Genomic DNA, 137,434 nt, shown 5'->3' with positions numbered 1-137,434 from the left:
ACTCCTCCTTCACTCCTCCTTCACTCCTCCTTCACTCCTCCTTCACTCCTCCCTCACTCCTCCTTCACTCCTCCTTCACTCCTCCTTCACTCCTCCTTCACTCCTCCCTCACTCCTCCCTCACTCCTCCCTCACTCCTCCCTCACTCCTCCTTCACTCCTCCTTCACTCCTCCTTCACTCCTCCCTCACTCCTCCCTCACTCCTCCCTCACTCCTCCTCCACTCCTCCCTCACTCCTCCTTCACTCCTCCTTCACTCCTCCCTCACTCCTCCTTCACTCCTCCTTCACTCCTCCCTCACTCCTCCCTCACTCCTCCTCCACTCCTCCCTCACTCCTCCTTCACTCCTCCTTCACTCCTCCCTCACTCCTCCTTCACTCCTCCTTCACTCCTCCCTCACTCCTCCCTCACTCCTCCCTCACTCCTCCCTCACTCCTCCTTCACTCCTCCTTCACTCCTCCTTCACTCCTCCCTCACTCCTCCTTCACTCCTCCTTCACTCCTCCTTCACTCCTCCTTCACTCCTCCTTCACTCCTCCCTCACTCCTCCCTCACTCCTCCTTCACTCCTCCCTCACTCCTCCTTCACTCCTCCTTCACTCCTCCTTCACTCCTCCTTCACTCCTCCTTCACTCCTCCCTCACTCCTCCCTCACTCCTCCTTCACTCCTCCCTCACTCCTCCCTCACTCCTCCTCCACTCCTCCTTCACTCCTCCTCCACTCCTCCTTCACTCCTCCTCCACTCCTCCCTCACTCCTCCCTCACTCCTCCCTCACTCCTCCTTCACTCCTCCTCCACTCCTCCCTCACTCCTCCTCCACTCCTCCTTCACTCCTCCTCCACTCCTCCCTCACTCCTCCCTCACTCCTCCCTCACTCCTCCTTCACTCCTCCCTCACTCCTCCTTCACTCCTCCTCCACTCCTCCCTCACTCCTCCCTCACTCCTCCACTCCTCCCTCACTCCTCCTTCACTCCTCCTTCACTCCTCCTTCACTCCTCCTTCACTCCTCCACTCCTCCCTCACTCCTCCCTCACTCCTCCTCCACTCCTCCCTCACTCCTCCTTCACTCCTCCCTCACTCCTCCTTCACTCCTCCTTCACTCCTCCTTCACTCCTCCTTCACTCCTCCCTCACTCCTCCTTCACTCCTCCCTCACTCCTCCCTCACTCCTCCTCCACTCCTCCTTCACTCCTCCTCCACTCCTCCCTCACTCCTCCTCCACTCCTCCTTCACTCCTCCTCCACTCCTCCTTCACTCCTCCTCCACTCCTCCCTCACTCCTCCCTCACTCCTCCCTCACTCCTCCTTCACTCCTCCTCCACTCCTCCCTCACTCCTCCTCCACTCCTCCTTCACTCCTCCTCCACTCCTCCCTCACTCCTCCCTCACTCCTCCCTCACTCCTCCTTCACTCCTCCCTCACTCCTCCTTCACTCCTCCTTCACTCCTCCTCCACTCCTCCCTCACTCCTCCCTCACTCCTCCTCCACTCCTCCCTCACTCCTCCTTCACTCCTCCTTCACTCCTCCTTCACTCCTCCTCCACTCCTCCCTCACTCCTCCCTCACTCCTCCCTCACTCCTCCTTCACTCCTCCTTCACTCCTCCTCCACTCCTCCCTCACTCCTCCCTCACTCCTCCCTCACTCCTCCTTCACTCCTCCTTCACTCCTCCCTCACTCCTCCTTCACTCCTCCTCCACTCCTCCCTCACTCCTCCCTCACTCCTCCCTCACTCCTCCTTCACTCCTCCTTCACTCCTCCTCCACTCCTCCTTCACTCCTCCCTCACTCCTCCTTCACTCCTCCCTCACTCCTCCTTCACTCCTCCTTCACTCCTCCTCCACTCCTCCTCCACTCCTCCCTCACTCCTCCTTCACTCCTCCCTCACTCCTCCCTCACTCCTCCTTCACTCCTCCTTCACTCCTCCCTCACTCCTCCTTCACTCCTCCTTCACTCCTCCCTCACTCCTCCTTCACTCCTCCCTCACTCCTCCCTCACTCCTCCTCCACTCCTCCTTCACTCCTCCCTCACTCCTCCTTCACTCCTCCTTCACTCCTCCATCACTCCTCCCTCACTCCTCCCTCACTCCTCCCTCACTCCTCCTTCACTCCTCCCTCACTCCTCCTTCACTCCTCCTTCACTCCTCCTTCACTCCTCCTTCACTCCTCCTTCACTCCTCCTTCACTCCTCCCTCACTCCTCCTTCACTCCTCCTTCACTCCTCCCTCACTCCTCCCTCACTCCTCCTTCACTCCTCCTTCACTCCTCCCTCACTCCTCCCTCACTCCTCCTTCACTCCTCCTTCACTCCTCCCTCACTCCTCCTTCACTCCTCCCTAACTCCTCCTTCACTCCTCCCTCACTCCTCCCTCACTCCTCCTTCACTCCTCCTTCACTCCTCCTCCACTCCTCCCTCACTCCTCCCTCACTCCTCCTTCACTCCTCCACTCCTCCCTCACTCCTCCCTCACTCCTCCCTCACTCCTCCTTCACTCCTCCTTCACTCCTCCCTCACTCCTCCCTCACTCCTCCCTCACTCCTCCCTCACTCCTCCTTCACTCCTCCTTCACTCCTCCTTCACTCCTCCTTCACTCCTCCTTCACTCCTCCCTCACTCCTCCTTCACTCCTCCTTCACTCCTCCTTCACTCCTCCTTCACTCCTCCTTCACTCCTCCCTCACTCCTCCCTCACTCCTCCTTCACTCCTCCCTCACTCCTCCTTCACTCCTCCTTCACTCCTCCTTCACTCCTCCTTCACTCCTCCTTCACTCCTCCCTCACTCCTCCCTCACTCCTCCTTCACTCCTCCCTCACTCCTCCTCCACTCCTCCTTCACTCCTCCTCCACTCCTCCTTCACTCCTCCTCCACTCCTCCCTCACTCCTCCCTCACTCCTCCCTCACTCCTCCTTCACTCCTCCTCCACTCCTCCCTCACTCCTCCTCCACTCCTCCTTCACTCCTCCTCCACTCCTCCCTCACTCCTCCCTCACTCCTCCCTCACTCCTCCTTCACTCCTCCCTCACTCCTCCTTCACTCCTCCTTCACTCCTCCTCCACTCCTCCCTCACTCCTCCCTCACTCCTCCTCCACTCCTCCCTCACTCCTCCTTCACTCCTCCTCCACTCCTCCCTCACTCCTCCTTCACTCCTCCCTCACTCCTCCTTCACTCCTCCTTCACTCCTCCTTCACTCCTCCTTCACTCCTCCCTCACTCCTCCTTCACTCCTCCCTCACTCCTCCCTCACTCCTCCTCCACTCCTCCGTCACTCCTCCTCCACTCCTCCCTCACTCCTCCTCCACTCCTCCTTCACTCCTCCTCCACTCCACCTTCACTCCTCCTCCACTCCTCCCTCACTCCTCCCTCACTCCTCCCTCACTCCTCCTTCACTCCTCCTCCACTCCTCCCTCACTCCTCCTCCACTCCTCCTTCACTCCTCCTCCACTCCTCCCTCACTCCTCCCTCACTCCTCCTTCACTCCTCCTTCACTCCTCCTCCACTCCTCCCTCACTCCTCCCTCACTCCTCCTCCACTCCTCCCTCACTCCTCCTTCACTCCTCCTTCACTCCTCCTTCACTCCTCCACTCCTCCCTCACTCCTCCCTCACTCCTCCTCCACTCCTCCCTCACTCCTCCTTCACTCCTCCTTCACTCCTCCCTCACTCCTCCTTCACTCCTCCTTCACTCCTCCCTCACTCCTCCCTCACTCCTCCTTCACTCCTCCTTCACTCCTCCTCCACTCCTCCCTCACTCCTCCCTCACTCCTCCTTCACTCCTCCTTCACTCCTCCCTCACTCCTCCTTCACTCCTCCTCCACTCCTCCCTCACTCCTCCCTCACTCCTCCCTCACTCCTCCTTCACTCCTCCCTCACTCCTCCTTCACTCCTCCTTCACTCCTCCTTCACTCCTCCCTCACTCCTCCTTCACTCCTCCCTCACTCCTCCTTCACTCCTCCCTCACTCCTCCTTCACTCCTCCTTCACTCCTCCTTCACTCCTCCTTCACTCCTCCTCCACTCCTCCCTCACTCCTCCTTCACTCCTCCTTCACTCCTCCCTCACTCCTCCTTCACTCCGCCACTCCTCCCTCACTCCTCCCTCACTCCTCCCTCACTCCTCCTTCACTCCTCCTTCACTCCTCCCTCACTCCTCCTTCACTCCTCCCTAACTCCTCCTTCACTCCTCCCTCACTCCTCCCTCACTCCTCCTTCACTCCTCCTTCACTCCTCCTCCACTCCTCCCTCACTCCTCCCTCACTCCTCCTTCACTCCTCCACTCCTCCCTCACTCCTCCCTCACTCCTCCTTCACTCCTCCTTCACTCATCCTTCACTCCTCCCTCACTCCTCCTTCACTCCTCCACTCCTCCCTCACTCCTCCCTCACTCCTCCTTCACTCCTCCTTCACTCCTCCCTCACTCCTCCTTCACTCCTCCTTCACTCCTCCTCCACTCCTCCCTCACTCCTCCCTCACTCCTCCTTCACTCCTCCACTCCTCCCTCACTCCTCCCTCACTCCTCCCTCACTCCTCCTTCACTCCTCCTTCACTCCTCCTCCACTCCTCCCTCACTCCTCCTTCACTCCTCCTCCACTCCTCCCTCACTCCTCCTTCACTCCTCCTTCACTCCTCCTTCACTCCTCCCTCACTCCTCCTCCATTCCTCCCTCACTCCTCCTCCACTCCTCCTTCACTCCTCCTTCACTCCTCCCTCACTCCTCCCTCACTTCTCCTCCACTCCTCCCTCACTCCTCCTTCACTCCTCCCTCACTCCTCCTTCACTCCTCCTTCACTCCTCCTTCACTCCTCCTTCACTCCTCCCTCACTCCTCCTTCACTCCTCCCTCACTCCTCCCTCACTCCTCCTCCACTCCTCCTTCACTCCTCCTTCACTCCTCCTCCACTCCTCCCTCACTCCTCCCTCACTCCTCCCTCACTCCTCCTTCACTCCTCCTTCACTCCTCCTCCACTCCTCCCTCACTCCTCCCTCACTCCTCCCTCACTCCTCCTTCACTCCTCCTTCACTCCTCCCTCACTCCTCCTTCACTCCTCCTCCACTCCTCCCTCACTCCTCCCTCACTCCTCCCTCACTCCTCCTTCACTCCTCCTTCACTCCTCCTCCACTCCTCCTTCACTCCTCCCTCACTCCTCCTTCACTCCTCCCTCACTCCTCCTTCACTCCTCCTTCACTCCTCCCTCACTCCTCCTTCACTCCTCCCTCACTCCTCCCTCACTCCTCCTCCACTCCTCCTTCACTCCTCCCTCACTCCTCCTTCACTCCTCCTTCACTCCTCCTTCACTCCTCCCTCACTCCTCCCTCACTCCTCCCTCACTCCTCCTTCACTCCTCCCTCACTCCTCCTTCACTCCTCCCTCACTCCTCCTTCACTCCTCCTTCACTCCTCCTTCACTCCTCCTTCACTCCTCCTTCACTCCTCCTCCACTCCTCCCTCACTCCTCCTTCACTCCTCCTTCACTCCTCCCTCACTCCTCCTTCACTCCTCCACTCCTCCCTCACTCCTCCCTCACTCCTCCCTCACTCCTCCTTCACTCCTCCTTCACTCCTCCCTCACTCCTCCTTCACTCCTCCCTAACTCCTCCTTCACTCCTCCCTCACTCCTCCCTCACTCCTCCTTCACTCCTCCTTCACTCCTCCTCCACTCCTCCCTCACTCCTCCCTCACTCCTCCTTCACTCCTCCCTCACTCCTCCTTCACTCCTCCTCCACTCCTCCCTCACTCCTCCCTCACTCCTCCTTCACTCCTCCTTCACTCCTCCTTCACTCCTCCTTCACTCCTCCTTCACTCCTCCCTCACTCCTCCTTCACTCCTCCTTCACTCCTCCTTCACTCCTCCTTCACTCCTCCCTCACTCCTCCCTCACTCCTCCTTCACTCCTCCCTCACTCCTCCTTCACTCCTCCTTCACTCCTCCTTCACTCCTCCTTCACTCCTCCTTCACTCCTCCCTCACTCCTCCCTCACTCCTCCTTCACTCCTCCCTCACTCCTCCCTCACTCCTCCTCCACTCCTCCTTCACTCCTCCTCCACTCCTCCTTCACTCCTCCTTCACTCCTCCTTCACTCCTCCTTCACTCCTCCCTCACTCCTCCTTCACTCCTCCTTCACTCCTCCTTCACTCCTCCTTCACTCCTCCTTCACTCCTCCTTCACTCCTCCTTCACTCCTCCCTCACTCCTCCTTCACTCCTCCTCCACTCCTCCTTCACTCCTCCCTCACTCCTCCTTCACTCCTCCCTCACTCCTCCTTCACTCCTCCTTCACTCCTCCTTCACTCCTCCCTCACTCCTCCTTCACTCCTCCTTCACTCCTCCTTCACTCCTCCTTCACTCCTCCTTCACTCCTCCTTCACTCCTCCTTCACTCCTCCCTCACTCCTCCTTCACTCCTCCTTCACTCCTCCTTCACTCCTCCTTCACTCCTCCTTCACTCCTCCTTCACTCCTCCTTCACTCCTCCCTCACTCCTCCTTCACTCCTCCTTCACTCCTCCCTCACTCCTCCTTCACTCCTCCCTCACTCCTCCTTCACTCCTCCCTCACTCCTCCTTCACTCCTCCTTCACTCCTCCTTCACTCCTCCTTCACTCCTCCTTCACTCCTCCTTCACTCCTCCCTCACTCCTCCTTCACTCCTCCTTCACTCCTCCTTCACTCCTCCATTGTTTTGAGGGAGAGCCCCGCTACAACCTGAGATAGTCTCTCTTTTCTCCACCAGAAAGAAAGATGTGAAAGTGACTCTGAGTCAAAGATGAAACATGAACGTTTCTCTCTCTGTTCAGACTCTGATGATGGAATAAAACGATCTCTAGATTTATATCTCGAATCTGATTTAAAACTCTGCATTTATCAGGAGTAAAAATGACTTTATTTCAGGTGAAATGAGAATGTTGCTGGTGTGAATGGTTCCTGTACAGGTCTTATACTGAGAGTCATGTGGTGCCTGAGGTTCCTGTACAGGTCTTATACTGAGAGTCATGTGGTGCCTGAGGTTCCTGTACAGGTCTTATACTGAGAGTCATGTGGTGCCTGAGGTTCCTGTACAGGTCTTATACTGAGAGTCATGTGGTGCCGGGGGTGCCGCTTGAGTCATGAGGAGGAAGTGAAGAATCCCTGGGTCAAATCTGTGCTCACGACATGGAAGGAGCTGTCTAATAATTTAGATATTATTCCACTTGAAAGTTCTGCTTCATAAGCCTCAATAAACATCTGAGTCAGAGGTTATAAAGGTCATGTGATTCTCTTTTACATCTGGTGAAAAACCTTTAGACCTTTTGTCCTCCAGACCTTTTGTCCTCCAGACCTTATGTCCTCCAGACCTTATGTCCTCCAGACCTTATGTCCTCCAGACCTTTTGTCCTCCAGACCTTATGTCCTCCAGACCTTATGTCCTCCAGACCTTTTGTCCTCCAGACCTTATGTCCTCCAGACCTTTTGTCCTCCAGACCTTATGTCCTCCAGACCTTTTGTCCTCCAGACCTTATGTCCTCCAGACCTTTTGTCCTCCAGACCTTATGTCCTCCAGACCTTATGTCCTCCAGACCTTATGTCCTCCAGACCTTTTGTCCTCCAGACCTTTTGTCCTCCAGACCTTATGTCCTCCAGACCTTTTGTCCTCCAGACCTTTTGTCCTCCAGACCTTATGTCCTCCAGACCTTTTGTCCTCCAGACCTTATGTCCTCCAGACCTTTTGTCCTCCAGACCTTTTGTCCTCCAGACCTTATGTCCTCCAGACCTTTTGTCCTCCAGACCTTATGTCCTCCAGACCTTTTGTCCTCCAGACCTTATGTCCTCCAGACCTTTTGTCCTCCAGACCTTTTGTCCTCCAGACCTTATGTCCTCCAGACCTTTTGTCCTCCAGACCTTGAGTCTCAGCTCAGTTCTATTTGGTACAAAACCTTTGGTCATAAAGTTTTACCAGTTTAAGTTTGTAACATCTTTGTGTCATTGTTTTAGGACCAAACCTTGTGTCATAAAAAGAGCAAATAAAGTCCTGATCCAGACGACAGTGTTTAAAGGAGAGTGTAAGTGTTTAAAGGAGAGTGTAAGTGTTTAAAGGAGAGTGTACAGTGTTTAAAGGAGAGTGTAAGTGTTTAAAGGAGAGTGTACAGTGTTTAAAGGAGAGTGTAAGTGTTTAAAGGAGAGTGTAAAGTGTTTAAAGGAGAGTGTAAGTGTTTAAAGGAGAGTGTAAAGTGTTTAAAGGAGAGTGTAAGTGTTTAAAGGAGAGTGTACAGTGTTTAAAGGAGAGTGTAAAGTGTTTAAAGGAGAGTGTACAGTGTTTAAAGGAGAGTGTAAGTGTTTAAAGGAGAGTGTAAGTGTTTAAAGGAGAGTGTAAGTGTTTAAAGGAGAGTGTAAGTGTTTAAAGGAGAGTGTACAGTGTTTAAAGGAGAGTGTAAGTGTTTAAAGGAGAGTGTAAGTGTTTAAAGGAGAGTGTAAGTGTTTAAAGGAGAGTGTAAGTGTTTAAAGGAGAGTGTAAAGTGTTTAAAGGAGAGTGTAAGTGTTTAAAGGAGAGTGTAAAGTGTTTAAAGGAGAGTGTAAGTGTTTAAAGGAGAGTGTAAGTGTTTAAAGGAGAGTGTAAAGTGTTTAAAGGAGAGTGTAAGTGTTTAAAGGAGAGTGTACAGTGTTTAAAGGAGAGTGTAAGTGTTTAAAGGAGAGTGTAAGTGTTTAAAGGAGAGTGTAAGTGTTTAAAGGAGAGTGTACAGTGTTTAAAGGAGAGTGTAAAGTGTTTAAAGGAGAGTGTACAGTGTTTAAAGGAGAGTGTAAGTGTTTAAAGGAGAGTGTAAGTGTTTAAAGGAGAGTGTAAGTGTTTAAAGGAGAGTGTACAGTGTTTAAAGGAGAGTGTAAGTGTTTAAAGGAGAGTGTAAGTGTTTAAAGGAGAGTGTAAGTGTTTAAAGGAGAGTGTACAGTGTTTAAAGGAGAGTGTAAAGTGTTTAAAGGAGAGTGTAAGTGTTTAAAGGAGAGTGTAAGTGTTTAAAGGAGAGTGTAAATGTTTAAAGGAGAGTGTAAATGTTTAAAGGAGAGTGTAAAGTGTTTAAAGGAGAGTGTAAAGTGTTTAAAGGAGAGTGTACAGTGTTTAAAGGAGAGTGTAAGTGTTTAAAGGAGAGTGTAAGTGTTTAAAGGAGAGTGTACAGTGTTTAAAGGAGAGTGTAAGTGTTTAAAGGAGAGTGTAAGTGTTTAAAGGAGAGTGTAAGTGTTTAAAGGAGAGTGTAAGTGTTTAAAGGAGAGTGTACAGTGTTTAAAGGAGAGTGTAAAGTGTTTAAAGGAGAGTGTAAGTGTTTAAAGGAGAGTGTAAGTGTTTAAAGGAGAGTGTAAATGTTTAAAGGAGAGTGTAAATGTTTAAAGGAGAGTGTAAAGTGTTTAAAGGAGAGTGTAAAGTGTTTAAAGGAGAGTGTACAGTGTTTAAAGGAGAGTGTAAGTGTTTAAAGGAGAGTGTAAGTGTTTAAAGGAGAGTGTAAGTGTTTAAAGGAGAGTGTAAAGTGTTTAAAGGAGAGTGTAAAGTGTTTAAAGGAGAGTGTAAGTGTTTAAAGGAGAGTGTACAGTGTTTAAAGGAGAGTGTAAGTGTTTAAAGGAGAGTGTAAAGTGTTTAAAGGAGAGTGTAAGTGTTTAAAGGAGAGTGTAAGTGTTTAAAGGAGAGTGTAAATGTTTAAAGGAGAGTGTAAAGTGTTTAAAGGAGAGTGTAAGTGTTTAAAGGAGAGTGTACAGTGTTTAAAGGAGAGTGTAAGTGTTTAAAGGAGAGTGTAAATGTTTAAAGGAGAGTGTAAATGTTTAAAGGAGAGTGTAAAGTGTTTAAAGGAGAGTGTAAAGTGTTTAAAGGAGAGTGTACAGTGTTTAAAGGAGAGTGTAAGTGTTTAAAGGAGAGTGTAAGTGTTTAAAGGAGAGTGTACAGTGTTTAAAGGAGAGTGTAAGTGTTTAAAGGAGAGTGTAAATGTTTAAAGGAGAGTGTACAGTGTTTAAAGGAGAGTGTAAGTGTTTAAAGGAGAGTGTAAATGTTTAAAGGAGAGTGTAAAGTGTTTAAAGGAGAGTGTAAATGTTTAAAGGAGAGTGTAAGTGTTTAAAGGAGAGTGTAAATGTTTAAAGGAGAGTGTAAATGTTTAAAGGAGAGTGTAAAGTGTTTAAAGGAGAGTGTAAGTGTTTAAAGGAGAGTGTAAGTGTTTAAAGGAGAGTGTAAGTGTTTAAAGGAGAGTGTAAGTGTTTAAAGGAGACCGTGACATAAATGTAGTTTCTCTCTTGTTTGAACACAAACACAAAGTGAAACTTCTCAGACTCAAACGTGAGACTTTAATCCTCAAATGACACAAAGTGAATTGAACCTGAAACAGCAATATTTACCTCTCCCACAAGAGCGGCCCAAATGACAGGTTCTCACACAGACCTGGCCCACACCGGGCTCAGGTCTGGTCCGGGTCTGGGCCAGGATAAAAGGAGGAGTGAGTTTGGGTGTGTTTGTTCTGCAGCTGCAAAGGTACGACTTTTACCTTTCTCTAAACCAGGACCAGGACCAGGACCAGCACCAGCACCAGCACCAGGACCAGGACCAGGACCAGGACCAGGACCAGGACCAGGACCAGGACCAGCACCAGCACCAGGACCAGGACCAGGACCAGGACCAGCACCAGCACCAGGACCAGGACCAGGACCAGGACCAGGACCAGGACCAGGACCAGCACCAGCACCAGGACCAGGACCAGGACCAGGACCAGGACCAGCACCAGCACCAGGACCAGGACCAGGACCAGGACCAGGACCAGGACCAGGACCAGGACCAGCACCAGCACCAGGACCAGGACCAGGACCAGGACCAGGACCAGGACCAGCACCAGCACCAGGACCAGGACCAGGACCAGGACCAGGACCAGGACCAGGACCAGGACCAGGACCAGCACCAGGACCAGGACCAGGACCAGGACCAGGACCAGCACCAGCACCAGGACCGACTTTAATTCCTGTGGGAAAGTGATTTAAGAAAGTGAGAAAGCCGAGACGTTTTACTAATCCAGGTTTAGTCCTGGTTTAGTCCAGGTCTGATCCAGGTCCTCAGGTTTAAAGGTGCCAGAGCAAAACAGGAGCAGATCAGGACAGGACTTTGGTTGAGATGTGGGACCAGCCTCAGGTAAGTTCTGGTTTAGTCCTGGTTTAGTTCTGGTTTAATCCTGGTTTAGTCCTGGTTTAGTCCTGGTTTAGTTCTGGTTTAGTCCTGGTTTAGTCCTGGTTTAGATCTGGTTTAGTCCTGGTTTAGACCTGGTTTAGTCCTGGTTTAGTTCTGGTTTAGTCCTGGTTTAGACCTGGTTTAGACCTGGTTTAGTCCTGGTTTAGTCCTGGTTTAGACCTGGTTTAGTCCTGGTTTAGACCTGGTTTAGTCCTGGTTTAGTCCTGGTTTAGTCCTGGTTTAGAACTGGTTTAGTCCTGGTTTAGACCTCGTTTAGTCCTGGTTTAGAACTGGTTTAGACCTGGTTTAGTCCTGGTTTGGTCCTGGTTTAGTCCTGGTTTGGACATGGTTTAGACCTGGTTTAGTCCTGGTTTAGACCTGGTTTAGTCCTGGTTTAGACCTGGTTTAGTCCTGGTTTAGACCTGGTTTAGACCTGGTTTAGTCCTGGTTTAGTCCTGGTTTAGTCCTGGTTTAGATCTGGTTTGGTCCTGGTTTAGTCCTGGTTTAGACCTGGTTTGGTCCTGGTTTAGACCTGGTTTAGTCCTGGTTTAGTCCTGGTTTAGTCCTGGTTTAGACCTGGTTTAGTCATGGTTTAGTCCTGGTTTAGTCCTGGTTTAGTCCTGGTTTAGTTCTGGTTTAGTCCTGGTTTAGTCCTGGTTTAGTTCTGGTTTAGTTCTGGTTTAGTCCTGGTTTAGTCCTGGTTTAGTCCTGGTTTAGTCCTGGTTTAGTCCTGGTTTAGTCCTGGTTTAGACCTGGTTTAGTCATGGTTTAGTCCTGGTTTAGTCTTGGTTTAGTCCTGGTTTAGTCCTGGTTTAGTCCTGGTTTAGTTCTGGTTTAGTCCTGGTTTAGTCCTGGTTTAGTCCTGGTTTAGACCTAGTTTAGTCCTGGTTTAGTCCTGGTTTAGTCCTGGTTTAGTCCTGGTTTAGTCCTGGTTTAGTTCTGGTTTAGTCCTGGTTTAGTCCTGGTTTAGATCTGGTTTAGTCCTGGTTTAGACCTGGTTTAGTCCTGGTTTAGACCTGGTTTAGTCCTGGTTTAGTCCTGGTTTAGACCTGGTTTAGTCATGGTTTAGTCCTGGTTTAGTCCTGGTTTAGTCCTGGTTTAGTTCTGGTTTAGTCCTGGTTTAGTCCTGGTTTAGTCCTGGTTTAGTCCTGGTTTAGACCTGGTTTAGTCATGGTTTAGTCCTGGTTTAGTCCTGGTTTAGTCCTGGTTTAGTTCTGGTTTAGTCCTGGTTTAGTCCTGGTTTAGTTCTGGTTTAGTCCTGGTTTAGTCCTGGTTTAGATCTGGTTTAGTCCTGGTTTAGTCCTGGTTTAGTCCTGGTTTAGTTCTGGTTTAGTCCTGGTTTAGTCCTGGTTTAGTCCTGGTTTAGTCCTGGTTTAGACCTAGTTTAGTCCTGGTTTAGTCCTGGTTTAGTCCTGGTTTAGTCCTGGTTTAGTCCTGGTTTAGTTCTGGTTTAGTCCTGGTTTAGTCCTGGTTTAGATCTGGTTTAGTCCTGGTTTAGACCTGGTTTAGTCCTGGTTTAGACCTGGTTTAGTCCTGGTTTAGTCCTGGTTTAGTCCTGGTTTAGTTCTGGTTTAGTCCTGGTTTAGTCCTGGTTTAGATCTGGTTTAGTCCTGGTTTAGTCCTGGTTTAGTCCTGGTTTAGTCCTGGTTTAGTCCTGGTTTAGATCTGGTTTAGTCCTGGTTTAGACCTGGTTTAGACCTGGTTTAGTCCTGGTTTAGTCCTGGTTTAGTCCTGGTTTAGTTCTGGTTTAGTCCTGGTTTAGTCCTGGTTTAGATCTGGTTTAGTCCTGGTTTAGTCCTGGTTTAGACCTGGTTTAGTCCTGGTTTAGTCCTGGTTTAGTCCTGGTTTAGTCCTGGTTTAGACCTGGTTTAGTCCTGGTTTAGTCCTGGTTTAGTCCTGGTTTAGACCTGGTTTAGTCCTGGTTTAGTCCTGGTTTAGTCCTGGTTTAGTTCTGGTTTAGTCCTGGTTTAGTTCTGGTTTAGTCCTGGTTTAGTCCTGGTTTAGTTCTGGTTTAGTCCTGGTTTAGTCCTGGTTTAGTCCTGGTTTAGACCTGGTTTAGTCCTGGTTTAGTCCTGGTTTAGTCCTGGTTTAGTCCTGGTTTAGTTCTGGTTTAGTCCTGGTTTAGTCCTGGTTTAGATCTGGTTTAGTCCTGGTTTAGTCCTGGTTTAGACCTGGTTTAGTCCTGGTTTAGTCCTGGTTTAGTCCTGGTTTAGTTCTGGTTTAGTCCTGGTGTAGTCCTGGTTTAGTTCTGGTTTAGTCCTGGTTTAGTTCTGGTTTAGTCCTGGTTTAGTCCTGGTTTAGTTCTGGTTTAGTTCTGGTTTAGTCCTGGTTTAGTCCTGGTTTAGACCTGGTTTAGTCCTGGTTTAGTCCTGGTTTAGTCCTGGTTTAGTCCTGGTTTAGTCCTGGTCTAGTCCTGGTTTAGACCTGGTTTAGTCCTGGTTTAGTCCTGGTTTAGTCCTGGTTTAGTCCTGGCTTAGTTCTGGTTTAGTCCTGGTTTAGTCCTGGTTTACTTCTGGTTTAGTCCTGGTTTAGTCCTGGTTTAGATCTGGTTTAGTCCTGGTTTAGTCCTGGTTTAGTCCTGGTTTAGTTCTGGTTTAGTCCTGGTTTAGACCTGGTTTAGTCCTGGTTTAGTCCTGGTTTAGACCTGGTTTAGTCCTGGTTTAGTCCTGGTTTAGTCCTGGTTTAAACCTGATTTAGTCCTGGTTTAGTCCTGGTTTAGTCCTGGTTTAGTTCTGGTTTAGTCCTGGTTTAGTTCTGGTTTAGTTCTGGTTTAGTTCTAGTTTAGACCGGGTTTAGTCCTGGTTTAGTCCTGGTTTAGTCCTGGTTTAGTTCTGGTTTAGTCCTGGTTTAGTTCTGGTTTAGTCCTGGTTTAGTCCTGGTTTAGTTCTGGTTTAGTCCTGGTTTAGTCCTGGTTTAGACCTGGTTTAGTCCTGGTTTAGTCCTGGTTAAGTTCTGGTTTAGTCCTGGTTTAGTCCTGGTTTAGTCCTGGTTTAGACCTGGTTTGGTCCTGGTTTAGTCCTGGTTTAGACCTGGTTTAGTCCTGGTTTAGTCCTGGTTTAGTCCTGGTTTAGTCCTGGTTTAGAACTGGTTTAGTCCTGGTTTAGACCTCGTTTAGTCCTGGTTTGGTCCTGGTTTAGTCCTGGTTTGGTCCTGGTTTAGTCCTGGTTTAGTCCTGGTTTAGACCTGGTTTGGATCTGGTCTAGTCCTGGTTTAGACCTGGTTTAGTCCTGGTTTAGTCCTGGTTTAGTCCTGGTTTAGTCCTGGTTTAGTCCTGGTTTAGACCTGGTTTGGTCCTGGTTTAGTCCTGGTTTGGACCTGGTTTAGACCTGGTTTAGTCCTGGTTTAGTCCTGGTTTAGACCTGGTTTGGTCCTGGTTTAGTCCTGGTTTGGACCTGGTTTAGACCTGGTTTAGTCCTGGTTTAGACCTGGTTTAGACCTGGTTTAGTCCTGGTTTAGTCCTGGTTTAGACCTGGTTTAGTCCTGGTTTAGTCCTGGTTTAGTCCTGGTCTAGTCCTGGTTTAGAACTGGTTTAGTCCTGGTTTAGTCCTGGTTTAGTCCTGGTTTAGTCCTGGTTTAGACCTGGTTTAGTCCTGGTTTAGTCCTGGTTTAGACCTGGTTTAGTCCTGGTTTAGACCTGGTTTAGTCCTGGTTTAGTCCTGGTTTAGACCTGGTTTAGACCTGGTTTAGTCCTGGTTTAGTCCTGGTTTAGACCTGGTTTAGTCCTGGTTTAGTCCTGGTTTAGTCCTGGTTTAGTCCTGGTTTAGTCCTGGTTTGGACCTGGTTTAGACCTGGTTTAGTCCTGGTTTAGTCCTGGTTTAGACCTGGTTTAGTCCTGGTTTAGTCCTGGTTTAGACCTGGTTTAGTCCTGGTTTAGTCCTGGTTTAGTCCTGGTTTAGACCTGGTTTAGACCTGGTTTAGTCCTGGTTTAGTCCTGGTTTAGTCCTGGTTTAGACCTGGTTTAGTCCTGGTTTAGTCCTGGTTTAGACCTGGTTTAGACCTGGTTTAGTCCTGGTTTGGACCTGGTTTAGACCTGGTTTAGTCCTGGTTTAGTCCTGGTTTAGACCTGGTTTAGTCCTGGTTTAGTCCTGGTTTAGACCTGGTTTAGTCCTGGTTTAGTCCTGGTTTAGTCCTGGTTTAGTCCTGGTTTAGACCTGGTTTAGACCTGGTTTAGTCCTGGTTTAGACCTGGTTTAGTCCTGGTTTAGACCTGGTTTAGTCCTGGTTTAGTCCTGGTTTAGTCTTGGTTTAGTCCTGGTTTAGTCCTGGTTTAGACCTGGTTTAGTCCTGGTTTAGACCTGGTTTAGTCCTGGTTTAGTCCTGGTTTAGTCCTGGTTTAGTCCTGGTTTAGTCCTCGTTTAGACCTCGTTTAGTCCTGGTTTAGACCTGGTTTAGTCCTGGTTTAGTCCTGGTTTAGTCCTGGTTTAGTCCTGGTTTAGTCCTGGTTTAGTCCTGGTTTAGTCCTGGTCTAGTCCTGGTTTAGACCTGGTTTAGTCCTGGTTTAGACCTGGTTTAGTCCTGGTTTAGTCCTGGTTTAGTCCTGGTTTAGACCTGGTTTAGTCCTGGTTTAGTCCTGGTTTAGTCCTGGTTTAGTCCTGGTCTAGTCCTGGTTTAGACCTGGTTTAGTCCTGGTTTAGTCCTGGTTTAGTCCTGGTCTAGTCCTGGTTTAGACCTGGTTTGGTCCTGGTTTAGTCCTGGTTTGGACATGGTTTAGACCTGGTTTAGTCCTGGTTTAGTCCTGGTTTAGACCTGGTTTAGTCCTGGTTTAGACCTGGTTTAGACCTGGTTTAGTCCTGGTTTAGTCCTGGTTTAGACCTGGTTTAGTCCTGGTCTAGTCCTGGTTTAGACCTGGTTTAGTCCTGGTTTAGTCCTGGTTTAGTCCTGGTTTAGTCCTGGTTTAGACCTGGTTTAGACCTGGTTTAGTCCTGGTTTAGTCCTGGTTTAGACCTGGTTTAGACCTGGTTTAGTCCTGGTTTAGTCCTGGTTTAGACCTGGTTTAGTCCTGGTTTAGTCCTGGTTTAGTCCTGGTTTGGACCTGGTTTAGACCTTGTTTAGTCCTGGTTTAGTCCTGGTTTAGACCTGGTTTAGTCCTTGTTTAGTCCTCGTTTAGTCCTGGTTTGGTCCTGGTTTAGTCCTGGTTTAGACCTGGTTTAGTCCTGGTTTAGAACTGGTTTAGACCTGGTTTATCGTTTAGTCCTGGTTTGGTCCTGGTTTAGTCCTGGTTTAGAACTGGTTTAGACCTGGTTTGGTCCTGGTTTGGTCCTGGTTTAGTCCTGGTTTAGACCTGGTTTAGTCCTGGTTTAGTCCTGGTTTAGACCTAGTTTAGTCCTGGTTTAGTCCTGGTTTAGTCCTGGTTTAGTCCTGGTTTAGACCTGGTTTAGTCCTGGTTTAGACCTGGTTTAGTCTTGGTTTAGTCCTGGTTTAGTCCTGGTTTAGTCCTGGTTAAGTTCTGGTTTAGTCCTGGTTTAGTCCTGGTTTAGTCCTGGTTAAGTTCTGGTTTAGTCCTGGTTTAGTCCTGGTTTAGTCCTGGTTTAGACCTGGTTTGGTCCTGGTTTAGTCCTGGTTTAGACCTGGTTTAGTCCTGGTTTAGTCCTGGTTTAGTCCTGGTTTAGTCCTGGTTTAGAACTGGTTTAGTCCTGGTTTAGACCTCGTTTAGTCCTGGTTTGGTCCTGGTTTAGTCCTGGTTTGGTCCTGGTTTAGTCCTGGTTTAGTCCTGGTTTAGACCTGGTTTGGATCTGGTCTAGTCCTGGTTTAGACCTGGTTTAGTCCTGGTTTAGTCCTGGTTTAGTCCTGGTTTAGTCCTGGTTTAGTCCTGGTTTAGACCTGGTTTGGTCCTGGTTTAGTCCTGGTTTGGACCTGGTTTAGACCTGGTTTAGTCCTGGTTTAGTCCTGGTTTAGACCTGGTTTGGTCCTGGTTTAGTCCTGGTTTGGACCTGGTTTAGACCTGGTTTAGTCCTGGTTTAGACCTGGTTTAGACCTGGTTTAGTCCTGGTTTAGTCCTGGTTTAGACCTGGTTTAGTCCTGGTTTAGTCCTGGTTTAGTCCTGGTCTAGTCCTGGTTTAGAACTGGTTTAGTCCTGGTTTAGTCCTGGTTTAGTCCTGGTTTAGTCCTGGTTTAGACCTGGTTTAGTCCTGGTTTAGTCCTGGTTTAGACCTGGTTTAGTCCTGGTTTAGACCTGGTTTAGTCCTGGTTTAGTCCTGGTTTAGACCTGGTTTAGACCTGGTTTAGTCCTGGTTTAGTCCTGGTTTAGACCTGGTTTAGTCCTGGTTTAGTCCTGGTTTAGTCCTGGTTTAGTCCTGGTTTAGTCCTGGTTTGGACCTGGTTTAGACCTGGTTTAGTCCTGGTTTAGTCCTGGTTTAGACCTGGTTTAGTCCTGGTTTAGTCCTGGTTTAGACCTGGTTTAGTCCTGGTTTAGTCCTGGTTTAGTCCTGGTTTAGACCTGGTTTAGACCTGGTTTAGTCCTGGTTTAGTCCTGGTTTAGTCCTGGTTTAGACCTGGTTTAGTCCTGGTTTAGTCCTGGTTTAGACCTGGTTTAGACCTGGTTTAGTCCTGGTTTGGACCTGGTTTAGACCTGGTTTAGTCCTGGTTTAGTCCTGGTTTAGACCTGGTTTAGTCCTGGTTTAGTCCTGGTTTAGACCTGGTTTAGTCCTGGTTTAGTCCTGGTTTAGTCCTGGTTTAGTCCTGGTTTAGACCTGGTTTAGACCTGGTTTAGTCCTGGTTTAGACCTGGTTTAGTCCTGGTTTAGACCTGGTTTAGTCCTGGTTTAGTCCTGGTTTAGTCTTGGTTTAGTCCTGGTTTAGTCCTGGTTTAGACCTGGTTTAGTCCTGGTTTAGACCTGGTTTAGTCCTGGTTTAGTCCTGGTTTAGTCCTGGTTTAGTCCTGGTTTAGTCCTCGTTTAGACCTCGTTTAGTCCTGGTTTAGACCTGGTTTAGTCCTGGTTTAGTCCTGGTTTAGTCCTGGTTTAGTCCTGGTTTAGTCCTGGTTTAGTCCTGGTTTAGTCCTGGTCTAGTCCTGGTTTAGACCTGGTTTAGTCCTGGTTTAGACCTGGTTTAGTCCTGGTTTAGTCCTGGTTTAGTCCTGGTTTAGTCCTGGTTTAGTCCTGGTTTAGTCCTGGTCTAGTCCTGGTTTAGACCTGGTTTAGTCCTGGTTTAGTCCTGGTTTAGTCCTGGTCTAGTCCTGGTTTAGACCTGGTTTGGTCCTGGTTTAGTCCTGGTTTGGACATGGTTTAGACCTGGTTTAGTCCTGGTTTAGTCCTGGTTTAGACCTGGTTTAGTCCTGGTTTAGACCTGGTTTAGACCTGGTTTAGTCCTGGTTTAGTCCTGGTTTAGACCTGGTTTAGTCCTGGTTTAGTCCTGGTTTAGTCCTGGTTTAGTCCTGGTCTAGTCCTGGTTTAGACCTGGTTTAGTCCTGGTTTAGTCCTGGTTTAGTCCTGGTTTAGTCCTGGTTTAGACCTGGTTTAGACCTGGTTTAGTCCTGGTTTAGTCCTGGTTTAGACCTGGTTTAGACCTGGTTTAGTCCTGGTTTAGTCCTGGTTTAGACCTGGTTTAGTCCTGGTTTAGTCCTGGTTTAGTCCTGGTTTGGACCTGGTTTAGACCTTGTTTAGTCCTGGTTTAGTCCTGGTTTAGACCTGGTTTAGTCCTTGTTTAGTCCTCGTTTAGTCCTGGTTTGGTCCTGGTTTAGTCCTGGTTTAGACCTGGTTTAGTCCTGGTTTAGAACTGGTTTAGACCTGGTTTAGTCCTGGTTTAGTCCTGGTTTATCGTTTAGTCCTGGTTTGGTCCTGGTTTAGTCCTGGTTTAGAACTGGTTTAGACCTGGTTTGGTCCTGGTTTGGTCCTGGTTTAGTCCTGGTTTAGACCTGGTTTAGTCCTGGTTTAGTCCTGGTTTAGACCTAGTTTAGTCCTGGTTTAGTCCTGGTTTAGTCCTGGTTTAGTCCTGGTTTAGACCTGGTTTAGTCCTGGTTTAGACCTGGTTTAGTCTTGGTTTAGTCCTGGTTTAGTCCTGGTTTAGAACTGGTTTAGTCCTGGTTTAGACCTCGTTTAGTCCTGGTTTAGAACTGGTTTAGACCTGGTTTAGTCCTGGTTTGGTCCTGGTTTAGTCCTGGTTTGGACATGGTTTAGACCTGGTTTAGTCCTGGTTTAGTCCTGGTTTAGACCTGGTTTAGACCTGGTTTAGACCTGGTTTAGTCCTGGTTTAGTCCTGGTTTAGTCCTGGTTTAGTCCTGGTTTAGTCCTGGTTTGGTCCTGGTTTAGTCCTGGTTTGGACATGGTTTAGACCTGGTTTAGTCCTGGTTTAGTCCTGGTTTAGACCTGGTTTAGTCCTGGTTTAGACCTGGTTTAGACCTGGTTTAGTCCTGGTTTAGTCCTGGTTTAGTCCTGGTTTAGTCCTGGTTTAGTCCTGGTCTAGTCCTGGTTTAGTCCTGGTTTAGTCCTGGTTTAGTCCTGGTTTAGTCCTGGTTTAGACCTGGTTTAGACCTGGTTTAGTCCTGGTTTAGTCCTGGTTTAGACCTGGTTTAGACCTGGTTTAGTCCTGGTTTAGTCCTGGTTTAGACCTGGTTTAGTCCTGGTTTGGACCTGGTTTAGACCTGGTTTAGTCCTGGTTTAGTCCTGGTTTAGACCTGGTTTAGTCCTGGTTTAGTCCTGGTTTAGACCTGGTTTAGTCCTGGTTTAGTCCTGGTTTAGTCCTGGTTTAGACCTGGTTTAGTCCTGGTTTTGTCCTGGTTTAGACCTGGTTTAGACCTGGTTTAGTCCTGATTTAGTCCTGGTTTAGTCCTGGTTTAGACCTGGTTTAGTCCTGGTTTAGACCTGGTTTAGACCTGGTTTAGTCCTGGTTTAGTCCTGGTTTAGACCTGGTTTAGTCCTGGTTTAGTCCTGGTTTAGTCCTGGTTTAGACCTAGTTTAGTCCTGGTTTAGTCCTGGTTTAGTCCTGGTTTAGTCCTGGTTTAGACCTGGTTTAGTCCTGGTTTAGTCCTGGTTTAGACCTCGTTTAGTCCTGGTTTAGAACTGGTTTAGACCTGGTTTAGTCCTGGTTTGGTCCTGGTTTAGTCCTGGTTTGGACATGGTTTAGACCTGGTTTAGTCCTGGTTTAGTCCTGGTTTAGACCTGGTTTAGTCCTGGTTTAGACCTGGTTTAGTCCTGGTTTAGACCTGGTTTAGACCTGGTTTAGTCCTGGTTTAGTCCTGGTTTAGTCCTGGTTTAGACCTGGTTTAGACCTGGTTTAGTCCTGGTTTAGACCTGGTTTAGTCCTGGTTTAGTCCTGGTTTAGACCTGGTTTAGTCCTGGTTTAGACCTGGTTTGGTCCTGGTTTAGTCCTGGTTTAGTTCTGGTTTAGTTCTGGTTTAGTCCTGGTTTAGTCCTGGTTTAGTCCTGGTTTAGACCTGGTTTAGTCCTGGTTTAGTCCTGGTTTAGTCCTGGTTTAGACCTGGTTTAGTCATGGTTTAGTCCTGGTTTAGTCCTGGTTTAGTCCTGGTTTAGTCCTGGTTTAGTTCTGGTTTAGTCCTGGTTTAGTCCTGGTTTAGATCTGGTTTAGTCCTGGTTTAGTCCTGGTTTAGTCCTGGTTTAGTTCTGGTTTAGTCCTGGTTTAGTCCTGGTTTAGTCCTGGTTTAGACCTAGTTTAGTCCTGGTTTAGTCCTGGTTTAGACCTGGTTTAGTCCTGGTTTAGTCCTGGTTTAGTCCTGGTTTAGTCCTGGTTTAGACCTGGTTTAGTCCTGGTTTAGTCCTGGTTTAGTCCTGGTTTAGTTCTGGTTTAGTCCTGGTTTAGTCCTGGTTTAGTTCTGGTTTAGTCCTGGTTTAGTTCTGGTTTAGTCCTGGTTTAGTCCTGGTTTAGTCCTGGTTTATTTCTCGTTTAGTCCTGGTTTAGTCCTGGTTTAGTCCTGGTTTAGACCTAGTTTAGTCCTAGTTTAGTCCTGGTTTGGACCTGGTTTAGTCCTGGTTTAGTCCTGGTTTAGTCCTGGTTTAGACCTGGTTTAGTCCTGGTTTAGTCCTGGTTTAGTCCTGGTTAAGTTCTGGTTTAGTCCTGGTTTAGTCCTGGTTTAGTCCTGGTTTAGACCTGGTTTAGTCCTGGTTTAGTCCTGGTTTAGACCTGGTTTAGTCCTGGTTTAGACCTGGTTTATTCCTGGTTTAGTCCTGGTTTAGACCTGCTTTAGTCCTGGTTTAGTCCTGGTTTAGAACTGGTTTAGTCCTGGTTTAGACCTCGTTTAGTCCTGGTTTGGTCCTGGTTTAGTCCTGGTTTGGACCTGGTTTAGACCTGGTTTAGTCCTGGTTTAGACCTGGTTTAGACCTGGTTTAGTCCTGGTTTAGTCCTGGTTTAGACCTGGTTTGGATCTGGTCTAGTCCTGGTTTAGACCTGGTTTAGTCCTGGTTTAGTCCTGGTTTAGTCCTGGTTTAGTCCTGGTTTAGTCCTGGTTTAGACCTGGTTTAGTCCTGGTTTAGACCTGGTTTGGTCCTGGTTTAGTCCTGGTTTGGACCTGGTTTAGACCTGGTTTATTCCTGGTTTAGTCCTGGTTTAGACCTGGTTTAGTCCTGGTTTAGACCTGGTTTATACCTGGTTTAGTCCTGGTTTAGTCCTGGTTTAGACCTGGTTTAGTCCTGGTTTAGTCCTGGTCTAGTCCTGGTTTAGACCTGGTTTAGTCCTGGTTTAGTCCTGGTTTAGTCCTGGTTCAGTCCTGGTTTAGACCTGGTTTAGTCCTGGTTTAGTCCTGGTTTAGACCTGGTTTAGTCCTGGTTTAGTCCTGGTTTAGACCTGGTCTAGTCCTGGTTTAGACCTGGTTTAGTCCTGGTTTAGTCCTGGTTTAGTCCTGGTTTAGTCCTGGTTTAGACCTGGTTTAGTCCTGGTTTAGTCCTGGTTTAGACCTGGTTTAGACCTGGTTTAGTCCTGGTTTAGTCCTGGTTTAGACCTGGTTTAGTCCTGGTTTAGACCTGGTTAAGTCCTGGTTTAGTCCTGGTTTAGTCCTGGTTTGGACCTGGTTTAGACCTGGTTTAGTCCTGGTTTAGTCCTGGTTTAGACCTGGTTTAGTCCTGGTTTAGTCCTGGTTTAGTCCTGGTTTAGTCCTGGTTTAGACCTGGTTTAGACCTGGTTTAGTCCTGGTTTAGTCCTGGTTTAGACCTGGTTTAGTCCTGGTTTAGACCTGGTTTAGACCTGGTTTAGTCCTGGTTTAGTCCTGGTTTAGACCTGGTTTAGTCCTGGTTTAGTCCTGGTTTAGTCCTGGTTTAGACCTGCTTTAGTCCTGGTTTAGTCCTGGTTTAGTCCTGGTTTAGTCCTGGTTTAGACCTGGTTTAGTCCTGGTTTAGTCCTGGTTTAGACCTGGTTTAGTCCTGGTTTAGACCTGGTTTAGTCCTGGTTTAGTCCTGGTTTAGTCCTGGTTTGGTCCTGGTTTAGAACTGGTTTGGTCCTGGTTTAGACCTCGTTTAGTCCTGGTTTGGTCCTGGTTTAGTCCTGGTTTAGACCTGGTTTAGTCCTGGTTTAGACCTGGTTTAGTCCTAGTTTAGACCTGGTTTAGACCTGGTTTAGTCCTGGTTTAGTCCTGGTTTAGACCTGGTTTAGTCCTGGTTTAGTCCTGGTTTAGACCTGGTTTAGTCCTGGTTTAGTCCTGGTTTAGTCCTGGTTTAGTCCTGATCTAGTCCTGGTTTAGACCTGGTTTAGTCCTGGTTTAGTCCTGGTTTAGTCCTGGTTTAGTCCTGGTTTAGACCTGGTTTAGACCTGGTTTAGTCCTGGTTTAGTCCTGGTTTAGACCTGGTTTAGACCTGGTTTAGTCCTGGTTTAGTCCTGGTTTAGACCTGGTTTAGTCCTGGTTTAGTCCTGGTTTAGACCTGGTTTAGTCCTGGTTTGGACCTGGTTTAGACCTGGTTTAGTCCTGGTTTAGTCCTGGTTTAGTCCTGGTTTAGACCTGGTTTAGTCCTGGTTTAGACCTGGTTTAGACCTGGTTTAGTCCTGGTTTAGTCCTGGTTTAGACCTGGTTTAGTCCTGGTTTAGTCCTGGTTTAGTCCTGGTTTAGACCTGGTTTAGTCCTGGTTTAGTCCTGGTTTAGACCTGGTTTAGTCCTGGTTTAGTCCTGGTTTAGTCCTGGTTTAGACCTGGTTTAGTCCTGGTTTAGTCCTGGTTTAGTCCTGGTTTAGACCTGGTTTAGTCCTGGTTTAGTCCTGGTTTAGACCTGGTTTAGTCCTGGTTTAGTCCTGGTTTAGTCCTGGTTTAGAACTGGTTTAGTCCTGGTTTAGTCCTGGTTTAGTCCTGGTTTGGTCCTGGTTTGGACATGGTTTAGACCTGGTTTAGTCCTGGTTTAGTCCTGGTTTAGACCTGGTTTAGTCCTGGTTTAGACCTGGTTTAGTCCTGGTTTAGACCTGGTTTAGACCTGGTTTAGTCCTGGTTTAGTCCTGGTTTAGTCCTGGTTTAGTCCTGGTCTAGTCCTGGTTTAGTCCTGGTTTAGTCCCTGTTTAGACCTGGTTTAGACCTGGTTTAGTCCTGGTTTAGTCCTGGTTTAGACCTGGTTTAGACCTGGTTTAGTCCTGGTTTAGTCCTGGTTTAGACCTGGTTTAGTCCTGGTTTAGACCTGGTTTGGACCTGGTTTAGACCTGGTTTAGTCCTGGTTTAGTCCTGGTCTAGTCCTGGTTTAGACCTGGTTTAGTCCTGGTTTAGTCCTGGTTTAGTCCTGGTTTAGTCCTGGTTTAGACCTGGTTTAGTCCTGGTTTAGTCCTGGTATAGTCCTGGTTTAGTCCTGGTTTAGTCCTGGTTTAGACCTGGTTTAGTCCTGGTTTAGTCCTGGTTTAGTCCTGGTTTAGTCCTGGTTTGGTCCTGGTTTGGACCTGGTTTAGACCCTGTTTAGTCCTGGTTTAGTCCTGGTTTAGACCTGGTTTAGTCCTGGTTTAGTCCTGGTTTAGTCCTGGTTTAGTCCTGGTTTAGTCCTGGTTTAGACCTGGTTTAGTCTTGGTTTAGTTCTGGTTTAGACCTGGTTTAGACCTGGTTTAGACCTGGTTTAGTCCTGGTTTAGTCCTGGTTTAGTCCTGGTTTAGACCTGGTTTAGTCCTGGTTTAGACCTGGTTTAGACCTGGTTTAGTCCTGGTTTAGTCCTGGTTTAGTCCTGGTTTAGACCTGGTTTAGTCCTGGTTTAGACCTGGTTTAGACCTGGTTTAGTCCTGGTTTAGTCCTGGTTTAGACCTGGTTTAGTCCTGGTTTAGTCCTGGTTTAGTCCTGGTTTAGACCTGGTTTAGTCCTGGTTTAGTCCTGGTTTAGTCCTGGTTTAGACCTGGTTTAGTCCTGGTTTAGTCCTGGTTTGGACCTGGTTTGGACCTGGTTTAGTCCTGGTTTAGTCCTGGTTTAGACCTGGTTTAGACCTGGTTTAGTCCTGGTTTAGTCCTGGTTTAGTCCTGGTTTAGTCCTGGTTTAGTCCTGGTTTAGACCTGCTTTAGTCCTGGTTTAGTCCTGGTTTAGTCCTGGTTTAGTCCTGGTTTAGACCTGGTTTAGTCCTGGTTTAGTCCTGGTTTAGACCTGGTTTAGTCCTGGTTTAGTCCTGGTTTAGTCCTGGTTTAGACCTGGTTTAGTCCTGGTTTAGTCCTGGTTTAGTCCTGGTTTAGAACTGGTTTGGTCCTGGTTTAGACCTCGTTTAGTCCTGGTTTGGTCCTGGTTTAGTCCTGGTTTAGACCTGGTTTAGTCCTGGTTTAGACCTGGTTTAGTCCTAGTTTAGACCTGGTTTAGACCTGGTTTAGTCCTGGTTTAGTCCTGGTTTAGACCTGGTTTAGTCCTGGTTTAGTCCTGGTTTAGTCCTGGTTTAGTCCTGATCTAGTCCTGGTTTAGACCTGGTTTAGTCCTGGTTTAGTCCTGGTTTAGACCTGGTTTAGACCTGGTTTAGTCCTGGTTTAGTCCTGGTTTAGACCTGGTTTAGACCTGGTTTAGTCCTGGTTTAGTCCTGGTTTAGACCTGGTTTAGTCCTGGTTTAGTCCTGGTTTAGACCTGGTTTAGTCCTGGTTTGGACCTGGTTTAGACCTGGTTTAGTCCTGGTTTAGTCCTGGTTTAGTCCTGGTTTAGACCTGGTTTAGTCCTGGTTTAGACCTGGTTTAGACCTGGTTTAGTCCTGGTTTAGTCCTGGTTTAGACCTGGTTTAGTCCTGGTTTAGTCCTGGTTTAGTCCTGGTTTAGAACTGGTTTAGACCTGGTTTAGTCCTGGTTTAGTCCTGGTTTAGTCCTGGTTTAGTCCTGGTCTAGTCCTGGTTTAGTCCTGGTTTAGTCCTGGTTTAGTCCCTGTTTAGACCTGGTTTAGACCTGGTTTAGTCCTGGTTTAGTCCTGGTTTAGACCTGGTTTAGACCTGGTTTAGTCCTGGTTTAGTCCTGGTTTAGACCTGGTTTAGTCCTGGTTTAGACCTGGTTTGGACCTGGTTTAGACCTGGTTTAGTCCTGGTTTAGTCCTGGTCTAGTCCTGGTTTAGACCTGGTTTAGTCCTGGTTTAGTCCTGGTTTAGTCCTGGTTTAGTCCTGGTTTAGACCTGGTTTAGTCCTGGTTTAGACCTGGTTTAGACCTGATTTAGTCCTGGTTTAGTCCTGGTTTAGTCTTGGTTTAGACCTGATTTAGTCCTGGTTTAGTCCTGGTTTAGTCCTGGTTTAGTCCTGGTTTGGACCTGGTTTAGACCCTGTTTAGTCCTGGTTTAGTCCTGGTTTAGACCTGGTTTAGTCCTGGTTTAGTCCTGGTTTAGTCCTGGTTTAGTCCTGGTTTAGTCCTGGTTTAGACCTGGTTTAGTCTTGGTTTAGTTCTGGTTTAGACCTGGTTTAGTCCTGGTTTAGTCCTGGTTTAGACCTGGTTTAGTCCTGGTTTAGACCTGGTTTAGACCTGGTTTAGTCCTGGTTTAGTCCTGGTTTAGTCCTGGTTTAGACCTGGTTTAGTCCTGGTTTAGACCTGGTTTAGACCTGGTTTAGTCCTGGTTTAGTCCTGGTTTAGACCTGGTTTAGTCCTGGTTTAGTCCTGGTTTAGTCCTGGTTTAGACCTGGTTTAGTCCTGGTTTAGTCCTGGTTTAGTCCTGGTTTAGACCTGGTTTAGTCCTGGTTTAGACCTGGTTTGGGCCTGGTTTAGTCCTGGTTTGGACCTGGTTTGGACCTGGTTTAGTCCTGGTTTAGTCCTGGTTTAGTCCTGGTTTAGACCTGGTTTAGTCCTGGTTTAGTCCTGGTTTAGTCCTGGTTTAGTCCTGGTTTAGACCTGGTTTAGACCTTGTTTAGTCCTGGTTTAGTCCTGGTTTAGTCCTGGTTTAGTCCTGGTTTAGTCCTGGTTTGGACCTGGTTTGGACCTGGTTTAGTCCTGGTTTAGACCTGGTTTGGTCCTGGTTTAGTCCTGTTTTGGACCTGGTTTGGACCTGGTTTAGTCCTGGTTTAGACCTGGTTTAGTCCTGGTTTAGTCCTGGTTTAGACCTGGTTTAGTCCTGGTTTAGTCCTGGTTTAGTCCTGGTTTAGACCTGGTTTAGACCTGGTTTAGTCCTGGTTTAGTCCTGGTTTAGACCTGGTTTAGACCTGGTTTAGACCTCGTTTAGTCCTGGTTTGGTCCTGGTTTAGTCCTGGTTTAGACCTGGTTTAGTCCTGGTTTAGACCTGGTTTAGACCTGGTTTAGTCCTCGTTTAGTCCTGGTTTAGACCTGGTTTAGTCCTGGTTTAGTCCTGGTTTAGACCTGGTTTAGTCCTGGTTTAGTCCTGGTTTAGACCTGGTTTAGTCCTGGTTTAGTCCTGGTTTAGACCTGGTTTAGTCCTGGTTTAGTCCTGGTTTAGTCCTGGTTTAGACCTGGTTTAGTCCTGGTTTAGTCCTGGTTTAGACCTGGTTTAGTCCTGGTTTAGTCCTGGTTTAGTCCTGGTTTAGAACTGGTTTAGTCCTGGTTTAGTCCTGGTTTAGTCCTGGTTTGGTCCTGGTTTGGTCCTGGTTTGGACATGGTTTAGACCTGGTTTAGTCCTGGTTTAGTCCTGGTTTAGACCTGGTTTAGTCCTGGTTTAGACCTGGTTTAGTCCTGGTTTAGACCTGGTTTAGACCTGGTTTAGTCCTGGTTTAGTCCTGGTTTAGTCCTGGTTTAGTCCTGGTTTAGTCCTGGTTTAGTCCTGGTTTAGACCTGGTTTAGTCCTGGTTTAGTCCTGGTTTAGACCTGGTTTAGTCCTGGTTTAGTCCTGGTTTAGTCCTGGTTTAGACCTGGTTTAGTCCTGGTTTAGTCCTGGTTTAGTCCTGGTTTAGACCTGGTTTAGTCCTGGTTTAGTCCTGGTTTAGTCCTGGTTTAGACCTGGTTTAGTCCTGGTTTAGTCCTGGTTTAGTCCTGGTCTAGTCCTGGTTTAGTCCTGGTTTAGTCCTCGTTTAGTCCTGGTTTAGTCCTGGTTTGGACCTGGTTTAGACCCTGTTTAGTCCTGGTTTAGTCCTGGTTTAGACCTGGTTTAGTCCTGGTTTAGTCCTGGTTTAGTCCTGGTTTAGTCCTGGTTTAGTCCTGGTTTAGACCTGGTTTAGTCTTGGTTTAGTTCTGGTTTAGACCTGGTTTAGACCTGGTTTAGTCCTGGTTTAGTCCTGGTTTAGTCCTGGTTTAGACCTGGTTTAGTCCTGGTTTAGACCTGGTTTAGACCTGGTTTAGTCCTGGTTTAGTCCTGGTTTAGTCCTGGTTTAGACCTGGTTTAGTCCTGGTTTAGACCTGGTTTAGACCTGGTTTAGTCCTGGTTTAGTCCTGGTTTAGACCTGGTTTAGTCCTGGTTTAGTCCTGGTTTAGTCCTGGTTTAGACCTGGTTTAGTCCTGGTTTAGTCCTGGTTTAGTCCTGGTTTAGACCTGGTTTAGTCCTGGTTTAGACCTGGTTTGGACCTGGTTTGGACCTGGTTTAGTCCTGGTTTAGTCCTGGTTTAGTCCTGGTTTAGACCTGGTTTAGTCCTGGTTTAGTCCTGGTTTAGTCCTGGTTTAGTCCTGGTTTAGACCTGGTTTAGTCCTGGTTTAGTCCTGGTTTAGTCCTGGTTTGGACCTGGTTTGGACCTGGTTTAGTCCTGGTTTAGACCTGGTTTGGACCTGGTTTAGTCCTGGTTTAGTCCTGGTTTAGTCCTGGTTTAGTCCTGGTTTAGTCCTGGTTTAGTCCTGGTTTGGACCTGGTTTGGACCTGGTTTAGTCCTGGTTTAGTCCTGGTTTAGTCCTGGTTTAGTCCTGGTTTAGACCTGGTTTAGACCTTGTTTAGTCCTGGTTTAGTCCTGGTTTAGTCCTGGTTTAGTCCTGGTTTAGTCCTGGTTTGGACCTGGTTTGGACCTGGTTTAGACCTGGTTTAGACCTGGTTTAGTCCTGGTTTAGTCCTGGTTTAGTCCTGGTTTAGTCCTGGTTTGGTCCTGGTTTAGTCCTGTTTTGGACCTGGTTTGGACCTGGTTTAGTCCTGGTTTAGACCTGGTTTAGTCCTGGTTTAGTCCTGGTTTAGACCTGGTTTAGTCCTGGTTTAGTCCTGGTTTAGTCCTGGTTTAGACCTGGTTTAGACCTGGTTTAGTCCTGGTTTAGTCCTGGTTTAGACCTGGTTTAGACCTGGTTTAGACCTCGTTTAGTCCTGGTTTGGTCCTGGTTTAGTCCTGGTTTAGACCTGGTTTAGTCCTGGTTTAGACCTGGTTTAGACCTGGTTTAGTCCTCGTTTAGTCCTGGTTTAGACCTGGTTTAGTCCTGGTTTAGTCCTGGTTTAGACCTGGTTTAGTCCTGGTTTAGTCCTGGTTTAGACCTGGTTTAGTCCTGGTTTAGTCCTGGTTTAGACCTGGTTTAGTCCTGGTTTAGTCCTGGTTTAGTCCTGGTTTAGACCTGGTTTAGTCCTGGTTTAGTCCTGGTTTAGTCCTGGTTTAGAACTGGTTTAGTCCTGGTTTAGTCCTGGTTTAGTCCTGGTTTGGTCCTGGTTTGGTCCTGGTTTGGACATGGTTTAGACCTGGTTTAGTCCTGGTTTAGTCCTGGTTTAGACCTGGTTTAGTCCTGGTTTAGACCTGGTTTAGTCCTGGTTTAGACCTGGTTTAGACCTGGTTTAGTCCTGGTTTAGTCCTGGTTTAGTCCTGGTTTAGTCCTGGTCTAGTCCTGGTTTAGTCCTGGTTTAGTCCTGGTTTAGTCCTGGTTTAGTCCTGGTTTAGACCTGGTTTAGTCCTGGTTTAGTCCTGGTTTAGACCTGGTTTAGTCCTGGTTTAGTCCTGGTTTAGTCCTGGTTTAGACCTGGTTTAGTCCTGGTTTAGTCCTGGTTTAGTCCTGGTTTAGACCTGGTTTAGTCCTGGTTTAGTCCTGGTTTAGTCCTGGTTTAGACCTGGTTTAGTCCTGGTTTAGTCCTGGTTTAGTCCTGGTCTAGTCCTGGTTTAGTCCTGGTTTAGTCCTCGTTTAGTCCTGGTTTAGTCCTGGTTTGGACCTGGTTTAGACCCTGTTTAGTCCTGGTTTAGTCCTGGTTTAGACCTGGTTTAGTCCTGGTTTAGTCCTGGTTTAGTCCTGGTTTAGTCCTGGTTTAGTCCTGGTTTAGTCTTGGTTTAGTTCTGGTTTAGACCTGGTTTAGACCTGGTTTAGTCCTGGTTTAGTCCTGGTTTAGTCCTGGTTTAGACCTGGTTTAGTCCTGGTTTAGACCTGGTTTAGACCTGGTTTAGTCCTGGTTTAGTCCTGGTTTAGTCCTGGTTTAGTCCTGGTTTAGACCTGGTTTAGTCCTGGTTTAGACCTGGTTTAGACCTGGTTTAGTCCTGGTTTAGTCCTGGTTTAGACCTGGTTTAGTCCTGGTTTAGTCCTGGTTTAGTCCTGGTTTAGACCTGGTTTAGTCCTGGTTTAGTCCTGGTTTAGTCCTGGTTTAGACCTGGTTTAGTCCTGGTTTAGACCTGGTTTGGACCTGGTTTGGACCTGGTTTAGTCCTGGTTTAGTCCTGGTTTAGTCCTGGTTTAGACCTGGTTTAGTCCTGGTTTAGTCCTGGTTTAGTCCTGGTTTAGTCCTGGTTTAGACCTGGTTTAGTCCTGGTTTAGTCCTGGTTTAGTCCTGGTTTGGACCTGGTTTGGACCTGGTTTAGTCCTGGTTTAGACCTGGTTTGGACCTGGTTTAGTCCTGGTTTAGTCCTGGTTTAGTCCTGGTTTAGTCCTGGTTTAGTCCTGGTTTAGTCCTGGTTTAGTCCTGGTTTAGTCCTGGTTTAGACCTGGTTTAGTCCTGGTTTAGTCCTGGTTTAGTCCTGGTTTAGAACTGGTTTAGTCCTGGTTTAGTCCTGGTTTAGTCCTGGTTTGGTCCTGGTTTGGTCCTGGTTTGGACATGGTTTAGACCTGGTTTAGTCCTGGTTTAGTCCTGGTTTAGACCTGGTTTAGTCCTGGTTTAGACCTGGTTTAGTCCTGGTTTAGACCTGGTTTAGACCTGGTTTAGTCCTGGTTTAGTCCTGGTTTAGTCCTGGTTTAGTCCTGGTCTAGTCCTGGTTTAGTCCTGGTTTAGTCCTGGTTTAGTCCTGGTTTAGTCCTGGTTTAGACCTGGTTTAGTCCTGGTTTAGTCCTGGTTTAGACCTGGTTTAGTCCTGGTTTAGTCCTGGTTTAGTCCTGGTTTAGACCTGGTTTAGTCCTGGTTTAGTCCTGGTTTAGTCCTGGTTTAGACCTGGTTTAGTCCTGGTTTAGTCCTGGTTTAGTCCTGGTTTAGACCTGGTTTAGTCCTGGTTTAGTCCTGGTTTAGTCCTGGTCTAGTCCTGGTTTAGTCCTGGTTTAGTCCTCGTTTAGTCCTGGTTTAGTCCTGGTTTGGACCTGGTTTAGACCCTGTTTAGTCCTGGTTTAGTCCTGGTTTAGACCTGGTTTAGTCCTGGTTTAGTCCTGGTTTAGTCCTGGTTTAGTCCTGGTTTAGTCCTGGTTTAGACCTGGTTTAGTCTTGGTTTAGTTCTGGTTTAGACCTGGTTTAGACCTGGTTTAGTCCTGGTTTAGTCCTGGTTTAGTCCTGGTTTAGACCTGGTTTAGTCCTGGTTTAGACCTGGTTTAGACCTGGTTTAGTCCTGGTTTAGTCCTGGTTTAGTCCTGGTTTAGTCCTGGTTTAGACCTGGTTTAGTCCTGGTTTAGACCTGGTTTAGACCTGGTTTAGTCCTGGTTTAGTCCTGGTTTAGACCTGGTTTAGTCCTGGTTTAGTCCTGGTTTAGTCCTGGTTTAGACCTGGTTTAGTCCTGGTTTAGTCCTGGTTTAGTCCTGGTTTAGACCTGGTTTAGTCCTGGTTTAGACCTGGTTTGGACCTGGTTTGGACCTGGTTTAGTCCTGGTTTAGTCCTGGTTTAGTCCTGGTTTAGACCTGGTTTAGTCCTGGTTTAGTCCTGGTTTAGTCCTGGTTTAGTCCTGGTTTAGACCTGGTTTAGTCCTGGTTTAGTCCTGGTTTAGTCCTGGTTTGGACCTGGTTTGGACCTGGTTTAGTCCTGGTTTAGACCTGGTTTGGACCTGGTTTAGTCCTGGTTTAGTCCTGGTTTAGTCCTGGTTTAGTCCTGGTTTAGTCCTGGTTTAGTCCTGGTTTGGACCTGGTTTGGACCTGGTTTAGTCCTGGTTTAGTCCTGGTTTAGTCCTGGTTTAGTCCTGGTTTAGACCTGGTTTAGACCTTGTTTAGTCCTGGTTTAGTCCTGGTTTAGTCCTGGTTTAGTCCTGGTTTAGTCCTGGTTTGGACCTGGTTTGGACCTGGTTTAGTCCTGGTTTAGACCTGGTTTGGACCTGGTTTAGTCCTGGTTTAGTCCTGGTTTAGTCCTGGTTTAGTCCTGGTTTAGTCCTGGTTTAGTCCTGGTTTAGACCTGGTTTAGACCTTGTTTAGTCCTGGTTTAGTCCTGGTTTAGTCCTGGTTTAGTCCTGGTTTAGTCCTGGTTTGGACCTGGTTTGGACCTGGTTTAGTCCTGGTTTAGACCTGGTTTGGACCTGGTTTAGTCCTGGTTTAGACCTGGTTTAGTCCTGGTTTAGTCCTGGTTTAGTCCTGGTTTAATCCTGGTTTAGACCTGGTTTAGTCCTGGTTTAGTCCTGGTTTAGTCCTGGTTTAGTCCTGGTTTAGTCCTGGTTTAGTCCTGGTTTAGTCCTGGTTTAGTCCTGGTCTAGTCCTGGTTTAGTCCTGGTTTAGTCCTGGTTTAGTCCTGGTTTAGTCCTGGTTTAGACCTGGTTTAGTCCTGGTTTAGTCCTGGTTTAGACCTGGTTTAGTCCTGGTTTAGACCTGGTTTGGACCTGGTTTGGACCTGGTTTAGTCCTGGTTTAGACCTGGTTTAGGGTCTGGGTTCTAACCCTAATATTCCTGGCCTGGTTTTGTTTTGCAGATGTTTGTGGAGCTGAAGGAGCTCAGGTAACAGGTAACACAGATGCCCTCCCTCCCTGTGTGGCTTTAACACTGGACCTCGTCTGTGTTTGATTGACAGCTGTGATGAGTGTCCTCTGTGGACACCTCAGACTCAGTGGAGCCACAACCTGGACCAGGACCAGACCCAGGACCTGCTCCAGACCCTGTCTGCAGGTGAGTCCTGGTTTAGACCTGCTTTAGACCTGGTTTAGTCCTCGTTTAGTCCTGGTGTAGTCCTCGTTTAGACCTGGTTTACGGACAAGAACAAAAGGGGGGACCAAGCACAGCCCTGTCTCACTCCTCATGTGACCATCGTAAAGAGCCTCAATATTCTTTTTATATTAAATCATCCATTTTAAATGTGTTATTCCATCTTTGTTTAGTTGTGTTTGTGTAAAGATGGTCTTATGTCGTCTTGTGTGTGTCTCATTGTGTGTAAAGATGGTCTTATGTCCTCTTGTGTGTGTCTCATTGTGTGTAAAGATGGTCTTATGTCCTCTTGTGTGTGTCTCATTGTGTGTAAAGATGGTCTTATGTCGTCTTGTGTGTGTCTCATTGTGTGTAACGATGGTCTTATGTTGTCTTGTGTGTGTCTCATTGTGTGTAAAGATGGTCTTATGTCGTCTTGTGTGTGTCTCATTGTGTGTAAAGATGGTCTTATGTCGTCTTGTGTGTGTCTCATTGTGTGTAAAGATGGTCTTATGTCGTCTTGTGTGTGTCTCATTGTGTGTAACGATGGTCTTATGTCGTCTTGTGTGTGTCTCATTGTGTGTAACGATGGTCTTATGTCGTCTTGTGTGTGTCTCATTGTGTGTAACGATGGTCTTATGTCGTCTTGTGTGTGTCTCATTGTGTGTAAAGATGGTCTTATGTCGTCTTGTGTGTGTCTCATTGTGTGTAACGATGGTCTTATGTCCTCTTGTGTGTGTCTCATTGTGTGTAAAGATGGTCTTATGTCCTCTTGTGTGTGTCTCATTGTGTGTAAAGATGGTCTTATGTCCTCTTGTGTGTGTCTCATTGTGTGTAAAGATGGTCTTATGTCCTCTTGTGTGTGTCTCATTGTGTGTAAAGATGGTCTTATGTCCTCTTGTGTGTGTCTCATTGTGTGTAACGATGGTCTTATGTCGTCTTGTGTGTGTCTCATTGTGTGTAACGATGGTCTTATGTCGTCTTGTGTGTGTCTCATTGTGTGTAACGATGGTCTTATGTCGTCTTGTGTGTGTCTCATTGTGTGTAACGATGGTCTTATGTCGTCTTGTGTGTGTCTCATTGTGTGTAACGATGGTCTTATGTCGTCTTGTGTGTGTCTCATTGTGTGTAAAGATGGTCTTATGTCCCACAGACTGATCCGAAAGAGATCAGAGGGAAACAAAGCCTCCAGTAAAGTCCAGGTTTCATTTAAATAAAGATGTGTTGATCTGGTCCGGTCAGCGGCGAAACGCCGTGACGAGATTCCTGGCGCTACAAATAGGCAAAGACCAGGTTCAGCAGGAGCCGAGAACCAGAGCCCAGTACAACAACAACCCCGCCTCTGTGTGGGTGTGGAGTGGCCCCGCCTCTGTGTGGAGTGGCCCCGCCTCTGTGTGGAGTGGCCCCGCCTCTGTGTGGAGTGGCCCCGCCTCTGTGTGGAGTGGCCCCGCCTCTGTGTGGGTGTGGAGTGGCCCCGCCTCTGTGTGGAGTTGCCCCGCCTCTGTGTGGAGTGGCCCCGCCTCTGTGTGGAGTGGCCCCGCCTCTGTGTGGGTGTGGAGTGGCCCCGCCTCTCTGTGGAGTGGCCCCGCCTCTGTGTGGGTGTGGAGTGGCCCCGCCTCTGTGTGGAGTGGGCTCCGGCTCTCATCAATTACAAGCCCAGAACCCCTCACGCTGCAGAAGACCACAAACTGGCTCTGCACCTCCTGCTGATTTGATGTTACCTCCCCACCCCACCTCCCCCACTGTGGTCACCTCCCCCACTGTGGTCACCTCCCCCACTGTGGTCACCTCCCCCACTGTGGTCACCTCCCCCACTGTGGTCACCTCCCCCACCTCCAAGGAGGAGATGGGGCGGGCCTCTCTCAGTTCAGGAAATCCAACCCTGGAAAAGCTGCTGGACCAGACGGTGTCACTCCCTCCACTTTAAGACACTGTGCAGGCGAGCTGACTCCTGTCTTCACTGGCACTGTAACACCTCCTGGAGTCATTTGAGCGCCAGGTCCAGCAGGGGGGAGGTGATGGACTTGACCACCTCCCTGCTGGACCTGGCGCTGGACCGGCACCTCCTCCATCACCTCCTCTGTCACCTCCTCTATCACCTCCGTCAACTCCTCCGTCACCTCCTCCGTCACCTCCTCCGTCACCTCCTCTGTCACCTCCTCCATCACCTCCTCCGTCACCTCCTCTGTCACCTCCTCCATCACCTCCTCCGTCACCTCCTCTATCACCTCCGTCAACTCCTCCGTCACCTCCTCCGTCACCTCCTCCGTCACCTCCTCTGTCACCTCCTCCATCACCTCCTCCGTCACCTCCTCCAGCACCTCCTCCATCCGTTGTTTTATATGGTGTAAACCACATAAAACAACATAAACCAGGTCTTCCTACAGAAGAGGAGGAGATCCTACAGAAGATGAGATCCTACAGAAGATGAGATCCTACAGAAGAGGAGATCCTACAGATGAGGAGATCCTACAGAAGAGGAGATCCTACAGAAGATGAGATCCTACAGAAGATGAGATCCTACAGAAGAGGAGATCCTACAGAAGAGGAGGAGATCCTACAGAAGAGGAGGAGATCCTACAGAAGAGGAGGAGATCCTACAGAAGAGGAGATCCTAGAGAAGAGGAGGAGATCCTACAGAAGAGGAAGAGATCCTAGAGAAGAGGAGGAGATCCTACAGAAGAGGAGGAGATCCTACAGAAGAGGAGATCCTACAGAAGAGGAGGAGGTACTATAGAAGAGGAGGTCCTACAGAAGAGGAGGAGATCCTACAGAAGAGGAGGAGGTCCTACAGAAGAGGAGGAGATCCTACAGAAGAGGAGGTCCTACAGAAGAGGAGGTCCTACAGAAGAGGAGGTCCTAGAGAAGAAGAGGAGGTCCTACAGAAGAGAAGGAGATCCTACAGAAGAGGAGATCCTAGAGAAGAGGAGGAGATCCTACAGAAGAGGAGGAGATCCTACAGAAGAGGAGGAGATCCTACAGAAGAGGAGGAGATCCTACAGAAGAGGAGATCCTAGAGAAGAGGAGGAGATCCTACAGAAGAGGAAGAGATCCTAGAGAAGAGGAGGAGATCCTACAGAAGAGGAGGAGATCCTACAGAAGAGGAGATCCTACAGAAGAGGAGGAGGTACTATAGAAGAGGAGGTCCTACAGAAGAGGAGGAGATCCTACAGAAGAGGAGGAGATCCTACAGAAGAGGAGGAGATCCTACAGAAGATGAGATCCTACAGAGGAGGAGATCCTACAGAAGAGGAGATCCTACAGAAGAGGAGATCCTACAGAAGATGAGATCCTACAGAAGAGGAGATCCTAGAGAAGAGGAGGAGATCCTACAGAAGAGGAGGAGATCCTACAGAAGAGGAGATCCTACAGAAGAGGAGGAGGTACTATAGAAGAGGAGGTCCTACAGAAGAGGAGGAGATCCTACAGAAGAGGAGGAGGTCCTACAGAAGAGGAGGAGATCCTACAGAAGAGGAGGTCCTACAGAAGAGGAGGTCCTACAGAAGAGGAGGTCCTAGAGAAGAAGAGGAGGTCCTACAGAAGAGGAGGTCCTACAGAAGAGAAGGAGATCCTACAGAAGAGGAGATCCTACAGAAGATGAGATCCTACAGAAGAGGAGATCCTACAGAAGAGGAGGAGATCCTACAGAAGAGGAGATCCTAGAGAAGAGGAGGAGATCCTACAGAAGAGGAAGAGATCCTAGAGAAGAGGAGGAGATCCTACAGAAGAGGAGGAGATCCTACAGAAGAGGAGATCCTAGAGAAGAGGAGGAGATCCTACAGAAGAGGAAGAGATCCTAGAGAAGAGGAGGAGATCCTACAGAAGAGGAGGAGATCCTACAGAAGAGGAGGAGATCCTACAGAAGAGGAGGAGATCCTACAGAAGAGGAGATCCTAGAGAAGAGGAGGAGATCCTACAGAAGAGGAAGAGATCCTAGAGAAGAGGAGGAGATCCTACAGAAGAGGAGGAGATCCTACAGAAGAGGAGGAGATCCTACAGAAGAGGAGATCCTAGAGAAGAGGAGGAGATCCTACAGAAGAGGAAGAGATCCTAGAGAAGAGGAGGAGATCCTACAGAAGAGGAGGAGATCCTACAGAAGAGGAGGAGGTCCTACAGAAGAGGAGGAGATCCTACAGAAGAGGAGGTCCTACAGAAGAGGAGGAGATCCTACAGAAGAGGAGGTCCTAGAGAAGAAGAGGAGGTCCTACAGAAGAGGAGGTCCTAGAGAAGAAGAGGAGGTCCTACAGAAGAGGAGGTCCTACAAAAGAGGAGGTCCTACAGAAGAAGAGGTCCTACAGAAGAAGAGGTCCTACAGAAGAGGAGGAGATCCTACAGAAGAGGAGGTCCTACAGAAGAAGAGGTCCTACAGAAGAGGAGGTCCTACAGAAGAAGAGGTCCTACAGAAGAGGAGGTCCTACAGAAGAGGAGGTCCTACAGAAGAAGAGGAGATCCTACAGAAGAAGAGGTCCTACAGAAGAGGAAGTCCTACAGAAGAGGAGGTCCTACAGAAGAGGAGGTCCTACAAAAGAGGAGGTCCTACAGAAGAGGAGGTCCTACAGAAGAGAAGATCCTACAAAAGAGGAGGTCCTACAGAAGAGGAGGTCCTACAGAAGAGGAGGTCCTACAGAAGAAGAGGTCCTACAGAGGAGGAGGTCCTACAGAAGAGGAGGTCCTACAGAACAGGAGGTCCTACAGAGGAGGAGGTCCTACAGAACAGGAGATCCTACAGAAGAAGAGGAGGTCCTACAGAAGAGGAAGTCCTACAGAAGAGGAGGTCCTACAGAAGAAGAGGAGGTCCTACAGAAGAGGAGGTCCTACAGAAGAGGAGGTCCTACAGAAGAAGAGGAGGTCCTACAGAAGAAGAGGAGGTCCTACAGAAGAGGAGGTCCTAGAGAAGAAGAGGAGGTCCTACAGAAGAGGAGGTCCTACAGAAGAGGAGGTCCTACAGAAGAAGAGGAGGTCCTACAGAAGAGGAGGTCCTACAGAAGAAGAGGAGGTCCTACAGAAGAAGAGGAGGTCCTACAGAAGAAGAGGAGGTCCTACAGAAGAGGAGGAGGTCCTACAGAAGAGGAGGTCCTACAGAAGAGGAGGTCCTACAGAAGAAGAGGAGGTCCTACAGAAGAAGAGGAGGTCCTACAGAAGAGGAGGTCCTACAGAAGAGGAGGTCCTACAGAAGAAGAGGAGGTCCTACAGAAGAAGAGGAGGTCCTACAGAAGAAGAGGAGGTCCTACAGAAGAAGATGAGGTCCTACAGAAGAGGAGGAGGTCCTACAGAAGAGGAGGTCCTACAGAAGAAGAGGAGGTCCTACAGAAGAAGAGGAGGTCCTACAGAAGAGGAGGTCCTACAGAAGAAGAGGAGGTCCTACAGAAGAAGAGGAGGTCCTACAGAAGAGGAGATCCTAGAGAAGAGGAGGAGATCCTACAGAAGAGGAGGAGATCCTACAGAAGAGGAGGAGATCCTACAGAGGAGGAGGTACTATAGAAGAGGAGGTCCTACAGAAGAGGAGGAGATCCTACAGAAGAGGAGGAGATCCTACAGAAGAGGAGGAGATCCTACAGAAGATGAGATCCTACAGAAGAGGAGATCCTACAGAAGAGGAGATCCTACAGAAGAGGAGATCCTACAGAAGATGAGATCCTACAGAAGAGGAGATCCTACAGAAGATGAGATCCTACAGAAGAGGAGATCCTACAGAAGAGGAGATCCTACAGAAGAGGAGGAGATCCTACAGAAGAGGAGGAGATCCTACAGAAGAGGAGATCCTACAGAAGAGGAGGAGGTACTATAGAAGAGGAGGTCCTACAGAAGAGGAGGAGATCCTACAGAAGAGGAGGAGGTCCTACAGAAGAGGAGGTCCTACAGAAGAGGAGGTCCTACAGAAGAGGAGGTCCTAGAGAAGAAGAGGAGGTCCTACAGAAGAGGAGGTCCTACAGAAGAGAAGGAGATCCTACAAAAGAGGAGATCCTACAGAAGATGAGATCCTACAGAAGAGGAGATCCTACAGAAGAGGAGGAGATCCTACAGAAGAGGAGATCCTAGAGAAGAGGAGGAGATCCTACAGAAGAGGAAGAGATCCTAGAGAAGAGGAGGAGATCCTACAGAAGAGGAGGAGATCCTACAGAAGAGGAGATCCTAGAGAAGAGGAGGAGATCCTACAGAAGAGGAAGAGATCCTAGAGAAGAGGAGGAGATCCTACAGAAGAGGAGGAGATCCTACAGAAGAGGAGGAGATCCTACAGAAGAGGAGGAGATCCTACAGAAGAGGAGATCCTAGAGAAGAGGAGGAGATCCTACAGAAGAGGAAGAGATCCTAGAGAAGAGGAGGAGATCCTACAGAAGAGGAGGAGATCCTACAGAAGAGGAGGAGGTCCTACAGAAGAGGAGGAGATCCTACAGAAGAGGAGGTCCTACAGAAGAGGAGGAGATCCTACAGAAGAGGAGGTCCTAGAGAAGAAGAGGAGGTCCTACAGAAGAGGAGGTCCTAGAGAAGAAGAGGAGGTCCTACAGAAGAGGAGGTCCTACAAAAGAGGAGGTCCTACAGAAGAAGAGGTCCTACAGAATAAGAGGTCCTACAGAAGAGGAGGAGATCCTACAGAAGAGGAGGTCCTACAGAAGAAGAGGTCCTACAGAAGAGGAGGTCCTACAGAAGAGGAGATCCTACAGAAGAAGAGGAGATCCTACAGAAGAAGAGGAGATCCTACAGAAGAGGAGGTCCTACAGAAGAGGAGGTCCTACAAAAGAGGAGGTCCTACAGAAGAGGAGGTCCTACAGAAGAGAAGATCCTACAAAAGAGGAGGTCCTACAGAAGAGGAGGTCCTACAGAAGAGGAGGTCCTACAGAAGAAGAGGTCCTACAGAGGAGGAGGTCCTACAGAAGAGGAGGTCCTACAGAACAGGAGGTCCTACAGAGGAGGAGGTCCTACAGAACAGGAGATCCTACAGAAGAAGAGGAGGTCCTACAGAAGAGGAGGTCCTACAGAAGAGGAGGTCCTACAGAAGAAGAGGAGGTCCTACAGAAGAGGAGGTCCTACAGAAGAGGAGGTCCTACAGAAGAAGAGGAGGTCCTACAGAAGAAGAGGAGGTCCTACAGAAGAGGAGGTCCTAGAGAAGAAGAGGAGGTCCTACAGAAGAGGAGGTCCTACAGAAGAGGAGGTCCTACAGAAGAAGAGGAGGTCCTACAGAAGAGGAGGTCCTACAGAAGAAGAGGAGGTCCTACAGAAGAAGAGGAGGTCCTACAGAAGAAGAGGAGGTCCTACAGAAGAGGAGGAGGTCCTACAGAAGAGGAGGTCCTACAGAAGAGGAGGTCCTACAGAAGAAGAGGAGGTCCTACAGAAGAAGAGGAGGTCCTACAGAAGAGGAGGTCCTACAGAAGAGGAGGTCCTACAGAAGAAGAGGAGGTCCTACAGAAGAAGAGGAGGTCCTACAGAAGAGGAGGAGGTCCTACAGAAGAGGAGGTCCTACAGAAGAAGAGGAGGTCCTACAGAAGAAGAGGAGGTCCTACAGAAGAGGAGGAGGTCCTACAGAAGAGGAGGAGGTCCTACAGAAGAGGAGGTCCTACAGAAGAGGAGGTCCTACAGAAGAGGAGGAGGTCCTACAGAAGAGGAGGTCCTACAGAAGAAGAGGAGGTCCTACAGAAGAAGAGGAGGTCCTACAGAAGAGGAGGTCCTACAGAAGAAGAGGAGGTCCTACAGAAGAAGAGGAGGTCCTACAGAAGAGGAGGTCCTACAGAAGAGGAGGAGGTCCTACAGAAGAAGAGGAGGTCCTACAGAAGAGGAGGAGGTCCTACAGAAGAAGAGGAGGTCCTACAGAAGAAGAGGAGGTCCTACAGAAGAGGAGGTCCTACAGAAGAGGAGGTCCTACAGAAGAAGAGGAGGTCCTACAGAAGAAGAGGAGGTCCTACAGAAGAAGAGGAGGTCCTACAGAAGAAGAGGAGGTCCTACAGAAGAGGAGGTCCTACAGAAGAAGAGGTCCTACAGAAGAAGAGGAGATCCTACAGAAGAGGAGGAGGTCCTACAGAAGAGGAGGTCCTACAGAAGAGGAGGTCCTACAGAAGAAGAGGAGATCCTACAGAAGAGGAGGAGGTCCTACAGAAGAGGAGGTCCCACAGAAGAGGAGGTCCTACAGAAGAAGAGGAGGTCCTACAGAAGAGGAGGTCCTACAGAAGAAGAGGAGGTCCTACAGAAGAGGAGGTCCTACAGAAGAGGTCCTACAGAAGAGGAAGAGGTCCTACAGAAGCAGGATACTTCAGATGTTCCATAAATACATTTACATCTTCCACTCATGATTAAACCAACAGTTTTGTAAAGAACAGGTTTTTTTCTTTTCAAAACTCTTTTTGTTCAGAATCACTTTTGTTTTTCAGCTCTGGTTCTGGATCTCAGGCCCAGGACTTGGACCGGACTCATGGAGACTCTGGTGGACCAACTGGAGACGTCAGACCTGATCCAGCCCCAAGACCGAGACCAAGTCCTGAGGCTCCTGCTACTGCCACACAGGTTTAGTCCTGGTTTAGTCCTGGTTTAGTCCTGGTTTAGTCCTGGTTTAGTCCTGGTTTAGCCCTGGTTTAGCCCTGGTTTAGTCCTGGTTTAGTCCTGGTTTAGTCCTGGTGTTTTGTGTTTACAGTGATGAAGACTTTGGTGAAGTGAATGGAAATCGAGGTGGAAAGGTGAGAACTGGACCCGGTCTGGCTGTAGAAACGTCAACAAAGATCTGACCAAGACTTTCTTTCAGAAACACCAGGACTCACAGCCCGAGGCGGCTCTGATTCTCTCTGGTGAGAGTGTGTTCTATTGTTCTACTGTTCTAACAAATCAAATCAAATCAAATCAATTTATTTTTGTAAGGCCCAAAATCACAACAACAGTTGCCTCTGAGGGCCACAGGGAGAAATGAATCAACAATGTCTGTGGTGGCGAGGGAGTCAGACAATGTCTGTGGTGGCGAGGGACGATGTCCCAGGGTCCTCTGTCCTTAGACCCTCCCTCTGTCCTTAGACTCTCCTTCAGCAGGAAAAACTACAAAAAAAACCTCTTTGGGAAAAAAGCGTAGAAACCTGGAGGAGTTCCAGTGAAGGAGAGATCCCACTCTCACAGACGTGAGGGAGACTGGAGCTGGAGCCACTCTTCAGGCAGAAGAGGGACCGTCCACACAGGGCAGGGACCACTTCACCAGGGGAGGGGCATCTGGGTCCACAGGTCCTCAGGAGTGAGAGAAAGAAAAGAAGGCGGTGAACAATTTGCAAGTGGAATCAAAAAATAAATATTGTTTGATAGCATAAGTAGTCAGAAGAAGAAGAGGATAGTGCTCAAGCTGTCATACTTCCCCCAGCATAGTTACTCCTAGGGCAGCGTAGCTGAAGCTGTGGGTTTATGTTTCTGTTCCTAACTACTCTGACCATAAGCGTTTTCGAAGAGGAACGTTTTAAGCCTGGACTTAAATGAAGAGACTGTGTCAGCATATTTAACATGGGTCGGGAGCTGATTCCATAACACAGGAGCTCTACCTCCTACAGTACTTTTAGAGACTCTTGGCACCACCAGAAGGCTCTACCTCCTACAGTACTTTTAGAGACTCTTGGCACCACCAGAAGGCCGGCATTCTGAGAGTGAAGAGCTCTGTTTGGATGAGATGGTTCTATAGCATCTTTGAGGTGGGAGGGGCCATGTCATTTATGGCTTTGTAGGCTAACACTGTCGTTGTAATCCCTCATTGGTCCAGGCGTGTTCCATAGTAGAAAAAGCTTCAGTTGTTTCATCTGGACTCAGTTTGCAAAAATAGACGTTTCGACTTCATCCAAGAGTCATTGTCAATAACAGAATTTAGGTCGAGAACTCCGATATTAATACTGTTTTGTGGTAAGACCCGCCCATTGGGAGGAGCCTTCCTGAAGTAGAAAGAGTTGTTTGTTTCAACAGAAACTCCCCCCTTGTATCTACCGAGCCTATTCAGAATCTTAATGGTCTATTAGAATCCTCTTTGTCTTTGTGAGACCCTGGCTCAACCACCCTGAGGACCTGATTAGCATCTAAATGTCCTGGTCCTGGTCCTCTACCTTTCCAGGGGTTCAGTAACCCATTATAAATAACAGGAAGATTAAACCTTAGCCCTCCATTTCTGTTTAAAGAAGGTCTTTCTTTTTTAACAAAAATAGCTTCCTTGACTCCTCTTTCAAACCATCTTTTCTCCTGCTTAAAACCTTCACCTCACCGTCTTCAAACGAGTGATTAGAGGCTTCGAGATGGAGATGCACGGCACTCTGAGGTCCTGAACTTGTATTTCTTCTGTGCTGATAAAGCCTCTTGTGTAGAGGCTGTTTCGTCTCACCTATGTAACGTTCTTTACAGCTTTCTTCACTGCATTGGATCGAATAAACTACATTTCTCTGTTTTTGAGTCGGCAACTTGTCCTTTGGGTGAACCAGTTTTTGTCTTAAAGTGTTTCCTGGTTTAAAATAAACAGGGACTTCGTGTTGTCTAAAAATTCTCTGCAGTTTTTCCGACAGGCCAGACACATAAGGGATAGAAACACCCTTCCTTCTCTGTTCAGTTTCCCTTTTGTCCTGCTTCTTGGTTACTGAACCCCTGGAAAGGTAGAGGACCAGGACCAGGACATTTAGATGCTAATCAGGTCCTCAGGGTGGTTGAGCCAGGGTCTCACAAAGACAAAGAGGATTCTAATAGCCCATTAAGATTCTGAATAGGCTCGGTAGATACAAAGGGGGAGTTTCTGTTGAAACAAACAACTCTTTCTACTTCAGGAGGCTCCGCCCAATGGGCGGGTCTTACCACAGAACAGTATTAATATCGGAGTTCTCGACCTAAATTCTGTTATTGACAATGACTCTTGGATGAGAGTCGAAAAGTCTACTTTTTCAAACTGAGTCCAGATGAAACAACTGAAGCTTTTTCTACTATGTTCTAACACTGTTCTACTGTTCTATTGTTCTACTGTTCTATTGTTCTACTGTTCTATTGTTCTACTGTTCTATTGTTCTATTGTTCTACTGGTCTATTGTTCTACTGTTCTAGTGTTCTACTGTTCTATTGTTCTATTGTTCTATTGTTCTACTGTTCTATTGTTCTATTGTTCTACTGTTCTACTGTTCTACTGTTATATTGTTCTATTGTTCTATTGTTCTACTGTTCTACTGTTCTATTGTTCTACTGTTCTATTGTTCTATTGTTCTATTGTTCTACTGTTCTACTGTTCTAGTGTTCTAGTGTTCTACTGTTCTACTGTTCTACTGTTCTACTGTTCTATTGTTCTACTGTTCTATTGTTATATTGTTCTACTGTTCTACTGTTCTATTGTTCTATTGTTCTACTGGTCTATTGTTCTACTGTTCTAGTGTTCTACTGTTCTACTGTTCTATTGTTCTATTGTTCTACTGTTCTATTGTTCTATTGTTCTACTGTTCTACTGTTCTACTGTTATATTGTTCTATTGTTCTACTGTTCTACTGTTCTATTGTTATATTGTTCTACTGTTCTACTGTTCTACTGTTATATTGTTCTACTGTTCTACTGTTCTATTGTTCTACTGTTCTACTGTTCTAGTGTTCTACTGTTCTACTGTTCTACTGTTCTACTGTTCTATTGTTCTATTGTTCTACTGTTCTATTGTTCTATTGTTCTACTGTTCTACTGTTCTACTGTTCTACTGTTCTACTGTTCTACTGTTCTATTGTTCTACTGTTCTACTGTTCTATTGTTCTAGTGTTCTAGTGTTCTATTGTTCTACTGTTCTATTGTTCTACTGTTCTACTGGTCTACTGTTCTATTGTTCTATTGTTCTATTGTTCTACTGTTCTACTGTTATATTGTTCTACTGTTCTACTGTTCTACTTTTCTACTGTTCTACTGTTCTATTGTTCTACTGTTCTACTGTTCTATTGTTCTAGTGTTCTAGTGTTCTAACACTGTTCTACTGTTCTATTGTTCTAGTGTTCTACTGTTCTATTGTTCTATTGTTCTAGTGTTCTAGTGTTCTAACACTTTTCAACTGTTCTACTGTTCTACTGTTCTATTGTTCTACTGTTCTACTGTTCTAACACTGTCTTACTGTTCTACTGTTCTATTGTTCTATTGTTCTATTGTTCTACTGTTCTAACACTGTTCTAGTGTTCTACTGTTCTACTGTTCTATTGTTCTACTGTTCTATTGTTCTACTGTTCTATTGTTCTATTGTTCTACTGTTCTACTGTTCTAGTGTTCTATTGTTCTACTGTTCTACTGTTCTACTGTTCTACTGTTCTATTGTTCTACTGTTCTATTGTTATATTGTTCTACTGTTCTACTGTTCTATTGTTCTATTGTTCTACTGTTCTACTGTTCTACTGTTCTACTGTTCTATTGTTCTACTGTTCTACTGTTCTATTGTTCTAGTGTTCTAGTGTTCTATTGTTCTACTGTTCTATTGTTCTATTGTTCTACTGTTCTACTGGTCTACTGGTCTATTGTTCTATTGTTCTATTGTTCTACTGTTCTACTGTTATATTGTTCTACTGTTCTACTGTTCTACTTTTCTACTGTTCTACTGTTCTATTGTTCTACTGTTCTACTGTTCTATTGTTCTAGTGTTCTAGTGTTCTAACACTGTTCTACTGTTCTATTGTTCTAGTGTTCTACTGTTCTATTGTTCTATTGTTCTAGTGTTCTAGTGTTCTAACACTTTTCAACTGTTCTACTGTTCTACTGTTCTATTGTTCTACTGTTCTAACACTGTCTTACTGTTCTACTGTTCTATTGTTCTATTGTTCTATTGTTCTATTGTTCTACTGTTCTAACACTGTTCTATTGTTCTACTGTTCTACTGTTCTACTGTTCTATTGTTCTACTGTTCTATTGTTCTATTGTTCTACTGTTCTATTGTTCTATTGTTCTAGTGTTCTACTGTTCTACTGTTCTACTGTTCTACTGTTCTATTGTTCTACTGTTCTATTGTTCTACTGTTCTACTGTTCTATTGTTCTATTGTTCTACTGTTCTACTGTTCTATTGTTCTACTGTTCTACTGTTCTACTGTTCTATTGTTCTACTGTTCTACTGGTCTACTGTTCTATTGTTCTATTGTTCTACTGTTCTACTGTTCTACTGTTCTATTGTTCTAGTGTTCTATTGTTCTATTGTTCTACTGTTCTATTGTTCTACTGTTCTAGTGTTCTACTGTTCTATTGTTCTATTGTTCTACTGTTCTAACACTGTCTTACTGTTCTACTGTTCTACTGTTCTATTGTTCTATTGTTCTATTGTTCTATTGTTCTAGTGTTCTATTGTTCTATTGTTCTATTGTTCTACTGTTCTAACACTGTCTTACTGTTCTACTGTTCTACTGTTCTATTGTTCTATTGTTCTATTGTTCTATTGTTCTAGTGTTCTATTGTTCTATTGTTCTATTGTTCTACTGTTCTATTGTTCTACTGTTCTATTGTTCTACTGTTCTATTGTTCTACTGTTCTAGTGTTCTACTGTTCTATTGTTCTATTGTTCTACTGTTCTAACACTGTCTTACTGTTCTATTGTTCTATTGTTCTATTGTTCTACTGTTCTACTGTTCTACTGTTCTACTGTTCTACTGTTCTATTGTTCTAGTGTTCTACTGTTCTATTGTTCTACTGTTCTACTGTTCTACTGTTCTATTGTTCTATTGTTCTATTGTTCTACTGTTCTACTGTTCTATTGTTCTACTGTTCTACTGTTCTAACACTGTTCTAAAACTGTTCTTGTGTTTCAGGAGCGCTCAGGTCCCTGAGGGCCCCGGTGGTGGCGCTGGTTCGTCTCCAGGAGCCTGTTCTGTTTGAGACGATCCTGAAGGTCCCGCTCCAGGTCCTGATCCTGAGTCTGGAACCAAAAACAGACCAAAAACACCTCAACACGGGACAAGCTTTCGCCTCCATGATGAAGGACAAGGTCCAGATCCTCCTCTAGACCTGTTCAGATCCTCCTCTAGACCTGTTCAGATCCTCCTCTAGACCTGTTCAGATCCTCCTCTAGACCTGTTCAGATCCTCCTCTAGACCTGTTCAGACCCTCCTCTAGACCTGTTTCAGATCCTCCTCTAAACCTGTTTCAGATCCTCCTCTAGACCTGTTCAGATCCTCCTCTAGACCTGTTTCAGACCCTCCTCTAGACCTGTTTCAGATCCTCCTCTAGACCTGTTCAGATCCTCCTCTAGACCTGTTTCAGATCCTCCTCTAGACCTGTTTCAGATCCTCCTCTAGACCTGTTTCAGATCCTCCTCCAGACCTGTTTCAGACCCTCCTCTAGACCTGTTCAGATCCTCCTCTAGACCTGTTTCAGATCCTCCTCTAGACCTGTTTCAGACCCTCCTCTAGACCTGTTCAGATCCTCCTCTAGACCTGTTTCAGATCCTCCTCTAGACCTGTTCAGACCCTCCTCTAGACCTGTTCAGATCCTCCTCTAGACCTGTTCAGATCCTCCTCTAGACCTGTTCAGATCCTCCTCTAGACCTGTTTCAGATCCTCCTCTAGACCTGTTCAGATCCTCCTCTAGACCTGTTTCAGATCCTCCTCTAGACCTGTTCAGACCCTCCTCTAGACCTGTTCAGATCCTCCTCTAAACCTGTTCAGATCCTCCTCTAGACCTGTTTCAGATCCTCCTCTAAACCTGTTCAGACCCTCCTCTAGACCTGTTTCAGATCCTCCTCTAGACCTGTTTCAGATCCTCCTCTAGACCTGTTTCAGATCCTCCTCTAGACCTGTTTCAGATCCTCCTCTAGACCTGTTTCAGATCCTCCTCTAGACCTGTTTCAGACCCTCCTCTAGACCTGTTTCAGATCCTCCTCTAGACCTGTTTCAGATCCTCCTCTAGACCTGTTTCAGATCCTCCTCTAGACCTGTTTCAGATCCTCCTCTAGACCTGTTTCAGATCCTCCTCTAGACCTGTTTCAGATCCTCCTCTAGACCTGTTTCAGATCCTCCTCTAGACCTGTTCAGATCCTCCTCTAGACCTGTTTCAGATCCTCCTCTAGACCTGTTCAGACCCTCCTCTAGACCTGTTCAGATCCTCCTCTAAACCTGTTCAGATCCTCCTCTAGACCTGTTTCAGATCCTCCTCTAAACCTGTTCAGATCCTCCTCTAGACCTGTTTCAGATCCTCCTCTAGACCTGTTTCAGATCCTCCTCTAGACCTGTTTCAGACCCTCCTCTAGACCTGTTTCAGATCCTCCTCTAGACCTGTTTCAGATCCTCCTCTAGACCTGTTTCAGATCCTCCTCTAGACCTGTTTCAGATCCTCCTCTAGACCTGTTTCAGATCCTCCTCTAGACCTGTTTCAGACCCTCCTCTAGACCTGTTTCAGATCCTCCTCTAGACCTGTTTCAGATCCTCCTCTAGACCTGTTTCAGACCCTCCTCTAGACCTGTTCAGATCCTCCTCTAGACCTGTTTCAGATCCTCCTCTAGACCTGTTTCAGATCCTCCTCTAGACCTGTTCAGATCCTCCTCTAGACCTGTTTCAGATCCTCCTCTAGACCTGTTTCAGATCCTCCTCTAGACCTGTTCAGACCCTCCTCTAGACCTGTTCAGACCCTCCTCTAGACCTGTTCAGACCCTCCTCTAGACCTGTTCAGATCCTCCTCTAGACCTGTTCAGATCCTCCTCTAAACCTGTTCAGATCCTCCTCTAGACCTGTTTCAGATCCTCCTCTAGACCTGTTTCAGATCCTACTCTAGACCTGTTCAGATCCTCCTCTAGACCTGTTTCAGATCCTCCTCTAGACCTGTTTCAGATCCTCCTCTAGACCTGTTCAGACCCTCCTCTAGACCTGTTCAGATCCTCCTCTAGACCTGTTCAGACCCTCCTCTAGACCTGTTCAGACCCTCCTCTAGACCTGTTCAGATCCTCCTCTAGACCTGTTCAGACCCTCCTCTAGACCTGTTCAGACCCTCCTCTAGACCTGTTCAGATCCTCCTCTAGACCTGTTTCAGATCCTCCTCTAGACCTGTTCAGATCCTCCTCTAGACCTGTTTCAGATCCTCCTCTAGACCTGTTCAGACCCTCCTCTAGACCTGTTCAGATCCTCCTCTAAACCTGTTCAGATCCTCCTCTAGACCTGTTTCAGATCCTCCTCTAAACCTGTTCAGATCCTCCTCTAGACCTGTTTCAGATCCTCCTCTAGACCTGTTTCAGATCCTCCTCTAGACCTGTTTCAGACCCTCCTCTAGACCTGTTTCAGATCCTCCTCTAGACCTGTTTCAGATCCTCCTCTAGACCTGTTTCAGATCCTCCTCTAGACCTGTTTCAGATCCTCCTCTAGACCTGTTTCAGATCCTCCTCTAGACCTGTTTCAGACCCTCCTCTAGACCTGTTTCAGATCCTCCTCTAGACCTGTTTCAGATCCTCCTCTAGACCTGTTCAGATCCTCCTCTAGACCTGTTTCAGATCCTCCTCTAGACCTGTTTCAGATCCTCCTCTAGACCTGTTTCAGATCCTCCTCTAGACCTGTTTCAGATCCTCCTCTAGACCTGTTTCAGACCCTCCTCTAGACCTGTTCAGATCCTCCTCTAGACCTGTTTCAGATCCTCCTCTAGACCTGTTTCAGATCCTCCTCTAGACCTGTTCAGATCCTCCTCTAGACCTGTTTCAGATCCTCCTCTAGACCTGTTCAGACCCTCCTCTAGACCTGTTCAGATCCTCCTCTAAACCTGTTCAGATCCTCCTCTAGACCTGTTTCAGATCCTCCTCTAAACCTGTTCAGATCCTCCTCTAGACCTGTTTCAGATCCTCCTCTAGACCTGTTTCAGATCCTCCTCTAGACCTGTTTCAGACCCTCCTCTAGACCTGTTTCAGATCCTCCTCTAGACCTGTTTCAGATCCTCCTCTAGACCTGTTTCAGATCCTCCTCTAGACCTGTTTCAGATCCTCCTCTAGACCTGTTTCAGATCCTCCTCTAGACCTGTTTCAGACCCTCCTCTAGACCTGTTTCAGATCCTCCTCTAGACCTGTTTCAGATCCTCCTCTAGACCTGTTCAGATCCTCCTCTAGACCTGTTTCAGATCCTCCTCTAGACCTGTTTCAGATCCTCCTCTAGACCTGTTTCAGATCCTCCTCTAGACCTGTTTCAGACCCTCCTCTAGACCTGTTCAGATCCTCCTCTAGACCTGTTTCAGATCCTCCTCTAGACCTGTTTCAGATCCTCCTCTAGACCTGTTCAGATCCTCCTCTAGACCTGTTTCAGATCCTCCTCTAGACCTGTTTCAGATCCTCCTCTAGACCTGTTCAGACCCTCCTCTAGACCTGTTCAGACCCTCCTCTAGACCTGTTCAGACCCTCCTCTAGACCTGTTCAGATCCTCCTCTAGACCTGTTCAGATCCTCCTCTAAACCTGTTCAGATCCTCCTCTAGACCTGTTTCAGATCCTCCTCTAGACCTGTTTCAGATCCTACTCCAGACCTGTTCAGACCCTCCTCTAGACCTGTTTCAGATCCTCCTCTAGACCTGTTTCAGATCCTCCTCTAGACCTGTTCAGACCCTCCTCTAGACCTGTTCAGACCCTCCTCTAGACCTGTTCAGACCCTCCTCTAGACCTGTTCAGATCCTCCTCTAGACCTGTTCAGACCCTCCTCTAGACCTGTTCAGACCCTCCTCTAGACCTGTTCAGATCCTCCTCTAGACCTGTTCAGACCCTCCTCTAGACCTGTTCAGACCCTCCTCTAGACCTGTTCAGATCCTCCTCTAGACCTGTTCAGATCCTCCTCTAGACCTGTTCAGACCCTCCTCTAGACCTGTTCAGATCCTCCTCTAGACCTGTTCAGATCCTCCTCTAAACCTGTTTCAGACTCTGGCTCAGGACCTGATCCGGAGTTTGCAAGTTCAACCAAACTTGGACCGAACTCACAGAGAATCAAACAGCAAAGAACAAGGTCAGGGTCAACTTTATCTTTAGTCCTGGTTTAGTCCTGGTTTAGTCCTGGTTTAGTCCTGGTTTAGACCTGGTTTAGTACTGGTTTAGTACTGGTTTAGTCCTGATTTAGTCCTGGTTTGGACCTGGTCTAGTCCTGATTTAGTCCTGGTTTAGACCTGGTTTAGTCCTGGTTTGGACCTGGTTTAGTCCTGGTTTAGTCCTGATTTAGTCCTGGTTTGGACCTGGTCTAGTCCTGATTTAGTCCTGGTTTAGACCTGATTTAGTCCTGGTTTAGACCTGGTCTAGTCCTGGTTTAGACCTGGTTTAGTCCTGGTTTAGTCCTGGTTTAGTCCTGGTTTGGACCTGGTCTAGTCCTGGTTTAGGCCTGGTTTAGTCCTGGTTTAGTCCTGGTTTAGTCCTGGTTTGGACCTGGTCTAGTCCTGGTTTAGGCCTGGTTTAGTCCTGGTTTAGTACTGGTTTAGTCCTGGTTTGGACCTGGTCTAGTCCTGATTTAGTCCTGGTTTGGACCTGGTCTAGTCCTGATTTAGTCCTGGTTTAGACCTGGTTTAGTCCTGGTTTGGACCTGGTCTAGTCCTGGTTTAGGCCTGGTTTAGTCCTGGTTTAGTCCTGGTTTAGACCTGGTTTAGTACTGGTTTAGTCCTGGTTTAGTCCTGGTTTAGTCCTGATTTAGTCCTGGTTTAGTCCTGCTTTAGTCCTGGTTTAGTCCTGGTTTAGACCTGGTTTAGTCCTGGTTTAGTCCTGATTTAGTCCTGGTTTAGTCCTGGTTTAGTCCTGGTTTAGACCTGGTCTAGTCCTGGTCTAGTCCTGGTTTAGTCCTGGTTTAGACCTGGTTTAGTACTGGTTTAGTCCTGGTTTAGTCCTGGTTTAGTCCTGATTTAGTCCTGGTTTAGTCCTGCTTTAGTCCTGGTTTAGACCTGGTTTAGTCCTGGTTTAGTCCTGATTTAGTCCTGGTTTAGTCCTGGTTTAGTCCTGGTTTAGTCCTGGTTTAGTCCTGATTTAGTCCTGATTTAGTCCTGGTTTAGACCTGGTCTAGTCCTGGTTTAGACCTGGTTTAGTCCTGGTTTAGTCCTGGTTTAGTACTGGTTTAGTCCTGGTTTGGACCTGGTCTAGTCCTGGTTTAGTCCTGGTTTAGTCCTGGTTTAGTCCTGGTTTAGACCTGGTTTAGTCCTGGTTTGGACCTGGTCTAGTCCTGGTTTAGGCCTGGTTTAGTCCTGGTTTAGTCCTGGTTTAGTCCTGATTTAGTCCTGGTTTAGACCTGGTTTAGTCCTGGTTTGGACCTGGTCTAGTCCTGGTTTAGGCCTGGTTTAGTCCTGGTTTAGTCCTGATTTAATCCTGGTTTAGACCTGGTTTAGTCCCATTTAGTCCTGGTTTAGTCCTGGTTTAGTCCTGGTTTAGACCTGGTCTAGTCCTGGTTTAGACCTGGTTTAGTCCTGGTTTAGTCCTGGTTTAGTCCTGGTTTAGTCCTGGTTTAGTCCTGATTTAGTCCTGATTTAGTCCTGGTTTAGACCTGGTCTAGTCCTGGTTTAGACCTGGTTTAGTCCTGGTTTAGTCCTGGTTTAGTCCTGATTTAGTCCTGGTTTAGACCTGGTTTAGTCCTGGTTTGGACCTGGTCTAGTCCTGGTTTAGGCCTGGTTTAGTCCTGGTTTAGTCCTGATTTAATCCTGGTTTAGACCTGGTTTAGTCCCGTTTAGTCCTGGTTTAGTCCTGGTTTGGACCTGGTCTAGTCCTGGTTAAGTTTTGGTTTAGTCCCGGTTTAGTCCTAAACTCTCTCTGTTTTGTGCAGAGCTGTCGCTGCCCGGGGCCCCTGCTCCGGCCCCTGCTCCGGCCCCCCCTGAGGAGCTGAGGCGCTCGGGGGCCCTCTTTGGGGGGCTGCTTAAGGACCTCAGACGCAGATATCCTCAGTACGGCTCTGACATCACAGACGCTCTTCATCCTCAGTGTGTCGCCGCCATCGTCTTCATCTACTTCGCCGCTCTGTCGCCCGCCGTCACCTTTGGAGGGCTGCTGGGTGAGACACGCCCTGTGAGACACGCCCTGTGAGACACGCCCTATGAGACACGCCCTGTGAGACACGCCCTGTGAGACACGCCCTGTGAGACACGCCCTGTGAGACACGCCCTATGAGACACGCCCTGTGAGACACACCCTGTGAGACACGCCCCTATGAGACACGCCCTATGAGACACGCCCTATGAGACACGCCCTATGAGACACGCCCTATGAGACACGCCCCTATGAGACACGCCCTGTGAGACACGCCCCTATGAGACACGCCCTGTGAGACACGCCCTGTGAGACACGCCCTGTGAGACACACCCTGTGAGACACGCCCTATGAGACACGCCACTATGAGACACGCCCTATGAGACACTCTCCTATGAGACACGCCCTATGAGACACGCCCATATGAGACACGCCACTATGAGACACGCCCATATGAGACACGCCCATATGAGACACGCCACTATGAGAAACGCCCTATGAGACACGCCCATATGAGACACGCCCCTATGAGACACGCCCTGTGAGACACGCCCATATGAGACACGCCCTATGAGACACGCTCTATGAGACACGCCCCTATGAGACACGCCCTGTGAGACACGCCCATATGAGACACGCCCTATGAGACACGCCCTATGAGACACGCCCTATGAGACACGCCCTATGAGACACGCTCCTATGAGATACGCCCATATGAGACACGCCCCTATGAGACACGCCCTATGAGACACGCCCTATGAGACACACCCATATGAGACACGCCCTATGAGACACGCCCTATGAGATACGCTCTATGAGACACGCCCTATGAGACACGGCCATATGAGACACGCCCCTATGAGACACGCCCTATGAGACACGCCCTGTGAGACATGCCCTGTGAGACACGCCCATATGAGACACTTCCTATGAGACACGCCCTATGAAACACGCCCTGTGAGACACACCCTGTGAGACACGCCCTGTGAGACACGCCCTATGAGACACGCCCTGTGAGACACACCCTGTGAGACACGCCCCTATGAGACACGCCCTATGAGACACGCCCTATGAGACACGCCCTATGAGACACGCCCCTATGAGACACGCCCTGTGAGACACGCCCCTATGAGACACGCCCTGTGAGACACGCCCTGTGAGACACGCCCTGTGAGACACACCCTGTGAGACACGCCCTGTGAGACACGCCCTGTGAGACACGCCCTATGAGACACGCCACTATGAGACACGCCCTATGAGACACTCTCCTATGAGACACGCCCTATGAGACACGCCCATATGAGACACGCCACTATGAGACACGCCCATATGAGACACGCCCATATGAGACACGCCACTATGAGAAACGCCCTATGAGACACGCCCATATGAGACACGCCCCTATGAGACACGCCCTGTGAGACACGCCCATATGAGACACGCCCTATGAGACACGCTCTATGAGACACGCCCCTATGAGACACGCCCTGTGAGACACGCCCATATGAGACACGCCCTATGAGACACGCCCTATGAGACACGCCCTATGAGACACGCCCTATGAGACACGCTCCTATGAGACACGCCCATATGAGACACGCCCCTATGAGACACGCCCTATGAGACACGCCCTATGAGACACACCCATATGAGACACGCCCTATGAGACACGCCCTATGAGATACGCTCTATGAGACACGCCCTATGAGACATGGCCATATGAGACACGCCCCTATGAGACACGCCCTATGAGACACGCCCTGTGAGACATGCCCTGTGAGACACGCCCATATGAGACACTTCCTATGAGACACGCCCTATGAGACACGCCCTGTGAGACACGCTAATATGAGACACGCCCTATGAGACACGCCCTATGAGACACGCCCTATGAGACACGCCCATATGAGACACGCCCTATGAGACACGGCCATATGAGACACGCCCCTATGAGACACGCCCTATGAGACACGCCCTGTGAGACATGCCCTGTGAGACACGCCCATATGAGACACTTCCTATGAGACACGCCCTATGAGACACGCCCTGTGAGACACGCTAATATGAGACACGCCCTATGAGACACGCCCTATGAGACACGCCCATATGACACACGCCCTATGAGACACGCCCTATGAGACACGCCCTATGAGACACGCCCTATGAGACACGCCCATATGAGACACGCCCCTATGAGACATGCCCCTATGAGACACGCCCATCAGTAAAATCATCAGTGAAACGTTGTCAGAGCTGGAGAGGCTCGTGTGGGACAATGAAGAGAATGAGACTGTTTTGGATCCATTTTAAAGGAGACGTACTCAAATGATAAAAACACCCCAAAGGGAAACCTGTGGGTCATTACTTCATCTTTAAAGATTGCATGGGTCAAACCAGCTCTTCTCGCTTAGAATCTTCCCCTAACTGTTCCTCTGTAGATCACACGTTCCTCTGTAGATCACATGCTGTTCCTCTGTAGATCACATGTTGTTCCTCTGTAGATCACATGCTGTTCCTCTGTAGATCACATGTTGTTCCTCTGTAGATCACACGCTGTTCCTCTGTAGATCACACGTTGTTCCTCTGTAGATCACACGTTGTTCCTCTGTAGATCACACGTTGTTCCTCTGTAGATCACACGTTGCTCCTCTTTAGATCACACGTTGCTCCTCTGTAGATCACACGCTGTTCCTCTGTAGATCACACGTTGTTCCTCTGTAGATCACACGCTGTTCCTCTGTAGATCACACGCTGTTCCTCTGTAGATCACACGTTGTTCCTCTGTAGATCACACGTTGTTCCTCTGTAGATCACACGTTGCTCCTCTTTAGATCACACGTTGCTCCTCTGTAGATCACACGCTGTTCCTCTGTAGATCACACGTTGTTTCTCTGTAGATCACACGCTGTTCCTCTGTAGATCACACGTTGTTCCTCTGTAGATCACATGTTGTTCCTCTGTAGATCACACGTTGTTCCTCTGTAGATCACACGGTGTTCCTCTGTAGATCACACGTTGCTCCTCTGTAGATCACAAGTTCCTCTGTAGATCACATGTTGTTCCTCTGTATATCACACGTTGTTCCTCTGTAGATCACACGCTGTTCCTCTGTAGATCACACGCTGTTCCTCTGTAGATCACATGCTGTTCCTCTGTAGATCACACGTTGCTCCTCTGTAGATCACACGTTGTTCCTCTGTAGATCACACGTTGTTCCTCTGTAGATCACATGTTGTTCCTCTGTAGATCACACGCTGTTCCTCTGTAGATCACACGTTGTTCCTCTGTAGATCACACGTTGTTCCTTTGTAGATCACACGCTGTTCCTCTGTAGATCACACGTTGTTCCTCTGTAGATCACACGTTGTTCCTCTGTAGATCATATGCTCTTCCTCTGTAGATCACATGCTGTTCCTCTGTAGATCACATGCTGTTCCTCTGTAGATCACACGTTGTTCCTCTGTAGATCACACGCTGTTCCTCTGTAGATCACACGCTGTTCCTCTGTAGATCACACGCTGTTCCTCTGTAGATCACACGTTGTTCCTCTGTAGATCACATATTGTTCCTCTGTAGATCACACGCTGTTCCTCTGTAGATCACACGTTGTTCCTCTGTAGATGACACGTTGTTCCTCTGTAGATCATATGCTCTTCCTCTGTAGATCATATGCTGTTCCTCTGTAGATCACATGTTGTTCCTCTGTAGATCACACGTTGTTCCTCTGTAGATCACACGCTGTTCCTCTGTAGATCACACACTGTTCCTCTGTAGATCACACGTTGTTCCTCTGTAGATCACACGTTGTTCCTCTGTAGATCACACGTTGTTCCTCTGTAGATCACATGTTTCTCCTCTGTAGATCACACGTTGTTCCTCTGTAGATCACACGTTGTTCCTCTGTAGATCACACGTTGTTCCTCTGTAGATCACACGTTGTTCCTCTGTAGATCACACGTTGTTCCTCTGTAGATCACACGTTGTTCCTCTGTAGATCACACGCTGTTCCTCTGTAGATCACACGCTGTTCCTCTGTAGATCACACGCTGTTCCTCTGTAGATCACACGTTGCTCCTCTGTCGAACACACGTTGCTCTTCTGTAGATCACACGTTGCTCCTCTGTAGATCACACGTTGTTCCTCTGTAGATCACACGTTGTTCCTATGTAGATCACATGCTGTTCCTCTGTAGATCACACGCTGTTCCTCTGTAGATCACACGTTGCTCCTCTGTGGATCACACGTTGCTCCTCTGTAGATCACACGTTGCTCCTCTGTAGATCACACGTTGCTCCTCTGTAGATCACACATTGCTCCTTCGTAGATCACACGTTGCTCCTCTTTAGATCACACGTTGCTCCTCTGTAGATCACAAGTTGCTCCCCTGTAGATCACACGTTGCTCCTCTGTAGATCACACGTTGCTCCTCTGTAGATCACACGTTGCTCCTCTGTAGATCACACGTTGCTCCTCTGTAGATCACACGTTGCTCCTTCGTAGATCACACGTTGCTCCTCTGTAGATCACACGTTGCTCCTCTGTAGATCACATGTTGTTCCTCTGTAGATCACATGCTCTTCCTCTGTAGATCACATGCTGTTCCTCTGTAGATCACATGTTGTTCCTCTGTAGATCACACGTTGCTCCTCTGTAGATCACACGTTGTTCCTCTGTAGATCACACGTTGTTCCTCTGTAGATCACATGTTGTTCCTCTGTAGATCACACGTTGTTCCTCTGTAGATCACACGGTGTTCCTCTGTAGATCACACGTTGCTCCTCTGTAGATCACACGTTCCTCTGTAGATCACACGCTGTTCCTCTGTAGATCACATGTTGTTCCTCTGTAGATCACATGCTGTTCCTCTGTAGATCACACGTTGCTCCTCTGTAGATCACACGTTGTTCCTCTGTAGATCACACGTTGTTCCTCTGTAGATCACACGTTGTTGCTCTGAAGATCACACGCTGTTCCTCTGTAGATCACACGCTGTTCCTCTGTAGATCACACGCTGTTCCTCTGTAGATCACACGTTGTTCCTCTGTAGATCACACGTTGTTCCTCTGTAGATCACATGTTGTTCCTCTGTAGATCATATGCTCTTCCTCTGTAGATCACATGCTGTTCCTCTGTAGATCACATGTTGTTCCTCTGTAGATCACACGTTGTTCCTCTGTAGATCACACGCTGTTCCTCTGTAGATCACACGTTGTTCCTCTGTAGATCACATGTTGTTCTTCTGTAGATCACACGTTGTTCCTCTGTAGATCACACGTTGCTCCTCTGTAGATCACACGTTGTTCCTCTGTAGATCACACGCTGTTCCTCTGTAGATCACACACTGTTCCTCTGTAGATCACACGTTGTTCCTCTGTAGATCACACGTTGTTCCTCTGTAGATCACACGTTGTTCCTCTGTAGATCACACGTTGTTCCTCTGTAGATCACACGTTGCTCCTCTGTAGATCACACGTTGTTCCTCTGTAGATCACACGTTGTTCCTCTGTAGATCACACGTTGTTCCTCTGTAGATCACACATTGTTCCTCTGTAGATCACACGTTGTTCCTCTGTAGATCACACGCTGTTCCTCTGTAGATCACACGCTGTTCCTCTGTAGATCACACGTTGCTCCTCTGTCGAACACACGTTGTTCCTCTGTAGTCACACGTTGCTCCTCTGTAGATCACACGTTGCTCCTCTGTCGAACACACGTTGTTCCTCTGTAGATCACACGTTGTTCCTCTGTAGATCACATGCTGTTCCTCTGTAGATCACACGCTGTTCCTCTGTAGATCACACGTTGCTCCTCTGTAGATCACACGTTGCTCCTCTGTAGATCACACGTTGCTCCTCTGTAGATCACACGTTGCTCCTCTGTAGATCACACGTTGCTCCTTCGTAGATCACACATTGCTCCTCTTTAGATCACACGTTGCTCCTCTGTAGATCACAAGTTGCTCCCCTGTAGATCACACGTTGCTCCTCTGTAGATCACACGTTGCTCCTCTGTAGATCACACGTTGCTCCTCTGTAGATCACACGTTGTTCCTCTGTAGATCACACGATGTTCCTCTGTATATCACACGTTGTTCCTCTGTAGATCACACGCTGTTCCTCCTTTAGATCACACGCTGTTCCTCTGTAGATCACACGTTCCTCTGTAGATCACACGCTGTTCCTCTGTATATCACACGTTGTTCCTCTGTAGATCACACGTTGTTCCTCTGTAGATCACACGTTGTTCCTCTGTAGATCACACGCTGTTCCTCTGTAGATCACACGTTGTTCCTCTGTAGATCACACGTTGTTCCTCTGTAGAACATATGCTCTTCCTCTGTAGATCACATGCTGTTCCTCTGTAGATCACATGTTGTTCCTCTGTAGATCACACGTTGTTCCTCTGTAGATCACACGCTGTTCCTCTGTAGATCACACGTTGTTCCTCTGTAGATCACATGTTGTTCTTCTGTAGATCACACGTTGCTCCTCTGTAGATCACACGTTGTTCCTCTGTAGATCACACGCTGTTCCTCTGTAGATCACACACTGTTCCTCTGTAGATCACACGTTGTTCCTCTGTAGATCACACGTTGTTCCTCTGTAGATCACACGCTGTTCCTCTGTAGATCACACGCTGTTCCTCTGTAGATCACACGTTGTTCCTCTGTAGATCATATGCTCTTCCTCTGTAGATCACATGCTGTTCCTCTGTAGATCACATGTTGTTCCTCTGTAGATCACACGTTGTTCCTCTGTAGATCACACGCTGTTCCTCTGTAGATCACACGCTGTTCCTCTGTAGATCACACGCTGTTCCTCTGTAGATCACACGTTGCTCCTCTGTCGAACACACGTTGCTCTTCTGTAGATCACACGTTGCTCCTCTGTAGATCACACGCTGTTCCTCTGTAGATCACAAACTGTTCCTCTGTAGATCACACGTTGTTCCTCTGTAGATCACACGTTGTTCCTCTGTAGATCACACGTTGTTCCTCTGTAGATCACACGTTGTTCCTCTGTAGATCACACGTTGCTCCTCTGTAGATCACACGTTGTTCCTCTGTAGATCACACGTTGTTCCTCTGTAGATCACACGTTGTTCCTCTGTAGATCACACATTGTTCCTCTGTAGATCACACGTTGTTCCTCTGTAGATCACACGCTGTTCCTCTGTAGATCACACGCTGTTCCTCTGTAGATCACACGTTGCTCCTCTGTCGAACACACGTTGTTCCTCTGTAGTCACACGTTGCTCCTCTGTAGATCACACGTTGCTCCTCTGTCGAACACACGTTGTTCCTCTGTAGATCACACGTTGTTCCTCTGTAGATCACATGCTGTTCCTCTGTAGATCACACGCTGTTCCTCTGTAGATCACACGTTGCTCCTCTGTAGATCACACGTTGCTCCTCTGTAGATCACACGTTGCTCCTCTGTAGATCACACGTTGCTCCTCTGTAGATCACACGTTGCTCCTCTGTAGATCACACGTTGCTCCTCTGTAGATCACACATTGCTCCTTCGTAGATCACACGTTGCTCCTCTTTAGATCACACGTTGCTCCTCTGTAGATCACAAGTTGCTCCCCTGTAGATCACACGTTGCTCCTCTGTAGATCACACGTTGCTCCTCTGTAGATCACACGTTGCTCCTCTGTAGATCACACGTTCCTCTGTAGATCACACGCTGTTCCTCTGTATATCACACGTTGTTCCTCTGTAGATCACACGTTGTTCCTCTGTAGATCACACGTTGTTCCTCTGTAGATCACACGCTGTTCCTCTGTAGATCACACGTTGTTCCTCTGTAGATCACACGTTGTTCCTCTGTAGAACATATGCTCTTCCTCTGTAGATCACATGCTGTTCCTCTGTAGATCACATGTTGTTCCTCTGTAGATCACACGTTGTTCCTCTGTAGATCACACGCTGTTCCTCTGTAGATCACACGTTGTTCCTCTGTAGATCACATGTTGTTCTTCTGTAGATCACACGTTGCTCCTCTGTAGATCACACGTTGTTCCTCTGTAGATCACACGCTGTTCCTCTGTAGATCACACACTGTTCCTCTGTAGATCACACGTTGTTCCTCTGTAGATCACACGTTGTTCCTCTGTAGATCACACGCTGTTCCTCTGTAGATCACACGCTGTTCCTCTGTAGATCACACGTTGTTCCTCTGTAGATCATATGCTCTTCCTCTGTAGATCACATGCTGTTCCTCTGTAGATCACATGTTGTTCCTCTGTAGATCACACGTTGTTCCTCTGTAGATCACACGCTGTTCCTCTGTAGATCACACGCTGTTCCTCTGTAGATCACACGCTGTTCCTCTGTAGATCACACGTTGCTCCTCTGTCGAACACACGTTGCTCTTCTGTAGATCACACGTTGCTCCTCTGTAGATCACACGCTGTTCCTCTGTAGATCACAAACTGTTCCTCTGTAGATCACACGTTGTTCCTCTGTAGATCACACGTTGTTCCTCTGTAGATCACACGTTGTTCCTCTGTAGATCACACGTTGTTCCTCTGTAGATCACACGTTGCTCCTCTGTAGATCACACGTTGTTCCTCTGTAGATCACACGTTGTTCCTCTGTAGATCACACGTTGTTCCTCTGTAGATCACACATTGTTCCTCTGTAGATCACACGTTGTTCCTCTGTAGATCACACGCTGTTCCTCTGTAGATCACACGCTGTTCCTCTGTAGATCACACGTTGCTCCTCTGTCGAACACACGTTGTTCCTCTGTAGTCACACGTTGCTCCTCTGTAGATCACACGTTGCTCCTCTGTCGAACACACGTTGTTCCTCTGTAGATCACACGTTGTTCCTCTGTAGATCACATGCTGTTCCTCTGTAGATCACACGCTGTTCCTCTGTAGATCACACGTTGCTCCTCTGTAGATCACACGTTGCTCCTCTGTAGATCACACGTTGCTCCTCTGTAGATCACACGTTGCTCCTCTGTAGATCACACGTTGCTCCTCTGTAGATCACACGTTGCTCCTCTGTAGATCACACATTGCTCCTTCGTAGATCACACGTTGCTCCTCTTTAGATCACACGTTGCTCCTCTGTAGATCACAAGTTGCTCCCCTGTAGATCACACGTTGCTCCTCTGTAGATCACACGTTGCTCCTCTGTAGATCACACGTTGCTCCTCTGTAGATCACACGTTGCTCCTCTGTAGATCACACGTTGCTCCTTCGTAGATCACACGTTGCTCCTCTTTAGATCACACGTTGCTCCTCTGTAGATCACATGTTGTTCCTCTGTAGATCACATGCTCTTCCTCTGTAGATCACATGCTGTTCCTCTGTAGATCACATGTTGTTCCTCTGTAGATCACACGTTGCTCCTCTGTAGATCACACGTTGCTCCTCTGTAGATCACACGTTGCTCCTTCGTAGATCACACGTTGCTCCTCTGTAGATCACACGTTGCTCCTCTGTAGATCACATGTTGTTCCTCTGTAGATCACATGCTCTTCCTCTGTAGATCACATGCTGTTCCTCTGTAGATCACATGTTGTTCCTCTCTAGATCACACATTGCTCCTCTGTAGATCACACGTTGTTCCTCTGTAGATCACACGTTGTTCCTCTGTAGATCACACGTTGTTCCTCTGTAGATCACATGCTGTTCCTCTGTAGATCACACGTTGTTCCTCTGTAGATCACACGTTGTTCCTCTGTAGATCACATGTTGTTCCTCTGTAGATCATATGCTCTTCCTCTGTAGCTCACATGCTGTTCCTCTGTAGATCACATGTTGTTCCTCTGTAGATCACACGTTGTTCCTCTGTAGATCACACGCTGTTCCTCTGTAGATCACACGTTGTTCCTCTGTAGATCACATGTTGTTCTTCTGTAGATCACACGTTGTTCCTCTGTAGATCACACGTTGCTCCTCTGTAGATCACACGTTGTTCCTCTGTAGATCACACGCTGTTCCTCTGTAGATCACACACTGTTCCTGTGATGTTCCTCTGTAGATCACATGCTGTTCCTCTGTAGATCACATGCTGTTCCTCTGTAGATCACACGCTGTTCCTCCTTTAGATCACACGTTGTTCCTCTGTAGATCACACGTTGCTCCTCTGTAGACCACACGTTGTTCCTCTGTAGATCACACGTTGTTCCTCTGTAGATCACACGTTGTTCCTCTGTAGATCACACGCTGTTCCTCTGTAGATCACACGCTGTTCCTCTGTAGATCACACGCTGTTCCTCTGTAGATCACACGTTGTTCCTCTGTAGTCACACGTTGCTCCTCTGTAGATCACACGTTGTTCCTCTGTAGATCACACGTTGTTCCTCTGTAGTCACACGTTGCTCCTCTGTAGATCACACGTTGTTCCTCTGTAGATCACACGTTGCTCCTTCGTAGATCACACGTTGCTCCTCTGTAGATCACACGTTGCTCCTCTGTAGATCACACGTTGCTCCTTCGTAGATCACACGTTGCTCCTCTGTAGATCACACGTTGCTCCTCTGTAGATCACACGTTGCTCCCCTATAGATCACACGTTGCTCCTCTGTAGATCACACGTTGCTCCCCTGTAGATCACACGTTGCTCCTCTGTAGATCACACGTTGCTCCTCTGTAGATCACACGTTGCTCCTCTGTAGATCACACGATGTTCCTCTGTAGATCACACGTTGCTCCTCTGTAGATCACACGTTGCTCCTCTGTAGATCACACGTTGCTCCTCTGTAGATCACACGTTGCTCCTCTGTAGATCACACGTTGCTCCTCTGTAGATCACACGTTGCTCCTTCGTAGATCACACGATGCTCCTTCGTAGATCACACGTTGCTCCTCTGTAGATCACACGTTGCTCCTCTGTAGATCACACGATGTTCCTCTGTAGATCACACATTGCTCCTCTGTAGATCACACGTTGCTCCTCTGTAGATCACACGTTGCTCCTCTGTAGATCACACGTTGCTCCTCTGTAGATCACACGTTGCTCCTCTGTAGATCACACGTTGCTCCTCTGTAGATCACACGTTGCTCCTTCGTAGATCACACGTTGCTCCTCTGTAGATCACACGTTGCTCCTCTGTAGATCACACGTTGCTCCTCTGTAGATCACACGTTGCTCCTCTGTAGATCACACGTTGCTCCTTCGTAGATCACACGTTGCTCCTTCGTAGATCACACATTGCTCCTCTGTAGATCACACGTTGCTCCTCTGTAGATCCCACGTTGCTCCTCTGTAGATCACACGTTGCTCCCCTGTAGATCACACGTTGCTCCTCTGTAGATCACACGTTGCTCCTTCGTAGATCACACGTTGCTCCTCTGTAGATCACACGTTGTTCCTCTGTAGATCACACGTTGCTCCTCTGTAGATCACACGTTGCTCCTCTGTAGATCAAACGTTGCTCCTCTGTAGATCACACGTTGCTCCTCTGTAGATCACACGTTGCTCCTTCGTAGATCACACGTTGCTCATCTGTAGATGACACGTTGCTCCTCTGTAGATCACACGTTCCTCCTTCGTAGATCACACGTTGCTCCTCTGTAGATCACACGTTGCTCCCCTATAGATCACACGTTGCTCCTCTGTAGATCACACGTTGCTCCTCTGTAGATCACACGTTGCTCCTCTGTAGATCACACGTTGCTCCTCTGTAGATCACACGTTGCTCCTTCGTAGATCACACGTTGCTCCTCTGTAGATCACACGTTGCTCCTCTGTAGATCACACGTTGCTGCTCTGTAGATCACACGTTGCTCCTCTGTAGATCACACGTTGCTCCTCTGTAGATCACTCGTTGTTCCTCTGTAGATCACACGTTGCTCCTCTGTAGATCACACGTTGCTCCCCTGTAGATCACACGTTGCTCCTCTGTAGATCACACGTTGCTCCTCTGTAGATCACACGTTGCTCCTCTGTAGATCACACGTTGCTCCTCTGTAGATCACACGTTGCTCCTCTGTAGATCACTCGTTGTTCCTCTGTAGATCACACGTTGCTCCTCTGTAGATCACACGTTGCTCCTCTGTAGATCACACGATGTTCCTCTGTAGATCACACGTTGCTCCTCTGTAGATCACACGTTGCTCCTCTGTAGATCACACGTTGCTCCTCTGTAGATCACACGTTGTTCCTCTGTAGATCACACGATGTTCCTCTGTATATCACACGTTGTTCCTCTGTAGATCACACGCTGTTCCTCCTTTAGATCACACGCTGTTCCTCTGTAGATCACACGTTCCTCTGTAGATCACACGCTGTTCCTCTGTATATCACACGTTGTTCCTCTGTAGATCACACGTTGTTCCTCTGTAGATCACACGTTGTTCCTCTGTAGATCACACGCTGTTCCTCTGTAGATCACACGTTGTTCCTCTGTAGATCACACGTTGTTCCTCTGTAGAACATATGCTCTTCCTCTGTAGATCACATGCTGTTCCTCTGTAGATCACATGTTGTTCCTCTGTAGATCACACGTTGTTCCTCTGTAGATCACACGCTGTTCCTCTGTAGATCACACGTTGTTCCTCTGTAGATCACATGTTGTTCTTCTGTAGATCACACGTTGCTCCTCTGTAGATCACACGTTGTTCCTCTGTAGATCACACGCTGTTCCTCTGTAGATCACACACTGTTCCTCTGTAGATCACACGTTGTTCCTCTGTAGATCACACGTTGTTCCTCTGTAGATCACACGCTGTTCCTCTGTAGATCACACGCTGTTCCTCTGTAGATCACACGTTGTTCCTCTGTAGATCATATGCTCTTCCTCTGTAGATCACATGCTGTTCCTCTGTAGATCACATGTTGTTCCTCTGTAGATCACACGTTGTTCCTCTGTAGATCACACGCTGTTCCTCTGTAGATCACACGCTGTTCCTCTGTAGATCACACGCTGTTCCTCTGTAGATCACACGTTGCTCCTCTGTCGAACACACGTTGCTCTTCTGTAGATCACACGTTGCTCCTCTGTAGATCACACGCTGTTCCTCTGTAGATCACAAACTGTTCCTCTGTAGATCACACGTTGTTCCTCTGTAGATCACACGTTGTTCCTCTGTAGATCACACGTTGTTCCTCTGTAGATCACACGTTGTTCCTCTGTAGATCACACGTTGCTCCTCTGTAGATCACACGTTGTTCCTCTGTAGATCACACGTTGTTCCTCTGTAGATCACACGTTGTTCCTCTGTAGATCACACATTGTTCCTCTGTAGATCACACGTTGTTCCTCTGTAGATCACACGCTGTTCCTCTGTAGATCACACGCTGTTCCTCTGTAGATCACACGTTGCTCCTCTGTCGAACACACGTTGTTCCTCTGTAGTCACACGTTGCTCCTCTGTAGATCACACGTTGCTCCTCTGTCGAACACACGTTGTTCCTCTGTAGATCACACGTTGTTCCTCTGTAGATCACATGCTGTTCCTCTGTAGATCACACGCTGTTCCTCTGTAGATCACACGTTGCTCCTCTGTAGATCACACGTTGCTCCTCTGTAGATCACACGTTGCTCCTCTGTAGATCACACGTTGCTCCTCTGTAGATCACACGTTGCTCCTCTGTAGATCACACGTTGCTCCTCTGTAGATCACACATTGCTCCTTCGTAGATCACACGTTGCTCCTCTTTAGATCACACGTTGCTCCTCTGTAGATCACAAGTTGCTCCCCTGTAGATCACACGTTGCTCCTCTGTAGATCACACGTTGCTCCTCTGTAGATCACACGTTGCTCCTCTGTAGATCACACGTTGCTCCTCTGTAGATCACACGTTCCTCTGTAGATCACACGCTGTTCCTCTGTATATCACACGTTGTTCCTCTGTAGATCACACGTTGTTCCTCTGTAGATCACACGTTGTTCCTCTGTAGATCACACGCTGTTCCTCTGTAGATCACACGTTGTTCCTCTGTAGATCACACGTTGTTCCTCTGTAGAACATATGCTCTTCCTCTGTAGATCACATGCTGTTCCTCTGTAGATCACATGTTGTTCCTCTGTAGATCACACGTTGTTCCTCTGTAGATCACACGCTGTTCCTCTGTAGATCACACGTTGTTCCTCTGTAGATCACATGTTGTTCTTCTGTAGATCACACGTTGCTCCTCTGTAGATCACACGTTGTTCCTCTGTAGATCACACGCTGTTCCTCTGTAGATCACACACTGTTCCTCTGTAGATCACACGTTGTTCCTCTGTAGATCACACGTTGTTCCTCTGTAGATCACACGCTGTTCCTCTGTAGATCACACGCTGTTCCTCTGTAGATCACACGTTGTTCCTCTGTAGATCATATGCTCTTCCTCTGTAGATCACATGCTGTTCCTCTGTAGATCACATGTTGTTCCTCTGTAGATCACACGTTGTTCCTCTGTAGATCACACGCTGTTCCTCTGTAGATCACACGCTGTTCCTCTGTAGATCACACGCTGTTCCTCTGTAGATCACACGTTGCTCCTCTGTCGAACACACGTTGCTCTTCTGTAGATCACACGTTGCTCCTCTGTAGATCACACGCTGTTCCTCTGTAGATCACAAACTGTTCCTCTGTAGATCACACGTTGTTCCTCTGTAGATCACACGTTGTTCCTCTGTAGATCACACGTTGTTCCTCTGTAGATCACACGTTGTTCCTCTGTAGATCACACGTTGCTCCTCTGTAGATCACACGTTGTTCCTCTGTAGATCACACGTTGTTCCTCTGTAGATCACACGTTGTTCCTCTGTAGATCACACATTGTTCCTCTGTAGATCACACGTTGTTCCTCTGTAGATCACACGCTGTTCCTCTGTAGATCACACGCTGTTCCTCTGTAGATCACACGTTGCTCCTCTGTCGAACACACGTTGTTCCTCTGTAGTCACACGTTGCTCCTCTGTAGATCACACGTTGCTCCTCTGTCGAACACACGTTGTTCCTCTGTAGATCACACGTTGTTCCTCTGTAGATCACATGCTGTTCCTCTGTAGATCACACGCTGTTCCTCTGTAGATCACACGTTGCTCCTCTGTAGATCACACGTTGCTCCTCTGTAGATCACACGTTGCTCCTCTGTAGATCACACGTTGCTCCTCTGTAGATCACACGTTGCTCCTCTGTAGATCACACGTTGCTCCTCTGTAGATCACACATTGCTCCTTCGTAGATCACACGTTGCTCCTCTTTAGATCACACGTTGCTCCTCTGTAGATCACAAGTTGCTCCCCTGTAGATCACACGTTGCTCCTCTGTAGATCACACGTTGCTCCTCTGTAGATCACACGTTGCTCCTCTGTAGATCACACGTTGCTCCTCTGTAGATCACACGTTGCTCCTTCGTAGATCACACGTTGCTCCTCTTTAGATCACACGTTGCTCCTCTGTAGATCACATGTTGTTCCTCTGTAGATCACATGCTCTTCCTCTGTAGATCACATGCTGTTCCTCTGTAGATCACATGTTGTTCCTCTGTAGATCACACGTTGCTCCTCTGTAGATCACACGTTGCTCCTCTGTAGATCACACGTTGCTCCTTCGTAGATCACACGTTGCTCCTCTGTAGATCACACGTTGCTCCTCTGTAGATCACATGTTGTTCCTCTGTAGATCACATGCTCTTCCTCTGTAGATCACATGCTGTTCCTCTGTAGATCACATGTTGTTCCTCTCTAGATCACACATTGCTCCTCTGTAGATCACACGTTGTTCCTCTGTAGATCACACGTTGTTCCTCTGTAGATCACACGTTGTTCCTCTGTAGATCACATGCTGTTCCTCTGTAGATCACACGTTGTTCCTCTGTAGATCACACGTTGTTCCTCTGTAGATCACATGTTGTTCCTCTGTAGATCATATGCTCTTACTCTGTAGATCACATGCTGTTCCTCTGTAGATCACATGTTGTTCCTCTGTAGATCACACGTTGTTCCTCTGTAGATCACACGCTGTTCCTCTGTAGATCACACGTTGTTCCTCTGTAGATCACATGTTGTTCTTCTGTAGATCACACGTTGTTCCTCTGTAGATCACACGTTGCTCCTCTGTAGATCACACGTTGTTCCTCTGTAGATCACACGCTGTTCCTCTGTAGATCACACACTGTTCCTGTGATGTTCCTCTGTAGATCACATGCTGTTCCTCTGTAGATCACATGCTGTTCCTCTGTAGATCACACGCTGTTCCTCCTTTAGATCACACGTTGTTCCTCTGTAGATCACACGTTGCTCCTCTGTAGACCACACGTTGTTCCTCTGTAGATCACACGTTGTTCCTCTGTAGATCACACGTTGTTCCTCTGTAGATCACACGCTGTTCCTCTGTAGATCACACGCTGTTCCTCTGTAGATCACACGCTGTTCCTCTGTAGATCACACGTTGTTCCTCTGTAGTCACACGTTGCTCCTCTGTAGATCACACGTTGTTCCTCTGTAGATCACACGTTGTTCCTCTGTAGTCACACGTTGCTCCTCTGTAGATCACACGTTGTTCCTCTGTAGATCACACGTTGCTCCTTCGTAGATCACACGTTGCTCCTCTGTAGATCACACGTTGCTCCTCTGTAGATCACACGTTGCTCCTTCGTAGATCACACGTTGCTCCTCTGTAGATCACACGTTGCTCCTCTGTAGATCACACGTTGCTCCCCTATAGATCACACGTTGCTCCTCTGTAGATCACACGTTGCTCCCCTGTAGATCACACGTTGCTCCTCTGTAGATCACACGTTGCTCCTCTGTAGATCACACGTTGCTCCTCTGTAGATCACACGATGTTCCTCTGTAGATCACACGTTGCTCCTCTGTAGATCACACGTTGCTCCTCTGTAGATCACACGTTGCTCCTCTGTAGATCACACGTTGCTCCTCTGTAGATCACACGTTGCTCCTCTGTAGATCACACGTTGCTCCTTCGTAGATCACACGATGCTCCTTCGTAGATCACACGTTGCTCCTCTGTAGATCACACGTTGCTCCTCTGTAGATCACACGATGTTCCTCTGTAGATCACACATTGCTCCTCTGTAGATCACACGTTGCTCCTCTGTAGATCACACGTTGCTCCTCTGTAGATCACACGTTGCTCCTCTGTAGATCACACGTTGCTCCTCTGTAGATCACACGTTGCTCCTCTGTAGATCACACGTTGCTCCTTCGTAGATCACACGTTGCTCCTCTGTAGATCACACGTTGCTCCTCTGTAGATCACACGTTGCTCCTCTGTAGATCACACGTTGCTCCTCTGTAGATCACACGTTGCTCCTTCGTAGATCACACGTTGCTCCTTCGTAGATCACACATTGCTCCTCTGTAGATCACACGTTGCTCCTCTGTAGATCCCACGTTGCTCCTCTGTAGATCACACGTTGCTCCCCTGTAGATCACACGTTGCTCCTCTGTAGATCACACGTTGCTCCTTCGTAGATCACACGTTGCTCCTCTGTAGATCACACGTTGTTCCTCTGTAGATCACACGTTGCTCCTCTGTAGATCACACGTTGCTCCTCTGTAGATCAAACGTTGCTCCTCTGTAGATCACACGTTGCTCCTCTGTAGATCACACGTTGCTCCTTCGTAGATCACACGTTGCTCATCTGTAGATCACACGTTGCTCCTCTGTAGATCACACGTTCCTCCTTCGTAGATCACACGTTGCTCCTCTGTAGATCACACGTTGCTCCCCTATAGATCACACGTTGCTCCTCTGTAGATCACACGTTGCTCCTCTGTAGATCACACGTTGCTCCTCTGTAGATCACACGTTGCTCCTCTGTAGATCACACGTTGCTCCTTCGTAGATCACACGTTGCTCCTCTGTAGATCACACGTTGCTCCTCTGTAGATCACACGTTGCTGCTCTGTAGATCACACGTTGCTCCTCTGTAGATCACACGTTGCTCCTCTGTAGATCACTCGTTGTTCCTCTGTAGATCACACGTTGCTCCTCTGTAGATCACACGTTGCTCCCCTGTAGATCACACGTTGCTCCTCTGTAGATCACACGTTGCTCCTCTGTAGATCACACGTTGCTCCTCTGTAGATCACACGTTGCTCCTCTGTAGATCACACGTTGCTCCTCTGTAGATCACTCGTTGTTCCTCTGTAGATCACACGTTGCTCCTCTGTAGATCACACGTTGCTCCTCTGTAGATCACACGATGTTCCTCTGTAGATCACACGTTGCTCCTCTGTAGATCACACGTTGCTCCTCTGTAGATCACACGTTGCTCCTTCGTAGATCACACGTTGCTCCTCTGTAGATCACATGTTGTTCTTCTGTAGATCACACGTTGCTCCTCTGTAGATCACACGTTGTTCCTCTGTAGATCACACGCTGTTCCTCTGTAGATCACACACTGTTCCTCTGTAGATCACACGTTGTTCCTCTGTAGATCACACGCTTTTCCTCTGTAGATCACACGTTGCTCCTCTGTCGAACACACGTTGTTCCTCTGTAGTCACACGTTGCTCCTCTGTAGATCACACGTTGTTCCTCTGTAGATCACACGTTGTTCCTCTGTAGATCACATGCTGTTCCTCTGTAGATCACACGCTGTTCCTCTGTAGATCACACGTTGCTCCTCTGTAGATCACACGTTGCTCCTCTGTAGATCACACGTTGCTCCTCTGTAGATCACACGTTGCTCCTCTGTAGATCACACGTTGCTCCTTCGTAGATCACACGTTGCTCCTCTTTAGATCACACGTTGCTCCTCTGTAGATCACAAGTTGCTCCCCTGTAGATCACACGTTGCTCCTCTGTAGATCACACGTTGCTCCTCTGTAGATCACACGTTGCTCCTCTGTAGATCACACGTTGCTCCTCTGTAGATCACACGTTGCTCCTTCGTAGATCACACGTTGCTCCTCTGTAGATCACACGTTGCTCCTCTGTAGATCACATGTTGTTCCTCTGTAGATCACATGCTCTTCCTCTGTAGATCACATGCTGTTCCTCTGTAGATCACATGTTGTTCCTCTGTAGATCACACGTTGCTCCTCTGTAGATCACACGTTGTTCCTCTGTAGATCACACGCTGTTCCTCTGTAGATCACACGTTGTTCCTCTGTAGATCACACGTTGTTCCTCTGTAGATCACACGTTGCTCCTCTGTAGATCACACGTTGTTCCTCTGTAGATCACACGGTGTTCCTCTGTAGATCACACGTTGCTCCTCTGTAGATCACACGTTGTTCCTCTGTAGATCACACGCTGTTCCTCTGTAGATCACACGTTGTTCCTCTGTAGATCACACGTTGTTCCTCTGTAGATCACATGTTGTTCCTCTGTAGATCATATGCTCTTCCTCTGTAGATCACATGCTGTTCCTCTGTAGATCACATGTTGTTCCTCTGTAGATCACACGTTGTTCCTCTGTAGATCACACGCTGTTCCTCTGTAGATCACACGTTGTTCCTCTGTAGATCACATGTTGTTCTTCTGTAGATCACACGTTGTTCCTCTGTAGATCACACGTTGCTCCTCTGTAGATCACACGTTGTTCCTCTGTAGATCACACGCTGTTCCTCTGTAGATCACACACTGTTCCTCTGTAGATCACACGTTGTTCCTCTGTAGATCACACGTTGTTCCTCTGTAGATCACACGTTGCTCCTCTGTAGATCACACGTTGTTCCTCTGTAGATCACACGTTGTTCCTCTGTAGATCACACGTTGTTCCTCTGTAGATCACACGTTGTTCCTCTGTAGATCACACGTTGTTCCTCTGTAGATCACACGCTGTTCCTCTGTAGATCACACGTTGCTCCTCTGTCGAACACACGTTGTTCCTCTGTAGTCACACGTTGCTCCTCTGTAGATCACACGTTGTTCCTCTGTAGATCACACGTTGTTCCTCTGTAGATCACACGCTGTTCCTCTGTAGATCACACGCTGTTCCTCTGTAGATCACACGTTGCTCCTCTGTAGATCACACGTTGCTCCTCTGTAGATCACACGTTGCTCCTCTGTAGATCACACGTTCCTCTGTAGATCACACGTTGTTCCTCTGTATATCACACGTTGTTGCTCTGAAGATCAAACGCTGTTCCTCTGTAGATCACACGCTGTTCCTCTGTAGATCACACGCTGTTCCTCTGTAGATCACACGTTGTTCCTCTGTAGATCACACGTTGTTCCTCTGTAGATCACACGCTGTTCCTCTGTAGATCACACGTTGTTCCTCTGTAGATCACACGTTGTTCCTCTGTAGATCACATGTTGTTCCTCTGTAGATCATATGCTCTTCCTCTGTAGATCACATGCTGTTCCTCTGTAGATCACATGTTGTTCCTCTGTAGATCACACGTTGTTCCTCTGTAGATCACACGCTGTTCCTCTGTAGATCACACGTTGTTCCTCTGTAGATCACATGTTGTTCTTCTGTAGATCACACGTTGTTCCTCTGTAGATCACACGTTGCTCCTCTGTAGATCACACGTTGTTCCTCTGTAGATCACACGCTGTTCCTCTGTAGATCACACACTGTTCCTCTGTAGATCACACGTTGTTCCTCTGTAGATCACACGTTGTTCCTCTGTAGATCACACGTTGCTCCTCTGTAGATCACACGTTGTTCCTCTGTAGATCACACGTTGTTCCTCTGTAGATCACACGTTGTTCCTCTGTAGATCACACGTTGTTCCTCTGTAGATCACACGTTGTTCCTCTGTAGATCACACGCTGTTCCTCTGTAGATCACACGTTGCTCCTCTGTCGAACACACGTTGTTCCTCTGTAGTCACACGTTGCTCCTCTGTAGATCACACGTTGTTCCTCTGTAGATCACACGTTGTTCCTCTGTAGATCACACGCTGTTCCTCTGTAGATCACACGCTGTTCTTCTGTAGATCACACGTTGCTCCTCTGTAGATCACACGTTGCTCCTCTGTAGATCACACGTTGCTCCTCTGTAGATCACACGTTGCTCCTCTGTAGATCACACGTTGCTCCTCCGTAGATCACACATTGCTCCTCTTTAGATCACACGTTGCTCCTCTGTAGATCACACGTTGCTCCTCTGTAGATCACACGTTGCTCCTCTGTAGATCACACGTTGCTCCTCTGTAGATCACACGTTGCTCCTCTGTAGATCACACGTTGCTCCTTCGTAGATCACACGTTGCTCCTCTGTAGATCACACGTTGCTCCTCTGTAGATCACACGTTGCTTCTCTGTAGATCACATGTTGTTCCTCTGTAGATCACATGCTCTTCCTCTGTAGATCACATGCTGTTCCTCTGTAGATCACATGTTGTTCCTCTGTAGATCACACGTTGCTCCTCTGTAGATCACACGTTGTTCCTCTGTAGATCACACGCTGTTCCTCTGTAGATCACACGTTGTTCCTCTGTAGATCACATGTTGTTCCTCTGTAGATCACACGTTGTTCCTCTGTAGATCACACGGTGTTCCTCTGTAGATCACACGTTGCTCCTCTGTAGATCACACGTTCCTCTGTAGATCACACGCTGTTCCTCTGTAGATCACATGCTGTTCCTCTGTAGATCACACGTTGTTCCTCTGTAGATCACACGCTGTTCCTCTGTAGATCACACGCTGTTCCTCTGTAGATCACACGCTGTTCCTCTGTAGATCACACGCTGTTCCTCTGTAGATCACACGTTGTTCCTCTGTAGATCACACGTTGTTCCTCTGTAGATCACACGCTGTTCCTCTGTAGATCACACACTGTTCCTCTGTAGATCACACGTTGTTCCTCTGTAGATCACACGTTGTTCCTCTGTAGATCACATGTTGTTCCTCTGTAGATCATATGCTCTTCCTCTGTAGATCACATGCTGTTCCTCTGTAGATCACATGTTGTTCCTCTGTAGATCACACGTTGTTCCTCTGTAGATCACACGCTGTTCCTCTGTAGATCACACGTTGTTCCTCTGTAGATCACATGTTGTTCTTCTGTAGATCACACGTTGTTCCTCTGTAGATCACACGTTGCTCCTCTGTAGATCACACGTTGTTCCTCTGTAGATCACACGCTGTTCCTCTGTAGATCACACACTGTTCCTGTGATGTTCCTCTGTAGATCACATGCTGTTCCTCTGTAGATCACATGCTGTTCCTCTGTATATCACACGCTGTTCCTCCTTTAGATCACACGTTGTTCCTCTGTAGATCACACGTTGCTCCTCTGTAGACCACACGTTGTTCCTCTGTAGATCACACGTTGTTCCTCTGTAGATCACACGTTGTTCCTCTGTAGATCACACGTTGTTCCTCTGTAGATCACACGCTGTTCCTCTGTAGATCACACGCTGTTCCTCTGTAGATCACACGCTGTTCCTCTGTAGATCACACGTTGTTCCTCTGTAGTCACACGTTGCTCCTCTGTAGATCACACGTTGTTCCTCTGTAGATCACACGTTGCTCCTTCGTAGATCACACGTTGCTCCTCTGTAGATCACACGTTGCTCCTCTGTAGATCACACGTTGCTCCTTCGTAGATCACACGTTGCTCCTCTGTAGATCACACGTTGCTCCTCTGTAGATCACACGTTGCTCCCCTATAGATCACACGTTGCTCCTCTGTAGATCACACGTTGCTCCCCTGTAGATCACACGTTGCTCCTCTGTAGATCACACGTTGCTCCTCTGTAGATCACACGTTGCTCCTCTGTAGATCACACGATGTTCCTCTGTAGATCATATGCTCTTCCTCTGTAGATCACATGCTGTTCCTCTGTAGATCACATGTTGTTCCTCTGTAGATCACACGTTGTTCCTCTGTAGATCACACGCTGTTCCTCTGTAGATCACACGTTGTTCCTCTGTAGATCACATGTTGTTCTTCTGTAGATCACACGTTGCTCCCCTATAGATCACACGTTGCTCCTCTGTAGATCACACGTTGCTCCCCTGTAGATCACACGTTGCTCCTCTGTAGATCACACGTTGCTCCTCTGTAGATCACACGTTGCTCCTCTGTAGATCACACGTTGCTCCTCTGTAGATCACACGTTGTTCCTCTGTAGATCACACGCTGTTCCTCTGTAGATCACACACTGTTCCTCTGTAGATCACACGTTGTTCCTCTGTAGATCACACGTTGTTCCTCTGTAGATCACATGTTGTTCCTCTGTAGATCATATGCTCTTCCTCTGTAGATCACATGCTGTTCCTCTGTAGATCACATGTTGTTCCTCTGTAGATCACACGTTGTTCCTCTGTAGATCACACGCTGTTCCTCTGTAGATCACACGTTGTTCCTCTGTAGATCACATGTTGTTCTTCTGTAGATCACACGTTGTTCCTCTGTAGATCACACGTTGCTCCTCTGTAGATCACACGTTGTTCCTCTGTAGATCACACGCTGTTCCTCTGTAGATCACACACTGTTCCTGTGATGTTCCTCTGTAGATCACATGCTGTTCCTCTGTAGATCACATGCTGTTCCTCTGTAGATCACACGCTGTTCCTCCTTTAGATCACACGTTGTTCCTCTGTAGATCACACGTTGCTCCTCTGTAGACCACACGTTGTTCCTCTGTAGATCACACGTTGTTCCTCTGTAGATCACACGTTGTTCCTCTGTAGATCACACGTTGTTCCTCTGTAGATCACACGCTGTTCCTCTGTAGATCACACGCTGTTCCTCTGTAGATCACACGCTGTTCCTCTGTAGATCACACGTTGTTCCTCTGTAGTCACACGTTGCTCCTCTGTAGATCACACGTTGTTCCTCTGTAGATCACACGTTGCTCCTTCGTAGATCACACGTTGCTCCTCTGTAGATCACACGTTGCTCCTCTGTAGATCACACGTTGCTCCTTCGTAGATCACACGTTGCTCCTCTGTAGATCACACGTTGCTCCTCTGTAGATCACACGTTGCTCCCCTATAGATCACACGTTGCTCCTCTGTAGATCACACGTTGCTCCCCTGTAGATCACACGTTGCTCCTCTGTAGATCACACGTTGCTCCTCTGTAGATCACACGTTGCTCCTCTGTAGATCACACGATGTTCCTCTGTAGATCACACGTTGCTCCTCTGTAGATCACACGTTGCTCCTCTGTAGATCACACGTTGCTCCTCTGTAGATCACACGTTGCTCCTCTGTAGATCACACGTTGCTCCTTCGTAGATCACACGATGCTCCTTCGTAGATCACACGTTGCTCCTCTGTAGATCACACGTTGCTCCTCTGTAGATCACACGATGTTCCTCTGTAGATCACACATTGCTCCTCTGTAGATCACACGTTGCTCCTCTGTAGATCACACGTTGCTCCTCTGTAGATCACACGTTGCTCCTCTGTAGATCACACGTTGCTCCTCTGTAGATCACACGTTGCTCCTTCGTAGATCACACGTTGCTCCTCTGTCGATCACACGTTGCTCCTCTGTAGATCACACGTTGCTCCTCTGTAGATCACACGTTGCTCCTTCGTAGATCACACGTTGCTCCTTCGTAGATCACACATTGCTCCTCTGTAGATCACACGTTGCTCCTCTGTAGATCCCACGTTGCTCCTCTGTAGATCACACGTTGCTCCCCTGTAGATCACACGTTGCTCCTCTGTAGATCACACGTTGCTCCTTCGTAGATCACACGTTGCTCCTCTGTAGATCACACGTTGCTCCTCTGTAGATCACACGTTGCTCCTCTGTAGATCACACGTTGCTCCTCTGTAGATCAAACGTTGCTCCTCTGTAGATCACACGTTGCTCCTCTGTAGATCACACGTTGCTCCTTCGTAGATCACACGTTGCTCATCTGTAGATCACACGTTGCTCCTATGTAGATCACACGTTGCTCCTCTGTAGATCACACGCTGTTCCTCTGTAGATCACACGTTGCTCCTCTGTAGATCACACGTTGTTCCTCTGTAGATCACACGTTGCTCCTCTGTAGATCACACGTTGCTCCTCTGTAGATCACACGCTGTTCCTCTGTAGATCACACGCTGTTCCTGTCACACGTTGTTCCTCTGTAGATCACACGTTGCTCCTCTGTATATCACACGTTGTTCCTCTGTAGATCACACGCTGTTCCTCTGTAGATCACACGCTGTTCCTCTGTAGATCACACGCTGTTCCTCTGTAGATCACACGTTGCTCCTCTGTAGATCACAGGCTGTTCCTCTGTAGATCACACGTTGTTCCTCTGTAGATCACACGCTGTTCCTCTGTAGATCACATGTTGTTCCTCTGTAGATCACATGCTGTTCCTCTGTAGATCACACGTTGCTCCTCTGTAGATCACACGTTGTTCCTCTGTAGATCACACGTTGTTCCTCTGTAGATCACACGTTGTTGCTCTGAAGATCACACGCTGTTCCTCTGTAGATCACACGCTGTTCCTCTGTAGATCACATGCTGTTCCTCTGTAGATCACACGTTGTTCCTCTGTAGATCACACGCTGTTCCTCTGTAGATCACACGCTGTTCCTCTGTAGATCACACGCTGTTCCTCTGTAGATCACACGCTGTTCCTCTGTAGATCACACGTTGTTCCTCTGTAGATCACACGTTGTTCCTCTGTAGATCACACGCTGTTCCTCTGTAGATCACACACTGTTCCTCTGTAGATCACACGTTGTTCCTCTGTAGATCACACGTTGTTCCTCTGTAGATCACATGTTGTTCCTCTGTAGATCATATGCTCTTCCTCTGTAGATCACACGTTGCTCCTGTAGATCACACGTTGCTCCTGTAGATCACACGTTGCTCCTCTGTAGATCACACGTTGCTCCTGTAGATCACACGCTGTTCCTCTGTAGATCACACGTTGTTCCTCTGTAGTCACACGTTGCTCCTCTGTAGATCACACGTTGTTCCTCTGTAGATCACACGTTGTTCCTCTGTAGTCACACGTTGCTCCTCTGTAGATCACACGTTGTTCCTCTGTAGATCACACGTTGCTCCTTCGTAGATCACACGTTGCTCCTCTGTAGATCACACGTTGCTCCTCTGTAGATCACACGTTGCTCCTTCGTAGATCACACGTTGCTCCTCTGTAGATCACACGTTGCTCCTCTGTAGATCACACGTTGCTCCCCTATAGATCACACGTTGCTCCTCTGTAGATCACACGTTGCTCCCCTGTAGATCACACGTTGCTCCTCTGTAGATCACACGTTGCTCCTCTGTAGATCAAACGTTGCTCCTCTGTAGATCACACGATGTTCCTCTGTAGATCACACATTGCTCCTCTGTAGATCACACGTTGCTCCTCTGTAGATCACACGTTGCTCCTCTGTAGATTACACGTTGCTCCTCTGTAGATCACACGTTGCTCCTTCGTAGATCACACGATGCTCCTTCGTAGATCACACGTTGCTCCTCTGTAGATCACACGTTGCTCCTCTGTAGATCACACGATGTTCCTCTGTAGATCACACATTGCTCCTCTGTAGATCACACGTTGCTCCTCTGTAGATCACACGTTGCTCCTCTGTAGATCACACGTTGCTCCTCTGTAGATCACACGTTGCTCCTCTGTAGATCACACGTTGCTCCTCTGTAGATCACACGTTGCTCCTTCGTAGATCACACGTTGCTCCTCTGTAGATCACACGTTGCTCCTCTGTAGATCACACGTTGCTCCTCTGTAGATCACACGTTGCTCCTCTGTAGATCACACGTTGCTCCTTCGTAGATCACACGTTGCTCCTTCGTAGATCACACATTGCTCCTCTGTAGATCACACGTTGCTCCTCTGTAGATCCCACGTTGCTCCTCTGTAGATCACACGTTGCTCCCCTGTAGATCACACGTTGCTCCTCTGTAGATCACACGTTGCTCCTTCGTAGATCACACGTTGCTCCTCTGTAGATCACACGTTGCTCCTCTGTAGATCAAACGTTGCTCCTCTGTAGATCACACGTTGCTCCTCTGTAGATCACACGTTGCTCCTTCGTAGATCACACGTTGCTCATCTGTAGATCACACGTTGCTCCTCTGTAGATCACACGTTCCTCCTTCGTAGATCACACGTTGCTCCTCTGTAGATCACACGTTGCTCCCCTATAGATCACACGTTGCTCCTCTGTAGATCACACGTTGCTCCTCTGTAGATCACACGTTGCTCCTCTGTAGATCACACGTTGCTCCTCTGTAGATCACACGTTGCTCCTTCGTAGATCACACGTTGTTCCTCTGTAGATCACACGTTGTTCCTCTGTAGATCACACGTTGCTCCTCTGTAGATCACACGTTGCTCCTCTGTAGATCACTCGTTGTTCCTCTGTAGATCACACGTTGCTCCTCTGTAGATCACACGTTGCTCCCCTGTAGATCACACGTTGCTCCTCTGTAGATCACACGTTGCTCCTCTGTAGATCACACGTTGCTCCTCTGTAGATCACACGTTGCTCCTCTGTAGATCACACGTTGCTCCTCTGTAGATCACTCGTTGTTCCTCTGTAGATCACACGTTGCTCCTCTGTAGATCACACGTTGCTCCTCTGTAGATCACACGATGTTCCTCTGTAGATCACACGTTGCTCCTCTGTATATCACACGTTGCTCCTCTGTAGATCACACGTTGCTCCTTCGTAGATCACACGTTGCTCCTCTGTAGATCACACGTTGCTCCCCTGTAGATCACACGTTGCTCCTCTGTAGATCACACGTTGCTCCTCTGTAGATCACACGTTGCTCCTCTGTAGATCACACAATGTTCCTCTGTAGATCACACGTTGCTCCTCTGTAGATCACACATTGCAACTCTGTAGATCACACGTTGCTCCTCTGTAGATCACATGCTCTTCCTCTGTAGATCACATGCTGTTCCTCTGTAGATCACATGTTGTTCCTCTGTAGATCACACGTTGTTCCTCTGTAGATCACACGCTGTTCCTCTGTAGATCACACGTTGTTCCTCTGTAGATCACATGTTGTTCCTCTGTAGATCACACGTTGTTCCTCTGTAGATCACACGGTGTTCCTCTGTAGATCACACGTTGCTCCTCTGTAGATCACACGTTCCTCTGTAGATCACACGCTGTTCCTCTGTAGATCACACGCTGTTCCTCTGTAGATCACACGCTGTTCCTCTGTAGATCACACGCTGTTCCTCTGTAGATCACACGCTGTTCCTCTGTAGATCACATGCTGTTCCTCTGTAGATCACACGTTGCTCCTCTGTAGATCACACGTTTTTCCTCTGTAGATCACACGTTGTTCCTCTGTAGATCACACGTTGCTCCTATGTAGATCACACGTTGCTCCTCTGTAGATCACACGCTGTTCCTCTGTAGATCACACGTTGCTCCTCTGTAGATCACACGTTGTTCCTCTGTAGATCACACGTTGCTCCTCTGTAGATCACAAGTTGTTCCTCTGTAGATCACACGCTGTTCCTCTGTAGATCACACGCTGTTCCTCTGTAGATCACACGTTGTTCCTCTGTAGATCACACGTTGCTCCTCTGTATATCACATGTTGTTCCTCTGTAGATCACACGCTGTTCCTCTGTAGATCACACGCTGTTCCTCTGTAGATCACACGCTGTTCCTCTGTAGATCACACGTTGCTCCTCTGTAGATCACAGGCTGTTCCTCTGTAGATCACACGTTGTTCCTCTGTAGATCACACGCTGTTCCTCTGTAGATCACATGTTGTTCCTCTGTAGATCACATGCTGTTCCTCTGTAGATCACACGTTGCTCCTCTGTAGATCACACGTTGTTCCTCTGTAGATCACACGTTGTTCCTCTGTAGATCACACGTTGTTGCTCTGAAGATCACACGCTGTTCCTCTGTAGATCACACGTTGTTCCTCTGTAGATCACACGTTGTTGCTCTGAAGATCACACGCTGTTCCTCTGTAGATCACATGCTGTTCCTCTGTAGATCACACGTTGTTCCTCTGTAGATCACACGCTGTTCCTCTGTAGATCACACGCTGTTCCTCTGTAGATCACACGCTGTTCCTCTGTAGATCACACGCTGTTCCTCTGTAGATCACACGTTGTTCCTCTGTAGATCACACGTTGTTCCTCTGTAGATCACACGCTGTTCCTCTGTAGATCACACACTGTTCCTCTGTAGATCACATGTTGTTCCTCTGTAGATCACATGTTGTTCCTCTGTAGATCACATGTTGTTCCTCTGTAGATCATATGCTCTTCCTCTGTAGATCACATGCTGTTCCTCTGTAGATCACATGTTGTTCCTCTGTAGATCACACGTTGTTCCTCTGTAGATCACACGCTGTTCCTCTGTAGATCACACACTGTTCCTCTGTAGATCACACACTGTTCCTGTGATGTTCCTCTGTAGATCACATGCTGTTCCTGTGATGTTCCTCTGTAGATCACATGCTGTTCCTCTGTAGATCACATGCTGTTCCTCTGTAGATCACACGCTGTTCCTCCTTTAGATCACACGTTGTTCCTCTGTAGATCACACGTTGCTCCTCTGTAGACCACACGTTGTTCCTCTGTAGATCACACGTTGTTCCTCTGTAGATCACACGTTGTTCCTCTGTAGATCACACGCTGTTCCTCTGTAGATCACACGCTGTTCCTCTGTAGATCACACGTTGTTCCTCTGTAGATCACACGTTGCTCCTCTGTATATCACATGTTGTTCCTCTGTAGATCACACGCTGTTCCTCTGTAGATCACACGCTGTTCCTCTGTAGGTCACACGCTGTTCCTCTGTAGATCACACGTTGCTCCTCTGTAGATCACAGGCTGTTCCTCTGTAGATCACACGTTGTTCCTCTGTAGATCACACGCTGTTCCTCTGTAGATCACATGTTGTTCCTCTGTAGATCACATGCTGTTTCTCTGTAGATCACACGTTGCTCCTCTGTAGATCACACGTTGTTCCTCTGTAGATCACACGTTGTTCCTCTGTAGATCACACGTTGTTGCTCTGAAGATCACACGCTGTTCCTCTGTAGATCACACGCTGTTCCTCTGTAGATCACACGCTGTTCCTCTGTAGATCACATGCTGTTCCTCTGTAGATCACACGTTGTTCCTCTGTAGATCACACGCTGTTCCTCTGTAGATCACACGCTGTTCCTCTGTAGATCACACGCTGTTCCTCTGTAGATCACACGCTGTTCCTCTGTAGATCACACGTTGTTCCTCTGTAGATCACACGTTGTTCCTCTGTAGATCACACGCTGTTCCTCTGTAGATCACACACTGTTCCTCTGTAGATCACACGTTGTTCCTCTGTAGATCACACGTTGTTCCTCTGTAGATCACATGCTGTTCCTCTGTAGATCACATGTTGTTCCTCTGTAGATCACACGTTGTTCCTCTGTAGATCACACGCTGTTCCTCTGTAGATCACACGTTGTTCCTCTGTAGATCACATGTTGTTCTTCTTTAGATCACACGTTGTTCCTCTGTAGATCACACGTTGCTCCTCTGTAGATCACACGTTGTTCCTCTGTAGATCACACGCTGTTCCTCTGTAGATCACACACTGTTCCTGTGATGTTCCTCTGTAGATCACATTCTGTTCCTCTGTAGATCACACGCTGTTCCTCCTTTAGATCACACGTTGTTCCTCTGTAGATCACACGTTGCTCCTCTGTAGACCACATGTTGTTCCTCTGTAGATCACACGTTGTTCCTCTGTAGATCACACGTTGTTCCTCTGTAGATCACACGTTGTTCCTCTGTAGATCACACGTTGTTCCTCTGTAGATCACACGCTGTTCCTCTGTAGATCACACGCTGTTCCTCTGTAGATCACACGCTGTTCCTCTGTAGATCACACGTTGTTCCTCTGTAGTCACACGTTGCTCCTCTGTAGATCACACGCTGTTCCTCTGTAGATCACACGCTGTTCCTCTGTAGATCACTTGTTGTTCCTCTGTAGATCAAACGTTGTTCCTCTGTAGATCACACGCTGTTCCTCTGTAGATCACACACTGTTCCTCTGTAGATCACAGGTTGTTCCTCTGTAGATCACACGTTGTTCCTCTGTAGATCACATGTTGTTCCTCTGTAGATCATATGCTCTTCCTCTGTAGATCACATGCTGTTCCTCTGTAGATCACATGTTGTTCCTCTGTAGATCACACGTTGTTCCTCTGTAGATCACACGCTGTTCCTCTGTAGATCACACGTTGTTCCTCTGTAGATCACATGTTGTTCTTCTGTAGATCACACGTTGTTCCTCTGTAGATCACACGTTGCTCCTCTGTAGATCACACGTTGTTCCTCTGTAGATCACACGCTGTTCCTCTGTAGATCACACACTGTTCCTGTGATGTTCCTCTGTAGATCACATGCTGTTCCTCTGTAGATCACATGCTGTTCCTCTGTAGATCACACGCTGTTCCTCCTTTAGATCACACGTTGTTCCTCTGTAGATCACACGTTGCTCCTCTGTAGATCACACGTTGTTCCTCTGTAGATCACATGTTGTTCTTCTGTAGATCACACGTTGTTCCTCTGTAGATCACACGTTGCTCCTCTGTAGATCACACGTTGTTCCTCTGTAGATCACACGCTGTTCCTCTGTAGATCACACACTGTTCCTGTGATGTTCCTCTGTAGATCACATGCTGTTCCTCTGTAGATCACATGCTGTTCCTCTGTAGATCACACGCTGTTCCTCCTTTAGATCACACGTTGTTCCTCTGTAGATCACACGTTGCTCCTCTGTAGACCACACGTTGTTCCTCTGTAGATCACACGTTGTTCCTCTGTAGATCACACGTTGTTCCTCTGTAGATCACACGTTGTTCCTCTGTAGATCACACGCTGTTCCTCTGTAGATCACACGCTGTTCCTCTGTAGATCACACGCTGTTCCTCTGTAGATCACACGTTGTTCCTCTGTAGTCACACGTTGCTCCTCTGTAGATCACACGTTGTTCCTCTGTAGATCACACGTTGTTCCTCTGTAGTCACACGTTGCTCCTCTGTAGATCACACGTTGCTCCTTCGTAGATCACACGTTGCTCCTCTGTAGATCACACGTTGCTCCTCTGTAGATCACACGTTGCTCCTTCGTAGATCACACGTTGCTCCTCTGTAGATCACACGTTGCTCCTCTGTAGATCACACGTTGCTCCCCTGTAGATCACACGTTGCTCCTCTGTAGATCACACGTTGCTCCTCTGTAGATCACACGTTGCTCCTCTGTAGATCACACGTTGCTCCTCTGTAGATCACACGTTGCTCCTCTGTAGATCACACGTTGCTCCTCTGTAGATCACACGTTGCTCCTCTGTAGATCACACGTTGCTCCTTCGTAGATCACACGATGCTCCTCTGTAGATCACACGTTGCTCCTCTGTAGATCACACGTTGCTCCCCTGTAGATCACACGTTGCTCCTCTGTAGATCACACGTTGCTCCTCTGTAGATCACACGTTGCTCCTTCGTAGATCACACGTTGCTCCTCTGTAGATCACACGTTGCTCCTCTGTAGATCACACGTTGCTCCTGTAGATCACACGTTGCTCCTCTGTAGATCACACGTTGCTCCTCTGTAGATCACACGTTGCTCCTGTAGATCACACGTTGCTCCTCTGTAGATCACACGTTGCTCCTCTGTAGATCACACGTTGCTCCTGTAGATCACACGTTGCTCCTCTGTAGATCACACGTTGCTCCTCTGTAGATCACACGTTGCTCCTTCGTAGATCACACGTTGCTCCTCTGTAGATCACACGTTGCTCCTGTAGATCACACGTTGCTCCTCTGTAGATCACACGTTGCTCCTCTGTAGATCACACGTTGCTCCTGTAGATCACACGTTGCTCCTCTGTAGATCACACGTTGCTCCTCTGTAGATCACACGTTGCTCCTGTAGATCACACGTTGCTCCTCTGTAGATCACACGTTGCTCCTCTGTAGATCACAAGTTGCTCCTCTGTAGATCACACGTTGCTCCTCTGTAGATCACACGTTGCTCCTTCGTAGATCACACGTTGCTCCTCTGTAGATCACACGTTGCTCCTGTAGATCACACGTTGCTCCTCTGTAGATCACACGTTGCTCCTCTGTAGATCACACGTTGCTCCTGTAGATCACACGTTGCTCCTCTGTAGATCACACGTTGCTCCTCTGTAGATCACACGTTGCTCCTCTGTAGATCACACGTTGCTCCTCTGTAGATCACACGTTGCTCCTCCGTAGATCACACGTTGCTCCTCTGTAGATCACACGTTGCTCCTGTAGATCACACGTTGCTCCTCTGTAGATCACACGTTGCTCCTCTGTAGATCACACGTTGCTCCTGTAGATCACACGTTGCTCCTCTGTAGATCACACGTTGCTCCTCTGTAGATCACACGTTGCTCCTGTAGATCACACGTTGCTCCTCTGTAGATCACACGTTGCTCCTCTGTAGATCACACGTTGCTCCTCTGTAGATCACACGTTGCTCCTGTAGATCACACGTTGCTCCTCTGTAGATCACACGTTGCTCCTCTGTAGATCACACGTTGCTCCTGTAGATCACACGTTGCTCCTCTGTAGATCACACGTTGCTCCTCTGTAGATCACACGTTGCTCCTGTAGATCACACGTTGCTCCTCTGTAGATCACACGTTGCTCCTCTGTAGATCACACGTTGCTCCTGTAGATCACACGTTGCTCCTCTGTAGATCACACGTTGCTCCTCTGTAGATCACACGTTGCTCCTCTGTAGATCACACGTTGCTCCTGTAGATCACACGTTGCTCCTCTGTAGATCACACGTTGCTCCTCTGTTGATCACACGTTGCTCCTCTGTAGATCACACGTTTCTCCTCTGTAGATCACACGTTGTTCCTCTGTAGATCACACGTTGCTCCTCTGTAGATCACACGTTGCTCCTCTGTAGATCACACGTTGCTCCTCTGTAGATCACACGTTTCTCCTCTGTAGATCACACGTTGCTCCTCTGTAGATCACACGTTGCTCCTCTGTAGATCACACGTTGCTCCTCTGTAGATCACACGTTGCTCCTGTAGATCACACGTTGCTCCTCTGTAGATCACACGTTGCTCCTCTGTAGATCACACGTTGCTCCTGTAGATCACACGTTGCTCCTCTGTAGATCACACGTTGCTCCTCTGTAGATCACACGTTGCTCCTGTAGATCACACGTTGCTCCTCTGTAGATCACACGTTGCTCCTCTGTAGATCACACGTTGCTCCTCTGTAGATCACACGTTGCTCCTGTAGATCACACGTTGCTCCTCTGTAGATCACACGTTGCTCCTCTGTAGATCACACGTTGCTCCTCTGTAGATCACACGTTTCTCCTCTGTAGATCACACGTTGTTCCTCTGTAGATCACACGTTGCTCCTCTGTAGATCACACGTTGCTCCTCTGTAGATCACACGTTGCTCCTCTGTAGATCACACGTTGCTCCTCTGTAGATCACACGTTGCTCCTCTGTAGATCACACGTTGCTCCTTCGTAGATCACACGTTGCTCCTCTGTAGATCACACGTTGCTCCTGTAGATCACACGTTGCTCCTCTGTAGATCACACGTTGCTCCTCTGTAGATCACACGTTGCTCCTGTAGATCACACGTTGCTCCTCTGTAGATCACACGTTGCTCCTCTGTAGATCACACGTTGCTCCTGTAGATCACACGTTGCTCCTCTGTAGATCACACGTTGCTCCTCTGTAGATCACACGTTGCTCCTCTGTAGATCACACGTTGCTCCTGTAGATCACACGTTGCTCCTCTGTAGATCACACGTTGCTCCTCTGTAGATCACACGTTGCTCCTGTAGATCACACGTTGCTCCTCTGTAGATCACACGTTGCTCCTCTGTAGATCACACGTTGCTCCTGTAGATCACACGTTGCTCCTCTGTAGATCACACGTTGCTCCTCTGTAGATCACACGTTGCTCCTGTAGATCACACGTTGCTCCTCTGTAGATCACACGTTGCTCCTCTGTAGATCACACGTTGCTCCTCTGTAGATCACACGTTGCTCCTGTAGATCACACGTTGCTCCTCTGTAGATCACACGTTGCTCCTCTGTTGATCACACGTTGCTCCTCTGTAGATCACACGTTTCTCCTCTGTAGATCACACGTTGTTCCTCTGTAGATCACACGTTGCTCCTCTGTAGATCACACGTTGCTCCTCTGTAGATCACACGTTGCTCCTCTGTAGATCACACGTTTCTCCTCTGTAGATCACACGTTGCTCCTCTGTAGATCACACGTTGCTCCTCTGTAGATCACACGTTGCTCCTCTGTAGATCACACGTTGCTCCTGTAGATCACACGTTGCTCCTCTGTAGATCACACGTTGCTCCTCTGTAGATCACACGTTGCTCCTGTAGATCACACGTTGCTCCTCTGTAGATCACACGTTGCTCCTCTGTAGATCACACGTTGCTCCTGTAGATCACACGTTGCTCCTCTGTAGATCACACGTTGCTCCTCTGTAGATCACACGTTGCTCCTCTGTAGATCACACGTTGCTCCTGTAGATCACACGTTGCTCCTCTGTAGATCACACGTTGCTCCTCTGTAGATCACACGTTGCTCCTCTGTAGATCACACGTTTCTCCTCTGTAGATCACACGTTGTTCCTCTGTAGATCACACGTTGCTCCTCTGTAGATCACACGTTGCTCCTCTGTAGATCACACGTTGCTCCTCTGTAGATCACACGTTTCTCCTCTGTAGATCACACGTTGTTCCTCTGTAGATCACACGTTGCTCCTCTGTAGATCACACGTTGCTCCTTCGTAGATCACACGTTGCTCCTCTGTAGATCACACGTTGCTCCTGTAGATCACACGTTGCTCCTCTGTAGATCACACGTTGCTCCTCTGTAGATCACACGTTGCTCCTGTAGATCACACGTTGCTCCTCTGTAGATCACACGTTGCTCCTCTGTAGATCACACGTTGCTCCTGTAGATCACACGTTGCTCCTCTGTAGATCACACGTTGCTCCTCTGTAGATCACACGTTGCTCCTGTAGATCACACGTTGCTCCTCTGTAGATCACACGTTGCTCCTCTGTAGATCACACGTTGCTCCTTCGTAGATCACACGTTGCTCCTCTGTAGATCACACGTTGCTCCTGTAGATCACACGTTGCTCCTCTGTAGATCACACGTTGCTCCTCTGTAGATCACACGTTGTTCCTGTAGATCACACGTTGCTCCTCTGTAGATCACACGTTGCTCCTCTGTAGATCACACGTTGCTCCTGTAGATCACACGTTGCTCCTCTGTAGATCACACGTTGCTCCTCTGTAGATCACACGTTGCTCCTTCGTAGATCACACGTTGCTCCTCTGTAGATCACACGTTGCTCCTGTAGATCACACGTTGCTCCTCTGTAGATCACACGTTGCTCCTCTGTAGATCACACGTTGCTCCTGTAGATCACACGTTGCTCCTCTGTAGATCACACGTTGCTCCTCTGTAGATCACACGTTGCTCCTGTAGATCACACGTTGCTCCTCTGTAGATCACACGTTGCTCCTCTGTAGATCACACGTTGCTCCTCTGTAGATCACACGTTGCTCCTGTAGATCACACGTTGCTCCTCTGTAGATCACACGTTGCTCCTCTGTAGATCACACGTTGCTCCTGTAGATCACACGTTGCTCCTCTGTAGATCACACGTTGCTCCTCTGTAGATCACACGTTGCTCCTGTAGATCACACGTTGCTCCTCTGTAGATCACACGTTGCTCCTCTGTAGATCACACGTTGCTCCTGTAGATCACACGTTGCTCCTCTGTAGATCACACGTTGCTCCTCTGTAGATCACACGTTGCTCCTCTGTAGATCACACGTTGCTCCTGTAGATCACACGTTGCTCCTCTGTAGATCACACGTTGCTCCTCTGTTGATCACACGTTGCTCCTCTGTAGATCACACGTTTCTCCTCTGTAGATCACACGTTGTTCCTCTGTAGATCACACGTTGCTCCTCTGTAGATCACACGTTGCTCCTCTGTAGATCACACGTTGCTCCTCTGTAGATCACACGTTTCTCCTCTGTAGATCACACGTTGCTCCTCTGTAGATCACACGTTGTTCCTCTGTAGATCACACGTTGCTCCTCTGTAGATCACACGTTGCTCCTCTGTAGATCACACGTTGCTCCTGTAGATCACACGTTGCTCCTCTGTAGATCACACGTTGCTCCTCTGTAGATCACACGTTGCTCCTCTGTAGATCACACGTTGCTCCTCTGTAGATCACACGTTGCTCCTGTAGATCACACGTTGCTCCTCTGTAGATCACACGTTGCTCCTGTAGATCACACGTTGCTCCTCTGTAGATCACACGTTGCTCCTCTGTAGATCACACGTTGCTCCTCTGTAGATCACTCGTTGTTCCTCTGTAGATCACACGTTGCTCCTCTGTAGATCACACGTTGCTCCTCTGTAGATCACACGATGTTCCTCTGTAGATCACACGTTGCTCCTCTGTAGATCACACGTTGCTCCTCTGTAGATCACACGTTGCTCCTTCGTAGATCACACGTTGCTCCTCTGTAGATCACACGTTGCTCCCCTGTAGATCACACGTTGCTCCTCTGTAGATCACACGTTGCTCCTCTGTAGATCACACGTTGCTCCTCTGTAGATCACACGATGTTCCTCTGTAGATCACACGTTGCTCCTCTGTAGATCACACATTGCTCCTCTGTAGATCACACGTTGCTCCTCTGTAGATCACATGTTGTTCCTCTGTAGATCACATGCTCTTCCTCTGTAGATCACATGCTGGTCCTCTGTAGATCACATGTTGTTCCTCTGTAGATCACACGTTGTTCCTCTGTAGATCACACGCTGTTCCTCTGTAGATCACACGTTGTTCCTCTGTAGATCACATGTTGTTCCTCTGTAGATCACACGTTGTTCCTCTGTAGATCACACGGTGTTCCTCTGTAGATCACACGTTGCTCCTCTGTAGATCACACGTTCCTCTGTAGATCACACGCTGTTCCTCTGTAGATCACACGCTGTTCCTCTGTAGATCACACGCTGTTCCTCTGTAGATCACACGCTGTTCCTCTGTAGATCACACGCTGTTCCTCTGTAGATCACATGCTGTTCCTCTGTAGATCACACGTTGCTCCTCTGTAGATCACACGTTGTTCCTCTGTAGATCACACGTTGTTCCTCTGTAGATCACACGTTGCTCCTATGTAGATCACACGTTGCTCCTCTGTAGATCACACGCTGTTCCTCTGTAGATCACACGTTGCTCCTCTGTAGATCACACGTTGTTCCTCTGTAGATCACACGTTGCTCCTCTGTAGATCACAAGTTGTTCCTCTGTAGATCACACGCTGTTCCTCTGTAGATCACACGCTGTTCCTCTGTAGATCACACGCTGTTCCTCTGTAGATCACACGTTGTTCCTCTGTAGATCACACGTTGCTCCTCTGTATATCACATGTTGTTCCTCTGTAGATCACACGCTGTTCCTCTGTAGATCACACGCTGTTCCTCTGTAGATCACACGCTGTTCCTCTGTAGATCACACGTTGCTCCTCTGTAGATCACAGGCTGTTCCTCTGTAGATCACACGTTGTTCCTCTGTAGATCACACGCTGTTCCTCTGTAGATCACATGTTGTTCCTCTGTAGATCACATGCTGTTCCTCTGTAGATCACACGTTGCTCCTCTGTAGATCACACGTTGTTCCTCTGTAGATCACACGTTGTTCCTCTGTAGATCACACGTTGTTGCTCTGAAGATCACACGCTGTTCCTCTGTAGATCACACGCTGTTCCTCTGTAGATCACACGCTGTTCCTCTGTAGATCACATGCTGTTCCTCTGTAGATCACACGTTGTTCCTCTGTAGATCACACGCTGTTCCTCTGTAGATCACACGCTGTTCCTCTGTAGATCACACAATGTTCCTCTGTAGATCACACGCTGTTCCTCTGTAGATCACACGTTGTTCCTCTGTAGATCACACGTTGTTCCTCTGTAGATCACACGCTGTTCCTCTGTAGATCACACACTGTTCCTCTGTAGATCACATGTTGTTCCTCTGTAGATCACACGTTGTTCCTCTGTAGATCACATGTTGTTCCTCTGTAGATCATATGCTCTTCCTCTGTAGATCACATGCTGTTCCTCTGTAGATCACATGTTGTTCCTCTGTAGATCACACGTTGTTCCTCTGTAGATCACACGCTGTTCCTCTGTAGATCACACACTGTTCCTCTGTAGATCACACACTGTTCCTGTGATGTTCCTCTGTAGATCACATGCTGTTCCTGTGATGTTCCTCTGTAGATCACATGCTGTTCCTCTGTAGATCACATGCTGTTCCTCTGTAGATCACACGCTGTTCCTCCTTTAGATCACACGTTGTTCCTCTGTAGATCACACGTTGCTCCTCTGTAGACCACACGTTGTTCCTCTGTAGATCACACGTTGTTCCTCTGTAGATCACACGTTGTTCCTCTGTAGATCACACGCTGTTCCTCTGTAGATCACACGCTGTTCCTCTGTAGATCACACGTTGTTCCTCTGTAGATCACACGTTGCTCCTCTGTATATCACATGTTGTTCCTCTGTAGATCACACGCTGTTCCTCTGTAGATCACACGCTGTTCCTCTGTAGATCACACGCTGTTCCTCTGTAGATCACACGTTGCTCCTCTGTAGATCACAGGCTGTTCCTCTGTAGATCACACGTTGTTCCTCTGTAGATCACACGCTGTTCCTCTGTAGATCACATGTTGTTCCTCTGTAGATCACATGCTGTTCCTCTGTAGATCACACGTTGCTCCTCTGTAGATCACACGTTGTTCCTCTGTAGATCACACGTTGTTCCTCTGTAGATCACACGTTGTTGCTCTGAAGATCACACGCTGTTCCTCTGTAGATCACACGCTGTTCCTCTGTAGATCACACGCTGTTCCTCTGTAGATCACATGCTGTTCCTCTGTAGATCACACGTTGTTCCTCTGTAGATCACACGCTGTTCCTCTGTAGATCACACGCTGTTCCTCTGTAGATCACACGCTGTTCCTCTGTAGATCACACGCTGTTCCTCTGTAGATCACACGTTGTTCCTCTGTAGATCACACGTTGTTCCTCTGTAGATCACACGCTGTTCCTCTGTAGATCACACACTGTTCCTCTGTAGATCACACACTGTTCCTCTGTAGATCACACGTTGTTCCTCTGTAGATCACACGTTGTTCCTCTGTAGATCACATGCTGTTCCTCTGTAGATCACATGTTGTTCCTCTGTAGATCACACGTTGTTCCTCTGTAGATCACACGCTGTTCCTCTGTAGATCACACGTTGTTCCTCTGTAGATCACATGTTGTTCTTCTTTAGATCACACGTTGTTCCTCTGTAGATCACACGTTGCTCCTCTGTAGATCACACGTTGTTCCTCTGTAGATCACACGCTGTTCCTCTGTAGATCACACACTGTTCCTGTGATGTTCCTCTGTAGATCACATGCTGTTCCTCTGTAGATCACACGCTGTTCCTCCTTTAGATCACACGTTGTTCCTCTGTAGATCACACGTTGCTCCTCTGTAGACCACATGTTGTTCCTCTGTAGATCACACGTTGTTCCTCTGTAGATCACACGTTGTTCCTCTGTAGATCACACGTTGTTCCTCTGTAGATCACACGTTGTTCCTCTGTAGATCACACGCTGTTCCTCTGTAGATCACACGCTGTTCCTCTGTAGATCACACGCTGTTCCTCTGTAGATCACACGTTGTTCCTCTGTAGTCACACGTTGCTCCTCTGTAGATCACACGCTGTTCCTCTGTAGATCACACGCTGTTCCTCTGTAGATCACACGTTGTTCCTCTGTAGATCACACGTTGTTCCTCTGTAGATCACACGCTGTTCCTCTGTAGATCACACACTGTTCCTCTGTAGATCACAGGTTGTTCCTCTGTAGATCACACGTTGTTCCTCTGTAGATCACATGTTGTTCCTCTGTAGATCATATGCTCTTCCTCTGTAGATCACATGCTGTTCCTCTGTAGATCACATGTTGTTCCTCTGTAGATCACACGTTGTTCCTCTGTAGATCACACGCTGTTCCTCTGTAGATCACACGTTGTTCCTCTGTAGATCACATGTTGTTCTTCTGTAGATCACACGTTGTTCCTCTGTAGATCACACGTTGCTCCTCTGTAGATCACACGTTGTTCCTCTGTAGATCACACGCTGTTCCTCTGTAGATCACACACTGTTCCTGTGATGTTCCTCTGTAGATCACATGCTGTTCCTCTGTAGATCACATGCTGTTCCTCTGTAGATCACACGCTGTTCCTCTGTAGATCACACGTTGTTCCTCTGTAGTCACACGTTGCTCCTCTGTAGATCACACGTTGTTCCTCTGTAGATCACACGTTGTTCCTCTGTAGTCACACGTTGCTCCTCTGTAGATCACACGTTGCTCCTTCGTAGATCACACGTTGCTCCTCTGTAGATCACACGCTGTTCCTCCTTTAGATCACACGTTGTTCCTCTGTAGATCACACGTTGCTCCTCTGTAGACCACACGTTGTTCCTCTGTAGATCACACATTGTTCCTCTGTAGATCACACGTTGTTCCTCTGTAGATCACACGTTGTTCCTCTGTAGATCACACGCTGTTCCTCTGTAGATCACACGCTGTTCCTCTGTAGATCACACGCTGTTCCTCTGTAGATCACACGTTGTTCCTCTGTAGTCACACGTTGCTCCTCTGTAGATCACACGTTGTTCCTCTGTAGATCACACGTTGTTCCTCTGTAGTCACACGTTGCTCCTCTGTAGATCACACGTTGCTCCTTCGTAGATCACACGTTGCTCCTCTGTAGATCACACGTTGCTCCTCTGTAGATCACACGTTGCTCCTTCGTAGATCACACGTTGCTCCTCTGTAGATCACACGTTGCTCCTCTGTAGATCACACGTTGCTCCCCTGTAGATCACACGTTGCTCCTCTGTAGATCACACGTTGCTCCTCTGTAGATCACACGTTGCTCCTCTGTAGATCACACGTTGCTCCTCTGTAGATCACACGTTGCTCCTCTGTAGATCACACGTTGCTCCTCTGTAGATCACACGTTGCTCCTCTGTAGATCACACGTTGCTCCTCCGTAGATCACACGATGCTCCTCTGTAGATCACACGTTGCTCCTCTGTAGATCACACGTTGCTCCCCTGTAGATCACACGTTGCTCCTCTGTAGATCACACGTTGCTCCTCTGTAGATCACACGTTGCTCCTTCGTAGATCACACGTTGCTCCTCTGTAGATCACACGTTGCTCCTCTGTAGATCACACGTTGCTCCTCTGTAGATCACACGTTGCTCCTCTGTAGATCACACGTTGCTCCTGTAGATCACACGTTGCTCCTCTGTAGATCACACGTTGCTCCTCTGTAGATCACACGTTGCTCCTGTAGATCACACGTTGCTCCTCTGTAGATCACACGTTGCTCCTCTGTAGATCACACGTTGCTCCTGTAGATCACACGTTGCTCCTCTGTAGATCACACGTTGCTCCTCTGTAGATCACACGTTGCTCCTTCGTAGATCACACGTTGCTCCTCTGTAGATCACACGTTGCTCCTGTAGATCACACGTTGCTCCTCTGTAGATCACACGTTTCTCCTCTGTAGATCACACGTTGCTCCTGTAGATCACACGTTGCTCCTCTGTAGATCACACGTTGCTCCTCTGTAGATCACACGTTGCTCCTGTAGATCACACGTTGCTCCTCTGTAGATCACACATTGCTCCTCTGTAGATCACACGTTGCTCCTCTGTAGATCACATGTTGTTCCTCTGTAGATCACATGCTCTTCCTCTGTAGATCACATGCTGTTCCTCTGTAGATCACATGTTGTTCCTCTGTAGATCACACGTTGTTCCTCTGTAGATCACACGCTGTTCCTCTGTAGATCACACGTTGTTCCTCTGTAGATCACATGTTGTTCCTCTGTAGATCACACGTTGTTCCTCTGTAGATCACACGGTGTTCCTCTGTAGATCACACGTTGCTCCTCTGTAGATCACACGTTCCTCTGTAGATCACACGCTGTTCCTCTGTAGATCACACGCTGTTCCTCTGTAGATCACACGCTGTTCCTCTGTAGATCACACGCTGTTCCTCTGTAGATCACACGCTGTTCCTCTGTAGATCACATGCTGTTCCTCTGTAGATCACACGTTGCTCCTCTGTAGATCACACGTTGTTCCTCTGTAGATCACACGTTGTTCCTCTGTAGATCACACGTTGCTCCTATGTAGATCACACGTTGCTCCTCTGTAGATCACACGCTGTTCCTCTGTAGATCACACGTTGCTCCTCTGTAGATCACACGTTGTTCATCTGTAGATCACACGTTGCTCCTCTGTAGATCACAAGTTGTTCCTCTGTAGATCACACGCTGTTCCTCTGTAGATCACACGCTGTTCCTCTGTAGATCACACGCTGTTCCTCTGTAGATCACACGTTGTTCCTCTGTAGATCACACGTTGCTCCTCTGTATATCACATGTTGTTCCTCTGTAGATCACACGCTGTTCCTCTGTAGATCACACGCTGTTCCTCTGTAGATCACACGCTGTTCCTCTGTAGATCACACGTTGCTCCTCTGTAGATCACAGGCTGTTCCTCTGTAGATCACACGTTGTTCCTCTGTAGATCACACGCTGTTCCTCTGTAGATCACATGTTGTTCCTCTGTAGATCACATGCTGTTCCTCTGTAGATCACACGTTGCTCCTCTGTAGATCACACGTTGTTCCTCTGTAGATCACACGTTGTTCCTCTGTAGATCACACGTTGTTGCTCTGAAGATCACACGCTGTTCCTCTGTAGATCACACGCTGTTCCTCTGTAGATCACACGCTGTTCCTCTGTAGATCACATGCTGTTCCTCTGTAGATCACACGTTGTTCCTCTGTAGATCACACGCTGTTCCTCTGTAGATCACACGCTGTTCCTCTGTAGATCACACAATGTTCCTCTGTAGATCACACGCTGTTCCTCTGTAGATCACACGTTGTTCCTCTGTAGATCACACGTTGTTCCTCTGTAGATCACACGCTGTTCCTCTGTAGATCACACACTGTTCCTCTGTAGATCACATGTTGTTCCTCTGTAGATCACACGTTGTTCCTCTGTAGATCACATGTTGTTCCTCTGTAGATCATATGCTCTTCCTCTGTAGATCACATGCTGTTCCTCTGTAGATCACATGTTGTTCCTCTGTAGATCACACGTTGTTCCTCTGTAGATCACACGCTGTTCCTCTGTAGATCACACACTGTTCCTCTGTAGATCACACACTGTTCCTGTGATGTTCCTCTGTAGATCACATGCTGTTCCTGTGATGTTCCTCTGTAGATCACATGCTGTTCCTCTGTAGATCACATGCTGTTCCTCTGTAGATCACACGCTGTTCCTCCTTTAGATCACACGTTGTTCCTCTGTAGATCACACGTTGCTCCTCTGTAGACCACACGTTGTTCCTCTGTAGATCACACGTTGTTCCTCTGTAGATCACACGTTGTTCCTCTGTAGATCACACGCTGTTCCTCTGTAGATCACACGCTGTTCCTCTGTAGATCACACGTTGTTCCTCTGTAGATCACACGTTGCTCCTCTGTATATCACATGTTGTTCCTCTGTAGATCACACGCTGTTCCTCTGTAGATCACACGCTGTTCCTCTGTAGATCACACGCTGTTCCTCTGTAGATCACACGTTGCTCCTCTGTAGATCACAGGCTGTTCCTCTGTAGATCACACGTTGTTCCTCTGTAGATCACACGCTGTTCCTCTGTAGATCACATGTTGTTCCTCTGTAGATCACATGCTGTTCCTCTGTAGATCACACGTTGCTCCTCTGTAGATCACACGTTGTTCCTCTGTAGATCACACGTTGTTCCTCTGTAGATCACACGTTGTTGCTCTGAAGATCACACGCTGTTCCTCTGTAGATCACACGCTGTTCCTCTGTAGATCACACGCTGTTCCTCTGTAGATCACATGCTGTTCCTCTGTAGATCACACGTTGTTCCTCTGTAGATCACACGCTGTTCCTCTGTAGATCACACGCTGTTCCTCTGTAGATCACACGCTGTTCCTCTGTAGATCACACGCTGTTCCTCTGTAGATCACACGTTGTTCCTCTGTAGATCACACGTTGTTCCTCTGTAGATCACACGCTGTTCCTCTGTAGATCACACACTGTTCCTCTGTAGATCACACACTGTTCCTCTGTAGATCACACGTTGTTCCTCTGTAGATCACACGTTGTTCCTCTGTAGATCACATGCTGTTCCTCTGTAGATCACATGTTGTTCCTCTGTAGATCACACGCTGTTCCTCTGTAGATCACACGTTGTTCCTCTGTAGATCACATGTTGTTCTTCTTTAGATCACACGTTGTTCCTCTGTAGATCACACGTTGCTCCTCTGTAGATCACACGTTGTTCCTCTGTAGATCACACGCTGTTCCTCTGTAGATCACACACTGTTCCTGTGATGTTCCTCTGTAGATCACATGCTGTTCCTCTGTAGATCACACGCTGTTCCTCCTTTAGATCACACGTTGTTCCTCTGTAGTCACACGTTGCTCCTCTGTAGATCACATGTTGTTCCTCTGTAGATCACACGTTGTTCCTCTGTAGATCACATGTTGTTCCTCTGTAGATCATATGCTCTTCCTCTGTAGATCACATGCTGTTCCTCTGTAGATCACATGTTGTTCCTCTGTAGATCACACGTTGTTCCTCTGTAGATCACACGCTGTTCCTCTGTAGATCACACACTGTTCCTCTGTAGATCACACACTGTTCCTGTGATGTTCCTCTGTAGATCACATGCTGTTCCTGTGATGTTCCTCTGTAGATCACATGCTGTTCCTCTGTAGATCACATGCTGTTCCTCTGTAGATCACACGCTGTTCCTCCTTTAGATCACACGTTGTTCCTCTGTAGATCACACGTTGCTCCTCTGTAGACCACACGTTGTTCCTCTGTAGATCACACGTTGTTCCTCTGTAGATCACACGTTGTTCCTCTGTAGATCACACGCTGTTCCTCTGTAGATCACACGCTGTTCCTCTGTAGATCACACGTTGTTCCTCTGTAGATCACACGTTGCTCCTCTGTATATCACATGTTGTTCCTCTGTAGATCACACGCTGTTCCTCTGTAGATCACACGCTGTTCCTCTGTAGATCACACGCTGTTCCTCTGTAGATCACACGTTGCTCCTCTGTAGATCACAGGCTGTTCCTCTGTAGATCACACGTTGTTCCTCTGTAGATCACACGCTGTTCCTCTGTAGATCACATGTTGTTCCTCTGTAGATCACATGCTGTTCCTCTGTAGATCACACGTTGCTCCTCTGTAGATCACACGTTGTTCCTCTGTAGATCACACGTTGTTCCTCTGTAGATCACACGTTGTTGCTCTGAAGATCACACGCTGTTCCTCTGTAGATCACACGCTGTTCCTCTGTAGATCACACGCTGTTCCTCTGTAGATCACATGCTGTTCCTCTGTAGATCACACGTTGTTCCTCTGTAGATCACACGCTGTTCCTCTGTAGATCACACGCTGTTCCTCTGTAGATCACACGCTGTTCCTCTGTAGATCACACGCTGTTCCTCTGTAGATCACACGTTGTTCCTCTGTAGATCACACGTTGTTCCTCTGTAGATCACACGCTGTTCCTCTGTAGATCACACACTGTTCCTCTGTAGATCACACACTGTTCCTCTGTAGATCACACGTTGTTCCTCTGTAGATCACACGTTGTTCCTCTGTAGATCACATGCTGTTCCTCTGTAGATCACATGTTGTTCCTCTGTAGATCACACGCTGTTCCTCTGTAGATCACACGTTGTTCCTCTGTAGATCACATGTTGTTCTTCTTTAGATCACACGTTGTTCCTCTGTAGATCACACGTTGCTCCTCTGTAGATCACACGTTGTTCCTCTGTAGATCACACGCTGTTCCTCTGTAGATCACACACTGTTCCTGTGATGTTCCTCTGTAGATCACATGCTGTTCCTCTGTAGATCACACGCTGTTCCTCCTTTAGATCACACGTTGTTCCTCTGTAGATCACACGTTGCTCCTCTGTAGACCACATGTTGTTCCTCTGTAGATCACACGTTGTTCCTCTGTAGATCACACGTTGTTCCTCTGTAGATCACACGTTGTTCCTCTGTAGATCACACGTTGTTCCTCTGTAGATCACACGCTGTTCCTCTGTAGATCACACGCTGTTCCTCTGTAGATCACACGCTGTTCCTCTGTAGATCACACGTTGTTCCTCTGTAGTCACACGTTGCTCCTCTGTAGATCACACGCTGTTCCTCTGTAGATCACACGCTGTTCCTCTGTAGATCACACGTTGTTCCTCTGTAGATCACACGTTGTTCCTCTGTAGATCACACGCTGTTCCTCTGTAGATCACACACTGTTCCTCTGTAGATCACAGGTTGTTCCTCTGTAGATCACACGTTGTTCCTCTGTAGATCACATGTTGTTCCTCTGTAGATCATATGCTCTTCCTCTGTAGATCACATGCTGTTCCTCTGTAGATCACATGTTGTTCCTCTGTAGATCACACGTTGTTCCTCTGTAGATCACACGCTGTTCCTCTGTAGATCACACGTTGTTCCTCTGTAGATCACATGTTGTTCTTCTGTAGATCACACGTTGTTCCTCTGTAGATCACACGTTGCTCCTCTGTAGATCACACGTTGTTCCTCTGTAGATCACACGCTGTTCCTCTGTAGATCACACACTGTTCCTGTGATGTTCCTCTGTAGATCACATGCTGTTCCTCTGTAGATCACATGCTGTTCCTCTGTAGATCACACGCTGTTCCTCCTTTAGATCACACGTTGTTCCTCTGTAGATCACACGTTGCTCCTCTGTAGACCACACGTTGTTCCTCTGTAGATCACACATTGTTCCTCTGTAGATCACACGTTGTTCCTCTGTAGATCACACGTTGTTCCTCTGTAGATCACACGCTGTTCCTCTGTAGATCACACGCTGTTCCTCTGTAGATCACACGCTGTTCCTCTGTAGATCACACGTTGTTCCTCTGTAGTCACACGTTGCTCCTCTGTAGATCACACGTTGTTCCTCTGTAGATCACACGTTGTTCCTCTGTAGTCACACGTTGCTCCTCTGTAGATCACACGTTGCTCCTTCGTAGATCACACGTTGCTCCTCTGTAGATCACACGTTGCTCCTCTGTAGATCACACGTTGCTCCTTCGTAGATCACACGTTGCTCCTCTGTAGATCACACGTTGCTCCTCTGTAGATCACACGTTGCTCCCCTGTAGATCACACGTTGCTCCTCTGTAGATCACACGTTGCTCCTCTGTAGATCACACGTTGCTCCTCTGTAGATCACACGTTGCTCCTCTGTAGATCACACGTTGCTCCTCGGTAGATCACACGTTGCTCCTCTGTAGATCACACGTTGCTCCTCTGTAGATCACACGTTGCTCCTTCGTAGATCACACGATGCTCCTCTGTAGATCACACGTTGCTCCTCTGTAGATCACACGTTGCTCCCCTGTAGATCACACGTTGCTCCTCTGTAGATCACACGTTGCTCCTCTGTAGATCACACGTTGCTCCTTCGTAGATCACACGTTGCTCCTCTGTAGATCACACGTTGCTCCTCTGTAGATCACACGTTGCTCCTCTGTAGATCACACGTTGCTCCTCTGTAGATCACACGTTGCTCCTGTAGATCACACGTTGCTCCTCTGTAGATCACACGTTGCTCCTCTGTAGATCACACGTTGCTCCTGTAGATCACACGTTGCTCCTCTGTAGATCACACGTTGCTCCTCTGTAGATCACACGTTGCTCCTGTAGATCACACGTTGCTCCTCTGTAGATCACACGTTGCTCCTCTGTAGATCACACGTTGCTCCTTCGTAGATCACACGTTGCTCCTCTGTAGATCACACGTTGCTCCTGTAGATCACACGTTGCTCCTCTGTAGATCACACGTTTCTCCTCTGTAGATCACACGTTGCTCCTGTAGATCACACGTTGCTCCTCTGTAGATCACACGTTGCTCCTCTGTAGATCACACGTTGCTCCTGTAGATCACACGTTGCTCCTCTGTAGATCACACGTTGCTCCTCTGTAGATCACACGTTGCTCCTTCGTAGATCACACGTTGCTCCTCTGTAGATCACACGTTGCTCCTGTAGATCACACGTTGCTCCTCTGTAGATCACACGTTGCTCCTCTGTAGATCACACGCTGTTCCTCTGTAGATCACACGTTGCTCCTCTGTAGATCACACGTTGTTCCTCTGTAGATCACACGTTGCTCCTCTGTAGATCACAAGTTGTTCCTCTGTAGATCACACGCTGTTCCTCTGTAGATCACACGCTGTTCCTCTGTAGATCACACGCTGTTCCTCTGTAGATCACACGTTGTTCCTCTGTAGATCACACGTTGCTCCTCTGTATATCACATGTTGTTCCTCTGTAGATCACACGCTGTTCCTCTGTAGATCACACGCTGTTCCTCTGTAGATCACACGCTGTTCCTCTGTAGATCACACGTTGCTCCTCTGTAGATCACAGGCTGTTCCTCTGTAGATCACACGTTGTTCCTCTGTAGATCACACGCTGTTCCTCTGTAGATCACATGTTGTTCCTCTGTAGATCACATGCTGTTCCTCTGTAGATCACACGTTGCTCCTCTGTAGATCACACGTTGTTCCTCTGTAGATCACACGTTGTTCCTCTGTAGATCACACGTTGTTGCTCTGAAGATCACACGCTGTTCCTCTGTAGATCACACGCTGTTCCTCTGTAGATCACACAATGTTCCTCTGTAGATCACACGCTGTTCCTCTGTAGATCACACGTTGTTCCTCTGTAGATCACACGTTGTTCCTCTGTAGATCACACGCTGTTCCTCTGTAGATCACACACTGTTCCTCTGTAGATCACATGTTGTTCCTCTGTAGATCACACGTTGTTCCTCTGTAGATCACATGTTGTTCCTCTGTAGATCATATGCTCTTCCTCCTCTGTAGATCACACGCTGTTCCTCTGTAGATCACACACTGTTCCTCTGTAGATCACACACTGTTCCTGTGATGTTCCTCTGTAGATCACATGCTGTTCCTGTGATGTTCCTCTGTAGATCACATGCTGTTCCTCTGTAGATCACATGCTGTTCCTCTGTAGATCACACGCTGTTCCTCTTTAGATCACACGTTGTTCCTCTGTAGATCACACGTTGCTCCTCTGTAGACCACACGTTGTTCCTCTGTAGATCACACGTTGCTCCTCTGTAGATCACACGTTGCTCCTGTAGATCACACGTTGCTCCTCTGTAGATCACACGTTGCTCCTCTGTAGATCACACGTTGCTCCTTCGTAGATCACACGTTGCTCCTCTGTAGATCACACGTTGCTCCTGTAGATCACACGTTGCTCCTCTGTAGATCACACGTTTCTCCTCTGTAGATCACACGTTGCTCCTCTGTAGATCACACGTTGCTCCTCTGTAGATCACACGTTGCTCCTTCGTAGATCACACGATGCTCCTCTGTAGATCACACGTTGCTCCTCTGTAGATCACACGTTGCTCCCCTGTAGATCACACGTTGCTCCTCTGTAGATCACACGTTGCTCCTTCGTAGATCACACGTTGCTCCTCTGTAGATCACACGTTGCTCCTCTGTAGATCACACGTTGCTCCTCTGTAGATCACACGTTGCTCCTCTGTAGATCACACGTTGCTCCTGTAGATCACACGTTGCTCCTCTGTAGATCACACGTTGCTCCTCTGTAGATCACACGTTGCTCCTGTAGATCACACGTTGCTCCTCTGTAGATCACACGTTGCTCCTCTGTAGATCACACGTTGCTCCTGTAGATCACACGTTGCTCCTCTGTAGATCACACGTTGCTCCTCTGTAGATCACACGTTGCTCCTGTAGATCACACGTTGCTCCTCTGTAGATCACACGTTGCTCCTCTGTAGATCACACGTTGCTCCTTCGTAGATCACACGTTGCTCCTCTGTAGATCACACGTTGCTCCTGTAGATCACACGTTGCTCCTCTGTAGATCACACGTTTCTCCTCTGTAAATCACACGTTGCTCCTGTAGATCACACGTTGCTCCTCTGTAGATCACACGTTGCTCCTCTGTAGATCACACGTTGCTCCTGTAGATCACACGTTGCTCCTCTGTAGATCACACGTTGCTCCTCTGTAGATCACACGTTGCTCCTTCGTAGATCACACGTTGCTCCTCTGTAGATCACACGTTGCTCCTGTAGATCACACGTTGCTCCTCTGTAGATCACACGTTGCTCCTCTGTAGATCACACGCTGTTCCTCTGTAGATCACACGTTGCTCCTCTGTAGATCACACGTTGTTCCTCTGTAGATCACACGTTGCTCCTCTGTAGATCACAAGTTGTTCCTCTGTAGATCACACGCTGTTCCTCTGTAGATCACACGCTGTTCCTCTGTAGATCACACGCTGTTCCTCTGTAGATCACACGTTGTTCCTCTGTAGATCACACGTTGCTCCTCTGTATATCACATGTTGTTCCTCTGTAGATCACACGCTGTTCCTCTGTAGATCACACGCTGTTCCTCTGTAGATCACACGCTGTTCCTCTGTAGATCACACGTTGCTCCTCTGTAGATCACAGGCTGTTCCTCTGTAGATCACACGTTGTTCCTCTGTAGATCACACGCTGTTCCTCTGTAGATCACATGTTGTTCCTCTGTAGATCACATGCTGTTCCTCTGTAGATCACACGTTGCTCCTCTGTAGATCACACGTTGTTCCTCTGTAGATCACACGTTGTTCCTCTGTAGATCACACGTTGTTGCTCTGAAGATCACACGCTGTTCCTCTGTAGATCACACGCTGTTCCTCTGTAGATCACACGCTGTTCCTCTGTAGATCACATGCTGTTCCTCTGTAGATCACACGTTGTTCCTCTGTAGATCACACGCTGTTCCTCTGTAGATCACACGCTGTTCCTCTGTAGATCACACAATGTTCCTCTGTAGATCACACGCTGTTCCTCTGTAGATCACACGTTGTTCCTCTGTAGATCACACGTTGTTCCTCTGTAGATCACACGCTGTTCCTCTGTAGATCACACACTGTTCCTCTGTAGATCACATGTTGTTCCTCTGTAGATAACACGTTGTTCCTCTGTAGATCACATGTTGTTCCTCTGTAGATCATATGCTCTTCCTCTGTAGATCACATGCTGTTCCTCTGTAGATCACATGTTGTTCCTCTGTAGATCACACGTTGTTCCTCTGTAGATCACACGCTGTTCCTCTGTAGATCACACACTGTTCCTCTGTAGATCACACACTGTTCCTGTGATGTTCCTCTGTAGATCACATGCTGTTCCTGTGATGTTCCTCTGTAGATCACATGCTGTTCCTCTGTAGATCACATGCTGTTCCTCTGTAGATCACACGCTGTTCCTCCTTTAGATCACACGTTGTTCCTCTGTAGATCACACGTTGCTCCTCTGTAGACCACACGTTGTTCCTCTGTAGATCACACGTTGCTCCTCTGTAGATCACACGTTGCTCCTGTAGATCACACGTTGCTCCTCTGTAGATCACACGTTGCTCCTCTGTAGATCACACGTTGCTCCCTTCGTAGATCACACGTTGCTCCTCTGTAGATCACACGTTGCTCCTGTAGATCACACGTTGCTCCTCTGTAGATCACACGTTTCTCCTCTGTAGATCACACGTTGCTCCTGTAGATCACACGTTGCTCCTCTGTAGATCACACGTTGCTCCTCTGTAGATCACACGTTGCTCCTGTAGATCACACGTTGCTCCTCTGTAGATCACACGTTGCTCCTCTGTAGATCACACGTTGCTCCTTCGTAGATCACACGTTGCTCCTCTGTAGATCACACGTTGCTCCTGTAGATCACACGTTGCTCCTCTGTAGATCACACGTTGCTCCTCTGTAGATCACACGTTGCTCCTGTAGATCACACGTTGCTCCTCTGTAGATCACACGTTGCTCCTCTGTAGATCACACGTTGCTCCTGTAGATCACACGTTGCTCCTCTGTAGATCACACGTTGCTCCTCTGTAGATCACACGTTGCTCCTCTGTAGATCACACGTTGCTCCTGTAGATCACACGTTGCTCCTCTGTAGATCACACGTTGCTCCTCTGTAGATCACACGTTGCTCCTGTAGATCACACGTTGCTCCTCTGTAGATCACACGTTGCTCCTCTGTAGATCACACGTTGCTCCTGTAGATCACACGTTGCTCCTCTGTAGATCACACGTTGCTCCTCTGTAGATCACACGTTGCTCCTGTAGATCACACGTTGCTCCTCTGTAGATCACACGTTGCTCCTCTGTAGATCACACGTTGCTCCTCTGTAGATCACACGTTGCTCCTGTAGATCACACGTTGCTCCTCTGTAGATCACACGTTGCTCCTCTGTTGATCACACGTTTCTCCTCTGTAGATCACACGTTTCTCCTCTGTAGATCACACGTTGTTCCTCTGTAGATCACACGTTGCTCCTCTGTAGATCACACGTTGCTCCTCTGTAGATCACACGTTGCTCCTCTGTAGATCACACGTTTCTCCTCTGTAGATCACACGTTGCTCCTCTGTAGATCACACGTTGCTCCTCTGTAGATCACACGTTGTTCCTCTGTTCACACGTTGCTCCTCTGTAGATCACACGTTGCTCCTCTGTAGATCACACGTTGCTCCTCTGTAGATCACACGTTGCTCCTCTGTAGATCACACGTTGCTCCTCTGTAGATCACACGTTGCTCCTCTGTAGATCACACGTTGCTCCTCTGTAGATCACACGTTGCTCCTCTGTAGATCACACGTTGCTCCTCTGTAGATCACACGTTGCTCCTCTGTAGATCACACGTTGCTCCTCTGTAGATCACACGTTGCTCCTCTGTAGATCACACGTTGCTCCTCTGTAGATCACACGTTGCTCCTCTGTAGATCACACGTTGCTCCTCTGTAGATCACACGTTGCTCCTCTGTAGATCACACGTTGCTCCTCTGTAGATCACACGTTGCTCCTCTGTAGATCACACGTTGCTCCTCTGTAGATCACACGTTGCTCCTCTGTAGATCACACGTTGCTCCTCTGTAGATCACACGTTGCTCCTCTGTAGATCACACGTTGCTCCTCTGTAGATCACACGTTGCTCCTCTGTAGATCACACGTTGCTCCTCTGTAGATCACACGTTGCTCCTCTGTAGATCACACGTTGCTCCTCTGTAGATCACACGTTGCTCCTCTGTAGATCACACGTTGCTCCTCTGTAGATCACACGTTGCTCCTCTGTAGATCACACGTTGCTCCTCTGTAGATCACACGTTGCTCCTCTGTAGATCACACGTTGCTCCTCTGTAGATCACACGTTGCTCCTCTGTAGATCACACGTTGCTCCTCTGTAGATCACACGTTGCTCCTCTGTAGATCACACGTTGCTCCTCTGTAGATCACACGTTGCTCCTCTGTAGATCACACGTTGCTCCTCTGTAGATCACACGTTGCTCCTCTGTAGATCACACGTTGCTCCTCTGTAGATCACACGTTGCTCCTCTGTAGATCACACGTTGCTCCTCTGTAGATCACACGTTGCTCCTCTGTAGATCACACGTTGCTCCTCTGTAGATCACACGTTGCTCCTCTGTAGATCACACGTTGCTCCTCTGTAGATCACACGTTGCTCCTCTGTAGATCACACGTTGCTCCTCTGTAGATCACACGTTGCTCCTCTGTAGATCACACGTTGCTCCTCTGTAGATCACACGTTGCTCCTCTGTAGATCACACGTTGCTCCTCTGTAGATCACACGTTGCTCCTCTGTAGATCACACGTTGCTCCTCTGTAGATCACACGTTGCTCCTCTGTAGATCACACGTTGCTCCTCTGTAGATCACACGTTGCTCCTCTGTAGATCACACGTTGCTCCTCTGTAGATCACACGTTGCTCCTCTGTAGATCACACGTTGCTCCTCTGTAGATCACACGTTGCTCCTCTGTAGATCACACGTTGCTCCTCTGTAGATCACACGTTGCTCCTCTGTAGATCACACGTTGCTCCTCTGTAGATCACACGTTGCTCCTCTGTAGATCACACGTTGCTCCTCTGTAGATCACACGTTGCTCCTCTGTAGATCACACGTTGCTCCTCTGTAGATCACACGTTGCTCCTCTGTAGATCACACGTTGCTCCTCTGTAGATCACACGTTGCTCCTCTGTAGATCACACGTTGCTCCTCTGTAGATCACACGTTGCTCCTCTGTAGATCACACGTTGCTCCTCTGTAGATCACACGTTGCTCCTCTGTAGATCACACGTTGCTCCTCTGTAGATCACACGTTGCTCCTCTGTAGATCACACGTTGCTCCTCTGTAGATCACACGTTGCTCCTCTGTAGATCACACGTTGCTCCTCTGTAGATCACACGTTGCTCCTCTGTAGATCACACGTTGCTCCTCTGTAGATCACACGTTGCTCCTCTGTAGATCACACGTTGCTCCTCTGTAGATCACACGTTGCTCCTCTGTAGATCACACGTTGCTCCTCTGTAGATCACACGTTGCTCCTCTGTAGATCACACGTTGCTCCTCTGTAGATCACACGTTGCTCCTCTGTAGATCACACGTTGCTCCTCTGTAGATCACACGTTGCTCCTCTGTAGATCACACGTTGCTCCTCTGTAGATCACACGTTGCTCCTCTGTAGATCACACGTTGCTCCTCTGTAGATCACACGTTGCTCCTCTGTAGATCACACGTTGCTCCTCTGTAGATCACACGTTGCTCCTCTGTAGATCACACGTTGCTCCTCTGTAGATCACACGTTGCTCCTCTGTAGATCACACGTTGCTCCTCTGTAGATCACACGTTGCTCCTCTGTAGATCACACGTTGCTCCTCTGTAGATCACACGTTGCTCCTCTGTAGATCACACGTTGCTCCTCTGTAGATCACACGTTGCTCCTCTGTAGATCACACGTTGCTCCTCTGTAGATCACACGTTGCTCCTCTGTAGATCACACGTTGCTCCTCTGTAGATCACACGTTGCTCCTCTGTAGATCACACGTTGCTCCTCTGTAGATCACACGTTGCTCCTCTGTAGATCACACGTTGCTCCTCTGTAGATCACACGTTGCTCCTCTGTAGATCACACGTTGCTCCTCTGTAGATCACACGTTGCTCCTCTGTAGATCACACGTTGCTCCTCTGTAGATCACACGTTGCTCCTCTGTAGATCACACGTTGCTCCTCTGTAGATCACACGTTGCTCCTCTGTAGATCACACGTTGCTCCTCTGTAGATCACACGTTGCTCCTCTGTAGATCACACGTTGCTCCTCTGTAGATCACACGTTGCTCCTCTGTAGATCACACGTTGCTCCTCTGTAGATCACACGTTGCTCCTCTGTAGATCACACGTTGCTCCTCTGTAGATCACACGTTGCTCCTCTGTAGATCACACGTTGCTCCTCTGTAGATCACACGTTGCTCCTCTGTAGATCACACGTTGCTCCTCTGTAGATCACACGTTGCTCCTCTGTAGATCACACGTTGCTCCTCTGTAGATCACACGTTGCTCCTCTGTAGATCACACGTTGCTCCTCTGTAGATCACACGTTGCTCCTCTGTAGATCACACGTTGCTCCTCTGTAGATCACACGTTGCTCCTCTGTAGATCACACGTTGCTCCTCTGTAGATCACACGTTGCTCCTCTGTAGATCACACGTTGCTCCTGTAGATCACACGTTGCTCCTCTGTAGATCACACGTTGCTCCTGTAGATCACACGTTGCTCCTCTGTAGATCACACGTTGCTCCTCTGTAGATCACACGTTGCTCCTCTGTAGATCACACGTTGCTCCTCTGTAGATCACACGTTGCTCCTCTGTAGATCACACGTTGCTCCTCTGTAGATCACACGTTGCTCCTCTGTAGATCACACGTTGCTCCTCTGTAGATCACACGTTGCTCCTCTGTAGATCACACGTTGCTCCTCTGTAGATCACACGTTGCTCCTCTGTAGATCACACGTTGCTCCTCTGTAGATCACACGTTGCTCCTCTGTAGATCACACGTTGCTCCTCTGTAGATCACACGTTGCTCCTCTGTAGATCACACGTTGCTCCTCTGTAGATCACACGTTGCTCCTCTGTAGATCACACGTTGCTCCTCTGTAGATCACACGTTGCTCCTCTGTAGATCACACGTTGCTCCTCTGTAGATCACACGTTGCTCCTCTGTAGATCACACGTTGCTCCTCTGTAGATCACACGTTGCTCCTCTGTAGATCACACGTTGCTCCTCTGTAGATCACACGTTGCTCCTCTGTAGATCACACGTTGCTCCTCTGTAGATCACACGTTGCTCCTCTGTAGATCACACGTTGCTCCTCTGTAGATCACACGTTGCTCCTCTGTAGATCACACGTTGCTCCTCTGTAGATCACACGTTGCTCCTCTGTAGATCACACGTTGCTCCTCTGTAGATCACACGTTGCTCCTCTGTAGATCACACGTTGCTCCTCTGTAGATCACACGTTGCTCCTCTGTAGATCACACGTTGCTCCTCTGTAGATCACACGTTGCTCCTCTGTAGATCACACGTTGCTCCTCTGTAGATCACACGTTGCTCCTCTGTAGATCACACGTTGCTCCTCTGTAGATCACACGTTGCTCCTCTGTAGATCACACGTTGCTCCTCTGTAGATCACACGTTGCTCCTCTGTAGATCACACGTTGCTCCTCTGTAGATCACACGTTGCTCCTCTGTAGATCACACGTTGCTCCTCTGTAGATCACACGTTGCTCCTCTGTAGATCACACGTTGCTCCTCTGTAGATCACACGTTGCTCCTCTGTAGATCACACGTTGCTCCTCTGTAGATCACACGTTGCTCCTCTGTAGATCACACGTTGCTCCTCTGTAGATCACACGTTGCTCCTCTGTAGATCACACGTTGCTCCTCTGTAGATCACACGTTGCTCCTCTGTAGATCACACGTTGCTCCTCTGTAGATCACACGTTGCTCCTCTGTAGATCACACGTTGCTCCTCTGTAGATCACACGTTGCTCCTCTGTAGATCACACGTTGCTCCTCTGTAGATCACACGTTGCTCCTCTGTAGATCACACGTTGCTCCTCTGTAGATCACACGTTGCTCCTCTGTAGATCACACGTTGCTCCTCTGTAGATCACACGTTGCTCCTCTGTAGATCACACGTTGCTCCTCTGTAGATCACACGTTGCTCCTCTGTAGATCACACGTTGCTCCTCTGTAGATCACACGTTGCTCCTCTGTAGATCACACGTTGCTCCTCTGTAGATCACACGTTGCTCCTCTGTAGATCACACGTTGCTCCTCTGTAGATCACACGTTGCTCCTCTGTAGATCACACGTTGCTCCTCTGTAGATCACACGTTGCTCCTCTGTAGATCACACGTTGCTCCTCTGTAGATCACACGTTGCTCCTCTGTAGATCACACGTTGCTCCTCTGTAGATCACACGTTGCTCCTCTGTAGATCACACGTTGCTCCTCTGTAGATCACACGTTGCTCCTCTGTAGATCACACGTTGCTCCTCTGTAGATCACACGTTGCTCCTCTGTAGATCACACGTTGCTCCTCTGTAGATCACACGTTGCTCCTCTGTAGATCACACGTTGCTCCTCTGTAGATCACACGTTGCTCCTCTGTAGATCACACGTTGCTCCTCTGTAGATCACACGTTGCTCCTCTGTAGATCACACGTTGCTCCTCTGTAGATCACACGTTGCTCCTCTGTAGATCACACGTTGCTCCTCTGTAGATCACACGTTGCTCCTCTGTAGATCACACGTTGCTCCTCTGTAGATCACACGTTGCTCCTCTGTAGATCACACGTTGCTCCTCTGTAGATCACACGTTGCTCCTCTGTAGATCACACGTTGCTCCTCTGTAGATCACACGTTGCTCCTCTGTAGATCACACGTTGCTCCTCTGTAGATCACACGTTGCTCCTCTGTAGATCACACGTTGCTCCTCTGTAGATCACACGTTGCTCCTCTGTAGATCACACGTTGCTCCTCTGTAGATCACACGTTGCTCCTCTGTAGATCACACGTTGCTCCTCTGTAGATCACACGTTGCTCCTCTGTAGATCACACGTTGCTCCTCTGTAGATCACACGTTGCTCCTCTGTAGATCACACGTTGCTCCTCTGTAGATCACACGTTGCTCCTCTGTAGATCACACGTTGCTCCTCTGTAGATCACACGTTGCTCCTCTGTAGATCACACGTTGCTCCTCTGTAGATCACACGTTGCTCCTCTGTAGATCACACGTTGCTCCTCTGTAGATCACACGTTGCTCCTCTGTAGATCACACGTTGCTCCTCTGTAGATCACACGTTGCTCCTCTGTAGATCACACGTTGCTCCTCTGTAGATCACACGTTGCTCCTCTGTAGATCACACGTTGCTCCTCTGTAGATCACACGTTGCTCCTCTGTAGATCACACGTTGCTCCTCTGTAGATCACACGTTGCTCCTCTGTAGATCACACGTTGCTCCTCTGTAGATCACACGTTGCTCCTCTGTAGATCACACGTTGCTCCTCTGTAGATCACACGTTGCTCCTCTGTAGATCACACGTTGCTCCTCTGTAGATCACACGTTGCTCCTCTGTAGATCACACGTTGCTCCTCTGTAGATCACACGTTGCTCCTCTGTAGATCACACGTTGCTCCTCTGTAGATCACACGTTGCTCCTCTGTAGATCACACGTTGCTCCTCTGTAGATCACACGTTGCTCCTCTGTAGATCACACGTTGCTCCTCTGTAGATCACACGTTGCTCCTCTGTAGATCACACGTTGCTCCTCTGTAGATCACACGTTGCTCCTCTGTAGATCACACGTTGCTCCTCTGTAGATCACACGTTGCTCCTCTGTAGATCACACGTTGCTCCTCTGTAGATCACACGTTGCTCCTCTGTAGATCACACGTTGCTCCTCTGTAGATCACACGTTGCTCCTCTGTAGATCACACGTTGCTCCTCTGTAGATCACACGTTGCTCCTCTGTAGATCACACGTTGCTCCTCTGTAGATCACACGTTGCTCCTCTGTAGATCACACGTTGCTCCTCTGTAGATCACACGTTGCTCCTCTGTAGATCACACGTTGCTCCTCTGTAGATCACACGTTGCTCCTCTGTAGATCACACGTTGCTCCTCTGTAGATCACACGTTGCTCCTCTGTAGATCACACGTTGCTCCTCTGTAGATCACACGTTGCTCCTCTGTAGATCACACGTTGCTCCTCTGTAGATCACACGTTGCTCCTCTGTAGATCACACGTTGCTCCTCTGTAGATCACACGTTGCTCCTCTGTAGATCACACGTTGCTCCTCTGTAGATCACACGTTGCTCCTCTGTAGATCACACGTTGCTCCTCTGTAGATCACACGTTGCTCCTCTGTAGATCACACGTTGCTCCTCTGTAGATCACACGTTGCTCCTCTGTAGATCACACGTTGCTCCTCTGTAGATCACACGTTGCTCCTCTGTAGATCACACGTTGCTCCTCTGTAGATCACACGTTGCTCCTCTGTAGATCACACGTTGCTCCTCTGTAGATCACACGTTGCTCCTCTGTAGATCACACGTTGCTCCTCTGTAGATCACACGTTGCTCCTCTGTAGATCACACGTTGCTCCTCTGTAGATCACACGTTGCTCCTCTGTAGATCACACGTTGCTCCTCTGTAGATCACACGTTGCTCCTCTGTAGATCACACGTTGCTCCTCTGTAGATCACACGTTGCTCCTCTGTAGATCACACGTTGCTCCTCTGTAGATCACACGTTGCTCCTCTGTAGATCACACGTTGCTCCTCTGTAGATCACACGTTGTTCCTCTGTAGATCACACGTTGCTCCTCTGTAGATCACACGTTGCTCCTCTGTAGATCACACGTTTCTCCTCTGTAGATCACACGTTGTTCCTCTGTAGATCACACGTTGCTCCTCTGTAGATCACACGTTGCTCCTCTGTAGATCACACGTTGCTCCTCTGTAGATCACACGTTGCTCCTCTGTAGATCACACGTTGTTCCTCTGTAGATCACACGTTGCTCCTCTGTAGATCACACGTTTCTCCTCTGTAGATCACACGTTGCTCCTCTGTAGATCACACGTTGCTCCTCTGTAGATCACACGTTGCTCCTCTGTAGATCACACGTTGCTCCTCTGTAGATCACACGTTGCTCCTGTAGATCACACGTTGCTCCTCTGTAGATCACACGTTGCTCCTCTGTAGATCACACGTTGCTCCTCTGTAGATCACACGTTGCTCCTCTGTAGATCACACGTTGCTCCTCTGTAGATCACACGTTGCTCTTGTGCAGGAGAGAAGACGGATGGGCTGATGGGCGTGTCGGAGCTGATAGTGGCCACCTCGGTGCAGGGCCTGGTGTTCGCGGTGCTCGGTGCTCAGCCTCTGCTCATCGTGGGCTTCTCGGGGCCCCTGCTGGTCTTTGAAGAGGCCTTCTTCAACGTGAGTCCTCCACAGGCTCCGTTCTCCTGAGCGCCTGCACAACCTGACTCTGTGCTGTAGTTCTGCCAGGCACTGGGCGTTGAGTACCTGACGGCCCGGCTCTGGGTGGGGCTGTGGTTGCTGCTTATCGTCGTGGTAACCGTGGCGCTGGAGGGAAGCGTTCTGGTGCGACACGTTTCTCGCTTCACTCAAGAAATCTTCTCAGTCCTCATCTCCCTCATCTTCATCTACGAGACCTTTGTCAAGCTCTTCAAGGTCAGATCCTGCTCCGAACATGTTCCACCTGTCAGGGGGAGAGGGGGGGACTGTCAGGGTGAGGGGGGGACTGTCAGGGGGAGGGGGGGACTGTCAGGGTGAGTGGGGGACTGTCAGGGTGAGGGGGGGACTGTCAGGGGGAGGGGGGGACTGTCAGGGTGAGGGGGGACTGTCAGGGTGAGGGGGGGACTGTCAGGGTGAGGGGGGGACTGTCAGGGGGAGGGGTGAGGGGGGGACTGTCAGGGTGAGTGGGGGACTTTCAGGGTGAGGGGGGGACTGTCAGGGAGAGGGGGGGACTGTCAGGGTGAGGGGGGGACTGTCAGGGAGAGGGGGGGACTGTCAGGGTGAGGGGGGGACTGTCAGGGTGAGTGGGGGACTTTCAGGGTGAGGGGGGGACTGTCAGGGTGAGGGGGGGACTGTCAGGGTGAGGGGTGAGGGGGGGACTGTCAGGGTGAGTGGGGGACTGTCAGGGAGAGGGGGGGACTGTCAGGGGGAGGGGTGAGGGGGGGACTTTCAGGGTGAGGGGGGGACTGTCAGGGAGAGGGGGGGACTGTCAGGGTGAGGGGGGGACTGTCAGGGTGAGTGGGGGACTTTCAGGGTGAGGGGGGGACTGTCAGGGTGAGGGGGGGACTGTCAGGGTGAGGGGGGGACTGTCAGGGGGAGGGGTGAGTGGGGGACTGTCAGGGTGAGGGGGGGACTGTCAGGGAGAGGGGGGGACTGTCAGGGTGAGGGGGGGACTGTCAGGGTGAGGGGGGGACTGTCAGGGGGAGGGGTGAGTGGGGGACTGTCAGGGTGAGGGGGGGACTGTCAGGGTGAGGGGGGGACTGTCAGGGAGAGGGGGGGACTGTCAGGGGGAGGGGTGAGGGGGGGACTGTCAGGGTGAGTGGGGGACTTTCAGGGTGAGGGGGGGACTGTCAGGGTGAGGGGGGGACTGTCAGGGTGAGGGGGGGACTGTCAGGGGGAGGGGTGAGTGGGGGACTGTCAGGGTGAGTGGGGGACTTTCAGGGTGAGGGGGGGACTGTCAGGGAGAGGGGGGGACTGTCAGGGTGAGGGGGGGACTGTCAGGGTGAGGGGGGGACTGTCAGGGGGAGGGGTGAGTGGGGGACTGTCAGGGTGAGGGGGGGACTGTCAGGGTGAGGGGGGGACTGTCAGGGTGAGGGGGGGACTGTCAGGGTGAGGGGGGGACTGTCAGGGTGAGTGGGGGACTGTCAGGGTGAGGGGGGGACTGTCAGGGGGAGGGGGGGACTGTCAGGGTGAGGGGGGACTGTCAGGGTGAGGGGGGGACTGTCAGGGTGAGGGGGGGGACTGTCAGGGTGAGTGGGGGACTTTCAGGGTGAGGGGGGGACTGTCAGGGAGAGGGGGGGACTGTCAGGGTGAGGGGGGGACTGTCAGGGTGAGTGGGGGACTTTCAGGTTGAGGGGGGGACTGTCAGGGTGAGGGGGGGACTGTCAGGGTGAGGGGGGGACTGTCAGGGGGAGGGGTGAGTGGGGGACTGTCAGGGTGAGTGGGGGACTTTCAGGGTGAGGGGGGGACTGTCAGGGAGAGGGGGGACTGTCAGGGTGAGGGGGGGACTGTCAGGGTGAGGGGGGACTGTCAGGGTGAGGGGGGACTGTCAGGGTGAGTGGGGGACTTTCAGGGTGAGGGGGGGACTGTCAGGGAGAGGGGGGGACTGTCAGGGGGAGGGGTGAGTGGGGGACTGTCAGGGTGAGTGGGGGACTTTCAGGGTGAGGGGGGGACTGTCAGGGAGAGGGGGGGACTGTCAGGGTGAGGGGGGGACTGTCAGGGTGAGGGGGGGACTGTCAGGGGGAGGGGGGGACTGTCAGGGTGAGTGGGGGACTTTCAGGGTGAGGGGGGGACTGTCAGGGTGAGGGGGGGACTGTCAGGGGGAGGGGTGAGTGGGGGACTGTCAGGGTGAGTGGGGGACTTTCAGGGTGAGGGGGGGACTGTCAGGGAGAGGGGGGGACTGTCAGGGTGAGGGGGGGACTGTCAGGGTGAGGGGGGGACTGTCAGGGTGAGGGGGGGACTGTCAGGGTGAGGGGGGGACTGTCAGGGGGAGGGGGGGACTGTCAGGGTGAGGGGGGGACTGTCAGGGTGAGGGGGGGACTGTCAGGGTGAGGGGGGGACTGTCAGGGTGAGTGGGGGACTTTCAGGGTGAGGGGGGGACTGTCAGGGAGAGGGGGGGACTGTCAGGGTGAGGGGGGGACTGTCAGGGTGAGTGGGGGACTTTCAGGGTGAGGGGGGGACTGTCAGGGTGAGGGGGGGACTGTCAGGGGGAGGGGTGAGTGGGGGACTGTCAGGGTGAGTGGGGGACTTTCAGGGTGAGGGGGGGACTGTCAGGGTGAGGGGGGGACTGTCAGGGTGAGGGGGGGACTGTCAGGGTGAGTGGGGGACTTTCAGGGTGAGGGGGGGACTGTCAGGGAGAGGGGGGGACTGTCAGGGTGAGGGGGGGACTGTCAGGGTGAGTGGGGGACTTTCAGGGTGAGGGGGGGACTTTCAGGGTGAGGGGGGGACTGTCAGGGTGAGGGGGGGACTGTCAGGGTGAGGGGGGGACTGTCAGGGTGAGGGGGGACTGTCAGGGTGAGTGGGGGACTTTCAGGGTGAGGGGGGGACTGTCAGGGTGAGGGGGGGACTGTCAGGGGGAGGGGTGAGTGGGGGACTGTCAGGGTGAGTGGGGGACTTTCAGGGTGAGGGGGGGACTGTCAGGGAGAGGGGGGGACTGTCAGGGTGAGGGGGGGACTGTCAGGGTGAGGGGGGGACTGTCAGGGGGAGGGGTGAGTGGGGGACTGTCAGGGTGAGTGGGGGACTTTCAGGGTGAGGGGGGGACTGTCAGGGAGAGGGGGGGACTGTCAGGGTGAGGGGGGGACTGTCAGGGTGAGGGGGGGACTGTCAGGGGGAGGGGTGAGTGGGGGACTGTCAGGGTGAGGGGGGGACTGTCAGGGTGAGGGGGGGACTGTCAGGGGGAGGGGTGAGTGGGGGACTGTCAGGGTGAGGGGGGGACTGTCAGGGTGAGGGGGGGACTGTCAGGGAGAGGGGGGGACTGTCAGGGGGAGGGGTGAGGGGGGGACTGTCAGGGTGAGTGGGGGACTTTCAGGGTGAGGGGGGGACTGTCAGGGTGAGGGGGGGACTGTCAGGGTGAGGGGGGGACTGTCAGGGTGAGGGGGGGACTGTCAGGGGGAGGGGTGAGTGGGGGACTGTCAGGGTGAGTGGGGGACTTTCAGGGTGAGGGGGGGACTGTCAGGGAGAGGGGGGGACTGTCAGGGTGAGGGGGGGACTGTCAGGGTGAGGGGGGGACTGTCAGGGGGAGGGGTGAGTGGGGGACTGTCAGGGTGAGGGGGGGACTGTCAGGGTGAGGGGGGGACTGTCAGGGTGAGTGGGGGACTGTCAGGGTGAGGGGGGGACTGTCAGGGGGAGGGGGGGACTGTCAGGGTGAGGGGGGGACTGTCAGGGTGAGGGGGGGACTGTCAGGGTGAGTGGGGGACTTTCAGGGTGAGGGGGGGACTGTCAGGGAGAGGGGGGGACTGTCAGGGTGAGGGGGGGACTGTCAGGGTGAGGGGGGGACTGTCAGGGTGAGTGGGGGACTGTCAGGGTGAGGGGGGGACTGTCAGGGGGAGGGGTGAGTGGGGGACTGTCAGGGTGAGTGGGGGACTTTCAGGGTGAGGGGGGGACTGTCAGGGAGAGGGGGGGACTGTCAGGGTGAGGGGGGACTGTCAGGGTGAGTGGGGGACTTTCAGGGTGAGGGGGGGACTGTCAGGGAGAGGGGGGGACTGTCAGGGTGAGGGGGGGACTGTCAGGGTGAGTGGGGGACTTTCAGGGTGAGGGGGGGACTGTCAGGGTGAGGGGGGGACTGTCAGGGGGAGGGGTGAGTGGGGGACTGTCAGGGTGAGTGGGGGACTTTCAGGGTGAGGGGGGGACTGTCAGGGAGAGGGGGGGACTGTCAGGGTGAGGGGGGACTGTCAGGGTGAGGGGGGGACTGTCAGGGGGAGGGGGGGACTGTCAGGGTGAGTGGGGGACTTTCAGGGTGAGGGGGGGACTGTCAGGGTGAGGGGGGGACTGTCAGGGGGAGGGGTGAGTGGGGGACTGTCAGGGTGAGTGGGGGACTTTCAGGGTGAGGGGGGGACTGTCAGGGAGAGGGGGGGACTGTCAGGGTGAGGGGGGGACTGTCAGGGTGAGGGGGGGACTGTCAGGGTGAGGGGGGGACTATCAGGGTGAGGGGGGGACTGTCAGGGTGAGTGGGGGACTTTCAGGGTGAGGGGGGGACTGTCAGGGAGAGGGGGGGACTGTCAGGGTGAGGGGGGGACTGTCAGGGTGAGTGGGGGACTTTCAGGGTGAGGGGGGGACTGTCAGGGTGAGGGGGGGACTGTCAGGGGGAGGGGTGAGTGGGGGACTGTCAGGGTGAGTGGGGGACTTTCAGGGTGAGGGGGGGACTGTCAGGGTGAGGGGGGGACTGTCAGGGTGAGGGGGGGACTGTCAGGGTGAGTGGGGGACTTTCAGGGTGAGGGGGGGACTGTCAGGGAGAGGGGGGGACTGTCAGGGTGAGGGGGGGACTGTCAGGGTGAGTGGGGGACTTTCAGGGTGAGGGGGGGACTGTCAGGGTGAGGGGGGACTGTCAGGGAGAGGGGGGGACTGTCAGGGTGAGGGGGGGACTGTCAGGGTGAGGGGGGGACTGTCAGGGGGAGGGGTGAGTGGGGGACTGTCAGGGTGAGTGGGGGACTTTCAGGGTGAGGGGGGGACTGTCAGGGAGAGGGGGGGACTGTCAGGGTGAGGGGGGGACTGTCAGGGTGAGGGGGGGACTGTCAGGGGGAGGGGTGAGTGGGGGACTGTCAGGGTGAGGGGGGGACTGTCAGGGTGAGGGGGGGACTGTCAGGGGGAGGGGTGAGTGGGGGACTGTCAGGGTGAGGGGGGGACTGTCAGGGTGAGGGGGGGACTGTCAGGGAGAGGGGGGGACTGTCAGGGGGAGGGGTGAGGGGGGGACTGTCAGGGTGAGTGGGGGACTTTCAGGGTGAGGGGGGGACTGTCAGGGTGAGGGGGGGACTGTCAGGGTGAGGGGGGGACTGTCAGGGTGAGGGGGGGACTGTCAGGGGGAGGGGTGAGTGGGGGACTGTCAGGGTGAGTGGGGGACTTTCAGGGTGAGGGGGGGACTGTCAGGGAGAGGGGGGGACTGTCAGGGTGAGGGGGGGACTGTCAGGGTGAGGGGGGGACTGTCAGGGGGAGGGGTGAGTGGGGGACTGTCAGGGTGAGGGGGGGACTGTCAGGGTGAGGGGGGGACTGTCAGGGTGAGTGGGGGACTGTCAGGGTGAGGGGGGGACTGTCAGGGGGAGGGGGGGACTGTCAGGGTGAGGGGGGGACTGTCAGGGTGAGGGGGGGACTGTCAGGGTGAGTGGGGGACTTTCAGGGTGAGGGGGGGACTGTCAGGGAGAGGGGGGGACTGTCAGGGTGAGGGGGGGACTGTCAGGGTGAGGGGGGGACTGTCAGGGTGAGTGGGGGACTGTCAGGGTGAGGGGGGGACTGTCAGGGGGAGGGGTGAGTGGGGGACTGTCAGGGTGAGTGGGGGACTTTCAGGGTGAGGGGGGGACTGTCAGGGAGAGGGGGGGACTGTCAGGGTGAGGGGGGACTGTCAGGGTGAGTGGGGGACTTTCAGGGTGAGGGGGGGACTGTCAGGGAGAGGGGGGGACTGTCAGGGTGAGGGGGGGACTGTCAGGGTGAGTGGGGGACTTTCAGGGTGAGGGGGGGACTGTCAGGGTGAGGGGGGGACTGTCAGGGGGAGGGGTGAGTGGGGGACTGTCAGGGTGAGTGGGGGACTTTCAGGGTGAGGGGGGGACTGTCAGGGAGAGGGGGGGACTGTCAGGGTGAGGGGGGACTGTCAGGGTGAGGGGGGGACTGTCAGGGGGAGGGGGGGACTGTCAGGGTGAGTGGGGGACTTTCAGGGTGAGGGGGGGACTGTCAGGGTGAGGGGGGGACTGTCAGGGGGAGGGGTGAGTGGGGGACTGTCAGGGTGAGTGGGGGACTTTCAGGGTGAGGGGGGGACTGTCAGGGAGAGGGGGGGACTGTCAGGGTGAGGGGGGGACTGTCAGGGTGAGGGGGGGACTGTCAGGGGGAGGGGGGGACTGTCAGGGTGAGGGGGGGACTGTCAGGGTGAGGGGGGGACTATCAGGGTGAGGGGGGGACTGTCAGGGTGAGTGGGGGACTTTCAGGGTGAGGGGGGGACTGTCAGGGAGAGGGGGGGACTGTCAGGGTGAGGGGGGGACTGTCAGGGTGAGTGGGGGACTTTCAGGGTGAGGGGGGGACTGTCAGGGTGAGGGGGGGACTGTCAGGGGGAGGGGTGAGTGGGGGACTGTCAGGGTGAGTGGGGGACTTTCAGGGTGAGGGGGGGACTGTCAGGGTGAGGGGGGGACTGTCAGGGTGAGGGGGGGACTGTCAGGGTGAGTGGGGGACTTTCAGGGTGAGGGGGGGACTGTCAGGGAGAGGGGGGGACTGTCAGGGTGAGGGGGGGACTGTCAGGGTGAGTGGGGGACTTTCAGGGTGAGGGGGGGACTGTCAGGGTGAGGGGGGGACTGTCAGGGTGAGTGGGGGACTTTCAGGGTGAGGGGGGGACTGTCAGGGAGAGGGGGGGACTGTCAGGGTGAGGGGGGGACTGTCAGGGTGAGGGGGGGACTGTCAGGGGGAGGGGTGAGTGGGGGACTGTCAGGGGGAGGGGGGGACTGTCAGGGTGAGTGGGGGACTGTCAGGGTGAGGGGGGGACTGTCAGGGGGAGGGGGGACTGTCAGGGGGAGGGGGGGACTGTCAGGGTGAGGGGGGGACTGTCAGGGTGAGGGGGGGACTGTCAGGGTGAGGGGGGGACTGTCAGGGTGAGTGGGGGACTTTCAGGGTGAGGGGGGGACTGTCAGGGAGAGGGGGGGACTGTCAGGGTGAGGGGGGGACTGTCAGGGTGAGGGGGGGACTGTCAGGGGGAGGGGTGAGTGGGGGACTGTCAGGGTGAGTGGGGGACTTTCAGGGTGAGGGGGGGACTGTCAGGGTGAGGGGGGGACTGTCAGGGGGAGGGGTGAGTGGGGGACTTTCAGGGTGAGGGGGGGACTGTCAGGGAGAGGGGGGACTGTCAGGGTGAGGGGGGGACTGTCAGGGTGAGGGGGGGACTGTCAGGGGGAGGGGGGGACTGTCAGGGTGAGTGGGGGACTTTCAGGGAGAGGGGGGGACTGTCAGGGTGAGGGGGGGACTGTCAGGGTGAGGGGGGGACTGTCAGGGGGAGGGGTGAGTGGGGGACTGTCAGGGGGAGGGGGGGACTGTCAGGGTGAGTGGGGGACTGTCAGGGGGAGGGGGGGACTGTCAGGGGGAGGGGGGGACTGTCAGGGGGAGGGGGGGCTGTCAGGGGGAGGGGGGGATGGTCCAACATCAGGACTTGACAGTGGGGCGGGGCTCCTCTGCTGGAGGCGGAGACACCGCCTGAGGAAGAGGAGGAGTCTGAATTGCTGACCTCATGACGTGAATAAAAGATGTTGACTTTTAGTTGGTGGAGCGTCGGCTCTAACCCGGGTCTCGCTGTGACAGATTTTCCTGCAGTTTCCTCTGACTGGATGTCTCCGTGACAACGGCTCTGAGGCGTTGGATTGGCTGAACACAACAGAGCCCTCTGGTTGGTTGAACAGCTCATCTGTAGCGGTGCATTCTGGGAGGGTGAGGCCAAACACAGCGCTGCTGTCTCTGCTCCTGATGCTCGGGACGTACCTGAGCGCCTTCTACCTGCGCAAACTCAAGAACTCTGCACTGTTCCCTGGACAGGTGAGCATGGCAGGGCCTCTCCTGTAACTCCTGCTCACGGCAGGTCCTAAAAGAGCCATAAAAAGCTTTAACTGGTTGAAAATGCAGCAGTAAGATTACAAGAGGAACTAAAAGAAGAAGCACATGAGGCCGGTGCTGGAGTCTCTTCACTGGCTCCAGTTTAGAATCACATTTAAACTCCTCCTCCTGATTTACAAAGCCATTAATGACATGGCCCCTCCCACCTCAAAGATGCTCTAGAACCATCTCATCCAATCAGAGCTCTTCACTCTCAACATGCTTCTGGTGGTGCCAAGAGTCTCTAAAAGCTCAGGAGGAGCTAGAGTCCTGTCCATGTGAAAGAGGCCGAGTCTCTTCATTTAAGTCCAGGATGAAACGTTCCTCTTGAAATGACTCATGGTCAGAGCAGAAACACTGACTCATATAAACTCTGTGTGTCTCAGGTCAGAAGAACCATAGGAGACTTTGGAGTTCCAATCTCCATCTTCATCATGGTCCTGCTGGACTACACCATCAAGGACACTTACACCCAGGTCTGAACCAGGTCTAAACCAGGACTGAACCAGGACTAAACCAGGTCTAAACCAGGACTAAACCAGGTCTAAACCAGAACTAAACCAGGTCTGAACCAGAACTAAACCAGAACTAAACCAGGTCTGAACCAGAACTAAACCAGGACTGAACCAGGTCTGAACCAGGACTGAACCAGGTCTAAACCAGGACTAAACCAGGACTAAACCAGGACTGAACCAGGTCTGAACCAGGACTGAACCAGGTCTAAACCAGGTCTAAACCAGGACTAAACCAGGTCTAAACCAGGACTAAACCAGGACTAAACCAGGACTAAACCAGGACTAAACCAGGACTAAACCAGGTCCAAACCAGGTCTAAACCAGGACTAAACCAGGTCTAAACCAGGACTAAACCAGGTCTAAACCAGGACTAAACCAGGACTAAACCAGGACTAAACCAGGACTAAACCAGGACTAAACCAGGTCTGAACCAGGTCTAAACCAGGTCCAAACCAGGTCTAAACCAGGACTAAACCAGGACTAAACCAGGACTAAACCAGGACTAAACCAGGACTAAACCAGGACTAAACCAGGTCTGAACCAGGACTAAACCAGGACTAAACCAGGACTAAACCAGGACTGAACCAGGACTGAACCAGGACTAAACCAGGTCTAAACCAGGACTGAACCAGGACTAAACCAGGACTGAACCAGGTCTAAACCAGGTCTAAACCAGGTCTGAACCAGGACTAAACCAGGACTAAACCAGGACTAAACCAGGACTGAACCAGGACTGAACCAGGACTAAACCAGGACTAAACCAGGTCTGAACCAGGACTAAACCAGGACTAAACCAGGTCTGAACCAGGACTAAACCAGGACTAAACCAGGACTAAACCAGGACTAAACCAGGACTAAACCAGGACTAAACCAGGACTAAACCAGATCTGAACCAGGTCTGAACCAGGACTGAACCAGGACTAAACCAGGACTAAACCAGGACTGAACCAGGACTAAACCAGGACTGAACCAGGTCTGAACCAGGACTAAACCAGGACTAAACCAAGTCTGAACCAGGACTAAACCAGGACTAAACCAGGACTAAACCAGGACTAAACCAGGACTGAACCAGGACTAAACCAGGACTAAACCAGGACTAAACCAGGACTAAACCAGGTCTGAACCAGGTCTAAACCAGAACTAAACCAGGACTGAACCAGGACTAAACCAGGACTAAACCAGGTCTGAACCAGGACTAAACCAGGACTAAACCAGGTCTGAACCAGGACTAAACCAGGACTAAACCAGGACTAAACCAGGACTAAACCAGGACTAAACCAGGACTAAACCAGGTCTGAACCAGGACTAAACCAGGACTAAACCAGGACTAAACCAGGACTAAACCAGGACTGAACCAGGACTAAACCAGGACTAAACCAGGACTAAACCAGGACTAAACCAGGTCTAAACCAGGACTAAACCAGGTCTGAACCAGGACTAAACCAGGACTAAACCAGGTCTGAACCAGGACTAAACCAGGACTAAACCAGGACTAAACCAGGACTAAACCAGGACTAAACCAGGACTAAACCAGGTCTAAACCAGGACTAAACCAGGTCTGAACCAGGACTAAACCAGGACTAAACCAGGTCTGAACCAGGACTAAACCAGGACTAAACCAGGACTGAACCAGGACTAAACCAGGACTAAACCAGGTCTGAACCAGGACTAAACCAGGACTAAACCAAGTCTGAACCAGGACTAAACCAGGACTAAACCAGGACTGAACCAGGACTAAACCAGGACTAAACCAGGACTAAACCAGGACTAAACCAGGTCTGAACCAGGTCTAAACCAGGACTAAACCAGAACTAAACCAGGACTGAACCAGGACTAAACCAGGACTAAACCAGGTCTGAACCAGGACTAAACCAGGACTAAACCAGGTCTGAACCAGGACTAAACCAGGACCAAACCAAGTCTGAACCAGGACTAAACCAGGACTAAACCAAGTCTGAACCAGGACTAAACCAGGACTAAACCAGGACTAAACCAGGACTGAACCAGGACTAAACCAGGACTAAACCAGGTCTAAACCAGAACTAAACCAGGACTGAACCAGGACTAAACCAGGACTGAACCAGGACTAAACCAGAACTAAACCAGGTCTGAACCAGAACTAAACCAGGACTGAACCAGGTCTGAACCAGGACTGAACCAGGTCTAAACCAGGTCTAAACCAGGACTAAACCAGGTCTAAACCAGGACTAAACCAGGTCTAAACCAGGACTAAACCAGGTCTAAACCAGGACTAAACCAGGACTAAACCAGGACTAAACCAGGACTAAACCAGGACTAAACCAGGTCCAAACCAGGTCTAAACCAGGACTAAACCAGGTCTAAACCAGGACTAAACCAGGTCTAAACCAGGACTAAACCAGGACTAAACCAGGACTAAACCAGGACTAAACCAGGACTAAACCAGGTCTGAACCAGGTCTAAACCAGGTCCAAACCAGGTCTAAACCAGGACTAAACCAGGTCTAAACCAGGACTAAACCAGGACTAAACCAGGACTAAACCAGGACTAAACCAGGACTAAACCAGGTCTGAACCAGGACTAAACCAGGACTAAACCAGGACTAAACCAGGACTGAACCAGGACTGAACCAGGACTAAACCAGGTCTAAACCAGGACTGAACCAGGACTAAACCAGGACTGAACCAGGTCTAAACCAGGTCTAAACCAGGTCTGAACCAGGACTAAACCAGGACTAAACCAGGACTAAACCAGGACTGAACCAGGACTGAACCAGGACTAAACCAGGACTAAACCAGGTCTGAACCAGGACTAAACCAGGACTAAACCAGGTCTGAACCAGGACTAAACCAGGACTAAACCAGGACTAAACCAGGACTAAACCAGGACTAAACCAGGACTAAACCAGATCTGAACCAGGTCTGAACCAGGACTGAACCAGGACTAAACCAGGACTAAACCAGGACTGAACCAGGACTAAACCAGGACTGAACCAGGTCTGAACCAGGACTAAACCAGGACTAAACCAAGTCTGAACCAGGACTAAACCAGGACTAAACCAGGACTAAACCAGGACTAAACCAGGACTGAACCAGGACTAAACCAGGACTAAACCAGGACTAAACCAGGACTAAACCAGGTCTGAACCAGGTCTAAACCAGAACTAAACCAGGACTAAACCAGGTCTGAACCAGGACTAAACCAGGACTAAACCAGGTCTGAACCAGGACTAAACCAGGACTAAACCAGGACTAAACCAGGACTAAACCAGGACTAAACCAGGACTAAACCAGGACTAAACCAGGTCTGAACCAGGACTAAACCAGGCCTAAACCAGGACTAAACCAGGACTAAACCAGGACTGAACCAGGACTAAACCAGGACTAAACCAGGACTAAACCAGGTCTAAACCAGGACTAAACCAGGTCTAAACCAGGACTAAACCAGGACTAAACCAGGTCTAAACCAGGACTAAACCAGGTCTGAACCAGGACTAAACCAGGACTAAACCAGGTCTGAACCAGGACTAAACCAGGACTAAACCAGGACTAAACCAGGACTAAACCAGGACTAAACCAGGTCTAAACCAGGACTAAACCAGGTCTGAACCAGGACTAAACCAGGACTAAACCAGGTCTGAACCAGGACTAAACCAGGACTAAACCAGGACTGAACCAGGACTAAACCAGGACTAAACCAGGTCTGAACCAGGACTAAACCAGGACTAAACCAAGTCTGAACCAGGACTAAACCAGGACTAAACCAGGACTAAACCAGGACTGAACCAGGACTAAACCAGGACTAAACCAGGACTAAACCAGGACTAAACCAGGTCTGAACCAGGTCTAAACCAGGACTAAACCAGAACTAAACCAGGACTGAACCAGGACTAAACCAGGACTAAACCAGGTCTGAACCAGGACTAAACCAGGACTAAACCAGGTCTGAACCAGGACTAAACCAGGACTAAACCAGGACTAAACCAGGACTAAACCAGGACTAAACCAGGACTAAACCAGGACTAAACCAGGTCTGAACCAGGTCTAAACCAGGACTAAACCAGAACTAAACCAGGTCTGAACCAGAACTAAACCAGGTCCGAACCAGGACTGAACCAGGACTAAACCAGGTCTGAACCAGGACTGAACCAGGACTAAACCAGAACTAAACCAGGTCTGAACCAGGACTAAACCAGGACTAAACCAGGTCTGAACCAGGACTAAACCAGGACTAAACCAGGCCTGAACCAGGACTAAACCAGGACTAAACCAGGACTAAACCAGGTCTGAACCAGGACTAAACCAGGACTAAACCAGATCTGAACCAGGTCTGAACCAGGACTGAACCAGGACTAAACCAGGACTGAACCAGGACTGAACCAGGACTAAACCAGGACTAAACCAGGTCTGAACCAGGACTAAACCAGGACTAAACCAGATCTGAACCAGGTCTGAACCAGGACTGAACCAGGACTAAACCAGGACTAAACCAGGACTGAACCAGGACTAAACCAGGACTAAACCAGGTCTAAACCAGGACTGAACCAGGACTAAACCAGGACTAAACCAAGTCTGAACCAGGACTAAACCAGGACTAAACCAGGACTAAACCAGGACTAAACCAGATCTGAACCAGGTCTGAACCAGGACTAAACCAGGACTGAACCAGGACTAAACCAGGACTAAACCAGGTCTGAACCAGGACTGAACCAGGACTAAACCAGGACTAAACCAGGTCTAAACCAGGTCTGAACCAGGACTGAACCAGGACTAAACCAGGACTAAACCAGGTCTGAACCAGGACTAAACCAGGACTAAACCAGGTCTGAACCAGGACTAAACCAGGACTGAACCAGGACTAAACCAGGTCTGAACCAGGACTGAACCAGGACTAAACCAGGACTAAACCAGGTCTAAACCAGGTCTGAACCAGGACTGAACCAGGACTAAACCAGGACTAAACCAGGTCTGAACCAGGACTAAACCAGGACTAAACCAGGACTAAACCAGGACTAAACCAGGACTGAACCAGGACTAAACCAGGACTAAACCAGGTCTGAACCAGGACTAAACCAGGACTAAACCAGGTCTGAACCAGGACTAAACCAGGACTAAACCAGGACTAAACCAGGACTAAACCAGGACTGAACCAGGACTAAACCAGGACTAAACCAGGACTAAACCAGGACTAAACCAGGTCTGAACCAGGTCTAAACCAGGACTAAACCAGAACTAAACCAGGTCTGAACCAGAACTAAACCAGGTCTGAACCAGGACTGAACCAGGACTAAACCAGGACTAAACCAGGACTGAACCAGGACTAAACCAGGACTAAACCAGGACTAAACCAGGACTGAACCAGGACTAAACCAGAACTAAACCAGGACTAAACCAGGACTAAACCAGGACTAAACCAGGTCTGAACCAGGACTAAACCAGAACTAAACCAGGTCTGAACCAGAACTAAACCAGGTCTGAACCAGGACTGAACCAGGACTAAACCAGGTCTAAACCAGGACTAAACCAGGTCTGAACCAGGTCTGAACCAGGACTGAACCAGGACTAAACCAGGACTAAACCAGGTCTAAACCAGGTCTGAACCAGGACTGAACCAGGACTAAACCAGGTCTGAACCAGGACTAAACCAGGACTAAACCAGGTCTGAACCAGGACTAAACCAGGACTAAACCAGGACTAAACCAGGACTAAACCAGGACTAAACCAGGACTAAACCAGGTCTGAACCAGGACTAAACCAGGACTAAACCAGGTCTGAACCAGGACTAAACCAGGACTAAACCAGGACTAAACCAGGACTAAACCAGGACTGAACCAGGACTAAACCAGGACTAAACCAGGACTAAACCAGGACTAAACCAGGTCTGAACCAGGACTAAAACAGGTCTAAACCAGGACTAAACCAGGACTAAACCAGAACTAAACCAGGTCTGAACCAGAACTAAACCAGGACTGAACCAGGACTAAACCAGGACTAAACCAGGACTGAACCAGGACTAAACCAGGACTAAACCAGGACTAAACCAGGACTGAACCAGGACTAAACCAGAACTAAACCAGGACTAAACCAGGACTAAACCAGATCTGAACCAGGTCTGAACCAGGTCTGAACTAGGACTAAACCAGGTCTAAACCAGGTCTAAACCAGGACTGAACCAGGACTAAACCAGAACTAAACCAGGACTAAACCAGGACTAAACCAGGACTAAACCAGGATTAAACCAGGTCAAAACCAGGACTAAACCAGGACTTAACCAGGACTGAACCAGGACTGAACCAGGACTGAACCAGGACTAAACCAGGACTAAACCAGGTCTAAACCAGGACTGAACCAGGACTAAACCAGGACTAAACCAGGTCTGAACCAGGACTAAACCAGGACTAAACCAGGTCTGAACCAGGACTAAACCAGGACTAAACCAGGACTAAACCAGGACTGAACCAGGACTAAACCAGGACTAAACCAGGTCTGAACCAGGACTAAACCAGGACTAAACCAGGTCTGAACCAGGACTAAACCAGGACTAAACCAGGACTAAACCAGGACTAAACCAGGACTGAACCAGGACTAAACCAGGACTAAACCAGGACTAAACCAGGACTAAACCAGGTCTGAACCAGGTCTAAACCAGGACTAAACCAGAACTAAACCAGGTCTGAACCAGAACTAAACCAGGTCTGAACCAGGACTGAACCAGGACTAAACCAGGACTAAACCAGGACTGAACCAGGACTAAACCAGGACTAAACCAGGACTGAACCAGGACTAAACCAGGTCTGAACCAGGACTAAACCAGAACTAAACCAGGTCTGAACCAGAACTAAACCAGGTCTGAACCAGGACTGAACCAGGACTAAACCAGGTCTAAACCAGGACTAAACCAGGTCTGAACCAGGTCTGAACCAGGACTGAACCAGGACTAAACCAGGTCTGAACCAGGACTAAACCAGGTCTGAACCAGGACTGAACCAGGACTAAACCAGGTCTAAACCAGGACTAAACCAGGTCTGAACCAGGTCTGAACCAGGACTGAACCAGGACTAAACCAGGACTAAACCAGGTCTGAACCAGGACTAAACCAGGACTAAACCAGGTCTGAACCAGGACTAAACCAGGACTAAACCAGGACTAAACCAGGACTAAACCAGGACTAAACCAGGTCTGAACCAGGACTAAACCAGGACTAAACCAGGACTGAACCAGGACTAAACCAGGACTAAACCAGGACTAAACCAGGACTGAACCAGGACTAAACCAGGACTAAACCAGGACTAAACCAGGACTGAACCAGGACTAAACCAGGACTAAACCAGGACTAAACCAGGACTGAACCAGGACTAAACCAGAACTAAACCAGGACTAAACCAGGACTAAACCAGATCTGAACCAGGTCTGAACCAGGACTGAACCAGGACTAAACCAGGTCTGAACCAGGACTAAACCAGGACTAAACCAGGACTAAACCAGGACTAAACCAGGACTAAACCAGGACTGAACCAGGACTAAACCAGGACTAAACCAGGACTAAACCAGGACTGAACCAGGACTAAACCAGGACTAAACCAGGACTAAACCAGGACTGAACCAGGACTAAACCAGAACTAAACCAGGACTAAACCAGGACTAAACCAGATCTGAACCAGGTCTGAACCAGAACTAAACCAGGTCTGAACCAGGACTGAACCAGGACTAAACCAGAACTAAACCAGGACTAAACCAGGTCTGAACCAGGACTAAACCAGGTCTAAACCAGGTCTAAACCAGGACTAAACCAGGACTAAACCAGGACTGAACCAGGACTAAACCAGAACTAAACCAGGACTAAACCAGGTCTGAACCAGAACTAAACCAGGACTGAACCAGGACTAAACCAGGACTGAACCAGGACTAAACCAGGACTAAACCAGGTCTAAACCAGGACTAAACCAGAACTAAACCAGGTCTGAACCAGGACTAAACCAGAACTAAACCAGGTCTGAACCAGGACTAAACCAGAACTAAACCAGGACTGAACCAGGACTAAACCAGGTCTAAACCAGGACTAAACCAGGTCTGAACCAGGACTAAACCAGAACTAAACCAGGTCTGAACCAGAACTAAACCAGGTCTGAACCAGGACTGAACCAGGACTAAACCAGGACTAAACCAGGTCTAAACCAGGACTAAACCAGGACTGAACCAGAACTAAACCAGGTCTGAACCAGGACTGAACCAGGACTAAACCAGGACTAAACCAGGTGTAAACCAGGACTAAACCAGGTCTAAACCAGGTCTAAACCAGGACTAAACCAGGTCTAAACCAGGACTAAACCAGGACTAAACCAGGACTAAACCAGGACTAAACCAGGTCTGAACCAGGACTGAACCAGGACTAAACCAGGACTAAACCAGGTCTGAACCAGGACTGAACCAGGACTAAACCAGGACTAAACCAGGACTAAACCAGGACTAAACCAGGTCTAAACCAGGACTAAACCAGGACTAAACCAGGTCTAAACCAGGTCTAAACCAGGACTAAACCAGGACTAAACCAGGACTAAACCAGGTCTGAACCAGGACTAAACAAGGACTAAACCAGGTCTAAACCAGGACTAAACCAGGTCTAGACCAGGACTAAACCAGGACTAAACCAGATCTGAACCAGGACTGAACCAGGACTAAACCAGAACTAAACCAGGACTGAACCAGGACTAAACCAGGACTGAACCAGGACTAAACCAGGTCTAAACCAGGACTAAACCAGAACTAAACCAGGTCTGAACCAGGACTAAACCAGGTCTGAACCAGGACTAAACCAGGTCTGAACCAGGACTGAACCAGGACTAAACCAGGACTAAACCAGGTCTAAACCAGGACTAAACCAGGACTGAACCAGGACTAAACCAGGTCTGAACCAGGACTAAACCAGAACTAAACCAGGACTAAACCAGGTGTAAACCAGGACTAAACCAGGTCTAAACCAGGTCTAAACCAGGACTAAACCAGGTCTAAACCAGGACTAAACCAGGACTAAACCAGGACTAAACCAGGACTAAACCAGGTCTGAACCAGGACTGAACCAGGACTAAACCAGGACTAAACCAGGTCTGAACCAGGACTGAACCAGGACTAAACCAGGACTAAACCAGGACTAAACCAGGACTAAACCAGGTCTAAACCAGGACTAAACCAGGACTAAACCAGGTCCAAACCAGGACCAAACCAGGTCTAAACCAGGTCTAAACCAGGACTAAACCAGGACTAAACCAGGACTAAACCAGGTCTGAACCAGGACTGAACCAGGACTAAACCAGGTCTAAACCAGGTCTAAACCAGGACTAAACCAGGACTAAACCAGGACTAAACCAGGTCTAAACCAGGACTAAACCAGGTCTGAACCAGGACTAAACAAGGACTAAACCAGGTCTAAACCAGGACTAAACCAGGTCTAAACCAGGACTAAACCAGGACTAAACCAGGACTAAACCAGGACTAAACCAGGACTAAACCAGGTCCAAACCAGGACCAAACCAGGTCTAAACCAGGTCTAAACCAGGACTAAACCAGGTCTAAACCAGGACTAAACCAGGACTAAACCAGGACTAAACCAGAACTAAACCAGGTCTGAACCAGAACTAAACCAGGTCTGAACCAGGACTAAACCAGGACTGAACCAGGACTAAACCAGGACTAAACCAGGTCTAAACCAGGACTAAACCAGGTCTAAACCAGGTCTAAACCAGGACTAAACCAGGTCTAAACCAGGACTAAACCAGGACTAAACCAGGACTAAACCAGGACTAAACCAGGTCTGAACCAGGACTGAACCAGGACTAAACCAGGACTAAACCAGGTCTAAACCAGGACTAAACCAGGTCTGAACCAGGACTAAACCAGAACTAAACCAGGTCTGAACCAGAACTAAACCAGGTCTGAACCAGGACTGAACCAGGACTAAACCAGGACTAAACCAGGACTAAACCAGGTCTAAACCAGGACTAAACCAGGTCTAAACCAGGACTAAACCAGGTCTAAACCAGGACTAAACCAGGACTAAACCAGGACTAAACCAGGACTAAACCAGGTCTAAACCAGGTCTAAACCAGGACTAAACCAGGACTAAACCAGGACTAAACCAGGACTAAACCAGGTCTAAACCAGGACTAAACCAGGTCTAAACCAGGACTAAACCAGGACTAAACCAGGTCTAAACCAGGACTAAACCAGGACCAAACCAGGTCTAAACCAGGTCTAAACCAGGACTAAACCAGGACTAAACCAGGACTAAACCAGGTCTAAACCAGGACTAAACCAGGACTAAACCAGGTCTAAACCAGGACTAAACCAGGTCTAAACCAGGACTAAACCAGGACTAAACCAGGACTAAACAAGGACTAAACCAGGTCTAAACCAGGACTAAACCAGGTCTAAACCAGGACTAAACCAGGACTAAACCAGGACTAAACCAGGACTAAACCAGGTCTGAACCAGGACTGAACCAGGTCTGAACCAGGACTGAACCAGGACTAAACCAGGACTAAACCAGGACTAAACCAGGTCCAAACCAGGACCAAACCAGGTCTAAACCAGGTCTAAACCAGGACTAAACCAGGTCTAAACCAGGACTAAACCAGGACTAAACCAGAACTAAACCAGGTCTGAACCAGAACTAAACCAGGACTAAACCAGGACTAAACCAGGTCTAAACCAGGACTAAACCAGGTCTAAACCAGGTCTAAACCAGGACTAAACCAGGTCTAAACCAGGACTAAACCAGGACTAAACCAGGACTAAACCAGGTCTGAACCAGGACTGAACCAGGACTAAACCAGGACTAAACCAGGACTAAACCAGGTCCAAACCAGGACCAAACCAGGTCTAAACCAGGTCTAAACCAGGACTAAACCAGGACTAAACCAGGACTAAACCAGGTCTGAACCAGGACTGAACCAGGACTGAACCAGGTCTGAACCAGGACTAAACCAGGACTAAACCAGGACTAAACCAGGACTAAACCAGGTCTAAACCAGGACTAAACCAGGTCTAAACCAGGACTAAACCAGGACTAAACCAGGACTAAACCAGGACTAAACCAGGTCCGAACCAGGACTGAACCAGGACTGAACCAGGTCTGAACCAGGACTGAACAAGGACTAAACCAGGACTAAACCAGGACTAAACCAGGTCCAAACCAGGACCAAACCAGGTCTAAACCAGGTCTAAACCAGGACTAAACCAGGACTAAACCAGGACTAAACCAGGTCTGAACCAGGACTAAACCAGGACTGAACCAGGACTAAACCAGAACTAAACCAGGACTAAACCAGGACTAAACCAGGACTAAACCAGGACTAAACCAGGTCTGAACCAGGACTGAACCAGGACTAAACCAGGACTAAACCAGGTCTAAACCAGGACTAAACCAGGTCTAAACCAGGTCTAAACCAGGACTAAACCAGGTCTAAACCAGGACTAAACCAGGACTAAACCAGGACTAAACCAGGACTAAACCAGGTCTGAACCAGGACTGAACCAGGACTGAACCAGGACTAAACCAGGACTAAACCAGGACTAAACCAGGACTAAACCAGGTCTAAACCAGGACTAAACCAGGTCTAAACCAGGTCTAAACCAGGTCTGAACCAGGACTGAACCAGGACTGAACCAGGACTAAACCAGGACTAAACCAGGTCTGAACCAGGACTGAACCAGGACTAAACCAGGACTAAACCAGGTCCAAACCAGGACCAAACCAGGTCTAAACCAGGTCTAAACCAGGACTAAACCAGGACTAAACCAGGACTAAACCAGGACTAAACCAGGTCTAAACCAGGACTAAACCAGGTCTGAACCAGGACTGAACCAGGACTAAACCAGGACTAAACCAGGTCTGAACCAGGACTAAACCAGGACTAAACCAGGACTAAACCAGGACTAAACCAGGTCCAAACCAGGACCAAACCAGGTCTAAACCAGGTCTAAACCAGGACTAAACCAGGACTAAACCAGGTCTGAACCAGGACTGAACCAGGACTAAACCAGGACTAAACCAGGTCTGAACCAGGACTGAACCAGGACTAAACCAGGACTAAACCAGGTCTAAACCAGGTCTAAACCAGGTCTAAACCAGGACTAAACCAGGACTGAACCAGGACTGAACCAGGACTGAACCAGGACTAAACCAGGACTAAACCAGGTCTAAACCAGGACTAAACCAGGACTAAACCAGGACTAAACCAGGACTAAACCAGGTCTGAACCAGGACTGAACCAGGACTGAACCAGGACTAAACCAGGACTAAACCAGGTCTGAACCAGGACTGAACCAGGACTAAACCAGGACTAAACCAGGTCTAAACCAGGACTAAACCAGGTCTGAACCAGGACTGAACCAGGACTAAACCAGGACTAAACCAGGTCTGAACCAGGACTGAACCAGGACTAAACCAGGACTAAACCAGGACTAAACCAGGACTAAACCAGGTCTGAACCAGGACTAAACCAGGACTAAACCAGGACTAAACCAGGACTAAACCAGGTCCAAACCAGGACCAAACCAGGTCTAAACCAGGTCTAAACCAGGACTAAACCAGGACTAAACCAGGACCAAACCAGGTCTAAACCAGGTCTAAACCAGGACTAAACCAGGACTGAACCAGGACTGAACCAGGACTGAACCAGGACTAAACCAGGACTAAACCAGGTCTAAACCAGGACTAAACCAGGACTAAACCAGGACTAAACCAGGACTGAACCAGGACTAAACCAGGACTAAACCAGGACTAAACCAGGTCCAAACCAGGACCAAACCAGGTCTAAACCAGGTCTAAACCAGGACTAAACCAGGTCTAAACCAGGACTAAACCAGGTCCAAACCAGGACTAAACCAGGTCCAAACCAGGTCTAAACCAGGTCTAAACCAGGACTAAACCAGGTCTAAACCAGGTCTAAACCAGGTCTAAACCAGGACTAAACCAGGACTAAACCAGGACTAAACCAGGACTAAACCAGGACTAAACCAGGTCTGAACCAGGACTAAACCAGAACTAAACCAGGTCTGAACCAGAACTAAACCAGGACTAAACCAGGACTAAACCAGGTCTAAACCAGGACTAAACCAGGTCTAAACCAGGACTAAACCAGGACTAAACCAGGTCTAAACCAGGACTAAACCAGGACTAAACCAGGTCTGAACCAGGACTGAACCAGGACTAAACCAGGACTAAACCAGGTCTGAACCAGGACTGAACCAGGACTAAACCAGGACTAAACCAGGACTAAACCAGGACTGAACCAGGACTGAACCAGGACTGAACCAGGACTAAACCAGGACTAAACCAGGACTAAACCAGGACTAAACCAGGACTAAACCAGGACTAAACCAGGACTAAACCAGGTCTAAACCAGGTCTAAACCAGGACTAAACCAGGTCTGAACCAGGACTGAACCAGGACTGAACCAGGTCTGAACCAGGACTAAACCAGGACTAAACCAGGACTAAACCAGGACTAAACCAGGTCTAAACCAGGACTAAACCAGGTCTAAACCAGGACTAAACCAGGTCTAAACCAGGACTAAACCAGGACTAAACCAGGACTAAACCAGGACTAAACCAGGTCCAAACCAGGACTAAACCAGGTCCAAACCAGGTCTAAACCAGGTCTAAACCAGGACTAAACCAGGTCTAAACCAGGTCTAAACCAGGTCTAAACCAGGACTAAACCAGGACTAAACCAGGACTAAACCAGGACTAAACCAGGACTAAACCAGGTCTGAACCAGGACTAAACCAGAACTAAACCAGGTCTGAACCAGAACTAAACCAGGACTAAACCAGGACTAAACCAGGTCTAAACCAGGACTAAACCAGGTCTAAACCAGGACTAAACCAGGACTAAACCAGGTCTGAACCAGGACTGAACCAGGACTAAACCAGGACTAAACCAGGACTAAACCAGGTCTAAACCAGGACTAAACCAGGTCTAAACCAGGACTAAACCAGGACTAAACCAGGACTAAACCAGGACTAAACCAGGTCTGAACCAGGACTAAACCAGGACTAAACCAGGACTAAACCAGGACTGAACCAGGTCTGAACCAGGACTGAACCAGGACTAAACCAGGACTAAACCAGGACTAAACCAGGTCCAAACCAGGACCAAACCAGGTCTAAACCAGGTCTAAACCAGGACTAAACCAGGACTAAACCAGGACTAAACCAGGTCTGAACCAGGACTGAACCAGGACTGAACCAGGACTAAACCAGGACTAAACCAGGACTAAACCAGGACTAAACCAGGACTAAACCAGATCTGAACCAGGACTGAACCAGGACTAAACCAGGTCTGAACCAGGTCTAAACCAGAACTAAACCAGGTCTGAACCAGGACTGAACCAGGACTAAACCAGAACTAAACCAGGTCTGAACCAGAACTAAACCAGGTCTGAACCAGGACTGAACCAGGACTAAACCAGGTCTGAACCAGGTCTAAACCAGAACTAAACCAGGTCTGAACCAGGACTGAACCAGGACTAAACCAGAACTAAACCAGGTCTGAACCAGAACTAAACCAGGTCTGAACCAGGACTGAACCAGAACTAAACCAGGACTGAACCAGGACTAAACCAGAACTAAACCAGGTCTGAACCAGGACTAAACCAGGACTAGACCAGGTCTAAACCAGGACTAAACCAGGACTAAACCAGGACTAAACCAGGACTAAACCAGGACTAAACCAGGACTAAACCAGGACTAAACCAGGTCTAAACCAGGACTAAACCAGGACTAAACCAGGTCTAAACCAGGACTAAACCAGGTCTAAACCAGGACTAAACCAGGACTAAACCAGGTCTAAACCAGGACTAAACCAGGTCTAAACCAAGACTAAACCAGGACTAAACAAGCTCTAAACCAGGTCTAAACCAGGTCTAAACAAGGACTAAACCAGGTCTAAACCAGGACTAAACCAGGACTAAACCAGGTCTAAACCAGGACTAAACCAGGTCTAAACCAGGACTA

General features: G+C 49.0%; 1 protein-coding gene and 1 long non-coding RNA gene across 2 annotated transcripts; both read left to right on the top strand.

The window, feature by feature from the left end:
* The first annotated feature begins 32,406 nt into the window (after window positions 1-32,406).
* Window positions 32,407-41,179, top strand: LOC140376954 (uncharacterized). The gene is made up of 3 exons (XR_011930069.1): window positions 32,407-32,498; window positions 40,874-41,006; window positions 41,134-41,179. It is a non-coding gene; the product is annotated as an uncharacterized lncRNA (long non-coding RNA).
* Window positions 41,180-46,402: 5,223 nt separating this feature from the next.
* On the top strand, window positions 46,403-122,444 carry LOC140376944 (anion exchange protein 2-like). Its single transcript, XM_072462184.1, has 7 exons — window positions 46,403-46,417; window positions 50,316-50,388; window positions 52,174-52,398; window positions 113,694-113,842; window positions 113,903-114,097; window positions 121,640-121,870; window positions 122,314-122,444. The coding sequence occupies exons 1-7, from the start codon at window positions 46,403-46,405 to the stop codon at window positions 122,407-122,409; spliced, it is 984 nt and encodes a 327-aa protein (XP_072318285.1). The 3' UTR covers window positions 122,410-122,444.
* Window positions 122,445-137,434: the final 14,990 nt, after the last annotated feature.

The sequence above is a fragment of the Eucyclogobius newberryi genome, unplaced genomic scaffold (genome assembly GCF_026437365.1).
Source record: "Eucyclogobius newberryi isolate DKJ021-1_F unplaced genomic scaffold, fEucNew1.0.hap1 SCAF_39, whole genome shotgun sequence".
In the NCBI taxonomy this organism is placed as follows: Eukaryota; Metazoa; Chordata; class Actinopteri; order Gobiiformes; family Gobiidae; genus Eucyclogobius; species Eucyclogobius newberryi.
This window is presented reverse-complemented; position numbering and strand designations above follow the sequence as displayed.

Excerpts from the sequence above, each read along its gene's own strand:
- LOC140376944 (XM_072462184.1), top strand. Across the intron at positions 52,399-113,693 it reads CACCTTTGGAGGGCTGCTGG|GAGAGAAGACGGATGGGCTG; the intron begins GTGAGACACGCC and ends GCTCTTGTGCAG. Across the intron at positions 114,098-121,639 it reads CCTTTGTCAAGCTCTTCAAG|ATTTTCCTGCAGTTTCCTCT; the intron begins GTCAGATCCTGC and ends TCGCTGTGACAG.